Source organism: Episyrphus balteatus, chromosome 2 (genome assembly GCF_945859705.1).
Source record: "Episyrphus balteatus chromosome 2, idEpiBalt1.1, whole genome shotgun sequence".
Classification (NCBI taxonomy): Eukaryota; Metazoa; Arthropoda; class Insecta; order Diptera; family Syrphidae; genus Episyrphus; species Episyrphus balteatus.
The window spans coordinates 72,533,920-72,678,098 of record NC_079135.1 but is presented as its reverse complement, the minus strand read 5'-3'; the positions used below and the strand labels follow the sequence as shown (position 1 = coordinate 72,678,098).

General features: G+C 31.9%; 4 protein-coding genes across 4 annotated transcripts; 2 read left to right on the top strand and 2 right to left on the bottom strand.

The window, feature by feature from the left end:
* The first annotated feature begins 17,864 nt into the window (after positions 1 to 17,864).
* On the top strand, positions 17,865 to 19,127 carry LOC129911978 (thymidylate synthase). The gene is made up of 2 exons (XM_055990021.1): positions 17,865 to 18,135; positions 18,198 to 19,127. Exons 1-2 carry the CDS (start codon positions 18,045 to 18,047, stop codon positions 19,007 to 19,009), a joined length of 903 nt encoding a protein of 300 aa, XP_055845996.1. The 5' UTR covers positions 17,865 to 18,044; the 3' UTR covers positions 19,010 to 19,127.
* A 10,898-nt stretch (positions 19,128 to 30,025) lies between these two features.
* Positions 30,026 to 31,142, bottom strand: LOC129911979 (mediator of RNA polymerase II transcription subunit 8). The gene is made up of 3 exons (XM_055990022.1): positions 30,890 to 31,142; positions 30,487 to 30,829; positions 30,026 to 30,420 (listed from the first exon to the last, which is right to left on the bottom strand). The coding sequence occupies exons 1-3, from the start codon at positions 31,052 to 31,054 to the stop codon at positions 30,164 to 30,166; spliced, it is 765 nt and encodes a 254-aa protein (XP_055845997.1). The 5' UTR covers positions 31,055 to 31,142; the 3' UTR covers positions 30,026 to 30,163.
* A 12,803-nt stretch (positions 31,143 to 43,945) lies between these two features.
* Positions 43,946 to 132,181, bottom strand: LOC129911974 (tyramine beta-hydroxylase). The gene is made up of 8 exons (XM_055990018.1): positions 131,354 to 132,181; positions 49,944 to 50,305; positions 49,667 to 49,815; positions 49,165 to 49,556; positions 48,907 to 49,073; positions 48,595 to 48,777; positions 44,620 to 44,807; positions 43,946 to 44,450 (listed from the first exon to the last, which is right to left on the bottom strand). The coding sequence occupies exons 1-8, from the start codon at positions 131,454 to 131,456 to the stop codon at positions 44,150 to 44,152; spliced, it is 1,845 nt and encodes a 614-aa protein (XP_055845993.1). The 5' UTR covers positions 131,457 to 132,181; the 3' UTR covers positions 43,946 to 44,149.
* Positions 58,283 to 67,847, top strand: LOC129911975 (probable cytochrome P450 318a1). Its single transcript, XM_055990019.1, has 8 exons — positions 58,283 to 58,547; positions 58,609 to 58,800; positions 66,161 to 66,349; positions 66,416 to 66,485; positions 66,594 to 66,720; positions 66,820 to 67,014; positions 67,087 to 67,513; positions 67,609 to 67,847. Exons 1-8 carry the CDS (start codon positions 58,379 to 58,381, stop codon positions 67,779 to 67,781), a joined length of 1,542 nt encoding a protein of 513 aa, XP_055845994.1. The 5' UTR covers positions 58,283 to 58,378; the 3' UTR covers positions 67,782 to 67,847.
* Positions 132,182 to 144,179: the final 11,998 nt, after the last annotated feature.

Here is a 144,179-nt window from a genome sequence, read left to right as displayed (position 1 = left end):
TGTGGTCATAGGCAGTGTATGTTACTTACATGTAACATAAGAATAACACATTAGTTTTGCTAATTATTATTTTGCAACATGACCTTTTGGTATTCATATTTCTTAGTTATGATGTTTTTGACGCGATATTACTGAAAAAACATTTTTAAATATTGATTTTCATAGCTTGGGTTCGAAAGGGTTAAATATACCCCTATCGATCCATGAAATAAAAACTGACAGTGCCTCTGTGCGCAAGGTCAAATGACGCTTTGACTGGACTATTAGCCCAGAATCCAACTTTTTCTTTATTCCACTATTTTTTCAAAAAATAAAACAAAAAACTTTTTTTCATATGAGAAACAGAAAAAATTTTGATTTTTTTTTTCCTGTGAAAAATCGTTATTTTAAAACCGTATTTTGTTTACCAAAGGTTAGCACAACTTTTATTTTCGCTATCCTACGCTTAGTTTATAAATTATAGAAGAATTAGTTATAATTCAATACAAAAAAAAATAGTACGTGTACACCACACTGACCTTTTTAATTTATAATTTAGAAAAAGTAAATCCACTGGTGTGGGCATTGCGCCTCAAACGATATTTATTTGACTTAGAATTCTCACTTGATTGAATGTTTGAATGTTTTAAAATGCCATGCCATCCCTAAAATATGAGCAACCCTACTCAAATGTTAAAAAAAAAAACTAAAACTACTTATTTTCAGTCAAAATGTGTCATAAAGTTACTTTTCCGATGAGTCACGTCCGTTGTGACATGTCCGGTGAAACATATCACATGACACATTTCCGTTAAGATACATATGTCCTTGAAACATGTCCGATAAGACATGTCAAATCAGACATGTCCGATAAGACATGTCAAATCAGACATGTCCGATGAGACATGTCTGATAAGACATGTCTTATGACACATGTCTGATAAGACATGTCTTATGACACATGTCTGATAAGACATGTCTTATGACACATGTCAGAGGAGACAATGTCCGTTGAGGCACCCTGAAATATTTTCTCAAAATTTTTATAATCATATTAAGTTTTTTTCAAACTGTTGCTTTGCTAGACTCAGAGGCGTACACACCATTGGGGCAAGTGGGCTGGTGCCCCGGGGCCCCCAACACACCAGGGCCCCGTTAAGAGACAATGCAGAGAAGGCAACTGGCTATGAAAGTATCGAAGCAAATAGATAAGATATTTGACACAAGAGAGACAAATTATATTTTTCAGTGAATTGGCAGCCAGCCACATAATATTTCATCTACAAAAAAAATATAACTTTAGGGGTCCCAAAAAAACTAAATTGCTTGGGGCCCCAAAAAATACTACTTGCATAATCTTAGCCACCAACAAATGATATGTAGATCAGGGCCCCAAAAAAAAATAAGTGGGGGTATAGCTACTTTTTTATTTGTTCTTATTTTCTTTATCAAAGGGGCCCCAAAATTTAGTCTTGCTCCTAGGCCCCGACAACTCAACGTACGCCCTTGGCTAGACTATGCTTTGCTGTCTGTACATCTTTGTTTAAATCTTAAAAGTCACTCTTTTAGCTCAAATATTTTCATGTTCGGTTTTCAATCTTAATTTGCATGGCAAAAGAAACCTTCCCACCAAATTATTAACAAAACTTATTTTAATGCTTTAAATTAAATGTTCAATGTAAAGTTATGAAAAGTAAGTAGATTTTTAATTTAATTAAACTTTGGTAATACTTTAAATGTTTATTAAGTCTGTATAACAAGAAATTAAATCAATTTTTGCGGAGCTATATTTTATGCTACTTTCTTGTGCACACGCTATCGGACATATATGATAGCTTTAGAAAACATATATGTAAATATTGCTAATTGTATTATTTATGGTCAAGGCTTTAGCCTCAAGTCATCAATAGAACATTTAAAAATATACATATATTTTAAACGAAACTTTACATGCATATATGGTTTTTGCTTCTATATATAAACTATTAAAAACTTGTCCTGGATTATATGTAAATAAAGAAACTTACATGCACTTGTAATAACCACCACATTTGAAGAGACGACGAGAAAACTATTTCCTTGTGTAAGACAATTAGTTTACAAACCGCGAATATCCTACAAAATCCTTAATCAGTTATGGTTGGAAACGAATAACCGCAAGTGAAATTTGCCCGAATCGCGACTATCAAAAGTGGTAATGAGGTCAGAGATTGCGGCAACTCAGCGGCGACGATTGAGTAAGCATGTAGGTGTTTCAAATGGCTTCCAGGAGCAAAATATGTATGCCTTATGCGTATATATGTACATATCTTTTGTGTATATTTATGTTGAGGAGCATCCCTCTTTGCCACTATATCCAACTTCTGATGGTGACGACGACGACACCAATAAACCAACATGTTCTATTTATATTCGCTCTTATACAGTTAGTTTGAGTGTTTTGGTTTTGGGTTTTTAGATTTGAAGGCACAGAGTTCTCTTGGTGGGAGGATGAGACTTTGCCAACACCCGATATACCCAAACCAGAGCACATGTAATTAACATTAGTGTTTACACAAATCACACACCCAACAGAACTAAAATGATGTCTCGTGTTCTGTTTGTCCGCACTTAATTGGTAAATTGGCTTTCTACGACCGATGCTACACACCACGGGTCCTCTTGCGGTCCACTTCACCGGATGCGTGGCTTATGGCCATATACATACATACATATACAGGAACAGACACAGACATCTATAGGCTAACAAGAGTGCTACAAATGCAAGAGATAATGATATGATATGTGTGGGGGGGCAGGTGGGGGAAGGGTTAAGTTTTATATGTGCATATAGTGCCATATGCAGTTTATGGCCGAGTGATCAAGCGGAAAATGTTCCAAATATGCGGTGACCTCGACCGCATGCAAGTAGGATATTGTTAGTAGATGTTCAAACCGAAATTCAAGCAAAAATCTGCATTAGACACTCCTCTTTGAAAGCGGTGGGCAAAAGCCTTGCCTGGAGCCATTGACCGCAGGTCTAAAATTGAAAGCATGCGGTTTATTCATTATCATCACGAAGCATTGAATTTAATATGGAATGAGTAGAATGATGTAAGAGTTTTAAGGGTAAGACATTTTTCCGATTCGAGTAGGTAGGTAATTCATTATAGAAAGAAAAAGAAACCTGATTAAAACCAGACCATAGGAGAACGAATAACTTAAATAACGAATACGAATTTTTCTTTTTAAAATATTCTTTTAAAATAAGGTTACCTGTTTTAAACCTTTATTTTTGTTCAGTATCAGCTCATATTTCATTTGACACCAATTTTAACCTCTAAGATGTTCGCTGGTTTTGAATTTTTATAACAGGGTGTTTCGGCACTGCTTCAAAATGATCTCATTTCTGTCAAAAAATATTTACCGTCTTATGTGTAGTGAAATTAAAATGGACTTAAGTAAATCTTTATCTGCATGACGAATGAAACCACAACGACAAATTTTACAAGCGTTATATTATTTTAAAAAGGTTTTTCCTTAGATTAAAATGTTTTGATCTTTTCATAGAAAGGTTTTTACATTCATATCGTTTACAGTCATATCGGGATATTTTTGGTCTCTTTCGATTCTGCATTAAAAAATATCTCAAAACAATGTGTCATAGTGACAGATTGCATCAACATAAATTTTCCATCACTTCCTCCCCTACTTTTGCACTTTAAATGCGATTTCAAGAAAAGCCAATTGGGGTCATTGGGGAACTTTTAACTTGCTATATAAGTGTAAAATTCTGCTGCAGCTAGGTCTTGGTTTTTCTCGACTATATTACAATGAAACCAGTATATTTTTTTCGTAAAAAAAAGGTTACGTATACGCCATACATCTTTTTTTTTTCTAATAAAAATTTTAAAAGTTTTTCAAGAGAATTATGGTTTCCAAATCCGTATCATCTACTGCTTTTGTTCTTAAGTAGATGCATTCTCATCACGATGATCCTGCTAATACACGCACACATGAATAGTTGAGTGTTGTTGCAAGTCCACACTGAACCAATTCCTTACGTAAATACAACGAAAAAATTCGTTGAGCCAACGAAAATTTAATTAATTTTCAGCCGGTGAAAAATTTAATTGGCTCAACGAAAAGCCTTTCATACGTTAATGAAGAATTTCATCAACTAACGAAAACTGTCGTATTTTAATGAAATTCTTTCATAAAAATTTTTGATCGAGAATTAATGAATTTTTACATCACTTTACGAAACTTTTTCATCACTTAACGTAAAATTTAATTAAACACGGTGATATTTTTCGTTGGTCAATGAATTTTTTGATTAATTTATGCAAGGAACTTTCATAAGCTAACGAATTTTTCGTAAATTTAATGAATATTTTAATAAAATTACGAAAAAATATTCATTAGCTAACGAAACTTTTCGTTGTATTAATTATTCTTTAGTAGATTATACTTACTTTATTTTCGTAAGCCTACGAATTTTCTCGTAAGCCTACAAAATTTTTCGTCCATTTTTCTTTCCTAAAATTTGAATAAAAAACCTGAAATTCAAAAAAAGTGGAGCGGAGCGTAAATTTTTTACCATTAAAAACAAAAACATTTGTTATTTTGAACTTGAATTTTTAATCATGAAATAAAAAAATTGAATTAAATACACAGACAAATTTGAATAATACATTTACATATCTTCTTCTTCAAAGAATTCCTTTATTGTCCTTTGGGTCGGTATTAAGTACCCATCCATAATATACATTAGGATGACATCTTTGAAATATGAAAGGAAACAGAAATAGAAAAACAAAACATTTAGAATATTAAAAAAAAAAATATGTTTTATAGGAATCAATATATTTTTTATAGGAATCAATTAAATCGAGTTTTACTTACTTTCCTATAACTCATCGTTCATCAACTCCTCGAAGATTTAAATTTGCTCGTAGTCGGACTTTGAAGAGATATTGAAGAATGTCTGTTTTCAAAATTCTATAACTGGCCTTTTTCGATATAAATTTCGATTTTTCAGCATACATTCGATCTTCGATGTTGTCTCCGTTGGGGATAGTCGATAGTGTTGAAGTACAGGTGAAGGTGTTAGTTTCCCATAATTTTGAGAACACCTTTTGTTCCTTTTGAAAAGATGAAACATAAGCAAAATCATTGCGAGCTAGTTTACAATTATTATAATTATTATTATTGTAAATAATGTATTTATCTTACCTTTCCTATTTACTTTAAAATTTTTCAGCACACAATTTTTTTTTTATTTATTTCGCACGATGGGTCTTCCCACTTTCGGGGTTGAATATTATCTATGAGAAATGACCTCGACTACCAGAAATGCGCACAAGAAACGAAAGCATGGTCTGTATGCATTTTTTCGTAAAACAACTATTTATTTTCGTTAACTGATGTATTTTTTCATAAGCCGATGTAAAATTTCATTAGTCTATGAAGAATTTTCATAAGCCAATTATTTATATTCATAAACTGATGAAGATTTTCGTTACTTAATGTTGAACTTCATAAGTTGATGAATTTTTTCGTTACTCGATTAAAATTGTGATCAAGTAAGGATCGAATTCATTTTTGTATTCTCTAAAATGAGTATGAAATTTTTCGTTAAATGATGAATATTTTCATTAAAATGGATTTTTCGACTCTAAAAGGGGAGAAAAAGTGTATGAATTGATGAAGGTTTTCATATTACGAAAAGTTACATATTTTCGTTGAGCCAACGAAAGTTTCGTTGGCTCAACGAAAATGTAGTGTATGAAACGATTTTCGTAATTTTACGAAATTTATTATTTTCAGTTCACTTTATAATTCGAGATGAATAAATTACTAAATTCTGAGAAATCATAGATCGAAAGATTTTTTACATTTTTTTTTTTCTGTGTGGGCTATTACTTTTGGGATATTAAGTCCAAAATGAAAGGGATTTCAAGGAATATTTTATTGTAGTAGTTTAAAATTCATGAACCTTCGAAAAAAAAAAACATTGACATCTTAAAAATAATATTTGAGTTGTAAAGGTAAAATAAATCTTTTACTGTTTTTCATAAATTTGGTTTTGGAGCTTATTTTATATTTATGTTCAATATTGATTAATGTTCAGACACAGCATGCATGAAAAATAAAAAAATGAGTCTAACCAACCTACAAGAAAATTTGCCAATGCAAAAAATGATCACTTAGACAAATAACTCAGAATTGAATTTTTTTTTTTTAATCAAATTTTAAATAAACTAGATGTTTTAGTAGTCTACTAACTGGTGATCATTTTGAGAAAGTTATCTTGTCGAGGCTATTTTAACAAAAAAATTAATTGTTTCAATTTTCAAATATATTTTTCCTTGTAGAATAGGCTATTCTAGGTGCTGACGAGAAACCGCATATTTTTTTAATGATAGGTTGTATCAAAAAAATTCTTAAGTATGTTATTAAGCAGGTATTGAATGGTTTTATAAAAAAATAACACTGCTCAACAAGGTTTTTGCCACAGAAACCAAAATATACTTTTCTAGTAGTTCTTGATGTGCTGAATCCGAATCTGAAGTCAGAAAATTGTTATTGGCCTTCGTTTTTGAAATATTACCGTTATAAAATGCTAAAAAACGTCATTTTGGCTGTTTTCGAGGTTCTGTTTTAATGTGGGGTAATTCATTACAAACAAATTTGTAAAGGTGATTATAAGAACAGATATTCTTCTTTCAAAAACTGTTTAAATCTTTCCGATATCTCTTTTAATGCCCGAGATATTTAAAATTTAAGTAGCGGTCTTTGAATGAGAAATAACACTGGCCAACCAAATCAAAATTTGTTTGCCACAAGAACCAAAATATACTTTTCTAGTAGTTTTCGAGGTGCTTAACTCGAATCCGCAATCAAAAAAATTCTATTAGCCTTCGTTTTTGAAATATTACCGTTATAAAATGCAAAAAAAAGTTTTTTTTTATAACGGTTATATTTCAAGAACGAAGGCTAATAGAATTTTTCTGATTGCGGATTCGAGTTAAGCACCCCGAAAACTACTAGAAAAGTATATTTTGGTTCTTGTGGCAAAAATTCTGTGATCAGTGACTTAAACTTTAGATTAAATTTAGTTTCTCTTTGGTTTATTAACTGAAACTTAAGATATCTCGAGCAATAAAAGAGATATTGGGAAAATTTAAACAGTTTTTGAAAGAAGAATATCTGTTCTTATAATCACCCTTACAAATTTGTTTGTAATGAATTACCCCACAATAAAACAGAACCTCGAAAACAGCCAAAATGACGTTTTTTAGCATTTTATAACGGTAATATTTCAAAAACGGAGGCCAATCAAATTTTTCTGACTTCAGATTCGGATTCAGCACCCCAAAAACTACTAGAAAAGTATATTTTGGTTCTTGTGGCAAAAAAAAAGTTAAATTTTGTTGACCAGTGTAATTAAAAAAAAAACATTCAAAAATGGCGTCTTTATTAAGACCTTGTAATGCGCTTTGTAAAAAACGGTATGCATGCAATCATTTTGAATACTTTCAATTCAAATTGAACAAAACTAAAAATCAATTGTTAAGGGTAGGATTGCTATTTTTGATTAAAATATTGAAAACCTGCCCAATAACATAGGTGCTTCAGACGATTTTGCTACCACCTTTCTTTGAATTAAAAACAGAATCTTTAAAAAATCCACTTTCTTTTTGACTTTTGTTAGTTCTTGTGACCAGCTTCTTTTGGATACTTAACAAAAGCAAACAATGAAGTGTTTTTTTCTTTACATAGGTATTTAAACTATGAAATTTACAGGAAAATAGCTTCATTTTTACAAATAAAAATGCATAAAATGAAAGAGGACAGATGATGATGATAATAATTACCTCACAAAAAAACTGCTGTCGATATCCACCAAAAGTAAGGCTACCCTTGTTGAGTCTCTAAATAAAATAAGTTTCGATAAACAAATGTTCATTCATAGTTTTATCTACATTTTTGAAATGATGCCAAGAACTAAGGTATGTAGATTTTCTATGGGACAGAAAAATACACATTTTTTCTGCTTGTTTAAAGAGTTCAAGGCTTCTAAAGTACATACTTGGAACGAGAAAATTGTGAATAAAGAATAATGAACAGCTAACAATATTTGCTGATTTTGAAATACAGTTTAGCAAACACTATTCACAGGTTTTTGAATAAGATGAAATCATTTGACAGAACTGATATTTCTACCGAAACAAATTCTTGGAACTAAATTTGTCAGGTTGTCTCGTGAGCGCTCTCTTCTAGGTACACAATTTTTGAAGTTGGGAACAGACTCGGTACCGAAAATAACCAAATTTTACTAAATTCGGAAGTCTTGGACTGATTGGGAATGGACCTATTAATTTAAGAAAGCTAGGATGTGGATTTAGCATGTATATCAAAATACGTATTTAAAGTTTCACCCGTGAATTTTCTAGACTGGCCTTCCAAAATAATTTGATTTTGAAAATACACTACCTTTCTTTAAGTAGTGGTCCAATTGAATATCTTGAAGCACAAACAAAGAACACTTACTCTAAATGAGCTAAAACTAAAAACTCCCATACAACTTCATTGTAATGGCTGTTGAACAATAATTGAAATAATTCTCGAAATCGAGTACCTAAGTACAAGGCAGTAAAAGGAATTAACCAAAGTAGATATAGATGTATGTAGTTTAACTAACTTCTTGATAAAGGTACACAATACACATGTATTTGAACGAATCATGAGCACCTTCACTTCATTATTGTCCTTGCGCTTGTTGAGCTTCGATCATATAACTTCTTCCTTCTGTGTTGTTAAATTTTAGTATTCTTGATGTGGGCCAATCCTTAATCTCCATCTCTTATCTCGAGTGAATCGTGTCAGACAATGACATTTACTCGCTTTCTATCCTCACTCTAATCTCAAGTAATTAAATTGTACCAAAAATGATAAAGGAAGCCATGTTAATCAACAAGGCTCGTTGGTTGTAGTATAGCTCTAACCAACCGCCTTGTTGATGAATATGCGCCTGCATTCTTGTGGCTTATGATTTGTATATCCTATTGTAGTGGAGGAGGAAAGTTCAATTCAATGGCATTACAACTCGAAGGATAAGTTCTCTCTCAATCGTTTGGAAATTAATTAAATCCCTTTACAGTTGAATCCATAAAAGAATTTTTGTAGCCAGATTAGATAGGTAAAGGCAATGGCTGTTATAGTATATACCGAGATGTACATATGTATGTATATGAGGAGTGGTAAATATTCCTATCTCTATATTTTATGATCCAGTAAATTTGAAGTAGATGTTCTGTAATTAATTCTCATGCAATGTTATGGCTTCGAAATATATAAATGAACCTAAGCATGATTTATTAGATCGCTTGAAATTGTTATAGGAGGCAAAACATGCCCATTATATCTACAGGTTTATAAATACAACCATTGTATAGTTTCCAATATTGTCCAGCTTTTTTCTACCATCATGTTGTGCAACTAGAAAAGTAATTTTTTATAAATTTGGAATTTGTTTTTCGCCGGCACTGTACCTATGTACATATGTGTGTTAGTTAATGAATTTAGTTTTTCAGCTTTGATATGAAAAGGGTTTTCGTACCATTATTGTCATTATTTGAAAATATATAGAACATGATATTCATAAACATAAAACTTTAACATGTTATGAAATTGTCGATAAATTCATACTACAGTACAGTGTACACCTCTATTACTTAACACAACACCGCTTAAATCTATTTACACATGGACTTGAGAATCATGGCCATGGGAACACCAACGCGCTAGCTCTGGTGTCAGTTACTTCTTTAATGGCTAATAAAACCATCATCAACGTATAAAACTACAAAGGAGAAACATTTAGGCCTCACACTTTTAAGTTCTATGAGATGCGCATTGCACACACAAGCCAATCGTGCCAGGATGCGTGCGGACGGGAAGACCTGTGGTTTTCGTAATTACTTATAGCCCTCTTTCACTTCCGGTTTGAATTTTTCTTTAGCTCGATGAGTTAAGCGTTTCTGCAGTGGCTGCCCTGCCTAATTTTAGTTCCTTTTAGTTTTTTTTTTTTTTTAATTTCAACAGGTAACAGAATACGCTAAAAAAAACTACAGTCGACTCTCTCTAAGTCGAACTTTTTCACCATTTTTAATGAACAATTTTGAAGAAAAAATATTAACTAAATCCCTCGAACTCGAATTTCCCTCTAACTTGAACCGATTTTCGAGTCCCGACTAACAAATTTGCTTCTATAAAGCTTTACAGGTGTTAATGTAGCTCCTGTAAAGCTGTATAGAATTGATATTGTTTGTTGGGCTGTATATCTCATTATAAAATTACACGTACTATATTAAAATCAAGGTTTTCAAGAAAAAAAAATCAGTTCTTCTTCTTTTTACCTACCTAGATACCTTATTAGCAATATTGAAAGTAGAAAGCGTTCCGTTTTCCCCAAGGGTTTTCATTAAAAAAAAAATTGTGAGGCAATACACCACAGTGCTGCAATTTTTTTGATAAATTGCATTCATTTTTACTTTAGTAATGTAAACAAGACTGAAAAATGTTTGTTGTAGTAATACTGTTGGAAATGACGAAAAAAATACTGTAAAAGTTTGAGCCCTAAATATAAACATTAAGTACCGCGGCATCGCAAATTTCTATTTCCCATATGATTTACATGGGAAAGATTGTGTTTTTGAGTTTGGAATTTTATAACTTTTTAATGGTTCATCAAAAAAGCTAGATTTAATCATTTTCTTGTATAATATTAAACGCTCTATGTACGAACGACTATGTATTTAAATAGTCACATACCTATAACTATTTAAAAAAAGTTAAAATTGACTATTTAATAGTTAATTTGGAGAATACGAGTACTTCGATTGACTATTAAAATAGTCAAAAATAACTATTTTTTAACTATTTTAATAGTTATTCCGATAATAACTATTTTGTTCTCTGAGTTTACATTTTTGTATCTCTTTGTAAAGCATACATGGAAAAATACAAGACAAACTGGAAAGCGTAAAATATCGTCGGCATAAAGCCAAAACCGCGAATCTGCATTTTTTGGCATTTTCACTTTAATGCGCCATTTACCTTGTTATCGGTCCCTTTATTCACTGCGTTGACCCTGATCCTCCATGTGATGCCTAAAATCATAAACTGTCAATTTCATGGCACGAGTTTGCATAAGATTGCATGAGTTTCCAAAACATTGAAGCCGTTTTTCTCAAAACTATAATTTTGCAGATTCGTGGTTTTGGCGTTGTTCCCTGTGTTTTCGGAACAGTCAATATACAATGCTGCCAAGATTTCGGGTCAAGCCCCGATGCGTTTTTTTTTTGTCCAGTTAAGCCCGGTGGTAATAAAAAACACACCTAATATTAGGTGTGTGTTTTTGTTTATCTATATAGATAAAACGACATCTGGATTTTTGTTATCCGTCCAAATGTTTGGCACCACTGTACATACACTTGCGCAGCTGTCTGTCAAAAATATGCCGTGCTCATGTTTTTTTTTTTTTAATTCGTAGTGGTATAGCCATTACATCCATGATGGATTCAAACATTTTTTTTTCACAAAAAACCAAAACCATTCTTATGGAAATTGCATCCATGTTGGATTCAGAAATTTTTTTTAACAAAAAACCAAAACTCATTTGTATATTCTTAGCTACATTTTAAGACCATGACCATTAACATTAGTTGCGTCGTTCTTGTGTTATAAGCGTTTTAAGGTAGCCATATTGAATTTTTTTTTTTCGATTTTTTTTTAAATCAAACGTGGAAACTTGTTTACTTTTATTTCTAATTTTCGAAAAAACTTTGGTAAATTTATGTATATATTTGTTCAAAAATCTTATCAGCATCCATTTAAGACTTTTATCTGAAAAGTGCATTGCGTATATCTTGAAATATTAACATTTCAATACAACCATCGTCGCCTCAATAAAATATTGTCGTATGTGCAAAATTGAAGTTTTGAGATTTGAATGCAGTTTTGCTAATTGATTTTTTCTCTTTCATTCTGTGTAATCCGTTTTTCGATATCTGTATCCGTTTCCAAGATAATCGCTATGAGTTTTGTCGTATGTGTAGGTTTACAAACATTTTCAGTAGCTTTTTGTCGTAAGTGCACAGAAAACGTGCACATACGACAAAAATTATCACATACTACAATTTTTTCATACAAAATCTGTGTTTTTCTTCGGTAGGTAAATAATTGTCGTATGTGCTGTTTTTGCTACACATACAACAATATTTTACTGGAATTTCAGTAAACGTTTGTCGTATGTCCCATAAGGAAATACACTGACGAGTGTAATTTCAGTTGCAATCAAGATGTCGAGCAGGTTGGACGAGTGGACCTGCGCCAAGTTTATCCGAGGAGCTTTATGCTCTATTTTATGCATACAAAGAGCATAAAATAGTTGTTTTATGATTTTATTAATTTAGCATACGTAACTACATATTAGGGGTATTCACGATTCGATGCAAATGGTCTTGTATCGTTGTAAAAGTGCAAAAGTGTAACATTTTCTTAAAATAAAACAACCAAATATACAGACTACAATTTTTTTTACACTTTTGCTATACCCCAACCCTATTGCAAAAATAAAATACAATGGTGCAAAATTTGTCTATTGTAGTTGTAGTAGTAGAAAACAAAATTTTGCATTTTAACACTTTTTTGTTACACCGGATCGTGAATACCTCTATTGTAAGATGAATTCCTTGATGTCGATCCTTTAGGTTCCCTCAATGTTCCCAATCCAGTGACAATGTAAACTTGACCCTACGAAATTTGTATGAAGCTTTTATCGTATCTTTAAACTGTAATAACTTTAATTTAACTTGAACAGTAACTTAATTTTAGTAAACTGTGATCTCATTAATTCTAAAATTGCTTTAAAAATAATGTACCTATTATTTTTTTTTTCTATTTATGTTAGTTTCTCTTTAAGAAAGAATTTTGTTGTGAAGTATAGCCCATAGTAATATATCCGACTTTAGCGAAACCTCGATTTTAACAAAAAATAACACATACAGGGTGTCCCAAAAGTAATGGATCAAACGAAATATGCTGATAGGCCAACTTTAGGGCCCTCAGAATTTGGTAACTTGTTCATCCCCAATCCTTACGGTTTCCGATTTAATGCAGTTTTTGTGAAATTTTGAAAAATGCCGACTTTGCAAAAGTATTTTGCTTCCTCCTCTCATAATTGATTTTTGTTTTTTACAATTCCTTCACTAAAACATTGCCTAATAATAAGAAATAATTAATTAATCAAAATATTTTTTATTTCATACGCCATTTTGCTGAAAATTAATTAACAGTTCCATGTTTTATAAAAACTCAATTTCTTATTTTTATTTCAGAGCAATGCCTTGAAAAAAATTTGTACGGTGTGACACTGGTTTATTATTTTGAAATCTTACCGTGTTATTGCAGTTTTCAAAAATGTATAAAAGTTTCCAAAGTTTAAGTTAGAACTAAAGATATCACAATTTAAAAGCAAAAAAACAGGGCTTTTCAGCGAAAAATATCAAAGAAAAATAGACACATTTTCTCGACTGTTGTTTGTTTATTTCTTTTTGAATAAAAGCCTCGATTTTTGTTTGTTATTTTGCTCTAAGAACCTCTGTTTTTTGCATTCAAATTGTAATATCTCTCGTTCTAATTTCAACTTTGGAAATTTTTATACGTTTTTGAAAACTGCAATAACTCGGAAAGTTTTCAAAATAATAAACCTGTGTCACACCACACAAAATTTTTTCAGGGTGTCGCTCTGAAATAAAAGTAAGAAATTGAGTTTTTATAAAACATGGAACTGTTAATTAATTTGCAGCAAAATGGCGTATGAAATAAAAAATATTTTGATTAATTAATTATTTCTTATTATTAGGCAATGTTTTAGTGAAGGAATTGTAAAAAAACAAAAATCAATTATGAGAGGAGGAAGCAAAATACTGTTGCAAAGTCGGCATTTTTCGAAATTTCACAAAAACTGCATTAAATCGAAAACCGTTAGGATTTGGGATGAACAAGTTACCAAATTCTGAGAGCCCTAAAGTTGGCCTATCAGCATATTTCGTTTGATCCATTACTTTTGGGACACCCTGTATATCTCACTTCCAAATTAAAAGTTCTATCATTTTATAGGTGAACTGCTTCTAAGCCAATTCTAAGTTTAGAAGTTAGATGTATGTTATTTAACATTGATGTTTTTGTTAAAATCGAGTTTCGCTAAACTTGGGTTATTACTAAAAGAAAAAACCTTCTTCTATGTTTTTTCGCATTAAATTTGACATCTTTTTATCGTATGTCGTAAACAAGTGTCGAATTAAACTTTGCTTATTTCTGTCGTATGTGTCATCAATTTGTCGTATGTGTTTGGCTAACAAATAGTTTCTGTGAAAACGTTACATACGACATTGGCATATTGGAGAAAATTGACTATTATTTGTTTCTGGATTGGAATATTAAAATAATTCTTACAATAAAAATAATTCTAGACAAAAAATATTTTTGTATACGTCATGATATTTTTCAAAAAATTGACCGTACAGTTTTGGAGAAAAAAAATCTGAACTATAATTGCGTTTTCCCAAAAGTAGCCGAATGTGTCGTATGTTACATTCGGCTACTTTATTGAGGCGACGCCATGTTAACAAAATTTTCATTTTCTTCGCTTTTTTTTTGTTAATTTTCAAATATTTCTATATGAACACAACAATTAAACTACCTTGGCACTAGTTTTTATCGACAGAAAGTAAAATCTGGATAATTATCTGGATTTTTCAAAAATCTATACACATAAAGTTTTTGTTGTTTTAACACGTACCGAAATTGTTTTGATTTCAAATATCTCGGTGTCGTTTTTTTGCACAAAATCTATATAGATAAACAAAAAAACACACCGATTGAGGGTTATTTCAATGTTAATGCGTCCCGAGAAAATTGTTTAGCGACATCTATTGGTGTAGCTGCATTTTAATTTAGCTCAAAAGTGGGTATAGGGTTAGTCAAACTTTCAAAGTTTAAAAAGCTTTAAGCTTTAAATTAGTCCAAGTCCAATACACAACTAAATCCTCTATAAATAACTCGATACACCAACCTGAACAAAAAGGTTTCGATAATTTACATCTCTTCAAAGATGACTTTATTGGTCAGCTTTAAAAATCTTTTAATGAAAAATCTTTTAGTAACGAATATCTAGAGAAAATGAGATTTTTTTTTTAATAAAAATGAGATTTTAGCTGCGTTCCTTTGGGAATATTTGTCTACTGCTTAGTACTTAAAGCTGCTTTGAACTACTTTTTCAATATAACAAAAGTAGTTCAAAGTAGTTTTAAGTACTAAGTAGTAGATAAATATTCCCAAAGGAACGCAGCTTTTATAAAGCTCTCATAGAAAAAATAAACGAAAAATTCTTTGAAATGTTAATATTTCAGACAAGGGTCTCAAAACAATTGTTATTGGCGATAGGAGCACATACTACTAGCGCCGTAGTTTCAACTTTTGAACTAATTTTAACAGGACGGATGTTTACATTTTTTATTTCTAAAAATGGCGTCCATGTCAAAAGTCCTAACAAAAAAAAAAGTTAAATGTCGGATGCTAGCTCCTTCCGTCCAGTTAATTTTAGCTCTTGTTTTGACCACCGGTAGCGCATTTCAACTTTACCAATCGCCAATAGTATAATGGAACGAATATAAACATAAAATTTATCAAAACACAGCCATTGTATATTTATTCCTATAGTACTCTCATGAAGTAGAATTTTCTGTTTTGCGTGGCCACCACCGCACAGTGTGTAATTTTGCCAATCTAGCGGAACTTTAATCAAAAATAAATGTCTCTCAAATGCGACAAAATTGGTATCATATGAAAGGTAAAACCTCTGGCAATAGAGTGTTAAAAAAAAAAAAAAAACAAGAAAACAACTGTATTTACCGTTCAACAGAATCACAAACATCAGCTTGGTTCAAGAGAAAAAAAATTGAAGCTCATTGCTTTTCTTGTGTCAAGTTGATAACAGCGTGGTCAAGTGGAAAATAAGTTGTGTAAATTAAATTTATTTTATTTATTTTTGGTAATATATTAGAACTTCTCAGGGTAAGTAATTTTTTTGTGCACTTACAAATAAAAAAAAAAAAGTCGTTTGTTTGAAGTCCTTAAAAGTGATGCTTTTTATTGTGTTCTGTAACTTTGTGAAGCGTTTTAAAAATGTATCCTCGTGTATATTTCGTGTTATTGGGTTTAAAATCTCCGTTGGTATATTCTGTGTTAGAATTCGTTTACTTTCCATGCTTTAGACTGCTGACCCCAAACACTATTTTTTTTTTTGTTCAGGTACATAGGCCAAAAACCAATTTTTTGATCTTTTGAAAAATCGCACATCACATTTTTACAAATTGAAAATGACTTTTTTAGATTCTTGTTGGCAAAATAAGACAAAAAGATTAAATAAAATTTTTCGATATTTTGCTTCGTTTTCGAAATAGAGACAGTTTAAGAACCAACTCCCAAAATCGTTTGCTCGATGTCGGCTCTTCCCCACCCATTGTGGTACATTTTGTACTCGTATACCACATATTGGACATATAGTTAGATATATTATTTTGAAAATCAATAAAACCCTTGTAGAAATACAATACTTAACAAAATTAAGCTGGTTTGCATCAAAAAAATTAAGTTTACTTGGAATTAGAATTAAGTACTGCTAGATTGGCAAAATTGCACACTGTGCACCGGTGGGATCGCTAGTTTATTTTATATTTGAACCTTATGCAGGAAATTGAAATGCAGATCTACCAAAAGATGTCGCTAAAGTATTTTCTTCGATTGATCCCTTCAAGCAAGAAAACTGAGTTCAACAAAGAAACTCCGACCTCAGACCGCGAAAATCGGGCTTGCACTCACACACTTGCAACTTTTTGTGTATGAACACAAAGTCGAACGAGAATCGTGGTGAAAAATGAGAAAAGGAAAAGAAAGACAAGGCCAACAAGAGCCAAAGCGTCATTTTGTTATTTTTTGTTGAAGTGTTTGGTCGCGTCGTGTCTCGTGTCGTTGTTTATATAATGTTAGTTTATTAATTATAAACAATTTTATTAAATTATAAACAATATGGAAAACAAAAAAGGTATGTTTTATATATCGCTCAAAATGTTTGGGTTAAAATGTTGTTTCTTCTTGTGTTGTAGATGTAATCTCTAATGATGAAGAAAAATCTAGAAGGTGAAACATGCGATTGGGTATCTAAAAAAACACCAACAACAGCAGCAGCATCAAATGAAATAAAATGAAAAAAAATGTATTGTATTTTATATTGTATTTATTGTGAAAATTTCGTTTGCCAAAATAAAATAAAAAACAAATCAGTTTCAGTGAAAAAAAAATAAATCTTGTTCTTTTTTTGGTCGCAAATGCGAAATGTCATCCCTTTCTTATTCCTCTTTCTGGTAGGTTTTCGCTGCTCCGGCTCAGGTCCGCCTTCGGCTCCGTTTTCTCGGAATGGAGATTTTCACCACACCAATACATATGCAATCGACTTCGCGGTGATTATAATTTCCATACTAATTTGAGCCGCCTTCGGACCAGTTTCTGATCCGAAGTCGGACTCAGCTCCGCCTTAGGCGGAGCGGATTCGGACCGAGGTCGGACCTGTTTGCTTAAAGGGATAGTATGTACTATATAAATATATATACAATGGCGCAGCTATTAGCTCCTAATTCGAAACAAATCTATCTCACTTTGTTGTTGCCCAATTTGAAATGCAGGTAGCGTGGAATTCTTCCTAAAATCTCCTCATGTAAACGTGTTAAAAACATTAGTGGCTGTCACACCATGTTCTTCAGTGTAAACCCATTAATGTCGTACACAACGAAAGACAGTCGTTAAAAAAGTTCAAAATACCGCCAAAATATTATTTGCAATATATTTTGCAATTTTTCTAAATCACATTCAATTTTGTATTCAAGTTTTTGCACTTTGTTGCATTAATTGCATTTTATTTTAACAATTTGAATTCTTTCTCAAGTAATCACCAAACAATGGACAAAACAGAAACATCTAATGGAGGAGATGTATCTAACCCGGATGAACAGCAGTACCTAGATTTAATCCAAAAAATCATAAACAAAGGCATTGTTTAGCTATAAAACATCTTTCTTGAATAGCTAATTAATAGGAATTTGTAATTTTAGGTGTGGCTCGTCCTGATCGTACAGGAGTCGGAACCATATCTTTATTCGGAGCCCAAATGCGTTTCGATATGCGCAATAGCTTCCCACTGTTGACAACAAAACGCGTCTTTTGGAGAGCCGTTGCTGAGGAACTCCTCTGGTTCGTTCATGGCAAAACCGATGCCAAATTGTTGCAAGAAAAGAACATTCACATCTGGGATGGAAATAGCACACGTGAGTTTCTTGATAAATCTGGATTCACCGATCGCGAAGAAGGTGATTTGGGACCAGTTTATGGCTTTCAATGGCGTCATTTTGGTGCCACTTATCGCACTTGTCATGACGATTACACCGGTGAGGGGATTGATCAATTGAACGAGGTGATTAATCGAATTCGTGAGAATCCCACCGATCGTCGTATAATTATGAGCGCATGGAATCCGTGTGATTTACCGAAAATGGCTTTGCCACCATGTCATTGCCTGGCGCAATTCTATGTGGCAAATGGTGAGCTATCGTGTCAGCTTTATCAACGTTCGGCTGATATGGGACTTGGAGTTCCATTTAATATCGCCAGCTATGCTTTGCTTACTTATATGATTGCTCACGTCACTGGCTTGAAGCCCGGCGACTTTGTTCACACTTTGGGTGATGCTCATGTTTATAATAATCATGTTGAACCTCTGAAGGAACAATTACAAAGAATTCCACGAGCTTTTCCTAAGCTTGTTATAAAGCGGAAGGTGGAAAAAATTGAAGATTTTACATTCGACGATTTTGAAATTGTTGATTATAAGCCTTATCCCAAGATAAGCATGGAAATGGCTGTTTAGAGAGATGACAATGGAGATGATATTTAGATGTAAGATATTTTGTATGTATTTTTTATAAATTTTGTTTTTTGTTCGGTTAGGAATATAAATAAACCAGTTATTTTATTAAACTTTGAAATGATCAGTTTTTCTATTTGGACTCCCAACGAGTATTTTAATTTAATATTAGAATTGAATAAAAAAAAAAAAACAAAAAAGGGTTTGTAAACGACACCAACAAGTCGGGGAAACAAGATTTTTACTAGTCTTATAAAAATAACCCACAACAAATTTTAGGAGTACATAAAAGATAACAAAAATTTGAGTATAGAGTTTCATAAGTTATACAGGGTGTCCCAAAAGTAATGGATCAAACGAAATATGCTGATAGGGGAACTTAAGGGCTCTCAGAATTTGGTAACTTGTTCATCCCAAATCCTTACGGTTTTCGATTTAATGCAATTCTTGTGAAATTTCGAAAAATCCTTACTTTGCAACAGTATTTTGCTTCCTGCGCCCATTATTGATTTTTGTTTTTTAAAATTCTTTTACAAAAACATTGGCAGATAATTAGGAACAATTAATTGATCAAAATGTTTTTTATCCCATACGCCATTTCGCTGCAAATTATCTAACAGTTTCAAGTTTTATAAAAAATCAATTTCTAACTTTTATTTGAGAGCAACACCGCAAAAAAAATTTGTACGGTGTGAGAATGGTTTATTATTTTAAAAAGTTGCCCTGTTATTCTAGTTTTCAAAAATGTATAAAAGTTCGCAAAGTTCCAGTTAGATCGCATAATATTACAATTTGAATTTAACAAAACAGGGTTTTTCAGAACAAAAAACAACCAAAAATAAACACATTTTCTCGAACTGTTATTTGTTTATTTTTCTTTGAACAAAAAGCCTCTATTTTTGTTTGTATTTTTGCTCTGAAAAACCCTGTTTTGTTGAATTCAAATTGTAATATTATGCGATCTAACTGGAACTTTGCGAACTTTTATACATTTTTGAAAACTAGAATAACAGGGCAACTTTTTAAAATAATAAACCATTCTCACACCGTACAAATTTTTTTTGCGGTGTTGCTCTCAAATAAAAGTTAGAAATTGATTTTTTATAAAACTTGAAACTGTTAGATAATTTGCAGTGAAATGGCGTATGGGATAAAAAACATTTTGATCAATTAATTGTTCCTAATTATCTGCCAATGTTTTTGTAAAAGAATTTTAAAAAACAAAAATCAATAATGGGCGCAGGAAGCAAAATACTGTTGCAAAGTAAGGATTTTTCGAAATTTCACAAGAATTGCATTAAATCGAAAACCGTAAGGATTTGGGATGAACAAGTTACCAAATTCTGAGAGCCCTTAAGTTCCCCTATCAGCATATTTCGTTTGATCCATTACTTTTGGGACACCCTGTATACCTACATAATACACTCCTGCTCAAATTTAACGCACATCCTATTTATTTTAAAGTAAAGTCCTGCTATTACTTTATGCCACAGCATCATGGTTATTTTCTCAAATGAGACAATAGTGATCTTAAATTAAAGGTATGGAATAATATGTTTGTCGGGAAGATTTGGGGAGAGATTTGCTGAAGTCTGTCTGTTAACCCGCGAGCCTTTTAAAGAAGAGTCATAAAATTTCATGGAGTTAAATCTGCTTTACAACACCTACGGAGTTAGCGAGCCTTTCTAGACCTAAGTTAAGTACCCAAAAATACTTGACTGATGCCCTCGAACAGCATCCGGTTCCAATCACCCCTAGATTTGGTCCAAAGTTAAGTCTGATGCACGATAATGCATGCTAGAGTAGTTTGAGAATATATTCAAGATTTTAATATTCCAGCTTCGGATTAACCACACAGAAATCTGGATTTGAATTTAATAGAACATGTGTAGGAAATATTGAAAAGATGCATTCGCGACCGAAATCCACCTCCAAGCTGTCTTGATCAACTGAAAACTTCAGTGAAAGAAGTGTTAAAACAAAACCAAAAGTTAATTAGTGGAATGGACAAACGACTCCAGGTTGTCATATGCGCTAGAGGAGACTATACCAAGTATTGCAATTATGGGAAAGAACCGTCACCCGCTTCCATTTTTTTTTTAAATTTTTCTTCTTAAAAATAAAAATTATTTTATAATCAGTTTTCAGACCTTGAATTGTTAAATTTGGTTTATCTGTTTTTTGGTTGATAATACTGTTGCAGTTTAGCATTTTTTCGACTTGTTAAACAATAAAAAAACACAAAAAAATGCACCAAAGAATTTTAAAGCCTTTTAAAATAAGATGCAGGGGTATAACTTCAGACGAAAAATGTGTGCGTTAATTTTGAGCAGGAACATATCGAATTCTCGTACCTGGTAGCTTTAAATCCTTACTATGACTTTGGAATCGCTAGCATAATTTGGGAAGCTAAGTAATTGGATATGTACTATCAAGCGGTTCGCTTTCCTAGAACCAGGGCTACCTTCATACATTTGAAGAAAGAGGCCAAAAAAGAGGATTTTAAGAACAAAAGAGGCCTCAGTCAAAAAGCGTTCAAAATAAAATATATGACAGAGTCGCACGAAATTGCTGGACTACTATGTACTTTAAGTCGCTAATAATTCTGAAAATGTTTAAATACAGACAGAGTTGAAGATTTAAGGCTCTCGCAAACTAACGAAAGGTGTAAAATTAATATCCTCTGCCAACAACGTTTCTTATCGGCGACCTTCAGGTGTGAAATTTTAGTTACACCAAACTAAAAAGCACTGTTGTTGCCTATTTTTATACCAAAAATGTGTCGGCAGCTTTCTTTTCGTCATTTCGCAGGAAATCAAAAAATAAGTTTTACCTGCTTTTTAAACCCGTTTTGAAGGGTTAATTCTTTGTTCACTTTTTTTAAGCTGGTTAAATTATCCATTGATTGGGAAACAGAATCGCACACTTGGTTTGAAAAAAATTAAAGTCATCCTTCCACCGTCAGTTTTTCATGATCGTATCAAGTTTAAAATATCTGGTATTCAGTGGCACATGATTGACTCATTTAATAATTTTTTCTTGAAAGGCATATGTTCATTGGGGAATCAGAAACGGTTTAGATTTGCACCGAGTAAACTGCTAAAATTTTATTATCGGTACGTGGGTCATATTCAGCCCTATTGTGAGTTTCAAACAGACATTTTTTCACCCGAAAACTGTTTATTCGCCCGGAACCTTACTTGCTACTAAAGTTTAATTGAACAAAGGGGCAAATGATTACCTCGCATCTTACCTAAAAAACGTCAACAACTTATTCGCGTGAAATGCACAATAGGGCTGATTAACCACCTTTTGGGGAATGATTACATACTCGACGCTGCTAAAAAAATTGCAGAGTAATAAGTTTTCATGCAAAAGCATGAAATCATGAAGTCCATAAAACCATAGCCATAAAGTCGAATTAATGGTTTAGGGTGATATTAGATATTTTGTCTGTAGTCAGGTACCTATGACTATGAATTCGTGCAAATTCAAACTCGAAATGCTTTTCCAAAGTTATGTGATGCAATATGACCAGCTATGCACACCCTCACAACAGTTACAAAAATTCAAAATTTTAAAAAATTAAAATTTATGTATCCATTCGACAATAGTTGTAACCAAGATGCACGTCGTATTTTAAGCGATCGTCGGTTGCTTTTTTTGTTTGTAATTATTCAGAGTACTACCAAATAGATACCGGTCAATCTCTAATCCTGCAATCGCTCGAGATGATGGTAATAGACCGAGAGCCGACAGCATATTTTGGCAGTTTTGATATAACCGAAATTCGAGTGTGCACATATCTAGATATGCACCACAGTATATCAACGGAACAAGTCTGGCAGTGATCTTTTTCAGCTTTCCCTTGCCAGACGCATCCAAAGTGCAGCAAAAAATCAATTTTTGGCGTTTTGGTATAACCGAATAAATGATACACCAAAAAATCATAAAAAATCCCCTGATTTCGAATCTGTGGGTACCGCAAGTTTCTTTTTCAGCTTTCCCCCCGCCAGAGCGCTTTAAAGCATTTTTGAGTGCATTTTTCTAATAAAAAACCTAATTACTTATTTTCTGTTAGGTATAACCGTATGATGATAACAAATTAAAATTCTATGTCTATTCCTGGTTTAGAAAATATAAGTTTAAGCCAGATATTTTTCACCCTTCCCTCTGCCAGACGCCCTTAAAGGTTTCCCAAACAGGTTTTTCCATAGAAAAAACACCTAGTTTCTGTTTTTTTCTTATAAAATTGAAATAATATTTTTTTTGTTTAGAGTAACCATGATGACCAAATATTCACTTTCTCTGCCTTTTTCTGATTTAGAAAATGTCAGTTTAACCCAGTTTTGTTTCAGCCTACCCTCTGCCAGACGCCCTAAAAGGTATCTCAATAGTACGGGAAAGTTAGATTTTGCTATATGGGGCATGGGGGTCTGGGAAAAAATCCGAAATGCATTTTGTCTTCAGGGATTAAAAGAGCATAAACCCAGGGATCACAAGAGTCTAAAACCACATTTTGTACAACCGCACCAAGAATCATTTTGTTTGACCCTATACAAAAAATTGCAATTTTTTGAAGTTTTTTGCCTACAGATCGAAAACGGTCTGTCAAATCGAAAAACCAATATTGTTACAAATGAAGGTAATTAAAAGATCTACAACTTTTACAACGAACAAATTTTTTTAAAAACGCTCAAGTAAAAGAGATATGACAAAAATAAGAAAATCACTTTTTGACGTGTTTAAAAAAAAAACACCGTAACTTTTAAACCAAAGGGATAATCGAAAAATGTTATTTAACATATATTGTAGAAAATTAAATTATTTCAAGTTTGTCATACATTATTTTTTGTAGGTTCAAAAATACGCGAGTTATGTGAAAACCTAAAATTTGTATTAAAAAAAAAATGGCGGCCAAATGACTCTTAGTGCGATTGAACAAAATTTGGTTTACGACTCGTGTCTTTATGCCTTTCGAGCCCTGAAGTCAAAATGCATTTCGGATTTTTTACCAGACCCCCATATAGCAAAATCTAACTTTCCCGTACTATTGAGATGCCTTTTAGGGCGTCTGGCAGAGGGTAGGCTGAAGCAAAACTGGCTTAAACTTTCATTTTCTAAATCAGGAAAAGGCAGAGAAACCTTATATTTGGCCATCATATGGTTACTCTAAACAAAAAAAATATTATTTCAATTTTATAAGAAAAAAACAGAAACTAGGTGTTTTTTGTATGGAAAAACCTGTTTGGGAAACCTTCAAGGGCGTCTGGCAGAGGGAAGGGTCAAAAATATCTGGCTTAAACTTATATTTTCTAAACCAGGAATAGACATAGAATTTTAATTAGTTACCATCATACGGTTATACCCAACAGAAAATAAGCTATTAATTTTTTTATTAGAAAAATGCATTTCAAAATGCCTCAAAGCGGTCTGCCAGGGCGAAAGCTGAAAAAAAAACTTGTGGTACCCACATTTTTGAAATCAGGGGATTTTTTATGATTTTTTGGTGTATCATTTATTCGGTTAATTCCTAGCAAAACGCCAAAAGTTGATTTTTGACTGCACTTTGGATGCGTCTGGCAGAGGGAAGGCTGAAAAAAAGCTGGCTAAAAATTATATTTTCTAGACCTGGAATAGACATAGAATATTAATTTGTTACCGTCATACGGTTATACCTAACAGAAAATAAGTAATTAGGTTTTTTATTAGAAAAATGCACTCAAAAATGCTTTAAAGCGGTCTGGCGGGGGGAAAGCTGAAAAAGAAACTTGCGGTACCCACAGATTCGAAATCAGGGGATTTTTTATGATTTTTTGGTGTATCATTTATTCGGTTATACCAAAACGCCAAAAATTGATTTTTTGCTGCACTTTGGATGCGTCTGGCAAGGGAAAGCTGAAAAAGATCACTGCCAGACTTGTTCCGTTGATATACTGTGGTGCATATCTAGATATGTGCACACTCGAATTTCGGTTATATCAAAACTGCCAAAATATGCTGCCGGCTCTTAGACTATAACTCCTGCCTACATTTAAAAGAACAGCTCGGAGAATTTGTCATTGCCAGATGTTGTTTTGCCTATTGACGCAAAGTTGACCATAAATCGTTACTTTTGAACTCAGGGAAGATTTACCCCTGAATTGAGCTCTGAACCTATAATGGCTATTGACTTTAGTTTATGGTAGAATTTACTTCTAGCTCTCCAAAAATTGATCCAACTACAGAACTTCATTCTGTGAAATGCACTTTTTTCAAATTCTTCAATAGAATCTCTTTTTATCATTATGGAGCAGCAAGCATTCTCCAGAGTGATCGTGATAAGACGTATCACTTGGGCACTACAATTTTTTTTGTCAAAGAAAAACTCTTTACAAATTGTGGAGTAGTGTGAATATTTAGGTCATTGCAGGATTTTCCATGCTAGAATCGTATCGGTTAGGTCCAAACATTTAAAAGAATAATGCTTCTAAAATTGCGGAAAATGCTTTCCTCCAATCATATACCGCATAATGTTCGGGATTTGTTTGGGTCTTGTTTAAGTCGAGTGGTATAGCTGTATGCTGAATTTGTTTTACTAATTTGAGGGTGCTCTTTTTGAATTTGAAATGGGTTTTTTTCTAAAAAATTGCCTTCGGCAAATAATTGGTAGCCACTTTAGTCTAAGCGCCAAATTTTTCAAGTGAAATTTATTATTCTAAATTGTTCAAAGAAATATTTTTGTACATAATATGTATGTACGGGTGTTTTCATAAACGTCGGAAATCTGCGTCGGTCCAATCGTCTTTCTGCTTTGCTGCATTAATGAACACACAAATTCTGCAGAATAATTGCAGGCCTGCGTTTGTACAATTTTCAGCAGTCACTGAGTGTTCATAAACGTCAGAAAAAAAATATAAAAAAATTACCATAGAATGAGTTTTGTTTAAGCGAAAAAAATTTCTTTTTCAGTTCCCGAAAATATTGTTTTTAATAACACGAAAAATTTGTAAACCGTGTTACATTAGGGTGGGTAAAAAAAAATACTCTCTTCTAAAAAAAAAAAAAAATAATAATAAAAACACCGAGTAGTTCACATTTAAAACAAATTATCTATGGAAAAAATATTTTTAATTAGGGTGTTCAAGAAAGTTTTTTTATGCGTTTGAAAAAAAATGATTTTTATTGCACAGAAAATTTGTTAAGTGCGTTTTTGCTATAGTAATTTTAGATTCATGCCGAATTAATTAAATTGAATTTGGTTGAATTCCAAGCGTAAATGTTAAATACCTATACCATTTTTCTGAGCCCCCTAATTCGAAAATACGTACCCCAATTTTACATTATATTTCATAAACCATGTTTTACAAACTTTCTTTGCAGTGAAAAATAATTTTTTTTGTAATTAATTAAAAAAAAAATTTGAACCACCCTAATGGAAAATTTTTTTTTCTTCGATAATTTGGTCAAAACAATATCCACGTTGATTTTTTTTGGATAATTCAAGCATTTGTAGAAGATAACATTTTTTAGAGCCACCCTAATAAGAAAAAAATTAATACAAACTCCTTTTTTCAAAAAACACGATTTCGAAATTTTCTGTGTCATTAAAATTTAAATTTTTTGAAAAATGAAAAAAGAAACATTTTTTTGCACCACCCTAATTAATATGTTTGCTTTTCATTTTTGTTTAACAATATTTACATTTATTAACAAAAAAAAAATCGAATCAAGAGTCAAATAAATTTCCTTTTGAGTTCTGCAGCAATAAAATTTTGGCTGCGCAATCTGCCCGATGTTGACGACATACTGACGTTTATGAACAGCAAAACTGCAGTTGGACTAAGTTAGTCCGATCGCAGATCTGAGTTTATGAACACGACTAACGCAGGCCTAAGTTAGGCAGACGTTTATGAAAACACCCTACATAAATGTATGTATGTGATAGGACAACTTTCCATAGAATTGTTCTATATCCATTTCAATTGGAGCTATTGTAAAAATTGAATTCGCAATTTGATCTATGAGTATCAACAATGACTATTTCAAACAATTTTGTAGCTTGCAAACTTATGTCGAATTCCTTTCAATTTTTTGAATCGCCTCAAAAAAATCGAATTTTTGGTGTTAAAAAGGAACATGAAAACAGACCGAATTCTTTTTGCGATTGTATGTGTGTCATTTGACAACAATTTTTACACGAACGTCAAGCTGAAACCAAAACAATTTCTGCAAAATAAAACCAGAGATTCCTTTGATCAATAATTTTGTTTATTTTCTTCGGTAATATAGATTTATTTTAATCAGAATCAAAGGGAAATTGCAGTTATTATTAAGATCTGAGTGAAGATGAAGTAGAAGGTTATTATTTTGGTCGTATGCTGTGGTTTTACAGAGAAAAAATTTTCTGACGACAATTACGAGAAGAAAAGTCACAGTAATTTGACTTTTTGACAAGAGCTATGCCAGAAAAAAATATATTTTGATCGCACATTGTTTTTTTTATTTATTTCATATTTTTCCGCAATAAAAATACGATACTGAATTAAAATTTACTCTTTATTTGAAGTTGGTGTTCTCAAATCAACAAACAACACGAAGAAAACTTTCAGCTTGACGTTTGAGAAATGTCAAATGTTACAAGTGTGTGTGCAAATCCGTGTAAATCTCTCAAAAAAGAGGGATTAAAAAAAATTCGAATTCTGCTTCGTTTGAGGCGAATTTTTTTTCTATGGAACATGATTTTTAGAAAAAATTCGCTTCGAGATCGCCGAAAATTCGATTTTTGGATTGAAAGGAATTCGACATTATCCCTTCAAGCAAGAAAACGGAGTCCAGAAAAGACAGTCCGACCTCCGACCGAGAAAAGCGGGGTTGCACTCACACACTTGCAACTTTTTGTGTATGAACACAAAGTCGAACGAGAATCGTGGTGGAAAGTGAGAAATGGAAAAAAAAGTGAAACAGACATAGCCAACAAGAGCAAAAGCGTCATTTTGTTATGTTTCGTTGAAGTGTATAGTCGCGTCGCGTCGTGTCTCGTGTCGATGTTATTATAATATTAGTATAATTATAAACAATATCAAATTATAAACAATATGGAAACAAAAAAAGGTATGTTGTATATATCGCTCAAAGTGTTTGGGTTAAAATGTTGTTTCTTCTTGTGTTGTAGATGTAATCTCTAATGATGAAGAAAAATCTAGAAGGTGAAACATGCGATTGGGTATCTAAAAAAACACCAACAACAGCAGCAGCATCAAATGAAATAAAATGAAAAAAAATGTATTGTATTTTATATTGTATTTATTGTGAAAATTTCGTTTGCCAAAATAAAATAAAAAATAAAACAGTTTCAGTGAAAAAAAAAATAAATCTTGTTCTTTTTTTGGTCGCAAATGCGAAACGTCATCGCTTTTTTATTCCTCTTTCTGGTAGGTTTTCGCTGCTCCGACTCAGGTCCGCCTTCGGCTCCGTTTTCTCGGAATGGAGATTTTCACCACACTAATACATATGCAATCGACTTCGCGGTGATTATAATTTCCATACTAATTTGAGCCGCCTTCGGACCACTTTCTGATCCGAAGTCGGACTCAGCTCCTCCTCAGGCGGAGCGGATTCGGACCGAGGTCGGACCTGTTTGCTTGAAGGGTAATTGCCTCAATGTAAAAAAAAAATTCAGGTTTACAAGCAAAATAAATCACTTCTCTGTCACTTGTTTTCTATTTGTGGGTTCAACAGTTCAATTTCTTTGTATTTTGTTTGCAATTGGTAAAATGAAGATAAAACAAAGAAACAAAAATGTAACTTTGGTTTATAAGGTAGGTAACATCTAAAAAAAAATCGGTATAAGACAGCTAGCTACCTTTATGTCCTATATTCAGGACTCAGGAGATCAACAAATATTGTGAAAAGCCTATTAAACCATATGATTTCAGTTTTCAATAAATATTACTTTTCTAATTTCATATTAATGACAACTTCAAATGTAGTACATTTTTTTAAATACAAGGCCATAGTTCTTCTTCATTTTTATTCAGTGCTGTTATAGTTTCGATGTCGAGAGGATCATAATTCTCCCACTAGCGACCCGTCTGTGGGTTCGCTGGGTAGACCTAAAATATCGGCGGCAAGCCTCCCGATTTTGTATATTTCCATTTTTCAGGCCAACTGAGTGATGGAGCTTTTGCAACTGCTTGTACAAGTAATTTTTAGACCTACCTTTTTTTTCTTACTGCGTATTGGAACATTGTTTGATATTGCCTTTTTGAAGGTTTTTATTTTTTTTTAATATTAAAAAAAGAGTATGTATTTACTAATGAAGTAAATGGTTATGGTTTGTACAAAAGAAAAGAACAAACTTTATAAAAAACATAACTCGACGAGCAAAAAATATCGTTTAAATCTATTTTAAACTTAAAAATCGTCCCCTGAAAAGTTTGTTTTTTGAGACTTACACTGCCCATAATCTCGTAAAGGCCCTAACTACACTTTTCTTACTTATGAGTTATAAAGGGAAACAGTAAATCTTATATCGCAATTTGCATATAAAAATTAACAAAATTAAAAGTTCATTTTGAATTTTCTGACGTATTTGAAGACCTAGGTTAAAAAAATAAATGAGGACAAATCAGAGACAATGCGGTAATTCCAAATATGAAAAAAATTAAAATCGAAAATTTTGTAGTTAGGGCCTTTACGAGATTATGGGCAGTACAGCCCTATTCTGCTATTCGATTCACGTGAATCGAAAGATTTCCTTCCTTTATCACGTCAAGCTGGCTTTGAAAAACTTCTAACTTTGGAAAGCAAAGCGTTGTTTCCGCCTGATTTAGAAGTTCTAAAGAAAAAAAATTAGCTTAAGTTTAATTTTAACCCCCATTTAAACGGGTCTTATTTAAGACTTTCACGTGAATCGAATAGCAGAATAGGGCCGTTAGAACAATTTTGCTTTCCACCGACGATATGTTAAGCATTCCTTGTTAATTCTGAATTTAAAAATTCCATGCATTGAATAAATTTAAGTTGGAAATTGGAATGTTGTTTTGAAATTAGAATCACGCGCTCTTAAATTTATTTTCAAAGCTCTTACTATCAAATATAATTCATTTCTCACACAAAATTTAGTCTTATACTCTAAGCTACTGTACAAATTAAAAAAATCATTGTATTTTCAAATTATCTTCCGAAAGGATGTATTTGATTGGCCGACTTGATGTTTGTCTTTATAGCTGAAGGTGCTTTGCCAAGTTGATTTACACCCGACGGACTGACTGAGCTCATTGGTGTTGGTTGACGGATTGCAGGTGGTACCATCATGCCACCCGCAGCTGAACCAGGTCCAGACAACTGCATTGCTGTCTTTAGACCTTTTCCCATTCCAACAGCTTGTACGAGTAAATGAGTGTCGGCGTTACTGCTTGTTTGTTGAATTCCTAAGAAGAAAATATTGAAAAAGTATTAAGAAAATGTGGAGTTTCTCATTGCATTCAAGAACTCACCTGCTCGAGAAGATGATTCAATTTCCCATTCTTCTCGGGATTTGCTGACCATTTCTAAGACATGCGTGACTACTTTATTGTACTGAGCAACCTGCTTCATTGCTGTTTCCAACGAAAGATTGGCTGCCTTTTGTTCGTTTTGTATCATTTTCTGTTCGGCAGCTGGATCGGGTTTAGTTCTTAAGTAATTCGGAACGATATCATGAGAAAACACTGGAACACGACCTTCTGTGAGATTCCATAGGGCTTCGTCTCTTTCGGGAGACAACATCAAGGGCAAAACTGTTCGATTGCGAAGCGGAGGTCCAAGTTCTTTAGACAGGATCTTCGAGAGCCCTGTTAACTATTAAAATATTGTCTGTAAAATTTCAGTACCGACATAATTTGTTTTGATTTTACTTACATGACTTGAAATAAGAGCAAAATTATCAAGAAATGTTGGCCAATTTATTGTTTCGTATTCGGTTTCTATTTTATGTATCATAGAACCAATTGAATTCTTTAAATCATTCAATCGATTTAGGACAGCGTCCAGGGTCATTTCTAGTTGTTTTTCTTCGCGTTGCATTTTTATATTTATTTTTAAATTAATTAAATGCTATGAAATAAAATGTTGATGATTATTTATAAAAAAATTTCACATAAATTGAGAAATATGTCAAAGTGACAGCCACTTTGACAAATGACGTCTATATACAGCGGCTTTTAATGAAAGTCATACAGCGGATTCTATATTTAGTTCTATAATTGAAAAATAGAGAGCGACACAGTTGTTAGGAGGCAAAAATTCGAAAATACTCGTAGTTCTTTTTCTTAACGAAATTTTTATCATGGGTTGGTCAGGATTTATTTACTTCATGCTTTTATCATAGAGAAAGGAATACCTAGAGACTCGACTTCGGTTGGTTTTTCTCTTCCACCCTACAAGCTGCAATGAGAGGAAAAACTCCACAGTGCTTATATGTGGTAGTTTTCCCGTGCATTTTAAATGGCACCAACACATTCAACTGTGGAGTTGAGCTCAAAACAATTAAAAACAATTTAAGTGCTCAGTAGGAAATAAATTCATAAAAAAATAATATAATAAATTCAAAACACGAACCTTTTTTTTTTATTTCTGTACATATTTATTGAAAGGTGGGTGTCTGGAGTGAGCTATTTGAGCTATTCAAGTTCATGTACAAACCAAAATCATGTTTAAATTCAAAATTTGTGAGGACATCTACTGGTGAAAGGAAGGTATTAAAGTTGTACTTTTCACACGTATTCACAGATAGGAAAACAAGAGAAAAATAAGAGAGATTATCTGAAATTAAATTTGCGGGTGTTTTAGGTAAGGGGGGTACGAGTCGGCTCTCTAGGTATTCCTTCCTCTATGCTTTTATGATGAAAGGCCTGTTCCATTGGAGGTGGTAGTTTACTCGTGAGTAGAAATCTAGTACAACAACTACACATTCCTATCTCCTCGAGTAGAAGATCATGTGTTAATTCTAGTACTAGATCTACTCATGAGTAAACTACCACCTATAATGGAACGGGGCTGAAGTTTCACATCAAGTGAGACTTCGTAATGTGCGTTCGAGTGCTATGTCAGCTATTACACCATAGAGGAAGGAATACCTAGAGAGCCGACTCGTACCCCCCTTACTTAAAACACCCGCAAATTTAATTTCAGATAATCTCTCTTATTTTTCTCTTGTTTTCCTATCTGTGAATACGTGTGAAAAGTACAATTCGTTTAATACCTTCCTTTCACCAGTAGATATCCTCACAAATTTTGAATTTAAACATGATTTTGGTTTGTACATGAACTTGAATAGCTCAAATAGCTCACTCCAGACACCCACCTTTCAATAAATATGTACAGAAATAAAAAAAAAGGTTCGTGTTTTGAATTTATTATATTATTTTTTTATGAATTTATTTCCTACTGAGCACTTAAATTGTTTTGAGCTCAACTCCACAGTTGAATGTGTTGGTGCCATTTAAAATGCACGGGAAAACTACCACATATAAGCACTGTGGAGTTTTTCCTCTCATTGCAGCTTGTAGGGTGGAAGAGAAAAACCAACCGAAGTCGCGTCTCTAGGTATTCCTTTCTCTATGTATTACACGAAGCTTCAAGAGGCGCGCCTCTTTTCAAAACTAATGAGTGCAAAAGATAAAAAACATAAAACAAAAAATTATCCGACCGGAGAGTCGTGAGTCGAAATTAGGTCTGTTTGCAACGGCGGATCCAGGGGGGGGGGGGGGGGGGGCATGGGGGCACGTGCCCCCCCCCACCCCAGAACAGGTTCATACTTAAAGCACTCATATCTATTTCTGGCTGTAAATGCGATTTTCATTGTTTGTTGCATCCCTTTTCCTCCTCACAAATAAATAAACGACTATTTTTTTTTTTTGGGTAAACACGAAATTTTTTTCGATTTAAAAAAAGTCAATTTTCTAAGGGCCAGTTGTACAAATATTTAATCCGTGGATCAGCAACTTTTATCTCTTGAAATCGGTAATAGAGTTGAGTTTTAGCACTGGTTCAAGGTCCATATATGTAAAAAGAGCCACATCCATGCTTAAACCGAGGTTGACCCGCAGCTAATCCGCCGAAATCGGCGAGTTAAATTCCTGAACCAAGGCTGATCCACGTTTGTACAACTGGCACTAAGTGTTTTTTTTTTTAACTTCAAAGTGATTTTGGTGAAAAATTTTGATACCTATGGACATCAACAATCAAGGTATGAATGGTATTCTAAAAAAAAAAATTAATTGTATATGAAACTCTATTTTTTCATACGGAGGGGTTGAAGTACACACTTAAAAAATTTGCAGTTTTTTCATTTTTTTTTTTTAACATTAATGTTTTTAAAATAGCGCAAGACGCCACAACATTGCATAACTTATATATTATTGAACTGCTAGATATGTAGAACAATCTTGCATTTCAAGAGTTTGCCCGAGTTTGCACCCCCGAAAATAAAGGCCCCTTGAAGAAAAAAACTCTTTAAAAGCGACCCTTACTTATAGATTTTTATATATAGGTATTACTTATGAAATTAATAGTATTCCAATTTTAAAAGAATCGGTGCAATAGTTTTAAAGTTATGAGGTGAACCGGGTTTGAAAACATTAGTTGTGGGGAGAACGATTTAAAGTTTTGAACTCTGGACTAAAACGTTCGTAAGCGAAATATTTAAATACTCATAACTTGGTCAATTTGGCTCCAATAGACCAACAATTTAAACACAATATTTTTGAGATATAAAAACATTTTAATGCAAATAAAAAAAAAAAAAAAACTGGTTTTCCCGGGAAAAAAGTAGCTATGTTTCAGTTTTTTTTTTTTATTCTTAGGAACTTTAATATTTATTAGTAGTTTTTAGTAGTCTTTAGTATTTGACTAAAAACTACCAGGTCATTAAATAATGATATAAATATGTCCATAATAATGCAAAATTTTATACAAAATCAATTAAAAAACGAAAACATTTTTTTTTTTATAAATTTCATCTTTCAAACTTAATTTCTCAAAAACTATTCAATGAAACAACTTGAGTCAAAAAATAAAATAAAGAATAAATTACTAACTTTAAGAAAAGTTATAGCACAGGATGGTACGTGCATATTATGATTTTTAACATTTTTTTTTCTCCCGGCTAATTGGGAGGTAAGTGGTTAAGCACTTAAGTGGCTTTTACTGTACCAAGAAAATGAAAATTTTTCCTTCCGAATAACTTTTTTGTCATTTGGTACCTATTTGATGTGGAAAATATGCCCAAACATGTTTGGCCAGGTCTTAGACCAAAATGACGCACTGTGCGTCATAAAAAATCGCTGCTTGTCAGTCAGTCGTACGGTACTTCACTTTATTTCTAACTATTATTGCCGATTTGTTTGCCGATCCGTCCCTTGTGCCCCCCCCCCCCCCCAGAAAAAAATCCTGGGTCCGCCCTTGTCTGCTTGGGTACTGTATAAAACAGATATATTTCTACTTTTGTCAAAAATAATGTAAAAAACTACACCATTCCAGAGTACTCAAACAGGAATTGGGCTAAAAATGTTGAAAAAAGTAGAAATATTTCTGTTTTAGGCAGTACCCAAACAGATCTATTCTAAAACTCTTTTTTGACGTTTCGTTTTCCAATTTCCCTTTCATTTCTTTTTGCTTCTTGGCGCAATACAACAACAACACATTTTAAATCAAACGAGAAATGTCAAATTTGAGTCTTTGACTCAAGAGGCATCGTGTAATAGTACACGCGCCTCACAGAATGATTATCAAAAGAAAATTCGAAAAAAGAGTCAAGCCTCTTGCGGCTTCGTGTAACAGCTGACTATGCATTCAGGGTTGGGGTCAAAGTTCTGCCGGGGTCAAAATTCTTTTGTCAAAATTCTGCTTTCAAAATTCAGCTTTTTAAAATTCTGTTTTTCAAAATTCTGCTTCTCATAATTCTGTTTCACAAAATTCTGCCAAAAATTAAGAAAAGGTTTTGAAAATTTTAAAAAGATCGTTGTGCCACGTTGTGTCGCATTGTGTCGCGTTGTGTTGTGTTGTGTCGCGTTGTGTCGCGTTGTGCTTTGTGTCGCATTGTGTCGCTTTGTGTCGCGTTGTGTCGCGTTGTGTCGCGTAGTGTCGCGTTGTGTCGCGTTGTGTCGCATTGTGTCGCGTTGTGTCGCGTTGTGTCGCGTTGTGTCGCTTTGTGTCGCATTGTGTCGCGTTGTGTCGCTTTGTGTCACATTGTGTCACTTTGTGTCTCGTTGTGTCGCGTTGTGTCGCGTTGTGTCGCTTTGTGTCGCGTTGTGTCACGTTGTGTCGCATTGTGTCGCATTGTATCGCGTTGTGTCGCGTTGTGTCGCATTGTGTCGCGTTGTGTCGCATTGTGTCGCGTTGTGTCGCATTGTGTCGCGTTGTGTCGCGTTGTGTCGCTTTGTGTCGCGTTGTGTCACGTTGTGTCGCATTGTGTCGCATTGTATCGCGTTGTGTCACGTTGTGTCGCATTGTGTCGCCTTGTGTCGCTTTGTGTCGCATTGTGTCGCATTGTGTCGCATTGTGTCGCTTTGTGTCGCGTTGTGTCGCATTGTGTCGCGTTGTGTCGCTTTGTGTCGCGTTGTGTCACGTTGTGTCGTATTGTGTCGCATTGTATCGCGTTGTGTCGCGTTGTGTCGCATGTTGTCGCGTTGTGTCGCATTGTGTCGCGTTGTGTCACTTTGTGTCTCGTTGTGTCGCGTTGTGTCGCGTTGTGTCGCTTTGTGTCGCGTTGTGTCACGTTGTGTCGCATTGTGTCGCATTGTATCGCGTTGTGTCACGTTGTGTCGCATTGTGTCGCCTTGTGTCGCTTTGTGTCGCATTGTGTCGCATTGTGTCGCATTGTGTCGCTTTGTGTCGCGTTGTGTCGCATTGTGTCGCGTTGTGTCGCTTTGTGTCGCGTTGTGTCACGTTGTGTCGTATTGTGTCGCATTGTATCGCGTTGTGTCGCGTTGTGTCGCATGTTGTCGCGTTGTGTCGCATTGTGTCGCGTTGTGTCGCGTTGTGTCGCATTGTGTCGCGTTGTGTCGCTTTGTGTCGCGTTGTGTCGCTTTGTGTCGCGTTGTGTCGCATGTTGTCGCGTTGTGTCGCATTGTGTCGCGTTGTGTCGCATTGTTTCGCTTTGTGTCGCATTGTGTCGCGTTGTGTCGCGTTGTGTCGCGTTGTGTCGCGTTGTGTCACGTTGTGTCGCATTGTGTCGCGTTGTGTCGCGTTGTGTCACATTGTGTATCGTTGTGTCGCGTTGTGTCGCGTTGTGTCGCATTGTGTCGCGTTGTGTCGCGTTGTGTCGCGTTGTGTCGCATTGTGTCGCGTTGTGTCGTGTTGTGTCGCATTGTGTCGCGTTGTGTCGCGTTGTGTCGCATTGTGTCGCGTTGTGTCGCATTGTGTCGCGTTGTGTCGCGTTGTGTCGCGTTGTGTCGCGTTGTGTCGCGTTGTGTCGCATTGTGTCGCGTTGTGTCGCGTTGTGTCGCATTGTGTCGCATTATGTCGCGTTGTGTCGCGTTGTGTCGCGTTGTGTCGCATTGTGTCGCGTTGTGTCGCTTTGTGTCGCTTTGTGTCGCGTTGTGTCGCATTGTGTCGCATTGTGTCGCTTTGTGTCGCGTTGTGTCGCATTGTGTCGCGTTGTGTCGCTTTGTGTCGCGTTGTGTCGCGTTGTGTCGCATTGTGTCGCGTTGTGTCGCGTTGTGTCGCTTTGTGTCGTATTGTGTCGCGTTGTGTCACGTTGTGTCACGTTGTGTCGCATTGTGTCGCGTTGTGTCGCGTTGTGTCGCATTGTGTCGCGTTGTGTCGCATTGTGTCGCATTGTGTCGCGTTGTGTCGCATTGTGTCGCGTTGTGTCGCGTTGTGTCGCATTGTGTCGCGTTGTGTCGCATTGTGTCGCGTTGTGTCGCGTTGTGTCGCATTGTGTCGCGTTGTGTCGCTTTATGTCGTATTGTGTCGCGTTGTGTCGCGTTGTGTCACGTTGTGTCACGTTGTGTCACGTTGTGTCGCATTGTGTCGCGTTGTGTCGCATTGTGTCGCGTTGTGTCGCATTGTGTCGCTTTGTGTCGCGTAGTGTCGCATTGTGTCGCGTTGTGTCGCATTGTGTCGCGTTGTGTCGCGTTGTGTCGCATTGTGTCGCGTTGTGTCGCTTTGTGTCGTATTGTGTCGCGTTGTGTCGCGTTGTGTCACGTTGTGTCACGTTGTGTCGCATTGTGTCGCGTTGTGTCGCATTGTGTCGCGTTGTGTCGCATTGTGTCGCGTTGTGTCGCGTTGTGTCGCATTGTGTCGCGTTGTGTCGCATTGTGTCGCGTTGTGTCGCATTGTGTCGCGTTGTGTCGTATTGTGTCGCGTTGTGTCGCATTGTGTCGCGTTGTGTCGCGTTGTGTCGCATTGTGTCGCGTTGTGTCGCGTTGTGTCGCATTGTGTCGCGTTGTGTCGCATTGTTTCGCGTTGTGTCGCGTTGTGTCGCATTGTGTCGCGTTGTGTCGCATTGTGTCGCGTTGTGTCGCATTGTGTCGCGTTGTGTCGCGTTGTGTCGCATTGTGTCGCGGTGTGTCGCATTGTGTCGCGTTGTGTCGCGTTGTGTCGCGTTGTGTCACGTTGTGTCGCATTGTGTCGCATTGTGTCGCGTTGTGTCGCGTTGTGTCGCATTGTGTCGCGTTGTGTCGCATTGTGTCGCGTTGTGTCGCGTTGTGTCGCATTGTGTCGCGTTGTGTCGCATTGTGTCGCGTTGTGTCGCGTTGTGTCGCGTTGTGTCGCATTGTGTCGCATTGTGTCGCGTTGTGTCGCATTGTGTCGCGTTGTGTCGCGTTGCGTCGCATTGTGTCGCGTTGTGTCGCGTTGTGTCGCGTTGTGTCGCATTGTGTCGCGTTGTGTCGCTTTGTGTCGTATTGTGTCGCGTTGTGTCGCGTTGTGTCACGTTGTGTCACGTTGTGTCGCATTGTGTCGCGTTGTGTCGCGTTGTGTCGCATTGTGTCGCATTGTGTCGCGTTGTGTCGCGTTGTGTCGCGTTGTGTCGCATTGTGTCGCGTTGTGTCGCTTTGTGTCGTATTGTGTCGCGTTGTGTCGCGTTGTGTCACGTTGTGTCACGTTGTGTCGCATTGTGTCGCGTTGTGTCGCTTTGTGTCGTATTGTGTCGCGTTGTGTCGCGTTGTGTCACGTTGTGTCACGTTGTGTCGCATTGTGTCGCGTTGTGTCGCGTTGTGTCGCATTGTGTCGCATTGTGTCGCGTTGTGTCGCATTGTGTCGCGTTGTGTCGCATTGTGTCGCGTTGTGTCGCGTTGTGTCGCATTGTGTCGCGTTGTGTCGCGTTGTGTCGCATTGTGTCGCGTTGTGTCGCTTTGTGTCGTATTGTGTCGCGTTGTGTCGCGTTGTGTCACGTTGTGTCACGTTGTGTCGCCGCATTGTGTCGCGTTGTGTCGCATTGTGTCGCGTTGTGTCGCGTTGTGTCACGTTGTGTCGCGTTGTGTCGCTTTGTGTCGTATTGTGTCGCGTTGTGTCGCATTGTGTCGCGTTGTGTCGCATTGTGTCGCGTTGTGTCGCGTTGTGTCGCATTGTGTCGCATTGTATCGCGTTGTGTCGCATTGTGTCGCGTTGTGTCGCATTGTGTCGCGTTGTGTCGCGTTGTGTTGCGTTGTGTCGCGTTGTGTCGCATTGTGTCGCATTGTGTCGCGTTGTGTCGCATTGTGTCGCGTTGTGTCGCATGTTGTCGCGTTGTGTCGCATTGTGTCGCGTTGTGTCGCATTGTGTCGCGTTGTGTCGCATTGTGTCGCGTTGTGTCGCTTTGTGTCGCGTTGTGTCGCTTTGTGTCGCGTTGTGTCGCATGTTGTCGCGTTGTGTCGCATTGTGTCGCGTTGTGTCGCATTGTGTCGCGTTGTGTCGCATTGTGTCGCGTTGTGTCGCGTTGTGTCGCGTTGTGTCACGTTGTGTCGCATTGTGTCGCATTGTGTCGCGTTGTGTCGCGTTGTGTCGCATTGTGTCGCGTTGTGTCGCGTTGTGTCGCGTTGTGTCGCATTGTGTCGCGTTGTGTCGCGTTGTGTCGCATTGTGTCGCGTTTTGTCGCGTTGTGTCGCGTTGTGTCGCATTGTGTCGCGTTGTGTCGCTTTGTGTCGTATTGTGTCGCGTTGTGTCGCGTTGTGTCACGTTGTGTCACGTTGTGTCGCATTGTGTCGCGTTGTGTCGCGTTGTGTCGCGTTGTGTCACGTTGTGTCGCATTGTGTCGCATTGTGTCGCGTTGTGTCGCGTTGTGTCGCATTGTGTCGCGTTGTGTCGCATTGTGTCGCGTTGTGTCGCGTTGTGTCGCATTGTGTCGCGTTGTGTCGCGTTGTGTCGCATTGTGTCGCGTTGTGTCGCTTTGTGTCGTATTGTGTCGCGTTGTGTCGCGTTGTGTCACGTTGTGTCACGTTGTGTCGCATTGTGTCGCGTTGTGGCGCATTGTGTCGCGTTGTGTCGCATTGTGTCGCGTTGTGTCGCGTTGTGTCGTATTGTGTCGCGTTGTGTCGCTTTGTGTCGCGTTGTTTCACGTTGTGTCGCATTGTGTCGCATTGTGTCGCTTTGTGTCGCGTTGTGTCGCATTGTGTCGCGTTGTGTCGCTTTGTGTCGCGTTGTGTCACGTTGTGTCGTATTGTGTCGCATTGTATCGCGTTGTGTCGCGTTGTGTCGCATGTTGTCGTGTTGTGTCGCATTGTGTCACGTTGTGTCGCATTGTGTCGCGTTGTGTCGCATTGTGTCGCGTTGTGTCGCGTTGTGTCGCGTTGTGTCGCGTTGTGTCGCTTTGTGTCGCGTTGTGTCGCTTTGTGTCGCGTTGTGTCGCATTGTGTCGCGTTGTGTCGCATTGTGTCGCGTTGTGTCGCGTTGTGTCACGTTGTGTCGCATTGTGTCGCATTGTGTCGCGTTGTGTCGCGTTGTGTCGCATTGTGTCGCGTTGTGTCGCGTTGTGTCGCGTTGTGTCGCGTTGTGTCGCATTGTGTCGCGTTGTGTCGCGTTGTGTCGCATTGTGTCGCGTTGTGTTGCGTTGTGTCGCGTTGTGTCGCATTGTGTCGCGTTGTGTCGCTTTGTGTCGTATTGTGTCGCGTTGTGTCGCGTTGTGTCACGTTGTGTCGCATTGTGTCGCGTTGTGTCGCGTTGTGTCGCGTTGTGTCGCGTTGTGTCGCGTTGTGTCACGTTGTGTCGCATTGTGTCGCATTGTGTCGCGTTGTGTCGCGTTGTGTCGCATTGTGTCGCGTTGTGTCGCATTGTGTCGAATTGTGTCGCGTTGTGTCGCGTTGTGTCGCATTGTGTCGCGTTGTGTCGCGTTGTGTCGCATTGTGTCGCGTTGTGTCGCATTGTGTCGCGTTGTGTCGCGTTGTGTCGCGTTGTGTCACGTTGTGTCACGTTGTGTCGCATTGTGTCGCGTTGTGTCGCATTGTGTCGCGTTGTGTCGCATTGTGTGGCGTTGTGTCGCGTTGTGTCGCATTGTGTCGCGTTGTGTCGCGTTGTGTCGCGTTGTGTCGCATTGTGTCGCGTTGTGTCGCGTTGTGTCGTATTGTGTCGCGTTGTGTCGCATTGTTTCGCGTTGAGTCGCGTTGTGTCGCATTGTGTCGCGTTGTGTCGCATTGTGTCGCGTTGTGTCGCTTTGTGTCGCGTTGTGTCACGTTGTGTCGCATTGTGTCGCGTTGTGTCGCGTTGTGTCGCATTGTGTCGCGTTGTGTCGCATTGTGTCGCGTTGTGTCGCGTTGTGTCGGTTGTTGCGTTGTGTCGCGTTGTGTCGCGTCCTGTCGCGTTGTGTCGCATTGTGTAGCATTGTGTTGCGTTGTGTCGCGTCGTGTCGCGTAATGGCTGATCGCGTATTTATGATATCTCAAATCAAAGGGTGTTTTTGGAGATGAAGAGAATATACACAGCACTTTATTTAAAATGGATGCGAATTTGTATTACAAACATATTGTCTGTTCGTCTTCAAAATTGCATTTCTGAATTTGTCACTTTAAATAATTTTTAATTCATGTTTCGCATGTTTTAAAGCCGAAACTATATTTTTCTTTAAATTTATTCATAACTGCAGGTACTATTATATATTATGTACCTAGAGTTTTGTATCTTCTTTCTTTGAGCTTCACGTCCTATACACTACACTATATTTTAATGTGATGGAACGAATCATTATGTAACAATCAATTACCTAAGTACAAAACAAAGCTAATCAATTATTTTGAGGAAAAAAGGCGTTTTTCTTTTTTAGTTGTGAAAAACATCATATAATAAATTAAAGAATTGTCACCGTACTTATGTGATATTGATAAATGGGACATGTTTTCTTAGATGGCGTATTGGGAATGGGGTATAGGACATGTTCCCGCCTGGACCCTAGAAGAAGATTCTTTGTGGAAAAACTTCTCACCCCTACCCTTTTTTGTTTGCTACCATCGACAACTTCCCACTGTTGTCTTACCCAATCAAACGTTGAGGTACGGCGGCACTCGATGTTCGCAATGTAGCGGGAGAGTAGATACAACCATTACAAATAGAAACAAATATATCTACTGCATCAAACTGTACAAATATTTTATTCAAATTTTCTCTTCGTTCAATTTAAAAATCAAACCGGCTTAACAGATTAGGTTTAAACGCTCACGTAACTAGCATTTTTATTAGTTTAGAGATATCTATAATTATGCTTCGTTTAGTTTAGCTGTAGTTTTTATTTTACAAAAACTGGACAGGAAGTGAGTTAGATAAGCGGATAGATAAGATACCTACAGCACCGAACAATGTTTTTTTTATTTTTGTCATCAGACTCTCACACTGAAATGCATGAACCGAGATAAAAGTAGAAATTTAAAATATTACATCAGCAAACGATATCACATTTACTCTCACGTGAAACAAAAAAGACTAAAATAATATAAAAGAATTAAAAAACAGTTTATTTCAGTTTTATTTATATGTGTTCCATACCAATTCATGTTGATGATGATCACAATAAAGTCAGTGGTGGAATATAGAATTACTCATATGTATGTGAAGCGCAAGGCCAAGCTTTTATCAGAAATGTCCTTATTTACATACTTATTTATTTTTGTTTACAAAAATCAATTGGTTCGAAACAATAATTTTGTTTCAATGAATAATTTCGGCCTAAGAGTGAAAAAGTACAAAAAGTATGAAAATTTTCAAACAATTTTTTTTTTCGGGCTGGATAACATAATTAAATGATGCAGAAAGCTTATTTTTGAAGTTATACTTTTTTCCGGCGTTTTAGGGAGTAGAAATAATTTTTTTTTTTTGGCAAGGATGTCAAATGGATTAACTAGTGGCACAATCCGTTTTCATTGAATAAGAATTACAGGAAGGGGTGTTTATCATACCTATAGTGTTGGAATAAAGCCTCAAAAAAGTTTTTAAAAAATGTAAGTTTTTTCTGTCAAATTTGTTTCCTAAACTGTCAATTTTCGAGGTAGTAAAATGGCACCCCAAGATATAATGGCCCCCTTGCATGAGTATTTAAGCCAAAACTCATCTTGGTTTGTTTTTTTATTTTATCAGTTTAGAAAATAGCATTTGAAATTAAAAAAATATTATTATTAGTTATTACAAATAAAAAAAATTACATGGACAAAAAAAGTAGGTAATTCATCCAACTGAAAAACATTTGCATTAAACAAATTTGTATTCCAACTGCAAAATATTTGCACTAAAAAAAAATATTTATTGCACCTTAAAATATTTTGCATTAAAAAAAATGTATTGCAGATGAAAAAAATCTGCATTGAAAATAAAATTTTTTATTGCAAATAGAAATATTTTGCATTGAAAATAAATATTTTATTGCAAATAAAAAATTTTCTGGATTGAAAAAAAAAATCATGTAATAGTGTGCATTAAATATTTTTTTTTTAATACTCGTCAAATTTCTTACAAATTTGACTTCTAGACCTTATATTATCTTCAATATTATAGTTGAAAAAGTTTATATAAACTTTTTGTATACAATTTTTACTTTATAAATTTTTTTTCAATTTTTTTATTTGCAATTAAAATTTTAAGTTGCAATAAATATTTTTTTAATGCAAATTTTTTCTATTAGCAATAAATATATTTTTTTTATTTGTAATGGTATATTTTGAAAACTATCGATGTTAAAAAATAAATATAATATTTTGTAGAAAATTAGATGATGTAAAAACTTTTTCGTTTCTTACAAGAAGCAAGGATTGGTGGTCATGTAAAATAATCTATGTTAGCCCTGAAGTGTAGCGAAACATTTTAAGACCTGTTGCATGTCGAAAAACTCCAAACTGCCCAAGTTATGTATATGCATTTTCGTCAAGAAGCCATTGCGGCCAGTCTAGCTCGAACGTTACCTTCTTTTGCTGCTTTCTATAAGCTACATCGTTTTCGAATTTATAATTCTGAACTCTGAAGAATAATACGAATAGATCGCATTTATTTTAATAGTTCTGCTTTTTCTTTAAATGAGAGAACCTCAGAAAGAAAAGTAATACTCTAAAAGAAATCCCATTTCTATCCGAATTCTATAAGGATCCATTCAGTTGTTTCAGCTTTAGTAACAACCAACCATACTTTTATATCAAGAATATAACGTTATTTTATCTTTAGAATTATGTAATTTCACATTGAGTACTTACAAAATAATGAGACTGTTAAAACTTTTGAATCTGCTTATAAATGTTCTGAATTAAAAATTATATACCTACCCATTTAAAAGCTCTCCTTCATAATTAAAATTCCAAACCGAAAAAAAAACTGTCCAGTCCGTCCTTGAATGCACTTAAAACGTGCTCAGACCAGAACTTTTCGAAATACAAACTAATGACCAGCTTCACAGATTTCATTCAATCCAAAATGATGGTGCGGATTTTTTTTTATAACGCTCTTAAAACTTAACCACCCGCCCACTTAATGGCTCTCCTCTTGAAATATACATCAGACAGTTCCAAATAAAAACAGCCTTCCTCGTAAGTTTGTATATCTATATATATATATATATATATTTAGCTGGTATCAGAGTCAATTTATTTAATTACTTTTCTTTTCATAATACTGTTATAAATGTTGTCTAAAAATTTCCAATAAAAATAAAAACAAAAACTGTATATTTTATGTACACCTAAAGTTGTTTGCTTAAAAGCAAGTCCTTTCGCACTGTGCCTTTAACATTTCCTAATAAATACACTCGCCTAGCAAGTCGCACGCTCCTTCGTCCAATGGTTTCATCCAGAATGGATTGTAATTGTGACAGGACTTCCGATGTATTGGCACTTGGATTTCCACAGGAGTAATGGGGACACCCTCCCATTGAAAGCCTTCGAATCGGTGTCCATCGGATTTATTGCACTGCATTGATAGCGGCTCCTGGACATACATTGTGTATAATTGATCAATGCGGGGCTGAGTCCACTTAATGCTACGATAATTTGTCGAACGTGCTCCATTCAAATTTACAGTTCTCTGGTGCTCCTTCCTGTAGGTACATAACAAACAGATAAAAAAAAGAAAACAATCAGTAAAAGAAAAACAAATTGCTATTTCAAAAGGAGAGGAATAGCTACAAAGATGCAGATTGATATATGTACTCTTCTACTACTATAGGAAGTTGCACATTTCAACTGAGATCGAACTTAGCTACCTACTTTTTCATGTAAATAAAGTAATTCTCCAGGGTCTCTTCGGAGACAGAGCTCTTGCAGACTTCGAGCTCTGTGGCTGGATAGTAGTGGATGTAGTTGACGCACATCTCATCGCTAATGGAGAATCCACCTAGTGTTGCGTTTTCGTAGCCGATTGTATTGTAGTAGCAAGTTGTTACCAATGCATCTCCCTGGAGGGCAGAACATGAGAACAAACAAGACGAAGCCAACGACAAGCATATAGATGGAAAAAGAAATGGAAATTTCAAATTGAAAAATCATTTTCAGTAAAAAAAAATAGAAAATAAAATAAGAAAAAAAAAAAATAAACATGAAAGTGAAATAAAAGCACAAGAAAATTATTCTTATCGAAAGAAAGAAAATTGAATTTCTCAGCAAAAACACACATATCGACTTTACTCAAAGCAAAGTTGATAGGGTTCGGATAAAAGAAATTATAAGCAATATTTTTCCTTATAAAAAATTAAAACTTTTCCATTTTTGGAAGATTCCGAGCTAAAAATGTATGCCTCGAACAAATTTCTTCGAGTCGGCAAAATTTTCAAAAATATATAAAAAACACCCGATATTTTCAATCTTCTGATTTAGCTCTTAAAAAAAAGTTTATGTGTATAAAATTTTGATACTGCTTGATTTTCGATCTTTTCAAATCGATTTAGGTACTATTAAATATGTACGGTAATTAAAGTAGAGGAAAATTAGATAGTCACTGTGGCGTATGTGTAACCTTTTTTTTTCGAAGACCTTTTAAATAGTTTAATTGGTGCACAAAATTCACGTTATGATAATTGCAAAAGATTATTGCTCAACTAATTTATTTATAGTAAATAATTTTAACTTCTACGTGGACTTGAGGTCAATTTCGTTCTTTATACTAAATAAATGTTCTTAATCTTAAAAAATACTAATAAAATAGGAAATAAAAATCTATACTTACAATATTTAAGCTGAAAAAATTTTAAAAATTTTCTTAAAATATTTGATGGTAGCTGGATTATCTCTTTTTTATTTTTCTAATATTTCACAATTCAATTAATGAAGTACTAAGAAAGACGATGTAATCACAACCGAAACGTCGAAAAAAAAATTAGCATAAAGAACGAAATTTATCTCAAGCCCACGTAGGAGTTAAAATGATTTATAAAAAGGTCACGAAAATAGAAACTATTTTATTATAATAAATGTATATGATTTTTCATAGAGAGTGCAAAACATTCAATACAAAAGGAGTTCCTTTCCGAACCCTATATATAAAAAGCTTCACATTAAGTTGAGATAGTGCATTTAGATGTAACCTCTTTTGGTTGAGGGTTATGCTCTAGGTGTATAGTTTAGAAGGTAGTGCAGCTCCTAAAATGAATGATGGTATTTTTCTTGAGAATTCGTTATTTTTAAAAATAAATTGGACAGCTTCGCAATTACAAGAAAAATGAGAATTTACTATAAAATGTATTTTTATAAGTACATAGTATAAGAAAACCATTTGCTGCAGTTAGGGAAGTCCTTTAAGTTCAAATTGAAAATTGAATGATTTTGATTTATGATCATTGAGAAATAAGTTTAACTTATATTAGGTAGGTCAGAAGAAAATTACAAATATATGTGTGTAAGAATGATTTTTAGAGCGTATTTCTTTGAAGAAGGCTAAAGTCTGGTTGAAACTCCAATAGATTAAACTCTTAAAATGTTGGGGAGTCTATCTTGACTTAAACAAATATAGTTGCATTTGATGAAAAAATATAAAAGTATCCAAGATCTGTCCTATTTTCTAAGCTTGTAGACTTCAATTTTGGTGATTCGATTGATAGAACTCTAGATATCGCTTTTGGAATGTTTTGAAGGCTTTTCTATTTTTAATAGGTAAGTACAATATGGTAAGTTAAAACAGGTTAATCGCAAAAAAATTGAGATTTTAAGGTTTATATTAGAGGAAATGACAGAGTCAAGAATTTGGTTGTCAGCACGTGAATTTGATTTGCAAAAAGGGTAAATTTGGTTTGCAAAAGAGGAATCTAATTTGAAAAACTTTGAATTTGATTTACTGACGGGTTTATATATAAAATGGTGAACTGAATTCTCCGTTGTCATACCTATTTTTTTTACCGATTTCCAAAAAGGAGGAGGTATTCAATTCGTCTGTATTTTTTTTTTTTTTTTATGTTTGTTACCTCATAACTTTGGATTAAGTGAACAAATTTTGATAATTCTTTTTGGCTATAGGAACTATGAGAAAAACTATAAAACGGTTTTTGATAAAAATTATAAGGTATTTCTTTTTAAGCTGATTTTTTCGGATCAAAGCAAGTTTTGGTTTACAGTTACGAGTTCACATTGAACAGGCCTATCTTTTAATGTAAAAAATTACAAATTTATTTTTTTTTTCGGATTTCTGCCAAAAAATCAAGGTTAACCCCTTGCCTAAAAAAATACATTTTCAAATATTTCCTCCAAGTTCATCGAGTGAGACATCAAAAGAAAGGTCTCCTTATAGTCTATTTATAACTGCAAACCAAAAGTTTCTTCAAGGTCTGGTTGGAGAAATATTGGCCATCGAAATATTTCTTTTTTTACCAACATCCAAAATTGAATACCTCCTAATTCGTCTGTATTTTTTTGTTAACCCATAACTTTGGACTAAGTGAACCAATTTTGATTATTCTTGCTATAGGAACTGTACGAAAAACCATAAAACCCAGATTTGATCCACGGAAGTCGGGTTTGTTGTTTTTATTTCAAGCAAACGTTGTCACAAGTGGTTCAAATTTACACAAGACAAAATTTGACTGTTCACCATTTGGGTATTTGATGGCCAATTGAATTACAAGTGTACAAGTGTTCTTTGTTGTTAAAATTTAGAAAAACCGAATTTTAAGAACTTCCGAAGCAGTAACTAGAGAATGTCACACAACGAACTTAAAATGTTCAGAATTTTAAGGTGAATATCTTTTGCTCTCACAATTTTTCTACCCGTTCATCTCTAGGAAATGAAATACCTATATCGATTTGATAAAAAAAAAATAAAATGCACGACTGGGTCGCACGTACTTGCTCTTGTAGTTCACAGTATCTTTATCTTAAATATCTATTGGAAATTTAAGATTTTGTTTAGTGTCGAGAAAAAAAAAATAAAAAAAAAATCGAAAGATTAAAAATTAAATTAAAATTTTTTTTTCAAAAATGTTTAAAATTTTTTTTTTTACATTATATACTTCAAAATGATGTCTGTAAATTTTTAGTAAAATTGACTTATGCTTTGATGAAATATATGAACTTAAAAAATGTGTCAATTTTTGAAAAAACGGCAACGCCATATTTCCGTTCTCGGCATTTTTTGCGAAAAACTAAAAACGCAGTTTTGTTACAATCAATAAGTCTATTACGTATACCAAATTTAATCAAAATCGTTAGAGCCGTTTTCGAGAAAATTGCAATACCTCGAAAACGTTATATGGGAGATATGCGTTAAAAAGGAGATATTAAAAAATAAAAAAAAAAACAGGTCTAGGGAATAACGTAAAAAGCATTTGTACCAAGTTTCAAGCAAATCCATCCATCCGTTTAGGCCCTAGCTCGATGTACAGATGGACGCACAGACGCACAGACCGACGGACGACATGACGAAACTACTTTTTTGATCTTCTCCATCATCGTAATGTTGGTTTTGATTAAAACCTCGAATTTTTTTGTCTACACGAAACCAATACTTGCCCTATAGAGCAAGTAAAAAGATGGGGGATGGGAGAAGCGTGAGGAGGTGAGTACACCAATTTGTATATTTATACCTCAGACTTCAAGGGCCTAAAACACAAAAACTGTCAGAACCTAATTTGATTGTTTCTACTCTTTCTTTTTACTCTTTAATACAAAAATAATACTTTTTAATACAAATAAAAAAAATCATTTATAAAAAAAAATATTACTTAAACAAAATAACAAACATCAAATTAAAGAAATTACCGGTAGCACCCTCGGTTTGTATCTTAAATTTCGCATCTCTTGAAAATGGTGTGAATAGAAATCATCCCTATTGACTTCTCTCAGCTCCTCTTCCTTTCTAAAATGCCTTGTTAGGATACGAACGCCTCTCAAATGTGTATGCAATTGTGATCCAAAAATGATTATTCCAGAGTTTGGTAATGCCTGGTAGATATGGTATACAAACACAAATACAAACACAAAATAACAACAACAACAACAACAACAAAAAAAAGTAGAATTACAAACACAGCACTTACGTCAAGTAAAATCTACAAAATCTAGATTCCTTACCACTCTTGTACATTCGGCAATACAATATCCACTCAGGGGGAATCCCGTCTGACCGGGTGGTATAGCCATTTTATCAGTGTACTCCAATCCGAGTTCCATGACACCGGCATCAAATTGTCTTAGATTGGACACCATCTGCACCCTCATACCGGAGCTGTCAATACGTCCTGCAAAGCAATCAAATCTAAGTTAAATTCGCTTCAGAACACCACACCGACCGGTCGGTATAGGTCCCATTGCCATCGCTCACATACACACCTTCTATTAGATCGGGATTATTGAAATGTACTTCCAGTCGTATGTAAGGATTGTAGTCTCCTCCGCCCACAGGGAGTCCAGCTTCTGGTGGATATGTGAATGTACTGGCCCCCATTGCCCACAGTGCAATTACCTTAGAGCAAACTTTGGCCTCCTTCGGCAACATATCACAGTCCCCATTGTAGAGGGGTATTTCGACAGTAGGATCTGTCTGACAGTGGAATACTTCCATGTGATGTACTAGGTCGAAAGACGTGATGAGCGGCTCGAACTGTACGATGTGGTGTTTGACTTCGAGGAAGTCGTCCAGCCTCTGAATATGGCACCAGTATGTTGTTTCTTTTGAGGGAACCTTTACATTGTCCAACCGGATCACAGTTTGTTTTAAGTCCCTTTAGAGAATCCAAATTACAATCACATAATACACATAAAAACACACATATATATAAATGCACACACAAATAAGGGGGGACCACAATATGTGGCAGTTTTAATTACTTACGTCTCGGGTATGATAATTTTATCGGCCCTCAGAAGCTGCATCATTTTAATGCCAGATTCCCGTTTGGATGCATTGGGAAATGCAAATTGGTGGTCTTCCATGGCTAAGGGAATAATTCCTCTAGCCCACATTATGTACATAGTACCCTCCTGAAAGATATAGGACATTAATTTAGTATACGATTCTATGAGTTTAATGGGCTATAGGTCGGAGTATTATAGGGGTTAGGAAGGTTATGGGTAAAATGATTTAAGCAATTCTAAAAACCTCAACGTACATGCATTCTAAAGTCCAGAGGGTCACAAGTGTCAAACTTTCTCTTGAATGCCAGAGTCGCATCGTCCATTTTGAATAGCTCGCAATCTTGCTGGTAATCCTTGTGAACAAAACGTCCATCGGAACTGGTGTACGTGTCTGTAACGACGTTGAAGAAGCCGTTCTGGTTTTCAAAAAAGCAAATATCAGCATCCCCCAATTCGCCGCGTTTCGAGAATCCCAAATAAAACCAACGATGTTCGGGGTTGAATGCATTTTGTACGTGAAATAGAACTTCCTGTTTGTACCAGTCTACCATCCAACTCAGTTTAATTTCCTTATGGTCATCTAGGTATATTTCGTGAAGTTTCGTTTGTGAGAGTTCTAATGATTATGTAAAAAAAAAGAAAATGGAAATCATGGATTAGATAAGGATTTTGCTGTGTAATTATTTATGAGTTATTATAGTTTTACTATTAATTTGACTTTCAGTTTCCCAACTTTTAAATTGTTAATATGCCGCTGAAAAGTGAAAAAAATTCAAAGAGGGATTGATGTTTTAAGTTGCCAGAAAATAAGCGAAATAAGAACCGACATGTTGCGTTTAGGGGTTTAATTTGAGCTTGTTTTTACTTTTTACTAAATCCAAGCTTGAGTTGTTAGTAAACAAGTCATTTATTTTGATGCCCATGAAACGAAAGCTAGATATAGAGTTTTAAAATTGGAATCATGCTACTTTGTGTATGGAAATATAATTTTGTATTGAAATAAAGTGAACGTCTTCCTTTTGGAGGTTACCGGAAATGTACATAATCAGTCATTGTAGGTATAAAATTCCTAGGAAATTTAAAATTTGCGAAATTTGCCAGGAAATGTCAAACATAATTACAACTTTGCACATTTCTTAGGATTTCTGGATTCTTCATAAATTTTCGCACCAAAAAATTGGACCCAAAGATCAATGAAGGTAAATTATTCATTTTTATATTATTTTCTTAAAATTTGAAAATCAAAAATGTAACATCTTAGATTATAAAAACCAGAGATCAGAAATAACAGTCAACCTTTATTTTCAATTGGTTTCTCTCTGAGAGTTACCACATTACTTTAAATAGTTTCGGTTAAGGTTTGAGATTTATTTTTTTAAATCAAAAATAAAGGTTATAGGTTTAGATTTATTTTTAATTTTTTTAAATATCTCTCAATGGTTGAGATTTTTACAAAAAAATAAATGGAAACGGTCAACCTTTAACCGTTTTCGCTGAAAATAAATCAAAAATGGTCAATTCAAAAGAAAATGTCGATGTTTTTTCTAAGTTTATGAATCAAATAATGTATGAACTAAATAGACTCTCAAAGTTCTTTTGACCCAAGATTATATCTCTTTTCGTTTAAAGTAAAATCTAAAGACGAAAATGTGTTTTCCACTGTGATTTGAGTCGCTGGGACGACAAGCACAACCAATGCAATTTCGAATATTTCAGGAGACCGATGTTCTAATATCTAGGTCAAAGAGTTCAGCTTCCAGAAGGGTTTTCGCCCTCCCAACTTCAAACGGCTGTATCTCGGAATTTTGACTCTAACCTACATTTGGGTACAACTCCCATCAATGTAGGTGCACGCGTTCTTAAACCGGGAGAACTTAAAGGTAAAAAAAAGTTAAGCCCGATTCTGAAAAAATAGGCATGATGTGGCGATGGCGTTTTAACACGGAAGATGATTTTTTTAAAATCTGACAATGTGCAAAGCGTAGGCCCATGACACAAGCTATCATTTGGCATCACTTCCAAAAATTGTTCTCAAGCGGTTTAGCTTCCAGGAGCGTTAAAAAATTCGGGGATTTTTTGAAAAAAATTTTACCCCAACTTTCAAACGCGATTTTCTCGGAATTTAAAAAAAAATCCAAAAACCCGATTATACCACTATCGGGTAGCTGAGAATATAATCTTTCATATGGCACCACTCCCATGTCTCTAGGAATTGATACAATTGCAGATGAGATTTATTTTTTTCTCTCAGCGATAAATCTCACTGGTTGACCGAAACATAAAACAATACAAAATAAAGGTTTCTCTCAGACCTTGACCGAAATTTTTCTATTTTTAAAATAAAGGTTATTTTATGACCTTTATTCAAAATGGCGACAAAAAAGAGTTATTAAGGAACCTTTCAAAAGGTTGAGATTTATTTCTGATCTCTGATAAAAACTGGAGAAAAGTTAATATGGAGTTCCTGTACGTTCTACAAAAAAACATCCTTATTTCAATTAATCTAATGAACCATTAACTCATTTAGTTAAATACAAAACCGTATTGAAAACGAAAATAATATTTTTTCATGCAGAGATTGCACACGTGAAGAATTAAAAAAAAAGCTGAAAAAATTTAAATTTCCTGTAGGAATTGCAAAATAAAAACAAGACTCTCTGATCCCATCATTTACTGTCTGCTTGAAAAGACAAAAAAGGTTTTATTGAATGCAATCCAACATCACACGTTAACTGCTGTCAAGTCACCAATTCAACTCCGAAGTTGAACTCATTATTCATGATGAAAATTTAAAGTAAAACAATAATAAAATAAATCAATGAACACGGATATCCCAATGTTCATGGAGCTGCCGTAATAAAATTGAAAAATAAACAAGAAAGACAAAAAACAAAAAAAAAAAATGATTCAGGATGTAAAAGTTTCCCCGAAGGTAAACAATTTCAGCAATTTTTCAGCAAATAAGTTCCAGAAGGCGAATTTTTCTTTGTTCAGAGTATAAAGATAAGATACCTACGCTTTAAAGCGTTTATTATATCTTTTTTTATTTGAAAAGAAAGAAATGATAGGTAATAGAAAACATTTAAATGTTTTCTATGCGTACCTTAAAAATTTATTTTAGGGAATAATGTTCGTTTTAAAATTAAAGATTTTATTAACACATTGCTTTAAAAAGACATTTTGGGTTCAATGTTGCTTCATAAATGATTAAAGTGAGTTTTTATGACACTAAAAATAAGTTTAAGTTATTCAAATATTAGACCATTACTCATTTAAACAACTTTATTAAAGAACTAAATAAAAAGATGTGCTACATGCTGGCAATAAAATTACCTGTAGTCTTATATGTACATAACTTGATAATAAAACTCAACTTGCTTACATTAAAGCACCTGGAATTATTGATAGTTACAGGAAATGGGCCGGACATCCTTGCTCGTATTGTTTATTTAAGCCAAGAATACCTAACCTGACGGATGTAAATAAAATTTGAAAATTCTAAAGAACTCCTGGAACCTGAGTTTTCTCATTAATTTATTCACTTTTGTTTTTAATGTTGTTGTTTAAAAAAGAACATTTTTTGTTTATTTATTTCCTTGGACCTAGAATTCAATTCGAATGAAAATGAAATATTTATAGAAAATTGTTTGTTTGAAATGTTCAGTCTTACAGTCCATAGACTATGGTTCGAATTTATGTTGTTTTTTTTTTTTTTAATTGAAGAACTTTGTAAGTTTCTGTCTCTTTAAAAAAAAGTCTAGAAAACCTTTCAATGAAATAGGAGTTTAAGTTAGGAAATTGGTTACTTTGAAATTTTTCTATGAACGCACATTTAAACCAATATAATTATTACCATTATTAAAGCATTGAAGAACGATTACAATAAAAAAAACTTGACTATTTATCTTGAGTCATTCTGCAGGTAAAAACCTAATTGAAGCTTTGATGTTTTCAACGGAACCATGTTTTCGTACCTTTCGTAAAATAATCCACATATGAAGGGTCCAGGGGAAAAACAGCACAAGCCCATTCCAAGTCATTTCGAGAAAAACGCATTTTAAAATTTTGATCTCCATACAACTTTATACTAAAAGCACACATTTTATTTATTTTTTCGGCAATTCTTAATTTTTTATAAAAGTAAGGATGCCATCAGATAGTGCTTATTGAATACTACAAGACCTTATCATTAGTTTATTTTTGACAAAAAGTGGACATTATAGAGTGGAGCGTTTTTTGACTTTTCTTTCAGATCACTGCGTGCAACTCATGGTTAATGCCTTGTGCTCTTCTGAACATATTCTGATACTTTTTTTTTATTCGACAATGGAAAAATAAAAATCGGGAAGCCTCTGAAGATTGCTCGTATTTCACGAAAATCGATATTTTATGAGGCGTTAGAACTCATCTGAATTGACTTTATCTTTTTCATTTCACCAACTGCTCATAACTTGGTGTGGTCTCTAGAACCAGATCTGATCCTTTATTTTGAGTCGTTAATGGAAAAAACGAAATCGGAAAGGCTCCGAAAAATGCACATTTTCGCAAAAATTCAGATTTTTATTGTATAAAATCCCACCCAGAACAAATTTCTTTTACAACTTGTTTGTATTTGCTATATTTGTTAGAACCTATTTGAACCTTATAAGCTATGGAGCACCCAAACTGAGAACTTTTCTGTAATAATGACGTCGTTTATAGGGGATTTAAGAAAATGCTACTTTGACATCCCCTGATCCATTTCAATAGAATTTTAAATTCTAATACTAGATACACTTAAAAACTTCGTTAATAATTTAATTTTTAAAGAAAACAATAACCTTTGTAAGTGCATTTAATTTATGTCGATATCTTATTTCAAACCTTAGATATTTGACATTTAGGTGTTTCCATAATTCTTGCCCATACTAAATTCTTGTCCACGCTAAATTTTTATTTCGAAGTCAAAATGGCGTAGTAATTATACCGTTTAACTATTTAATTTTATGAATTTAACAATATTAAAAACAAAAGTTTGTGGAAAACAAAAGATTGTATGGTATTTCAGAAAACCGTCTGCAGGTAAAGTTTAAAAAAAATAAAGCATGGGCTTAAACCATGAGTTGCACGCAGTGATCTGAAAGAAAAGTCCAAAAACGCTCCACTCTAGTGGACATGTGCCGTTTTTCCTCTGTACCCTTCATATATTTCATCTACAGTAACTATGTTGGACAAACACTGTAAATAACTTTGGTTAAGTAAGTCAAAAATTTTGCCCCGACACATAAGCTGCAACCTTCAAGCTGACGTCTTTTTGCATGAGTAATTTTCACGTAAATCGATACATCTTATGTCGTTTTCTTCCACTCCAATGAGAGTACCCTTTTAGTACTTATTTTTGCACTTTTGAAGGTTTTGCGTTCTTTGACGCCACAAAAGTGAAAACAAAAATTACTGCGGAGTAATTTTAGTACTACGGAGTACCCCGGATTTACTCCACATTTTTAGTCATATTACACCGATTTGCACACACACTTAGGAATTTGAAGTTTGACATTTTAAAATTTTGTTTGAAAACTGAAAAATGCGAAAAGTTTTTCTTTCAACCATTATGAATAGGTATATTTTTTACTGTATTATATTCCGCCAGATATATTTCTTCCATTTTTTTCGTTAATTCTTCACTTTTTCCAAAATGAAATTGAAAACCGAATAAAAAAATTTCTCAGCCAGTGCCTGTGACCTGTGACTCTCCTGATCGAAAACAGATTTATGACAAATTTTAAATTTATGTAAATTATAGTTGTCACACCTATCTTATAGTTGTCGCAATATTTTCAATCTTTTTATACAATCGAATTAAGATTAATAAGTATTCTCAATATTTTTTTTTGAAAAAATTTAATAAAACAATAACAAACTAATTTTCGAAAGAATTTTCATTTTTTTTCCGGGTACCTATATCGCTAATTGGCCTAAATTAGAGTAACTAAATATGAGTTCAAATAAAATAAAATGCACGACTGGGTCGCACGTACTTGCTCTTGTAGTTAAAAGTATCTTTATCTTAAATATCTTTTGGAAATTTTAGATTTTTTAACTGTCGAGAAAAAAAAACATCGAAAGTTAAAAAAATTCAATTTAAATCTTTTTTTCAAAAACTTTTTTTTTAACTATTTTTTTTTTACATTCTACAGTTCAAAATGATGTCTGTAAACTTTGAATAAAATTTACGTATGCTTTGATGAAATATAAGAACCTTAAAAATATGTCAATTTTTGAAAAACGGCAACGCCATAGGTATTCCGTTCTCCGCATTTTTTGAGAAAAACTAAAAATGCAGTTTTGTTAGAATCAATAAGACTATTACGCACACAAAATTTAATCAAAATCGTTAAAGCCGTTTTCGAGAAAACTGCAATACCTCGCAAACGTTGTATGGGAGATATGCGTTAAAAAGGAGATATTAAAAAAATAAAATAACCGGTCCTAGGAAATTACGTAAAAATCATCTGTACCAAGTTTCAAGCAAATCCATCCATCCGTTTAGGCCCTAGCTCGATGTACAGATGGACTCACAGACCGACGGACGGCATGACGAAAACGGCGCAGGGACATAAGTCCCCGGGACATAAGTCCCGAATTTTTTTTTCGGGACTAATGTCCCACTTTACTGGGTCACAAGTCCCGAATCCAATTCGGGAATTATGTCCCACCTTACTGAGACATTAGTCCCGAAAAAAATTTTCGGGACTAATGTCCCACGTTTATTTTTTGTATAAATATATCTATAGAGACTATTAAAGACTACAGCTGACGAAATAATAGAACCGATATTGTTCTCACGATTTTTTTTCGTAGTACCAACTCCGATGTAAGGTACGGTTACAAGCTGTTGGAAAACAAAAGCAAAGCTTGCAAATTTATTGGTAAGTCGAAATTGCATCGTGACAAAATATAAACAAATGTATAAAGTGAAAGTTTAATAATTGATATTTGTGATAACCGATATGAGTACTTACCAGGGTGAAGCGGAAAAAAATTTCTCAGATTCGAATCTCTTTAATTTGCACAACCCAAACGCGGAGCGGAAAAAATTTTGCCCACGGGAGAATCCATTTTGAGGTGTGCAAATAAAAATTCGCGCGAATTTTTATTTGCACACCTCAAAATGGATTCTCCCGTGGGCAAAATTTTTTCCGCTCCGCGTTTGGGTTGTGCAAATTAAAGAGATTCGAATCTGAGAAATTTTTTTCCGCTTCGCGTTTATCGAGTTAGAACACAAGCATATCTTTGGAACAAACATTAAACTGGCAAAATATTCTCTTTGAAGTTTGAGTTATATTTTGTTTCCTTGGAGCAAACTGGAGTAAGAAAAATTTTATATAAAACTTATTCTTTGATAAGTAAGAATGATTTAAAAATCATAATGGTATTATTTCGTTAATAAACCGAAACGAGGCACTTTTCTTTTATTTTTTTTTTTGAAAATAAATTGACGCGAAAGAGAAAGCCAAATGTTGAAAAATGGCTTTATTTCTCTTTTGAAAATTAAAATTATACCAATTCGCGAAATACTTCCTTATTTCACTTGGGCGTATTTCATGGCACCAAAAAATAATGTTATGGTTTAATTAGTACCTATATGAACATTTATAGTAAAAATTTATGTATATAAAATAGTTTTCACTTTATTCGGGACTTATGTCCCATTTTCGACTAAAAAATTCAGGACTTCTGTCTCAGTAGGGTGGGACATAATTCCCGAATTGGATTCGGGACTTGTGACCCAGTAAAGCGGGACATTAGTCCCGAAAAAAAAATTCGGGACTTGTGTCCCGGGGACTTATGTCCCTGCGCCGACGAAAACCACTTTTTTTATCTTCTCCATTATCGTAATGTTGGTTTTGATTAAAACCTCGAATTTTTTTTCTACACGAAACCAATATTTGCCCTATAGAGCAAGTAGTAAAAAGTATAACAAAATCATTTAAGCAGTGGGGATATATGTATCTACCATTTGACAAAATTGATTTTATAGAATGAAAATATAAATATTTTTTAAATTGTTTTTTTTTTTTTTTTTATTATTATTATTTTAGAAAGAAAATTATTCTTGAATAAAAAATAAAAATATGAATAACTCCAAACTCGATTTCTTTTTTTTTAATACAATATTTGCTTGTTAGCATCGAAAAGTTTATATCAAATTAAAATCACTGAAACTCATATAAAAATAATTCCAGGAATTTGATGCATTTATCACTATCACATGAAATAAATCAATTTTAATTAATATGAATTTTTTGAGTCTTAATATTCTTATTGTTTGTTTTGAAATCAAAATACATTACGGAGGTAGGTACTTACTGACAAAAGAAAAAAAAACGTCTATTTATAAACTCCAACTCCTTTTTTGATTCTTTAACAAAAATATTACTAACGACTTGAACGTGTCATAAAGATTCAAAGCCAGAAACACCACCATGAATAGTTAATTAACCGAAATTGTCTTAGGTTATTGAGACACCAAAGCTAGCTTTGGTGTTGAAACAACATTTTTAATTCTTAAGCAGCATGACAAAATCTATAAAAACCCTGACAATGACATTCCAAAGATTCAGTCTTTGTGATCGTTGTCGTTAGTCGGATTATTGTGATATAGAATTTTTAAGTGTTCTAGACGAAATTTTTTCGTTAGCCAACGGAAATGGCAGCTATTGAAAATAATTTGGTTTTGGTGTGTTTTTTGTTAAGTGCGATTTATGTTTGGATAAATCGGGCGAAATATAAACTCATATGGAAATTAAACGGTGTCCGCGGCATATTGCAACAACCTTTGTTGTTTATTATTATGTGTTTCATGCTTGATCCAAAAAGTTTGTAAAATAAAAAAATAAAAAGTGATTTTAGTGTTAAAATTTAAAATATTAATTGCAGGATTACTGGAAACACTGCGATATCTTCGAAAGTATTTTAAAAGACCTTTGGCGTTTTTATTTGGCGTTCAGTCTGTACTCTATGTTGACGATCCAGTTTTAATGGAAAGAGTTTTAAACTCTCCTGAATGTCTAGATAAAACATTTTTGCAAGATGGATTTTTTGTCAGAAAAGGATTACTTCATGCCAAAGGTGAGTTTTGAGGCATATTATTTAGCTTTACATAGGTTTTAAAAATAGAAGAGTTAATGCTACAAAAAAACATTCAAAAGTAAATGAAATAATTTAAGGGCAAAACTGAAAAGTTTAAAATTCAGTTTGCATTAAAAAAACCGTTTTTGGCGAAATCAATGAACATGTAAAAGAATTACTTATGCTATAGTTGGTAAAGAATTAAGGCGAGTTTAAAAAATAAAACCATCATTTTTTAAGATTAAATATTTATGTGTATAACATGCAGTCTAAATTGTCCTTTTTTTTTATTTAATAATAAATATTTAATATGTGCACAGTGCACACGTCCTTCCATAGAACAACTCAAATATTTCCCTTAAAAGGGTATATCGTATAGGTGAAATGCCACTCACTCAGAGTAGGTACCTACACCTACCTAAGAGTACAGCAGTACAGTAGTTGTAAGGCTTGAATAGAATTGGAATACAATACCAATATAAATGTACAATGTACATATTCAAATATGGAATAGAAATTGTTTGTTCCTAACAAGGTGGGATACCAAAAAGTACCTATACATATTCAAAACAAAAGGTAAACAAATCAGTACCTGTGCTGGGTTTATTATTATTTTTTTTTTCCTATTTGCTTTTTATTTATTTGTATTCAAACAAATGCCTAAGCATTATTTAGATATTCTAGAAGTTTTAACAAGAACAATTTATAACAAATACAGCCTTTTTTATTAGATTTCACTAAACAGCTCTAAATGGCTGCATATTTATACAATACATAAAGTTTTATGTAGCCTTTATGCAACGTTACATAAATTTCAATTTATAAAACATTTTCTTAGCCATTATAGTTATACTAGGTTTGTGTACAAATGAGTACTAAAAATGGGAAATTAGTATTTTTAATTACCACAAACAACTCCATCTATCGATAAAATAACTCCATCTGATTCGAAAATAAATAAAAAAAAAAAAACAAAAAGCAAAAACGTGAGCAAAAACGTTCTCGATGTCATAGCTATAATATATATATACAAATCAGGAAATTATACCTATTAGGAAAAAATTTCCAAATTTATCATTTTTTGTTTAAGTTGATTTCAAATTGTTCACTTAAGTTCAAATGACATTTAAGCAAAATATATTCTTATTCAGGCTCTAAACAAACTAAAAACGCGTTTAGCTTATACAACGTCTATTATACGTTGCATAAAGTTTATAAATAACAATTTTCTGTTTATGCTATGCACTGTCTATGATGAGTTTATAAATAGGGCTGATAATGCTTACGAGCGAAATATTTTAACTCACGTATCTTCAGATTACTGCACCCAGGATATGAAGATTAAATATTTAAAATGAACATTAACTCTTATGATTTTTCATTTCCTCTCACAAACTTAAGTATCGTTTAAAGAAAGTGATTTCAATATCTACATTAGTATCGAAAATATTTTATTTTTTTTTAACATCTTTAAATTCACCTTAAAAACGTTACAAATTACAAATAAACAAATTATACATTCTGAAAAAAAACAACAAATATTTTTTATTTTTTTTTTTTATTACTTTGTGTAGGAAATAGCCACCTACCTACCAACTTTGTTTTTTTGGAAATCTACTTTAAGAGTGTAAAATTACTTCTCCAGGATTTATTCAAACTTTTTGTGAAAATATATTTATTTACAGCAAAGTGATATGAATTATTAATAACGTTGACCAGTCAGACTCAGTAGTGCATAGTTAATCCCAAAGTTCATTGAATGTTCATAGTAGAGTTAAATGAAAAGTTTAAATGGCAGTAAATTCATCAAAAAGTTTAATTTGGGATGCCAAATGCAGAGCAATTTTTGTTTAACTTTGAAAAAAAATACTTCAGCTTGATTTTTTCCGATTTTATGGTTGTTTTTTTTTTTTTTTAAGAGTTAAAGTTTTATTTTCTTTACATGTACATTAAGAATATGTCCATATAAGTTATCCAGAAAATATGAGTTTGGCATATAAAGCTATGAAGTCCTGGAAAAATGGGTTTCTTATCATATTCCATAATACCTATTGTGGAAAGTTCTCATACTGTCGACAACAGTCTAATTCATAACTAAGGAGCATATGAGGCTTTGAGGAGAATCAATGAGTTAAGTCCATTTAAAAGCCCAATTCAAAGGAAAAAAGTTGGCTTTGTAAATTAAAAAAAAAAAACAATAAATTTATTGTTTAAGTGTCCCACACGTGACAACGGAATGAACCAAGTGTGTGTTTTTTTTATATATTAGAAGTTATGAAAGTGGAAAGTTCTCATACTGTCGACAACAGTCTAATTCATAACTAAGGAGCATATGAGGAGAATCAATGAGTTAAGTCCATTTAAAAGCCCAATTCAAAGGAAAAAAGTTGGCTTTGTAAATTAAAAAAAAAAAACAATAAATTTATTGTTTAAGTGTCCCACACGTGACAACGGAATGAACCAAGTGTGTGTTTTTTTTATATATTAGAAGTTATGAAAGTGGAAAGTTCTCATACTGTCGACAACAGTCTAATTCATAACTAAGGAGCATATGAGGAGAATCAATGAGTTAAGTCCATTTAAAAGCCCAATTCAAAGGAAAAAAGTTGGCTTTGTAAATTTAAAAAAAAAAACAATAAATTTATTGTTTAAGTGTCCCACACGTGACAACGGAATGAACCAAGTGTGTGTTTTTTTTATATATTAGAAGTTATGAAAACCGAAGACTTCCCATTCGAATCCTGGCACGATTGTCGGGGTAAAGTGCATGTGCATCTTATCGAGCTAAAAGATGACATTCGTATCAATTAACGGTAATAGCGTCTGCTTAAAAAATAATAGGTCTTCCGCCTGTTTCAACGCGAATTTTTTGTTCAAATCTCGTTTGTGTATGTGTAATGAATTTAAACTCGTTTTTTTTTAAAGAGAAGAAATCATAGTCGTTACTCGAGTTAAGATTTTTCTCAACTCCAGTAAGTTGAGAAATACTTCAAGCAATCGCTAAAGGGAATTGAAAATAGGGCTGTAACTTGAGTTACGAGTTTTTCAAACTCGAAAATTTGACTGATTTGAATTAACTGTCATAAAAAAAAAACATTTTTTTAATAATTCGCTAACATACTCGTCGAATTCGTCGTGCCACTCGTACCAACTCAAACAAATATTCGCTATTCATTTATTTTATTATAAAATCAGTACAAATTTTAATTGTTAAATACATAAAATAAACGATCGCAATGACACTTGCGTGTTGACGATGAATAAGGATTCGCTTAAGCTAATGCTTAAGATATTTCTCAAGATATTTCTCAACTTGAGCGACGACTATGAATTCCGCCCTAAATTTTTGCTACTCGCAAAAAAAAAAAAATTGAAAGGGTTTATTTGCCTCAAGTCAACCTACTCTTTAAATTTTCAACAATTTTGTTAAAAAAAATAATTAAAATAGATAAAAGTAATAAAAAATAGCGTCAAAACATAAAATTATAAGCTAAAGCTTTTATGAAAAACGTTCTTATTCCAATATGTATACAAATTTGTTTCCATAAATTTTGAAAAAAATTATGTTCAAACAATGTTTTATTAAAATTTTATTATTTTGAACTTTTGACCATTGTTTTTATGGATGTATCGATGCGTATCCATTGGATCGTAATATTGTTTAAAATTAAAAAACATGCAAGACTTTTTTAAAAATTCCAACTAAAAATGGTTCTTGAAAAATATAATCAAACCTATCCACCTAAATTTAAAGTCATGAGTCGAATATTAGTTGCCTATAAAGTACCTATAAGTATTAATGATAATTACCTTTTTCGAAAAATACAAACATTTTTGTTCATATACCTACATAAAAGTAAAAATAAGTGGTTCATTTTTAATGCAAGTTTTGAATAAAATTCAACATCATTCGCAAGGATTTTTAAAATCCATTTCCGTTTTTTTCTTTTTGTTCAATTTAACACAAAATAGGGCTTATGTAGTACAACATACAATAAGCTTATACCCATGTGTGCTGGCATGTGTGGTAACAAAATAGTTTTCTTTTTTTTTTTTTGTGTTAGTGGATACAGGAATGCGTTTTAAATTGCTCAGTCACGTAAAAGAATTAGAGCTTTAATTGCGATTTCCAATAACAAAAAATTCATCCAATCAAAGATACACATAGGAAAGAATACTTTGTGCATGTGCAGTTTGTATAAAAGAACAGACTTTCGAAGAAAGACCTTTTGTGGGTTTTTACATGTGTGTGTACGTGTATAGTTCCAGTCCATTGGATAATGTCATTATTTGGAATGGTAAAAAATATTGAATATGAAAAAAAAAAGAATCTCGAGTACAAGATTAAACAATCATAACGAAAGACAAAGTTCGACTATATACAAAAATCACGAAAAATAAATAGAACAGGGGCCTATTTCAGAGCTTATTATACATCACCTACGTCAGCTACATCAAGTACATCAGAGACCTCAAAAAGTAATAGCTGGGTCTTATTGGACTTCTGGAAATACTGTTATGATCTAAATACATAGTTCAAATGTTCAAAAAAGTGCTTCGAGAAGTCTAACATGCCTCACCAATTAATGTTGAAATTAATTGATGTAACTGATGTAGTAAGCTCTTTGAAACATTCCTCAGAAGCCCACAGCTAATTTTCGTAATGGAGTTGTATTCGAAAAGCAAGCATGAAGTTTTATAGCATCTAGGTAAAACTATACAATACGCCCCACTTTTTTTGAATCTTCAATAAAACAAAAAAAATAAAAAAAAATAATAGTTTTTTTGGTAAATATAAAAAGTATAGTCTTTTTTCTTACTTTTGGCATATTCATATGTACTAAAATATGTTAGCATATATTTTATATAAATCGTTTAAAAAAAGTTCAAGTGGGGCGTTTTGTAACTCGTTTGCTGGGTAAAACGCCCCACACCAGTGACAAAACGCCCCTAAGGAAAAAGTTGGTACAAATGTATTAAATTAGAAAAATTTAATTATTTGATTTTGGAATATAGAATTTTGCGATGCTTTGCGGCCGCAAATGTTGCAATCTGGTATGCATACATGGTAAAAAAAACTCGTGCAACGCCATATGGCAATATATGCGCTCAATACTAAACTTCTTTAAAACGGTCCTGTTATAATTTTCGTTTTTGACCATAATGGCCCCAGTGTCGTCCTTTTGTAATTTAATGCAATTCTTAAGCATATAGCAAATAAAAAAAATGTTAATGAGTATTTTAGTTCATAATTTACCTGGGGCGTATTACACTCACTGTACTGGGGCGTTTTGTAAATTTCGAAGTGCAATACGCGCATGCAAAAATATAGCAACCCAAACTCATCTCAAGGAATTACCAAAAAAGTACTAAGAAGCACATTTTTTAAACTTTCTTAATATATATACCAATTTGATATGGTCTTTATATTTTCTGAAAAAATGAAATTTTGCCTGAGCTCTCCGCAATATGTTTTAGTGCCAAATTTTTGTTTTGCAGCTTTTTTCTTTTCAGGGCACACAGAATACTACAACTCAATAACACAATTGACTAGCAACTTAAATTAGTTTGAACAGTTTTCGTTTTGCCTGCTTAACAACACCTGTGTGCGTACGAGACTGGTGGGGCGTTTTGTAAACTGGGGCGTATTGTATGGTTTTACCCTATTACGGATTATGCTTACAATCCACAGACGGACTGCTTGTACCTTTCAAATAAAACAAAAATTTCATCGATTTTGTATATACAGGAAGAGCGTGCACCAAGCTCTTTAATTCCGAGTTTTGCTATCAGTTGCTTATAGTTTTTAATAATTAAACGCATTCTAAGTTTTCGCCTGTGGTAATTTTCAGCAAATTTGTAGTTGTTCAATTTTTTACCAAATTTGTAACTTCTTGTATGTTACATACCTACATAAAAATTGGTGAAACAGAATTTTTTAATTATTTTAAAATTTTTGTGAAAAAGTACCTACTTGTCAATTGTAATTTGTGGGTTAGTGAAATTGGCCCCTAGAGTGCCGTTGTCAAAAATGCAAGAAATTTCAAAAGTATACCTAGTCAATTTTGTCAGTTCTTCAAACTAGGTAACTTATGACAAAAACAATGTTTCATAAGGCGGATAAGACAATAATTGGAACCTAGGATCATATCCTCATAATGTTTTTCAAAATATTGATTTTCATTTTTTTTTTTTTTTAATTGAACTTGATTGAAATTGAAATTGAAGTGAGGAATACCTACACCCTCAGGGGCGTACACTCCCTTGGGGCAAGCGGGGCTGCGCCCCGGGGCCTCCGACCGACCCCAGAGCCCCCACTGGAGACAATGCAGAGAAGGACACTGTTAGCATAAATTGAGTTACGAAGTAAATTAAAATGTACTTGAATCACTTCGGATACAAGGGAGACATATTATGTCATTCAGTGTAATGTATAATGCATTGGTAGCCACACAATATACCTATATTAATTTAATAAAAAGGTTACCCCAGGGGTCCCAAAAAAATAAACTGCTTTTTTAAAAGAAAAATTATAACTTTATCTTAGGGCTAGAAAAAATATTACTTGAAAAATCTTTGCAACCACAAATAATACATTAGGGGCTCCAAAAAAGCAAAAAAACAACTTCAGGCCAGGGGCCCCAAAAGCCTTTACTTCAGGGCGTCAAAAAAAAAATTAGATAAAAAAAAAAAATGTTTTTTAAATTAAATTACATTTGTTGATGGATTAAGTATTACTTTAGGAGTCCCAAAATATGACTTCGGGGCTCTTAAAATATTATATGAAGGGTCCCTAAAAATGATTTTTCAGGAACCCCGTTAGTTGAGAGGAAATCAAATATTAATTTGAACTATTAGGTACTAAGGAGCCATATAACAAAGGGGCCCCAAAATTTAGTCTTGCCCCGGGGCCCCGGCGACTCAACGTACGCCACTGTACACCCTCCCATTTTTCGGGAGCAGATTTAAACTCAGGTTACAATTCTGGATTTTTTCAATTTTGTTCACAAAATACTGCAAAGTTTCGAAAAAAATGTCAGAATTTTGACTTCTTAAAAAAATACTTCTTAATGTTATAACTAGGAACAATAAGAACAATTTGGTGAAACATCTTTAAATCTGTTTCTATGTAATCAGTAAACTTCCTGAGTTGTCCTTCCCATAAAAAAAATGCGACAATAAAAAAACAAAAATATCCAATTTCTTATAGACTCGTTTCCGGAGAAACCAATTTTATATAACATAAACACAAAACAAAGTAATGAGATAAACTTAAATCAAAACTTTATTATTCTTTCAAAAAAAAAAAACAAAAAAAAAACTACAACATAGGTACTTAATTACTGTTTTTTTCTTCAAGGTCAAAAATGGAAAATAAGACGAAAGCAACTTAATCCAACCTTCAGCTACAGTGTTCTCATGAGTTTCTTTCCAACATACAATAGCGTCGCCAACTCACTCCAAGCCAAATTCAATGATTACCTAGGCGATCAAGAATTCAACGAAATCGAGGACATTATAAGTAGAGCAGTTCTGGTCACAGCGTGTCGTAAGAATCATCTGTGAATTCAATAAAATTAATTAAAACAAAAAAGAAACTTAACTATTGTTATAGAAACCACTATGGGAACGGAAACAAATTTCTTGGAAAATGATGAACACGAAATTGCTCAAACCTACAAAAAGTAAATACAAGGACCTTCTAAGTTCCAATCATATTCATTTTTATTTATCTTTGCCATCGTCTTTGTGTTTATTTTTTTGTATTCTTTTTTTTTTCTTTTTTTGTCCAGACTCTTGAGGATATCATCGATAAAAACAATCAAACCATGGTTACAAATTGATTTCCTATTCCGAATGACTAAACTCTATAATACAGACATAGAACTCAATAAAATGGCCGCAGATTTTGTCAAAGATGTGAGTACCTAACCTAAACCATAATATACACAGAGGACTTTGTCGTTTATTTCTTTTCCTCTCTCTAAGTAAATATTATTATCGAAATTTTATTGAAAGATTGTGAGCAGAAAACACAACGAATGGAAAAAGAACGAACGAAACACAAGCACCATTGAGACGGCATTATGGGAAGAGGAACAGGGAACGCAACGTAAGAAAAGAAATTTCATTGAGCAAATTTTCCACTTGGCAGAAAATGGCGAAATCACGTTACAGGACATTATGGATGAATGCAATTCTATGGTTTTGGTTGTAAGTGCTAGAGATTTTTCCTATTTCCATAAAATCTTTGTTGTTGAGATTTTCGAGAGTTTGTTCCCTCAGGCATTCGAAACAGTCTCAAACAGTATACTGCTGGCATTGCTCTGTCTGGCAATGTATCCGGAAACTCAAAAGAAGTTACGCCAGGAGATACACTCAACATTTCCAAATGGTGATGTCTCGAGTATATCCGGGGATAATCTGAAGGATATGAAGTTTCTGGATATGGTTATTAACGAGTCTCTGCGTCTAGTTACTACCATCCCCATGGCATTGAGAGGTGTCAGTGAGGATTTTGTGTTGAAGGACGATATCGTTATACCAAAGGGTACCTTCATCATATTGGACACATTTAATATGCAACGAGATTCGGTCCTTTGGGGTCCAATGGCAGAAGAATTCTACCCAGAGCACTTTTTGCAAGAGAATGTGGCCAAGCGACATCCATATACATACGTTCCCTTTATGAAGGGATTGAGGTTTTGCATAGGTAAGTAATCTCTGAAGGATCTTTTATGATCTTTGTGTATTGTGTGCACAATCTAATACCTTTCACTTTTCACTTACTTTTATATATGTACGCAGGATGGCGTTATAGTCTTATGCTGACCAAGGTTATAATAGCCAAACTCATTCATTCGTATAACTTTGAGACTGAAACAAAGCTAAAGGATTTGAAGTTCATCGAAGGGATATCATTGAAAATAAGGGATTGCGATAAAATTAAATTTACTGTGAGTAGGGTTAAGAATCAATAAGTGCTGAGTTTTAGTTTATTTTTATAAAAATGTTAGTAATAAGCCAATATAAAATTTGAAGAGAAATGAGAATTGTTTTATTAGTTCAGTAAAAAAGGGCAAAAATCAATATAATAATAATGTATATAGTTGTATATAAAATCCTGTTTCCGCTTCAAGTTTCCTAAATCAAAGGAATTGAAGATTAAATAGGAGGAAGTTTTTTATTTTTCTTTAAATTAAATCAATTATTTTGTTTGGCATGTGAGACGGTCTTACATAGTAAAAAATAAAAAATATTTAAAAAAAGTATTTAAAAAATAAGTTATAAAATAAAAATTAACAACTTCACTGTCCAATGAATCATTTGTGATTCATGAATTGTATTTTTCCCATGTTTCCTACGTTCATGAATCATATATGATTCAAAATTATTACTAAACGAATATTAGTCTACGTCCCCATATGAACCAGGAAAATTAGAACTTTCGGACATGAGATTTTATAGATTTTTGACATAAGTTATAGAATATCCAAACAAAGATAGAAACCAAAAAATTAGCCTATTAGCACAAATTCTAAGATTTGACTTTGAAAATCGCGAGTTGCGGACATGAGATTTTTCTAGACTTTTGAGGTATGTTATAGAATGCCAAAACGAAGGTATTGAGCAAAAAAAATTTCTATTTGCATTCATTCCTAGGTTAAACCCTTATTTGACTGGATTAATAGACGACCTGATCATTTCAATCTAATCTAAATTGAGTATTTTTATTACATGTTCTTAGAGTGTATAATCATTTTTAATGAGACCAACTATAACAATCATCTTATATCGTTTTTTGGTCAATATAATCATATTTGATTCATAGGACGTGTTCATATGATATGAACACTTACTACGTCCATGAATCATATGTAGAGTCGTTCGTGGTAAGTGTGCGCAGCCGGTAAGTGTGCGCATTGCTATTTTCTCGAAACTAGTGTAAAAATTTAAATTTCTGCTGATGCACAATTAATTAGATATCTGATCTTCGTCGAAGTCCGTTATATTTATGCTTCTGTTGTTTTTAATGTTTCGAGAAAAAGCAAAAGAAAAAAAAGCTAACTTTCCTTAAAATTGTTCACAATTTTCAAACTCTGACGACAGTGACCTATCTTTGACTTAAAGTGAAGTCAATTGATTTTTTTTTATTGAGCTTACTATTTAAACTTTATGTTCCAATAAAAATGTTATTGTTTTTAGAATTTATTTATTAATATTTTATCAAAAACAATAAAAAACTGCATTTGGGGTAAGTGTACGCAAAAATTTGGGGGCAAGTGTGCGCATGCAAATGCATGGGATTCCACTGAAAACATATATATTTGCATAAAATGCTTCAAAATGCATCAAAATTTCACAGTGTACAGAATGGATCAAAATAATGAGAAAATCGTATGGGAGCGGGAGTCTTAAACCCCTCGTTTGGTTTTTATATATCTTTAAAAATTGAAAAAAAGAACAATAGATATTCATTCAGATTACTAAGCAATAGTACCTGCGCACACTTACCGTACACCCTGCGCACACTTACCCCTTCGAAGGGGTAAGTGTGCGCAATATGACCTGTTTTGGTTTTCTTAGAAAAACATAAATAATTTTATAAATATTAGTTATATTTTATTTGAAATTAGGAAGTCAAAACATGTATCTGTAATAATCAATTTTCTTTTTTTATGTACATCCCATATTATGCTTGTAATACTTATTCAAAGTCAAAAGTGCGCACACTTACCACAAACGACTCTAAACACAAAGTAAAACTTTTTTTTTAACAAAGAAACAAAATTATTGATGGTAAAAAAAGTATTTTGCCTCATATCTGAGTCAGTCGCAATACTTTCTACCACTAAAAAAGTTTGGACGTAGAGAAGATTTTGAATCAATTTATGTAGGGACGTAGAATATTTTTCATATTTATGATCATATATGATTCATGGACGCTGGAAATACTGTGCAGAAAACTTCTATGTATCAAATATTATTCATGGGACGTAAAGAAAATGCCTGTTTTTCTGATACAAAATTATGAACGTAGGTACTTTATTTTACCAGTTTGTATAGGGACAGTGAAGTTGTTTTAATATAAATTTATTGATAAAATAAAAGAGAAATACATGAAATCTAAGGCTAGGCGCATACATGCGATTTTAGTCGCGCGATTATTCAGTCGCAAAAATGAATCACAAGGATTTCAATGCCTGTGAACACTGAAGACACATGCTTCCCGCGATTAAAAATTTGAAAATTCTGTCTACAGTCATTGAAATTCTTGTCATAATAAATCACGCGATCAAAATCGCATGTGTGCGCCTAGCCTAATAAGCAAGAATATGAGCAGCTCCCAATTTTTGCTATTCGTCGTCATTGCCAGAGAAAATAATAATTATTATTACGATACAATTTTTTTCTTGCCTTGACTCAACTTATACGCTCTAGCTTTTTGGTACGTTCCTCCCGTACATCCTTCATCTCAATGGTTGTTAACCCAAAAACCACGTTTCATAGCTTTGGTGTTCATAACTCTGGTTTTTCATAACTCTGGTATTCGTAACTCAGTTACCATTTCATAAATTTAACTTAAACGTTTTCATATTTAAGCAAATTATATAATTTTCAGACTTCCACTTCAATAAATTTAAATTTAAAATAATATCCTTAACGTTTGATACACCGCATAAATATGTTTTCATTTCAATTTTAAAACGTAAACACAGTTGTGTGTTTGCAAAAATCAATTTTTCAATAATAATTCCCTCAAAAACCAACCACATAAAATACGATTGTGGAAACAAAAATACAAATCATTATGCTGATCACGAACAAAAAGGAGATTCGGTTGCCAAATTTTATTTCACTCCTATTATACTTAAGGAAATCAAACGTGAAATCCAATCAGAAATCTATTCATAAAGCCCATAGGCACAATAAAACGTGAATGCTATATTTATCTATAATTTCTATCAACCAGACTCCAGTGAATAATGAAAAGAAAAATAAACAGTTTGTTTTTTTTTTTTTCTTTCGTTTGTTTGATTTGATACAGCTAATATAACACAAAACAAAAAATTACAAAAATGTACACCCTCAGGATAATATTTTATTGGACACTTTAGCAAACAAAAGCCTGCTTGTTCCTTGTCGTCTTTTCTTGTCTCTTGTATATATTCGCATAATATTGGCATAATATTTAAAGACGGATATATATGTATATCCAAAGGATATGGATAAAAGATGATGATTTCTTTCTAACATATCATTTCTCAAAGGCATCAAAAAGTTTATTCCATAAAGAAATCCGATACATATTCTATTTTTCTATGGCAAAAGCTTCATCTCTTCTCTATGCCAAAGAAGAAAATAGAAAAATACCAAACAAACACAACACCAAGCACAAGAAAAGATATGAAAATGTATCTAACACACAATAGGTGTTCTATCTCATGCTTATGCATTAAAAATATAATAATAATAAAAAGAATGTAGCTAACGTATATATAAAAAATGAATATGATTGTATAGCAATGAATAGCATCCTCTTAACCCGAATGCCCGAATAAGAATCAACAAGCTTTTGAATGCTCTAACTAACAGCCAGCAGCTCTAGGCAAGAGTGTCTCAGCTCACCGAACAAGCCAACACACTAGGATAGGTAGCTGCATTAATTAAAGTGCCTAAGTGATATTTTAATGCATGCCATACATAAAATTCTAACAAAAACAAACACAAGAGTCTTAGGACATATTTGTTAAGTAGGGCATTGTACCCAAGGACAACAACCCAAACCCTCACCCACAAATGTGATGGGCACACTGGATGGATGTCATTTTAATGCTCTTTGGTGGTTTTATTTGTCGTTTCAAAAATATTGGCATTCGATTCGATATTCCACGATGTGTTTGCATTTGAACTTTGAATAAAAGGTAAAAAGGAAAAAAATATACATATAATATGATTATACAGGGTGCCTGGGAAAGAATGGATAAACCTGAAATGGTTGATAGCTATTCTTATGACTGTTCTAAAAAAAATAGAAAAACTTTCTTTCGCAATCAGTTCGTAAAAATGGAATTTTTTAATTTCTTTTTTTTTTTATAATGTTCTACAATAATTGACTAACTGCATAATGTAGGTATTTAAAATTTGTATAGTAGCTGCAACTATTCTTGAAAATAAATTTAAAATTCGATGCAAAATGTAAAAAAAAAAATTATGAAAAAACCTGTGATATAAAAATAAAATGCACGACTGGGGTCGCACATATTTGTCAAAGATTTTTACAGCATTAAATAAAATAAAAATTTTAATTAAATTTTATATGAAATGAAAAAAAGCATTAGAAATTGTTTTTGAATAACACTTTTTCAAATCGTTTTAATATTGAAATTGAAAATGCGATTGAATTTCTTGTAACAAAGCATTTTTAAAATTTTTCACGTGATAAAGTCTTATAAATCGATGAACCATGGCAGCATATACGAAAAACTGACTCCATTTTCTCCCGTTCCGCCTGAAATTTTTACCAGTGTGGCATAAATTTCAATAAAAAATTAAAAATAGATAAACTATTAGAGATACAAAAATCTCCTATAGCCTATTTGAATGTAATAACATAAAGGTGAATACTCATAAAGGATTTTGAAAAATTCAATCATTAATTAGGGTAAATAGGGGTAAAACAAAATTGCAAAAAAGTGGCTATTTTCTAAACGTGACGTTGTAGAAAGTTGAATTTTTTTTAAGCTATAGATAAATTTATTGTTAGCTGACAATGTATTAAAAAAATTCTAAAAAAAATTCAAAACCGAGTTATGAATGGTTTTTTAAATCTAAAACATGTGGTAGACTGGTAGACCTTTGGTAAAGTGGTGATTATAGGTAAAGGGAATTTTTTTTCACAATTTGAAAAATGCCATTCGAAAGATAATGAAAATAAATTGCATGACTGGGGTCGCACGTACTTTCTCTTATGGTAAAAGTTACTCTAATGTTAAAGTTTTTCATTGAACAAAATAAGGGAAAATTTAAAATTTGATATTTTCACGGATTTTCGTTAGTGGCGCAAAAAAAAAATTAAATCTGTTTTTATAAATAATTAAATACCGTTTTAAATGATCTTTTACAAAAAACTAAGTATGCCACTTTATTTGTAGTATAAAAAGGAATTTTTAGAAAAAAATTTTCGAAAATCGTTAGAGCCGTTTTTTAAAAAAATAATTTTTTATATATAAAAATTTTCTAACATTTTTCAAAAAAAAAGTTGATATGCAATTTTGAATAAATAATTAATTTGTCGTTTATGAGAAATTCATAAATCCAAAAAACCGTTCTATGGCAGGTACAGTTAATAACGGTACAAAAAATATTTTTTTTTATCAAAGGAGGCTCTTATCTGTAACAGTAAGCAGAAAAATCAAAATCGTTAGAGCGGCGGTTTTTGAAATAAATCAACTTTTCTGTTTCCGTTATATGACAGGTACCGTTCTCTATGGAATCACCCAAAACTTTTAACTACTTCAGTAGTTTAGGCTGTAGCTCGAGGTTCTTACAGACAGACAGACAGACAGAATTGCCGGACCCACTTTTTTGGCATTCTCCATCATCGTAATGTCATGTTAAATTGTTATCTCGAGTTCGATTTTTTTTACGAATCCTTAACTTGCCCTATAGTACCTATATCGCAAGTAATCTAAAATTGTAAGAACCTTTTTTTTTAAAACAGTTTTACAAAAATTGAAGCTTTTTTATAAATACTTATGGGAACGTAGGTGGCCACCTTTTTTTTAATTTGCGCGTCTAAAGGGAATTTCAAAATGGTAATAATTTTATCGTATCTAGAGAAAATTATTAGTACCGATATGTACGTGACATAGTGACATTCATTTTTTGTTGCAATAAATAAAATAAAATGCAGTTAATTTTTTGAACTAGTCGAAGTTATATGATATTTTAGATTGATGAAATATATAGAAATTGCTTCAAACAAGACACTCTGGAATATGGATATATGAACAGTAATAAGTCATATTTGACTGTACGTGACGGTAAAATTCACCGGTACTATTTATAATTTAATCATGTTGAAAATCTTGGGAAAAAAGAAGACAGAGCCCGATCCAGCGAAAATGTCTGGAACAGTAAAGATACATAGGGGCTGAATCCACTTAAGTTATTATTCTAATTTTAAAAACAAATTTCATGTTTTTTTCACATAACATAATTCATTTACATATCTACACAATTTTTCCATAAAAAGCTTGAACACCCAAAGCAATTTTAACAAAAAAGTATAGGTACGTGCTAGACTGAGTGTCTTCTATTTTATTCGATTTACCCACGTTATTATCGATACTTGTGAAAAGACTCTATTTAAGAAATTTTAACTAGAAAAAAACACCCATATCAATGTTCTTGAAAGCATTGTTAATATCTTATATCGTCTTTCTTGAATCAAAAACTCAACATTGTCTCGGGGTTCGTATTCCATTAAAAGTCGAATTTATTTAGGTGTGATCAAAATATTTGTCTATTAAAATCATTAAAAAGTAACCATAATAAGTTGTGTAGATAATTACTGTATCTGTGTTTGAAAAAAAATAATGATGCCCATCACTAAACCCACATTAATTTCGTGTTTATATTCTTCTTGTATTTCTAAACTTTCAAGTCGAATGATTCGATAAGAAAAAAAAAAAACAAAAACTTTTCAAAAACATTTTGTGTCATGCCATCGTGGAGCAGTTAAAAACTTTGGGGGGAAAAAGAAGTATTTCCCTAACTTGCTTATGCTTACAATCTGCTTACATATCCATGAGTAATTGAGTTGTTTCCCATAAAGTAAATTGCCAACATGCTCTCTGTGAAGCCCCCCAGGATGAAATACCTAGTCCATCTGGTAGAATAAATCCCAACCCTCAGAGTTCATTCTTCATTACCAACCTCACACTCTTCTTCGTCATCATCACTTAGTCTATTTGGAAATTCCTTTTAGTGTAATTCCAAGATGATCTCCCCAAAGGAGGCATCCGAAGAATTCAGCGCTTCATCGCAATCTCCTTAAGTTTTCACTTCACTGTATTGTATGTATATAAGAGATTAAAGGGGCAAGTGGGGCGGGCGAGCGTGAGAGCGGGCGGATTGCTGTTGCTGATGGTAAAAGAGACTTCCTTTTGAAATGGCAAAGAATTTTTAGAATTTCATAAAGACGATGATGATGCCCATTGCCATTTTAATAAATGCACAGAAAACTTAACCAAATAAAAGTGGAGAATAAGAACATTCCTGAGGGTCTCAAACGTGACATTTGATGTCATCGTTATTACGAGGATATTCGATGATAAGATACGAGAACTCTCATAGCTGTCGTCTGAGTGCGTTCGTTGTTAGAGATATGTGTGTGTGCTTCATCCTTCAGCATCCTTCGTCATTTCGAACTCGTCAAATTGACATGGCGTGGCGGCAGGCAGGCATGGCTTGGCTCATCATCGAACACACTATGACAATGTGGAAGCTTTTATTTCGATTAGATCGAATCCTGATGATGGAAGGTTATTATTCTTCCCACTAACTCTCACTGAATAGAGGAAGAATGTGTTGAACTTGTTTTATTATTTGCAAAAGCACACACAAGCACACAAACACCCATACTCGCAGCATCATGAGAACATGAGAATGTTCTCTCTTAATCGACCTTTTCTGCTTCGTTTAATGAAATTCCTTTGATGCAGTTCGAGGATATTATTTTCTTTGGAGGAGGACAGACAGAGGAGGCTCTGGCATCACTTTGGAGGTCGAAACGTCTTGCAATTTTACACACTACCGATCTGCTGCATAATTGAATGCGAATCGGAATTCCTGATTGGATTGCGGGTAGCAGCGTATGGGGGTTTATTACTGACGAATCTATCTTATACAATATGTGGGTATATAAAGGTACCTACTTATATACTCTGGAAATGGGAGGACTATGAATAATTTTAGGTCAGGTCGTGCTCTTGTAATCATTTTTATTTGCTTTAATTTGTTAAGGATATGTATTGGATTGGCAGAAAAAAAATGATAATGAAGGAAACTTAAAATAAATTTAATGTTTTGAGAATATTTCTTTTTATTCCTACTTTATCGGTAGAACGAAAGTAGATACCTATGTTAAAAATCGACAGAAGAAAAAACAACCCAAAGATTTTTTTTTCAAGATGGCCGCCGAAAATTAAAAAAAAACCCACATGAATTTTTATGTTAAATCTGAAGTTGGGCTACACAATAAATTTATATACCTTCATAAGTGGAGCCTAACCTGTTGTCACAGTATCGAATTTTCTGTATATGGGTGTTAACAAGCCTAAGAAAGAAACGCTTTTTATTGGAAATCGTTTTAAGTCGGTCTATTGACCATTTAGACTATTTAAAGAAAAGCTCTCTAGCTATGCCGGTAAGGAAGCATACATTTCAGCTAAAGCAGAGAACATAACATGTGTACCGTTCTTAGATACGGTGAAAAAAAACGCTCGGAAAAGATACTCTACCTTTGTCATTTTTTGTTATAATGAATAATAAAATAAGAAGGATACCAATCTTTTTTCCAAGATAGCGGCTGCTCCCGAACTCCCAACAAATTGACTTTTATTATAAGGACAACCACCTGAACACATTCCATGAACAAAAATTTGTCCAGCGAAAAATGCAATTTATTTTATACTTATTTGCCTGTTATTTTAAAATTAAAAAAAAAAAACTCATACACCACAGTGACCGGTTACATTTATTCTTCTATTGACGATACAATTTGTAAAACATACTAAATATAGAAATAAATTGCGTTTTTGACCATTCAATTATTATCAATAGAATAGGTTCACCTTAGAAAGTGACTAAGAAATAACCAATTTTTTACTTGCGATACATGTATGTATAATGTATTATGTAGGAACTATAGTCTATAGGGCAAGTAGTTTAGGGTTCGAAAAAAAAAATCGAACTCGAGATAACAATCAGACATGACATTACGATGATAGAGAATGACAAAAAAGTGGGTCTCGCAATTCTGTCTGTCTGTCCGTGTATCTCGAGCTACAGCTTAAACTACTAGAGCGATTTTCTTCAAACTTGGTAGTAAACAGTTATTTGTGATTTTCTAGAGGGGAATTTTAATTTTAATTTAATTTTGAATTTAAAACGATTTTGATTAAAATTTTTGTGTGTTGTATTATTTATAAAGCCAACTTTTGAAATGAAAACAATATTTAGACCGTTTTTTTTTTTTTTATTTGTGAAATAAATTTTCGTTAACGACGTAGACGATTTCAACCAAAATTTGTATACAAGAACGGTAAAATAAATCGTTGTATAAAAATTTTATAAAATTTTCAAAAACAACATTTTTGGATTCTTAAAATATATTTAATTTTTTTTTTTTTGAAAAATAAATTTTTTGAAAAGGGTCAAATGAATTTTATTGAAATTTCGTTCTTATGTGTGGAATAGTATTTCCTTACCTAAAGATAACATAAAAACTATTTTTTTAAATGTCAGAAAATTTTTAAAAATTAAAAGTTTCATAAAAAAAAAAACGGCTCTAACGATTTTAAAATTTTTTTATATTAGGGCTAAACTAGGAAACCCGGTTCTCAATAGGATATTTTGTTTTCCACAAGATGTTACTGAGTCTCTGAAGGTAGATTTTAAAAATTTGAGTTATTTTTGTATTAATATGTGATTCATTAAAAAGTTGGAAGTGTATCCTTTATTTCAAAAATAACAAATAAAGATGTATTAAGGATGTAACCAAATTTTAATTATTTTGAATGTCATCATCAAGGACAAGTTTCTTTTCCATAACATAAATTTATTGTTCTTTTTTGCCATTACTTAAACAAAAGAGCTTATATAATTACATAATCTAGTCAAATTTTGGGTAATATCTGTTTGTTTACTGAAATCCTACAAAACATTGAGGTAATAAAATAAATCCCAACCCTTTTAAGATTTGAGATACCTAACTACTCGTACACTTTACCATTTGACTTCATGTTAATGTTTTTTTTACTTATTACTCCTATTTTTCTGACTCTCTCCTATCAGCAAAACTATATTATGATTAAAGTTTAAGTACACATACTTACATTACCTTAGAGATATGACACTTAACTATTTCCTTCATATTTAATGGACTCGTTTACGTTGGGGACTGTACATACCGGAATGTGTGTGAGAATAGTGTCGTCTAAGCACTGAATTGCTAAGGTTTATACTTTAACCTGTTCAAGGATGCTGGCACATGTGTGTAAGTGAATTTTTCAAGAAAAAAAAATCAATTTCTTTTACTGTACCTTTGCTAAGAAATTCTAACAAAACAATATTACTTTGGAGCACTGTTTGTGTCTTTATTTAATATTTTCTGAATACACTTTTAGTATTGAAGGTTGCCTTCCACCGGTAAACTTGATTTCATTTATTAAAAATGCACGACTGGGTCGTACGTACGTGTAACTTCTCTTTCAGTAAAAATTGCTCATAGAATTTTAAAGCCTTAAACGTAAACATGACGATAATGTTTTTTCTTTATTAGAAAAGTAAAAACACAATAGAAATGAAATTTTACTTTAAAATTAATCGAAAAATTACTTCTTTGATGGTTTTGAAATCCAGTTGGAGTAAGTCATTTAATTCATGATATAAAGATGAATTAAAAAATAAAACAATGAATTGCTTTAAAATTATTCAAAAATATTAATAAGATATACTATGACATTAATTCAATTATTAAAAAGTGGGTCACAGGGCGTATGTGTAACCTTTTTTCCTTTTTTGTATTTTTATGGGACTACAATGACTGTGGTTAGTAAAATGGAACGTTCGTCACTTTTAAGCACTTAATTTTGATTTTAGTAAGTTTTAATTTAAAATTTGTTTGTTTCATTTAAGACTTAGGATAAAATTGATATTATTCATTAAAAAGAACATCAAACAAATTTGATTTGAACTCAAGAAGATTTCTTTTATTAACATTCATTTATTGAAAAAAAGTCGTAACCGTTAAAGCCTTTTAAAATTATGTAAAAACATCATAAATGTATAATTATAAATTGCTTTTTCAAAAAAAAAAAAAAAAAAAAATACATAACAAATGTAGGTATGACATATTGAAGTTACCAAACGTTAAATAATTTAAAAGAAAAAAACATTTTTCATAAAAAGCTAGGCATTAATTAAAAGCTTGGAAATTACGAACATCATCCGTACCAAATTTCAAGAAAATCCATCTACACGTTTAGGCTGCAGCTTCATGTACAGATGGATGCACAGACCGACGAACGTCAAGACGAAACCAAATTTTTTGGATTTCTCCATTATACAGGGTGTCCCAAAAGTAATGGATCAAACGAAATATGCTGATAGGCCAACTTTAGGGCTCTCACAATTTGGTAACTTGTTCATAGCAAATCCTTACGGTTTTCGATTTAATGCAGTTTTTGTTTAATTTCGAAAAATCCCGACTTTGCAACAGTATTTTGCTTCCTCCGCTCATAATTGATTTTTGTTTTTTATAATTCTTTCACTAAAACATTGCCTAATAATAAGAAATAATTAATTAATCAAAATATTTTTTATTTCATTCGCCATTTTGCTGCAAATGAATTAACAGTTCCATGTTTTATAAAAACTCAATTTCTTACTTTTATTTCAGGACAACACCCTGAAAAAAATTTGTATGGTGTGGCACTGGTTTATTATTTTGAAAACTTGCCGTGTTATTGCAGTTTTCAAAAATGTATAAAAGTTTCCAAAGTTGAAGTTAGAACTGAAGATATTACAATTTAAAAGCAACAAAACAGGGCTTTTCAGAGAAAAATAACAAAGAAAAATAAACACATTTTCTCGACTGTGGTTTGTTTATTTCTTTTTGAACAAAAGCCTCGATTTTTGTTTGTGCTCTGAAAACATCTGTTTTTTTGCATTCAAATTGTAATATCTTTTGTTCTAATTTCAACTTTGGAAATTTTTATACATTTTTGAAAACTGCAATAACACGGCAAGTTTTCAAAATAATAAACCAGTGCCACACCATACAAATTTTTTCAGGGTGTTGTCCTGAAATAAAAGTAAGAAATTGAGTTTTTATAAAACATGGAACTGTTAATTCATTTGCAGCAAAATGGCGAATGAAATAAAAAATATTTTGATTAATTAATTATTTCTTATTATTAGGCAATGTTTTAGTGAAAGAATTGTAAAAAAAAAAATCAATTATGAGCGGAGGAAGCAAAATACTGATGCAAAGTCGGGATTTTTCGAAATTTCACAAAAACTCCATTAAATCGAAAACCGTAAGGATTTGGGATGAACAAGTTACCAAATTGTGAGAGCCCTAAAGTTGGCCTATAAGCATATTTCGTTTGATCTATTACTTTTGGGACACCCTGTAGAATGTTGGCTTTGATTAAAACCTCGAATTTTTTTTTGATCAAGCAGAGTTAGTTTTTAAGCAATGTATATCTTTTGATGAAAAAGTTTTTTTTTTCTTTGAAAATCATTCGTATCTGCCATAAAATCGTTTTTTCTTTATTTCCGAATTTCTTCCAAACGACTAATTTAATTCTACCGAATTTTGTATAGCTTTAATATATGTTAAAAAAAATTTTTTTTTAAATTAAAATTTTTGATTTTGAAAACCCAAATTTTCGAAAACGGAACATTGGTTTTAGCTATTAATAAAGAATATAATAATTTTATTATCCTACGACTACTAAAACACTTTTTCAAAATATTTCTCGTTTAAATGCCTTGAGTCGTCTACGAGAAATTCATAAATCAAAATAATGGTTCTACGGCAGGACCACTTCTAACGCAACGGTTCACAAATTTCTTAAGAACAGCCTTCTGTACGGCATTTTAATTAAAATCATTAAAACCGTATTTGTAACCAAAAAGCTCTCTATTTTGTTTATGTGACCAGTACCGTTAGAGTTGGTCCTAAGGCTAGGCGCACACATGCGATTTTCAGTCGTTGCTACTAAAAAATCGCAGTCGCAACATAAAATTACCGTTGCCACAATTGCGACTAAAAAATCGCGCGACTATTATTTATTGCAAGGAAAAACATTATGTTTGGTCGAAAAAAACCGTTGACCGTTTTTCGATCAAAAAAAAGAGTGTGTGTACACATGTACACGCGACTGAAGTTATACTTCTCATTAAGTATATGTAAATGAATTTCAGTTGATATTTTTAATTTCTTTTATTAAATTAATTAATCCACACTTCGTTTTTTACATTTTTATCAAGTGAACAATTAATTAATTCTTTCATCCTCCTTGCGTCCATGTAGTTTTCAATTTATTCTGTGAAATTTACTCATTTTGTGCGGTTCAGAACGTATGGTATATGCTTAACGAAAGTAAACGAATTGCGCATAAAATGTGCGATATGGTATTTTATGAGAATTGTGTGTGCTTCAGCACTAGTAGTAGCAATATGCAACTTGCAGGGTTGCTACAAAGCTCAAAAGTGAGCTGAAATCAGCTCACAGCTCAGCTCAAATTTTGAGCTAGCTCACTTTTGAGCTATGTACCATAGCTCAGCTCATTTGAGCTGAGCTGAAAGTGAGCTGAGCTAATGGTTGAGCTGAGCTGTTGGGTGAGCTAAGGTAAAGTGAGCTGAGCTGAGCTGTAATGGGTGAGAGGATACATTGATTTTTATTTGGAAAGTATAATGAAATATGAAGATATTTTAAACTTTTATAAAACACCATAGCTTAAGATGTTTGGTTCTAGTTATTAATGGAATTATTTTAACACATGGATATTTTTATAAATAAAACAGATAATTTTTCGTGATCTTTTCTCTTGGTTTTTTTAATAGTTAATATATTTCTATTTTTTTAGTAAAATATTTCTTTTTTTATCATAAAAAAAATTCCGGTACCTACAATCCGGTTTTTCGACTTTTTTTCAAAATTCCGAGAAAATCGAGTTTGAAAGTTGCTGTAAATTTTTTTTCGAAAAATCCCCCAATCTTTGAACGCTCCTGGAAGCTAAACCGCTTGAGAGCAATTTTTGGGAGCGATGGCAAATGATAGCTTGTGTCATGGGCCTACGCTTTGCACATTATCAGATTTTTAAAAAATCGCCTTCCATGTTAAACCGCCACATCATGCCTTTTTTTTCAGAACCGTGCCTATTTTTTTTTTTTCTTTTAAGTTCTCCCGGTTTGAGAACGCGTGGACCTACAGGAATGGGAGTTGTACCCAAATGTAGGTTAGAGTCCCCGCTACCTTTTGGCATCAAAAATTTTATTTTCATTTTCTTCAAAATTCCGCGATATAGGCGTTGGAACGCTTTGATCTACAAACAGGGGAGTGGTGCCATATGAAAGCTTATGTTCTCAGCTACCCGATAGTGGTATAATCCGGTTTTTCGATTTTTTTCAAAATTCCGAGAAAATCGCGTTTGAAAGTTGGTGTAAAATTTTTTTTCGCAAAATCCCCAAATCTTTGAACGCTCCTGGAAGCTAAACCGCTTGAGAGCATTTTTTGGGAGTGATGCCAAATGATAGCTTGTGTCATGGGCCTACGCTTTGCACATTGTCAGATTTTTAAAAAATCGCCTTCCATGTTAAACCGCCACATTATGCCTATTTTTTCAAAAATCGTGCCTATTTTCTTTTTACTTTTAAGTTCTCCCGGTTTGAGAACGCGTGGACCTACAGGGATGAGAGTTGTACCCAAATGTAGGTTAGAGTCCCCGCTACCTTTTGGCATCAAAAAATTTTTTTTCATTTTCTTCAAAATTCCGAGATATAGGCGTTGGAAGTTGGGGCGCTCACTTTCAGCTCAGCTCACTTTCAGCTCAGCTCAAATGAGCTAAGCTATGGTACCTAGCTCAAATTTGAGCTGAGCTGTGAGCTGACCTGAAATGTGAGCTTTTTGCAACCCTGGCAACTTGCCACATGGAAATTACCACATGCAACTTGGCACATGCAGCTTGCCACACGCAACTTGCCACATGTAACTTGCCATATGCAACTTGCCACATGCAACTTGCCACATACAACTTGCCACATGAAACATGTAACTTGTGTTGTGTGTCATATGTTTGCCGTACTGCGGCGTACTGCATTTTTAAATACTAAAGTACTGCCTACTCTAAAGGTGAAACGACAGCCCTGCTACCCAGGGTGATCGCGTCATAATCCCTTTGACATTCTTGTCAAAAAGTAAATGTTCATACCCACCCTCCCATAAGAAGTATAACTTCAAAAAATGCATCATATCAAGATCAAAGGAGCCAGGAGATACTCACTGTTCAAATCTAATGGTCAAATGACCGCAAAGAAAACAATCACGAAATCCGTTCGTAATGGAAAATTTCATACAAATGGTATCTACGATCGGATTTTATGATAAGGTGAATTCATGAAACGGTGTAAGCTCTGGTAAAAGTGATAAAGTGATAAGTGTCTCAAAATTTGGCAAGGGTTTGACAGCTTGTTTACCAGATTAGAAATAGAAATAGATTCTCTGCAATGTGTATGTTTGTATCTTATTTTAGACCCCACGAGTACCATTATTTCACCAAAGCATTGTATACTCTACTCATTCTATAGTACTGGGTAAATTTCTGAGGGTCTTCTCTTAAATTTTTATGAATTTTATGGAATTGTCCTTTTAAATTTCCTATCGTTTATAAAAAAAGAGCCACTATACAACACTTTCTAGTAATATCCATTATTGTACTTAACCCTAGTTTACGGCACGCAAAATAATGCAATATTCGCGCGAACCCCAAAGCTTTTATGCACCTCTAATTGTTCATTATCAACAATTTGATGCATTGTCTCTTTCTGTTATTGATTAAGGTGACAGTTGCGGTGTCTTTTTATGATAACACGTGTTTGGTTTTGCCAAAATATAATAAAAATTGTTGAAAATAGTCCATTTTAAGTCTTGGGGTTCGCATGAACCCCAAGTTTGGTTTGTGACTTTTTTTCAGAAAAAAATTCCAGAAAATTATATAAAACCGCTTTTATGGAAAAAAAGACAAAAAACGTAAACAAAAATGAATTTCGTTCACTGAGTTTTCATCCCAGGTCTAAAAAAAACGATTTAGAAAAAAGTTATAACCATTTAAACATGCGTTGGGGTTCGCACGAACCCCAATCCGTAAACTAGGGTTAAAATAATTGTTCCAAGTGTTGCACGTGCGGGCAGGTGCATTATATTCTGTATAATATATCCTTATGTGCAGCAAACAAAAATCGAGAAAAATAGAACCGGATCCATTTTTTTAAACTTTGCGATTTTAAAATCGCAAGTCTGTGTGCTCTCATTTAAAATAATGTGTTTCATTTCTTGCGTCTAAAAAATCGAGCGGTTGAAAATCGCATGTGTGCGCATGATTTTGGCTCTTTGCGACTGCTACTTTTTAGTCCTTTTCGGTTTAGTCGCAAGTGTGTGCATAACTATGCTGGTCCATTTGTTCCATTTTAATTTGCGACAATCGCGTCGCCAAAAAAATCTGACAGTTTTCAATTTTTTAATCGCGGCTATTTTTTAGAAGCATGTGTGTTTACCGGCATTGAAATGCATGTGATCCATTTTTGCGACTGAATAATCGTTCGACTAAAATCGCATGTGTGCGCCTAGCCTAAGACTCTTTTTAAAAACTTTTTATTGTGTTTTGCTTTTTTTTTACGAAGCAGATGACATGCAGGGGTTTAATAGTACACAAATGTACAGCCAAGTTATGAAGACACTTTTGCACTTATTTACAGGGTGATCAAAAACAAACTCCTCAGAAAATTTCAACTACTTAGGATGAGCAATTTCTGAGATATAGCTCTCAAAAATCAAAATCTTCAAAATGATACCTACTTTTTTTTAAATACGTATCACTACAGATTCATTTAATAATACAAATTGTATTAAAGCTTTAAAACTTCTTTTCTTTTCGATTTAACATAGTATTATATCATTCTTTTCTTAAAATATAAAAGTATGTATATGTTCGAAATTTATGTCGACGTTAAATAAATAAAACATATTTTACCTTGCAGTTAAATTTTAAGATCCAAATCGTAAAACAAAGAAAATTTTTGAAACCCAAAACATCAACCTTAGTTTATTTTTTATCTCAGCATAAATGAATTACAAAAAGTAAACCAGCATGTTCCCACGACCCAGATATCTTAACTATATTTTTACTTTTTATTTTCAAGAAACGAAACTCCAAATGTTTTATGTCGATTTGTAATAAAAAATTTATGATTCAATTCGAATCGGTTTGAGTTTTGGAATGCCATGCACACAAGCATAATGGTAATAAAATAAATTTGATGTATGGTTTGTCATAATTTTTCTTCGTCTTCGGGTGTCTACATATATGAATCTAGGATGCGATATGGTTTTAGCTTCTGGTAATGTTCGAAAACATCATCAGTGATGGGACAACCAATGTACACCCTTGACATGGTAAAAACGTATTGATTTGACTTTGTTCCTTGAAGGGTCACAATTTCTCAAAGTATCATATATATATAATATCTTCTAGGAAGAATTGTGTAAAATGTTTGTGAGCCTGATATGTGGGGTTAAAAATGTTACAAATTGCTGTCACTTATGTGTTCAACATTCTCTGACATGATATCGTTCATTTCCAAAAAAAAAAAAAAAATAGAAAAAAAAATCAAGAAAAACGGAAAACATGATGATGATGATGCTAGGATCCTCTTGTCAAGGAGTTGTGGGTAGAAAGATGTATGACTATGACGATAGAAGACAAGATTAAATTGGGAATGAAGACATAAACTTCTCATCGCAGCTGTCATCAATTATTTTCATCGTATTCATTTTTAATCGACTCTGATGGGTAGAAAAGTTCCAAGTGCATCTAGCAAAAGTTTTCTCCTTCACCAAGAGGGAACTGTTTATAAATTTTCAAGAACTTTGTGGTAGTAACTTTGTCAGCAGATATCTTGCAACATAAGCAAGGATACTCTTTTCCACAATAATGATGTTTGGTAGAAATGTTGGCTCTGCTCATTTGTGTGTAAAATAATTGCTTTGTTTTGCTATTTGTTGGTTGCTTTTTGAAAATTTTGATATTCATAATGAAAGTAAGACCATCAAAACATGATGTGGCTAACCGAGAGACATAGTTTCTAAGTTTTACTTTAATATAGTTTGAGAATTTTTTTGTTTTTATTTTTGACTAAAATTGTACATACACTTTCATAAGAAATTCAAGATTATGAAAGCCTAGAATAGAAGAGACTTGACATTTCAATTCATATTGTGGTATTTGCACAGTAGAATAAAAAAAGCTTTATTTACAAAAAAAAAAAACTTTCATTTTCCTTATCTATCTGCTTGTTTGCTTATTCGAGTAGACTTTTAATTTAAATGAATCACATTGTCACATTTTTAAATTTATTTACCTATTTCTAGTTTATCTATTTATAACCAATTCAGTTGATCTGAAACTAATTTTCAATACGATTTGGAACAATTTTGTTTAGATCTCAAGCTTAAACAGAAAATTAAAGAAATTAACATTTCTTTTTAGAAAATAGAATTCTTCAAAGTTGAGAATTGTGCCCTTAATTATGAAAGTGGACTAAGTCACTCCTAAAAATGGCATCAAATCTAGCCTAAAAATAATTATTATTTAAGGTTTAAAGTTTATTTAAAGCGAAAACTTCTTTATTGCTCCTCTAGCGATTTCATAAAAGAAATATAATTAAATCGTTATAAGAAAATTATTATGTAAGTTTTTCTTCAAACAATGCAAAAAATGACTTAGTCCACTTTCATAATCATGGGCACAATTATTCACCTGGCTATGGGATGGGCAGATTTAGAACCAGCTGATCAAAGTTTATATTGACACATTTTCCTAGCGCGAATGATTCCCGAATCATTTCTGTTTGAACAAGGAAAACCGTTAAAAGTAAGGCATTTGAAAATAATGAAAACTAACGTTTCGTATACCATAGATTAAATAAAAAAAATAAATAAGAAAATATCTTACGCCAAACTGTATCTTTTTCGAGGAGTAGGACCACTTTCAAACAGGGTTGTAAAAATATTAATTAAAAATTGCATTTAAAATTAAAAAAAATATTTATTGCAAATTTTCAAAATTGTTAAAAATTTGACGAATAGCTATTAAAAAAAATATTTGCTGCTCACATTTTGCATTGAATTTTTTTTCAATGCAGAAAATTAAAAAAAAAATAAAAATACAAATTTTATTTTTTTCAATGCATTTTTTTTTTTTTTCATTTGCAAAAACATTTATTTTTTAATGCAAAATGTTTTTAGTTGCATACATTTTTTTTTAATTTTAATATTTTTCAGTTGCAATAAATATTTTTCGTAAATAAATTGGTTTTGTAAACTAACATAAAAGTGCTTTTAACTGCCAGAGCAAGTACGTGCGACCCAGTCGTGCATTTTATTTAATTTGTAATGGAAAGCAAATTCATTAAAAATAAAATTGTATTATATTGTATTCAAAAGATGAGCCTAAACTCATTTTTCAGGAAAATGTTCTTAAAAGTGAGAAATAGCTTAAGCTCATGACTTTTGCATTCGACACATAGGGTTTCAAAAATCGAAAAAAAAACGGATTGACTGATTCACAGATTGACTGATACTGACAGATCATCAAAATTTTGGAAAAGTTCTCGCTATCATAAATCTTGTTATTTGGCACAGGGAGGAGTCTTCAAATAACTATTTTGTTTCTACAAAGTCTTATCGTTGTATCCGTACTGCAGCTCCTGTTAGGCTTTGAAAAAGCAAATTTGTTAGTTGGGTTATTTAAGATTTAAGATTTTCTATTCAGGGGGTGGGGTAAGCTCCCCTTGACAAATAAATTATTATTAAACATTAAGGTGCATAAAAGCATGGAAAATTCCAAAGAAATACAATAAAAAACATAACTGTAAAAAAAAATTCTTGGAGTTGTGGTCGTGATTTATTTGCATATAACTGCGGACAAAAGTCTCGAAACAAGTTTTGGTCAACAGTTATAAGTTCACAGTGAAAAATTATATAGGTACCTATTTTATTTTTTTTTTGGATTAACGAAAAAAAAAAATGCATTTTAAAAAATTTCCTCCAAATTCATCGAGTGAGACTTTAAAAGAAAGGTCTCTTTAAGCTCTATTCATAACTGAAAACACAAAGTTTCTTTAACATTTGGTTGCTGGAGTTATATTCTGACAGTTCCCAATTTTCTTACATTTATTATCGCGTGTCTTGTGTCTATCTTCTTTTCTTATTTATCGATTTTTATATTTCGTTTACCGATTCCAATCTTTTCCTTAAATTCAACGTATCACTGATAAAATAATGTTGGTCTTAAGTGAAAAAAATTGGATCAACATTGCTCGCTCAAAATGCCCAAAAATGTTTGGTTTGCTTTAACTTTGTCGAAGTGATCCCCAATTTTTTAATGTTTCTTGAAATCATAAAAAATTAAATTGCTTGGAACTAAGTGGAAAGTAACCACAAAAATAAAAAAAACTCTTTTTGCTATAGCTCAAAAATGATATAAAAAAAAAAAACCGGACTTGGATTCATCATATATTTATTCAATACATCTTGAGCGTTTATTTATTTAAGTCTTTCTCTCCATTTTTATGGATTACAATGCAATGAAAAACTACTATAGTTTCAAAAGCCATAATTTATCTCACAGCTATGTGAAGATTTGTAAAGAAAAAGGAAAAAAAATAAACACTCTCTCGTTCAAGAATTTTCCGTAGTGTTATTTCAAAAGTTAACAAAAAAAAAAAAAATCATTTGCAGGAACCCTCTGGTGTTTCTAAGTGGAATCATAAAAAAAGAACCCACGTCCTGGTATATAATCTGGGTTATCACATGCCCGCTCAGCCACTGCAACATTGATGTAAGACAGACAGGATGAAATATATATGAGATTGATTTAACCAATATCCCTAACGTAGTTTGATGGTCTACTCCAATTCTGCTCCTGGCTGATGGTATCACAATTCAACCGCTGCCGTTGTTCTGCCAACTTCAACCGCAATATCTGCCCATCACATGGAAGGTGATTAAATTTTGATGAAATCCAACGCAAAACACTCTTAGTACTACAATCTCTTCTCCTTCCCCCTAACAACAACCTCTCGCACATTTACCCATCCGACCAACAAATGTATATTTCGTATACCTAGAACCACTGACTTCCGATGGCGCCAACAACGGAAGTCCAACTTTGTGATTGTGTGTTCCTTCAAACTATATACCAACATAGAAGGACTTTTGCTTCTGCTATAGTCGCTTGGACCAAACTCACCACACTCCTTGTCCGTATATCTCCCACTGGGGGCCGCAATATTTTTCCAATAAAATGTTGATGGCAATTTTCGGGTCAAATTTGAACACCATGCTGACAACCTGTTGTGTTGGCAAAGTGCTCAGGGTGTTTTTAAGATTGAAATTATAATTAAATCCTTGAAAAGTGACGAGGAAGATTTTCCCGAAAAACCGTTTTGGTTGCCACAACAAATTCTTCGCACTAAGACTTGTTTATCAGTACTTTGTCTCTAAACGACTAACATTCGTTTTACATCGCGCACCGTTTGGTGTTTAAATTAAATTCAAAGCCTCGCACCATCGTCCTTTTTTTTTTTGTATGTAAATTAACTTAATTTATCAAATTTGTTTTTGTACACACAAATATACATTTTACCCATATACTCTCTGCCATAATATTATTACTGCCAAACATAGTAGTGTTAGTATACATCCCTTTGACTCTCGATTTTGATGTTGGAAAACTTAATGAGCGGAACAATTTCCAATTTCAAGGTGTGCGCCGGGTAATTACATTTTTTGGCAAAAGTCTTGTAAAGCACAATTAAAGTAAAATGATTGTCAATTAATGAGTTGTTCATAGGGAAAGAATACTTATTGTTAAAGTCGAAAAGGTAAATTCATATTTAAAATAGGGTGAAGGTGGAAAAACTTGTATATAAATGTAGGTAAGGGATCTTGTAATGAGTGAAACTAAGTGCAAAATATTCACCTATACAACTTTTATACAAATAAAGATTCACAAAATTTTACAAAATGGTTTTTGAGCATTTTGTTTTCGTAGGGTTAATTAAGCAATTCCAGCAAATCCTTTGAAAGCTTATAGCAGAGAGAGAGAGAGGGAGAGAGTGAAAATTATGAATATTTATACACATAGAAATAACTTGTGGAACCTTTTTCTTTTAACCAGAAATGCCTCTGGGAAAGATTCTCTTTCGTATAATATACAAAGGCATGATATCGGGTTTGAGAAAAGAGTATGAGTGTTTTGAGGGTTAGCATGAAATTATTTGCATATTTCTGTGGCATAGGGAGGAATGTTCTTTTGATGTCATTGAAATAATTAAACGGTTATGATATTTTATCTTTTCTATGTCACTGACCTTGGGGAAATCGAGATAGAAGGTTTTACATATTAAAAAAAAAAAAAAAAAAAAAAACAAGATTAAAGTCAACTCAAATTGGAATGCCTTTCTAGTTTTCTTTTCCCTATTCAGATTACTTTGTAAATTTTAACCTTTAAGTAAGGTTTTTTATTCAAGACCTGCGACAGACATTCCATTTGGTTAAATGAAAATTTCAACATCAGGTATACCTACCTACATACGTTAATCAACAACAGTTGAGGTTAAAATATTCTACAAAGTTGGGGTTGTGATAAAATTTAAATTTTAAATGAACATTTTGAGTGGATAATAAATCCAACATTTTAAAATTCAAGATTACATGAAGAACTTTTTATGATTCTGTCGTAAAATTAATTCGTAAAATGATTAACAGAGAAATACATAATTTCTTTGCTAAGTAAGTATTTTTAATATAATATTTGCTTTAACCTTTTAGAAGATATTCGTATCCAAATCGCAATGCATACGGGTCATAAGAAAACTATTGAAATCAGTGGGCATTGGTTTGGATACGTATGTATATCTTCTAAACGGTTAAAGCAATCAATTTGATGCTAATGAATTTTTTGTAGAACGTTTAAGCCCCTACAAGAATACATCTTGTTAATTTGAAAATAATGAAGTTTCAGTGAATTGGCAAATTTTTAAGTCAAAATTGCTTTTATAATTTTTTTTAACTTTGACCTGGAATATCTTTAGAATGGTTAGATTAATGAAAAAAGTTAATAAGATCTTTTTTGTGGAGCAATCTGTTTTCTACAAGAATATGTCATGGGTTTGATTATTATAATTTTTCAATTTGTTACAAAATTAAGAACAAAAAACGAATTTTTAAAGATTTTCTCGATTTTTGGACCTCAAATATCTACTAAACGGTTAGATAATTGAAAAAAGTGTTTAAGGCTTTTTTTGTAGAGCGTTAAATTTTCTACAAGAATATGTAAAAAAATTTGCTAATGGAAATTTTGCGAAGCGGAGGACCTTCCCATTAATATAAAGAGCTCATATTTGGTGTGTATATTTAAGAGGTGTCTAGCAATCGATTTTTCGGAGTACAAAATCGAAAAAACGAATTTCGATTTTTTTTAACACACCCTAATGAGAATAATTTGTAATTTATGAAATAAATTGATCACTTATGTGATGAATGCTACTTTTAAGTAAAAGTATGTTATTAACTGTCACACGAAAATAAATCTTACAGAACATTTTTGTATTAAAAGTCTTCGAGAGTGAATTTCTAAAGCCAATAATAGAAGAAACATTCCTAATAACTGGAGACTAGTTCTTTTTGCGGAGCAAACATTTGACAATTGGTCAAGAGCACAGAATCAATTACGTGAATGAAAAAGCCTGAGAGCACGAAGAACAGTATTCAGTGAGTTTAGAGAAATAGTTGCTGGTTATGTGGGGGGGTTCTACTCAACCCTACATTTATCATTTTTGAATAAAAAGTTATTATTTTAAAGTTTAAAAAATAATCACAAAAACTTAGTTGCCATGATTATTTGATCAGCAACAGAAATTTTAAATTAACTGTTATAATTTCTACATGGAACAAAAAATGTTACGTATACACCAAAGTGAACAGAAAATCTATTGTAACCAACCGTTGATTGAATTCCATCCTGTTTTATTAAATAAATGGCCGGAGTACAAGCAAAGACATGCTTAATTGGTTTTTCGAGAGGTCCTGAAACACACTAATGCGCACGCACCAGTTTGGCTATTGGCTAGGCAAGTCAATTGAATTCAAATTATAACATTTTTCGAACGAACTTCAACTTTGGAAACTTTGAAAACTGCAATACCGGGACAATTTTTTTAAATCATAAATCAGTGTCACACCATAGACCAGGGATGGCGAGCCTCGTGCCAGTAAAAAAAAATCTTTATTTGAGGTGCCTTCGGCGTGCCATACAGTTTTGATCTAGTTTTTTTTTGTGACCACTAAAAGCAAAAATAAATTAATTTTAAACTACGCAGCGTTTTATTTGTAAACACATTTTTTAATTTAAATTTGAAAATAACAGACTATTGTTGTAGTTCGTTTTATTTTAATAAAAAAAACAAAATTTCAGATTAAAGGTATAACTAAATGAAATGGCCATTTTTGCAAAAAGTGGGAGATTTACAGAATTATTATTTCTTTATAGCGCTATTTGTTTTTGAAAAAAAAAACTACAAAAATTGTTTTTGGAACCAAAAAATAAGCTTTCTGCATCATTGTTTGAAAAAAAATGAATTTGAAATAAACAAAATAAACAAAAAATGAAAAGTAAAAGAAATATTGTAGTATGACTTCTCTTGTTGTGAACTCGATGCCAAGTAGTTTATATCACAACAAAAACATTACTGTTAAAAAAAGAGCCAAGTTCTCCTATGTTGAAATTATCCTGGCACAAAAAGTACTGAGATGTAAAAGTGTACCAAGTTCTAAAGTTTGGGTTCAAATTCGTATCAATAAAATTTTGATTGTTCTCTTGACAATTTTTCTTAATTATCGATTTTTAAAGTTATTTCAAAAATTGACAAGTAAACAATCAAAATTTTATTGATACGAATTTGAACCCAAACTTTAGAACTTGGTACACTTTTACATCTCAGTACTTTTTGTGCCAGGATAATTTCAACATAGGAGAACTTGGCTCTTTTTTTAACAGTAATGTTTTTGTTGTGATTTCACTACTTTTTGCAAGGTATGGCTGTAGAATATAAAATCTTTATATTTGATGAAAATTAAGTGAAAATGGGTGGTTGCCACGCCCCCTGTCTGAAATTCTCAAACTTTAAATTTTTTCCTTTGTGTAAGCTACCAGCTCCACCATTCTACCAAATTTCAACATTCTACGACAATCAGAAGTGCTCTATAATATTTGATGAAAATTCAGCGGGAATGCCGGTTGCCACGCCCCCTGGCTGAAATTCTCAAATTTAAAATTTTTGCCTTTGTATAAACTACCAGCTCAACTATTCTACCAAATTTCAAGATTCTACGATAATCAGAAGTGCTCTATAATATATGATGAAAATTCTGCGGAAATGGGCGGATGCCACGCCCCCTGAATTGAAAATCTCAAATTTTCGATTTTTTCCTTTGTATACACCACAAGTCCTATCACCGTGTAAAATTTCAAGGGAAGTTCTTCATAATTTTGATGATCTGTCAGTGAGTCAGTGAGTCAGTTACGGTTTTTGCGATTTTTGAAGCCCTATATCTCAGAAACTACTCATCGTAGGAGGCTGAAATTTTGTGAGGAGTTTGGTTTTTACGAGCTCAACAAATGTAGTGAGTTTGAAAATTCTAGCATCTTTGGTGTGGAAGTTAGAGGGGGGTCGAAAATGGCCTGAGTTGTTTCCTGTAAATAAGGGTGTAGTGCCAAAGTTGCTAGAGAACTCGGCTGGGCACTACCGTGCCCCTTGATAAGAGCTACGTTTCGTCACTTTAAGCAAAATGCAGGCTGAACTGAAAGATAAAGTTGGCATCATCTGACAATATGCTTCAAAGCGAATCTTTAATGTTATTCATTTGGACAAATTATGACTCACAGGCGTAAGTAGGTGAAAATATTGTCAGATCTCCAACTTTTCCAATTTCATGTTTCCATTAATTTGGAATTGTTCGTCGTATTGCCCTCCACCCTCTCTAGTTTGATTGATTCCAACTCTTTCCTCGTTTCGACTAATTTTTGAGTCGATGTTCAGTAGGGTGTCCGTTATTTCCCAAAGTGATGTTTTCGGGGGTGACACCCCCCAGATCGAAAGTTTAGGGCCTAAATAAGGGAAAATTAACAAAAAAAAATTTTTTGGAGGTCATTAACCCGTGCCTCTAAGGTCATACTTTCCCCATACAAATTTGTATAGGAAATTTTTAACTCATACATAAAATTTTTTTTCTCTCGAGTTAAATCATCTATTTTTAAAATTTTTGTTGATTCTGGTTGGAAAATAGTTCCTTTAAAAGATTACATTCAAAATTTCCCGTTAAAATTTTTTTTTATATTTTATTTCGGTTTTTGAAATTATTACCTGTTTTCGTAGTTTTTGCTTTCACCTATCACATAATTTTAAATGCAGTTTTATTGGTTTTTAATTCTTTTCAAATATTGCATTCAAAAATTTGTGTATAAATCAAAAATTTTAATTTTTTTATATTTTTTTTTTGAAATTTTTGCCGTTTTTATATTAAATAAATATTATTAAATACTTTACCCTTTCTTGTTTGCAACTTTTTTGATGTCATTTTTTAGGTGAATAATTATTAAACAAAATTAAATATAAAAATTGTTAACATATCTTTTGTATACGATTTTAAGTTATGTTTTTCGCGGGTATCAATCATTTTAAGTTTAATTAAATTTTACGAAACTCACCGCGTAATTATAAGAAATATTAAATTTTATTTCTTCGTCCCGGCGAAGCGATTCTAGCTTCAAACTATCGACAACATGGGACCCACTGATAAGCAAGCTTAAACCAACAAAAATGAACATAGAAGCAGCTGACGTCGTGAGCGTTGTGTGTACACAAGACCACACAAGTTCTATTCAAGAAGAACCAAACCCGTCATCACCCACTGCAATAGAAAATGCACCAACAACTACGCACAGGTACAACTTGCGTGCGCGATCGAGAACAAACAACAACATTTAACAATATCCATCAAACCCATTGTAATCCCGTGACCACGAAGTTTGAAAGTTCTTCGAAACGTCGGGACGAAGAAATAAAATTTAATATTTCTTATAATTACGCGGTGAGTTTCGTAAAATTTAATTAAACTTAAAATATCTTTTGTAGTTCGAAAAAAATAAATTACGCAAAAATTGAAAAAAAAATTTTAAAAAAATTAAAATTTTTTATTTATACACAAATTTTTGAATGCAATATTTGAAAAGAATTAAATACCAATAAAACTGCATTTAAAATTATGTGATAGGTGAAAGCAAAAACTACGAAAACAGCTAATAATTTCAAAAATCGAAATAAAATATAAAAAAAAATTTTAACGGGAAATTTTGAATGTAATCTTTTAAAGGAACTATTTTCCAACCAGAATCAACAAACATTTTAAAAATAGATGATTTAACTCGAGAGAAAAAAAATTGTATGTATGAGTTGAAAATTTCCCATACAAATTTGTATGGGGAAAGTATGACCCTAGAGGCACGGGTTAATGACCTCCAAAAAATTTGTTTTTGCTAAATTCCCCGTATTTAGGCCCTAAACTTTCGATCTGGGGGGTGTCACACCCGAAAACATCACTTTGGGAAATAACGGACACCCTAATGTTCAGCTACATTTCAATTTCTTCAATTCCCTACCAGTAAAATTTAGACATGTTAAGTTTATCAAAAGATGTCGTATCAGGGTCCATAGTAGGCCTAGCATTTCCGATAATTCTTTAACCTGTGAAAACCTAATTACCTACCGATAAAAAACTGTTCAGTTAATTTTACTTCGCCTGGTTTTTCATGTAAATTCAATCCGTTCTTCAGAAAGTGAGTATCTTCTTCTGAGAAGAAGAGATTTTTACAGTTTTACAAAATCTCAAGACAAATTTTACTGGAAAAATCGTTGAATGTCACTCAAATGGCAATTGAATTACTTAAGTGGTGGCGTACCGGAAATATTTTATGGCGTGCCACCAATGGCACAAACGTGCTGATGAACTGACGCCATGACGAAACTCACTTTTTCTTTGACTCGAAACCAATGAAAACCATTTAAACTTATATTTTTTAACAATTCAACGTATTCTATTTAAAGAAATTAATTTTAAATTTACTGATGGAAATTACCCATATTATCTTTAATACATATTACGAACACAACATGCTAACAAAAGCTTTTAGTAAAATATCTCTTGCTTATTAAAAAAAAAGGAAAAGTTTAAATAAACCCTTGCAAAGCTGAAACATGTGTTTACCCGTGTAATTAATTATGTTTCCATAGTAGCGATTTGATACCCTTTTCTAGTTTTTATTCATTTTTGCTTTGGAAGAGAAAACCACCGCTTTTAACCTCATCTCGCATAAAGAAATCGCACAGCTGGTTGTTGGTCAGCAGAACAAAATTTACTTTTATCCACTTAGGTGCACTATTTTTAATTTTAATATACCTACTACATATGTATGTATGTTTGAATATATGTAGTTTTATTGTTTCGAAATGTTGTTTCATTCTTACAGTAGCTCAAAACCACTTTAAACACTGTATTTCTGTCTTCTTTTAAGATTGTTAACAACCTTGTCACTATGATACAAATTTTATATCTTCGAATAATAAAAACGAAGTACAAAGATACCTTTTATTTGAGTTAGAAGCGACCAATCAAAATTGCAAGATTGCTTCTGATTTATTTTGACCTCAATGAGTTATAATAAATTTTCTAAACTGCAGTTCAAAGCGTATATTCACATCCTTACCAATCTGGGCGCAATTTGAAATCCAAAACTCGACAGTTTCAAAAACGTGATGAACATTTCAAAAACTGCTTTTCAAAACACCCAAATGTTTCCATCTCATAAAACTTCACCGATTTAGTTTTTCATCATTTTGATGTTGGTCGAAAGTATAAAGAAAAAATCTTCAACAACTCTCGCTACCCTGTACCATGCTGGTTGTCCTTCAAACTATCGATTACCACCAAATATACCCACCATATCGACCTTATTGTCTACATCAGATTTCTTGGCCCAAACCGAGAAAGCCATGAAAAAATAAATTTAAAAATAAAGGTCATGGAAGAAAGGAGCAGCCGACTTAGACGACAAACCATACGATAGTAGCCAAGAAAATTTTCACATTATCCATCTTCCTATATAAGTATGTGTAAGTTTGTATGTAAATGTGGCGCACATAATCCGAGTTAACCCTTTTTGGAGCTATAGCATGTGTTTCCTTGTGATTCAGCATCAGGCGATGACATCAAATTCATCTTCTACAATTCGACACCACAAAAAAGGACAAAATAGGATAAAACTATCTATCTGTATGAAGTTCGGGTCGTTCTTTTTATTTGAACTTGAGATTACTATAAACCACGGAACCGGACTCGATTTCGAAGGGAGCAAAAATTATACGAGGCTACAACTATATATGATAATATATATTTGAATATAAATTGAATATAAATTGAACATGTGTTGTTAATACAAATACAATTAGCAACAAAAAAAAAAAAGGATCAAGGCAGTTATCGACCACATCATCAATTTAGACTCAAAATGGACATGTGGTTTGACAATTTCCAATCGGGCTAATATATACTATCTATTGGTAGCCCGCAAAAAACCACACACACAGGAGTTAAATTTATTTATATACGTGTTGGCATCTGATTAATGCAAAAATTGTATACCTAAGTTGGTTAATACACTCTCGGAAACCTCTGTTAATATGAAAGTGTAAAATGCCAACTCAAAAGTTAGCCTTAAAGTATGGGAGAGCTCCTAAAATTATACCATTTTATCATAAGCTCAAATGCCGTGAATTTAAGCCCCCCGTCTTATAACGCATTTAACATTTATTGTTATTGCTGCTTCATTAATGTGTATAGTATTATGTGTTACAATGTTCATGTTCACTATGAGGGTAGGTATAGAGAGCATTAGGCATGGATGGATGGTAGAGATGGTATATTTTGTTGAAAAAGGACCTGTTTGCTCTGTATAAAATGGGAACTATTAAAACCGTCTAGAGGGAGTATATAGAGAGGACTACCTCTTTGGTTGAAATGTGTGTGTTTTTCCCAGCATTTAAGGACTAAGAATTCTTAGTGGGTGCAAACGCAAAAGGCACACCATGTGGTTAAAGGGAGGTTGAGTAACAAAAAAAAAAAAACAAAAAAAAAAAACACAAAAAAACGATGATTCATTATGGCTTTTTGGATGTCTATTTGCTGGATAAGCAAATTTTACACATATGTACGATGAAAAAGAGCATTAGCACGTTTACGTATTTGTAGGTAGCTGGTAGAGCTATGCTATATAGAAATGATAAACGATGCTTTTAGGTTAGGACAGATAGGGCTCGAGTTAAAATAGATTTCTCTTTCAATTAAATTGCGAAAACGAATGGAGTAAATGGAGTGAATTTTTTTTTTTTCTTTTCAAACCTTTCAATATAATCGTTGTAGGAGTTTGTATTTGGAATCGTTTTGTAAATGAAATCAACCTGACATTGGAAGCTTTCATTTATAGGATACCTCTTTGAATGTTTTCATTTTTTTTTTCATGTTATGTGATGACAGATAGCTTTGGGACTAATGTTGTTAAAGGTATATGCTTGTGATGTTAAAGTTGTACTTATTCATGTTAGTTATTGGACTAAATTCTTTATCAGGACAAACAGGATAAACAAACCATTTTTAGTTTGTTTGGAATTCTAAAAATTTTGCGCACAATTTTGTTTAACTATTTGGTTGGGTTAAGAAGTAATTGAAAAAGGATATAATGTAATGTAAATATTGAAACCCTGAGGTCAGAGCTGACTGCGGTGTATCTTTTTGTTGGGTTTTTGTTCTGTGTATAGATTTTGCTTATGTCCTATTTTAAATACACTTTTGAGTAAAGAAAAATTGGGTTTTAGGGTTTTTATTATTTATTATATTTGGCATGTTTAAACCGCAAAGTGAAACTAAATTCATTTTTAGGGTCTTAAACATAATGGTTATATTGTTAACTTAGCAGTATTTGGGAAGGACATAACTAAAAAAATTGTTAATTTAAAAATGTAACCCCACCAACTGAATTTAGAGTTTAAAAAATTATAGGTATTCGATTGTATATTTTGTAATTGGCAATAAACACTTGCTGAATTGCTAAAATAAATGCAACAAATGTTCTGGAACGCATAAACGAACACCTGGAAGCTACGCCTGATGCTGAACTAGCAGGATTCCGCGCTGGACAGGGGCGTACAAAGTACATACCCTTGGGGCAGCTGGAGCAGTGCTCAGGGGTCTCCAACGAGAAATTATATAGAAAAGAAACCTGTTTGTATAAGGGCAAATTTTTCAATAGTCAGTTAAACAGTCAGTTAGTACTTATTCCTAAAGATAGAGAAAAAATCAATTTTTCAACAAGCAGTTATAGCTTATTCCTAAGAACAAAACTATCTGCTTCTTTCAGAGACGAATAAAAATTATTCTAAGGAATAATTTCAACAAAAATATTGTGTCACTTGTCAAAGCTACTTTCAAAGAATTTTGACAAAAAATACAGAGGAACACAAGAAAACAAAAACAATCATGAATAAAAATGACGTTTAATTTTAAATATTTTTGAATTTGACAATATTTTTTTGTTATTTTGTAGAATAAATTATTCTTGATTGAAAAATTCAATGTTTTTATCTGATTGTTTATGAGCCTAATAACTTTATTCGTCGAACAGTTAACTGACTGTTTATTAGAAGATTGAAAAATTGGCTCTAAGCCCTGATTTTTCAATCGTCAGTTAGACTATCAGCAAAATAAATGTCAATATAAAAAAAAAAATATTCCTAGGAATAAGCCCTAACTGAGGTTTATCTGACTATTGAAAAATTGGCCCTAAATCAAATATAATATAACTCAGTAACTAGATCTCAAATTTGATTTTCTTCAAATTTGGTAGTAAACAGTTTTGGGTGATTCCCTAGAGGAGAAATTGAAAGTTTTTTTATTACCAAAACTAGGTATAACGGAAATAGAAAAGTTACTTTTTTCGAAAACGGGTTAGGGTAACAGGATTTTGATTAAATTTTTTACACATAAGAGTCATATATAATATAATATATAATATAATATATAATATATTTTGTTCCGTTATTAACGGTATTCCTGCCATAAAACGTTTTTTTTTTTTGGTTTCTGGATATCTCTTACACGACAAACCCGATTTCAACGAATTTTTTTTATAAAAAAGCGTTTAAGTAACTGTAATATAAAAATTTTAGAAAATTTTCAAAAACACAATTTTGGTTTCATAAAAAATATTTCAAAATTTATTAAAAAAAAAAACAATTTTTTGAAAACGGGTCAGTGAAATATTTCGAAATTTCGTTTTTGAAATTTAATTATATCTATACAAAATAGCATTCCAACTTTTTTTTTTTTAATGTTATAAAAATGTTAAAAAAAATTATATAATTATATTGTAAATAAATAATTTAAAAAAGCGGCTCTAACGATTTTTAAATTTTTTTTCTAACAATTTCTTTTCATACCAGAAATCACATTACTGGTAAAATTAATTTATTAAATTAAATTATAATTTTCCCTTATTTTTTTTTTAAAGATAAGAAATACTTTTACTATAAGAGCAAATACGTGCGACCCAGTCGTGCAATAGATCTAGATCAATAAAATCTCTCAAATTGGAATATGATTAATGTATATTGTATAAGTTTTGAGCTAAGTTGGCAAGAATAAATCGTCTTGAGTTGAATTGAGTTCAGTTAAGTAGAAATGAGTACACGGACAGTGTTGCCAGAGCCGGCTATTTATCTCCAAACGGCTTCCTTGAAGCTTAAACTTTAAACTCGCTCTTTAAAATTTTGATTTTCGATTTGTCGGATTTTGGCTCTTTTCATTTTGAACTTGGCGATTTACGACTCCTTTAAAATCAAGGCATTTTACAGCAAAAATCATAGCATAGATACATTTTTTCATTTGATTTTCATTTAAAATTTAATTTTACGCCCATAAAAGAGCATGAAAATCAGAATATATCAACAAAATGAAGAAAAAAAAATTATTATACTTGAAGTCTGATTAAATCTCATGCCTCAAAAGTTTTTTGCGTATATTTGTCGTTAAAAAATTATTATACTTGAAGTCTGATTAAATCTCATGTCTCAAAAGTTTTTTGCGTATATTTGGACCGTTATTGAAAACAGCTTTTTTTGGCTCTAAAATTTTTCAACATCGGATCCTTGCCTCGAAAATATTCTGGCAACACTGTACACGGAGAAAAAAGGCCACCTAAAAACAAGCGAATTTCGTATTAAATTAAGAGGATTTCTGCATGTTTTTTTGTAAAGATGACTTCCATCTCAAATTAAGCGGATAAATCTTCATAATTTCTTGAATGTGCAAATTTAAAAGAAATCCAGTTAATTTAAGAGCAAAAATCATATTGTTATGTGGAAACAATTTGGGTAGTAAAAAAAATAAAAAAAAAGGTAGTCGCAGGGGATTGATTCCACAACTGTTGGGTCACTAGGCCAGTGCCTAGTGTTGGAAATATTGTATATTGCATAAGCTGCAAGTTTAGCTGAAGTCTGACGATAATTTTAAAATTTTTATTTTTTGTCGGTTTTTTTAAGATGAAAATTTATATTAAAATTAAATTAAGTTCACCTTAAATTTAATCGGACATCGTATTGTTTAAAGATGGTGGGATTTAAGGTGGGCCAACCATTAACTGATTTAGTGAACAAAAACATACGAATAGTGAAAAATATAGTCTACTGCAATTTAATAATTTTATAGATGTGATTAAACATTTTTTTATAGTTCACAAAAATTCGAAACTTGCGACACTAACAACTCTATCTGATTCATTCTGTTGATTTTATCGAAACTAAATATTGATCGAGCCATTTATAGGTAATGTCTTTTAGTTAAGTGACAACAAAAATCTGAATACGCAGATATAACCACTAAGTGATTGTATAACTCAATATTTGATTTTTCTTTACTTTTCATTTAAATATTTAATTATGTTTATTTAATTCGATTTATTGATTGTGAATTAAACCAAATATTGGTTCGGGACTGAAAGCTACTAGTTGATCATTCGTTGACAAGAGTGTTTTTGTCTCTATATTCTGACACATAAACAAAAAAGAATATTAATTGAAAATGCCTTTTCAATTTAAATGATTTAGTAGCAAACTTAATTCGCAGGTGAAATGTCAACGTGCTCCCTTTGAACAAAAAAAAAACGCCACTTTCAATCTTTATTTGCTAAGGGGGAATATACCAAACATGTAAACGTATCTTCCTCACCTTATGTCACCGACTCTGTTTAATTAATGGAAAACAATACAAACACACATTTTTAAACCCTTTGCAATATCCTATGGGATCCGGATCCGGGTAGAGGTCCGGGGGATATAGCTTTAAAGGACTTTTGTCTTTTTTTGTTAAAACAATTCTCACATTCACATGCTTCAAAGGAAAGTCTTCTACCATTATTTTGTGTTCTTTTTTTGTTTGTGTCCTTTCTCCATTTCACATAAATGTACTTAGAACACAAAAAAAAAATCGTATTGGAACGAAAAACGGACAGAAAACCGTTAGTATAGAGATGTTAAACTGCTGCTAGCTGCTTTTTTTTTGTCTTTTTTTTCTATTCCTTTTCCCTTCAATTTGTTTTCATTTCTTTTAACGGAATTTTTTCCTGTTCTATTTTTTAACTTTTTTTTATATCCACATGGCAATTGTTACAGGATTGCAAACATTCCTTTTTGCTTTTGTGGATTTGAGAATCCGGAGTTCTTCATTGGATGGATGCATGACATAGCATACAATTGATTGTTTTTGCTCTTTCGTTAAAATACTTTCTAGATTGTATTTGCAGTTTGGGGATTTGAAAATGGTGTTGAACACATTCGGTTTTTTTTTTTTTTAGTTTTGAAATCAAATTACTTATCTTGAAAAATATTAAGTTACATGAAATTGAAACTAAGTTTTTATTAAATTCGTATACCATGTTTTTTCATTCGATAGCTCAAATACACAGGTGTAATTTATATTTTATTTTCTAGAGCTTTTTTTCATTTGGATACTTTGCTGACTAAAATAACTCACATACTAGTTTCAATGTTAAATGTTAAAATACATCAATTCGAGGTAATCGAAATTTTTTTTTTAATTAAATACTGTCATGGAAGTTAGGTAAAACATTTTCAAATCTCAACAATTACAAAGAGACTTGCAAAATCCAGTTTCATCAACTGTCAACTAGATTGGCTATATTGCAATTGACTCAAGAACAAGCCTAGAACGCTGAAGCTGATGATCGTAATCGTAGGTGACAGTCAGGTACTTAAAAAATTTGTATTTATACAATTTTTGAAAAATCGACAAATTTTGTTGCACCAGTTTCTTGTGATCAAAGAATTGTACTTGTAATTTACAGTTTTAAATTAGTGAAAAATTCCATTTTCTGTTTCACCGTCAATTGGAGTTACACAACTTTTCTGGTTTCACCGACGATATGTCATCTTTATTTCAAATTTATAAAAATCGTATTTAGAATGAGTTAATTTTTTAAAATGGCCTTTCGCAGAAGGCTAAGCTTCAAGTTTCTTTTTGTTTGACTCTTCTACGATTTTTTTGGACTGCAATATCAGATTCAATAAATATTTTTTCTACTTCAAAAATTGAGTCGTACTTGTAGCATTGAAACGCAAAAATTTCAATCAAAATCGTTAGAGACTTTTTTGAAAAAAAAAAATTTAATTACTCTTGTAATATGGCAAATGCTATGGTTATATGGCAAATACCTTAAGTTTTGGTCCTAAAGAAAAAATTTCAATTTACACTCTTAAGGCTAGTATGCAGCTGAAGCGAAACGAAAAATGTTTAAGTCTCTAAAGTCAACAGCGAACATTATGAATGAAAAAATAACATCGGGTATTACAGCAAAGTAAAAATAATAAAAGTACAAATCAAAAAATTCAAGAAAAAACATCTCTTTAAATTACTAAGCTTTATTTCAAAAAACAGATCTAGTTCATAGAATTTATATTCGTCTCTGAAGCTGAGAAGTATCTTTAGCATTCGCTCAAGACAAGGTCTTATTCATATTCATCACTTAATTCATTTTTTTTTTGACAACAATTTTTACTCATTTTGCATTAATTAACCAAGAATTGAGCGCACTCCGGAATGATATGTATGAAGTATGACGAAGGAAACTTTAAAGTCTTTGATTATTTTGTATCCTTTTATCGTGCAAAAAGAATGTATAGGTACTGCAAAATCAAACACATATACCGCATTATTAAAATAAAACCTTTCGTTGAAAGATAGCTCAAATTAGTGAGATTGATTAGAAAAAAATACCTGCTCTATTCCCATTTTAATGATTTTTCTTTTGTAATGGTTGCTTTTCAAATAGTAATATCTTTCTTAATCATCAATTCAATTTTCAATTTCAATTTATTATAAATTAATTTTTACATTAAGATAACATATCTTTTATAGTACTTAGATATCTTTACATTTGATTTTATAACATTAATGACTTTGTTTAACAAAGATAAAAACAAGAAAACTTAAAAACTATTACAAAAATAGAAAACAAAAATAATTAAAATTAAATTAGAAACAAATTTTAAGAAAATGATAAATAACATGTAAAAATAGAATTTAAATAAGAAGAGAGAAATATAAAAAAAGGGCTTTTTTGAAAATTGTGCTATTTGAAATTCTTTTTATGTTTATCGGTAAAGAGTTCCATATTTTTATTATGTATATAAAGAAAAGTCTTGATGAGTTTAAATATCTAAAACGAGATGGTATAAGGCAAAAGGTTCTTTGAGATTGTGGGAAAGTTAATTTGTTGTACAAATACACGGGAGTCTTTTTGATCAAAATATTATGCAAAAACAAACAGTTTCTAGCGTCCATGTAGCGCTTGAGAGACGAGGTACCAAGAACAGCAAAAAAAAGGAGATACATGTTCGTATCTACGCAAACCATAAATATATCTTACTGCATCATTAAAAGCCACTTGAAGCTTGCGTTGGGAAAGAGAGTCACTATCACATTAAACATTTTCAGCGTATGTTATAAGAGGTAAAATAAGTGTTTTGACTAATCTCAGCCTAGTATCAGTGGGTGTGAATGATGCAGTAATCCATAGCTTGCGCAGACACCCATATACACGCCTGATTATAAAATTAGTATGTTCAGAACCAGATAAAGAAGCATTGATTATAAAACCAAGATTTGTTGCTGATTTTACAATTTTTAGAGAGCAACCAGACAGATTAATGCTGGGTAGGCTATCAATTTGCTGCAGCTTATGAGCTATTGGAATGACTTGTGACTTGCTTGGATTTAAAAGTAGTCCATTTTCCACTGACCAAGTGTGAATTCGTGCAAGATCTTCATTTAAATTGTTGATTAGCTGTATTACATCACCACTAGGTTTATTCGAGTAGAATTGCACATCATCCGCATATAAATGAACCGTGGAGTATTTACAAACTGATGGCAAGTCATTTACAAACATACAAAATAAGATTGGGCCAAGGATTGAGTCTTGCGGTACACCTTGCTTTATAGATAAAAGATTTGAAGAGACTTCAGAAGAAACTACTTTTTGATATCTATCAAATAAAAAACTTTTTAAAAGCCGTACTGCACTCTTTCATCGACTCAAATCATATATGTTTCATAATTCCTCTTCTTCCTCTTTTCGACGCTATTTTGATATCGATATAATTTTAAAAAAAGATTAATTTTTGTATCTGATTATTCTGACTTACAATTTCTGAGTAAAGTCATGGAAATCACTTGATAACCTTCCATCAGCCTTTGAAACACACGAGTAGGTACCTACCAACTTAAATGTATTGAAATATTCTATCAACTTCTAGCCTAAAGTTAATGCGATGAATAAATAAAATATATACGAAAAACTCAATCACCGGAAGTTCTGATTTAGCACCTAATTAAAATTTGTATATCACTTAATTAATTTCCACATGTCTAAATTTTCTATCAACAAACAAACACAACAACTTTGTTGTGTGTTTATATTATATTTACCTGCACGTTTTCTATAGGATAAAGTACAACTTGAATATACATACATATACAAATCCACAAACACAAACTTAATTATTTATATCCCCAAATTATCGAATTCGCCTAATCGAATCCGTCAACCTTAAGTGTATTTTATTATCTAAGGAACTGTTTCATTTCGTAGCTAAATCCATTCATATACCTACTTCTAGCATATATTATAAGAGCATGAGGTATACATTTGTTTGTTTTTGTAAAAGTTATACCAAACACTCGTATCCACATCTACAAATGTAGATAATTATATTGAACGAATGTTGTCATTAATAAAACATATATGTAGGTTAGAAGTGAAGTAGTTTGTTTGGAAAGTTGTTAACATTAAGTTAATGGGTTTTCATTACAATAAATTCGGGTTGATTGGCAACTACAGGACTTAACATCAATAAGGTGTCCTTGTCTATAGGATTTATGTAACACTAAGTGAAGGGATTAGTATAGCTTAATCAAAGAGAATTTTCGAAGATAATGTTTATTTTTTTTTTTCCTTAACTAAGACTTATTTGCTTACAGATATACTTGAAAGCAAACTTGTGTTCGTTAAATATGGAGCTTGAAAATACCTATCGAACAGAAACAAAATTGACACAATAGCCAAAATTTATTTTGTGAGAAAACATTAACTTTATCAATATTAGGACTTAGAGGCATCATTCTTTTTTCTCGACTTAAAAGATTTATTGGAATTGGAAAAAAGGAGGTAAAATTAAACAGCATCAGGGCCATTCCGCTATAGACGATCTTCGGCATAATTTCTAAATTTCAATATTTGATACTTTTTTGTAATAATAACAAGTAAAATAACTATTCTAATAAAATAAATGAGGCCAAATTTAACAGAAACATTTGTTTTATTGCGTTTGGGAAGGCTTTAATACAAAATAGCCGTTACGTACATCAAATAGGTATTATGGCTGGTAATACAGGCTCAATATTTCCATTAGCGACAGTTTGAGTTTAAACTTACTTGTTAGACTTGTGGTGACACATGTTAGGTAGTTGTTTGAATAAATAATATATTATTTGAGTGGTGTTTTCCTTACCGTTACTTATCTTCGGTAGCCATGATAAAAGTCTTGCACCCGCGATAGCTTCGAATTAAAATTCCTCTTTTTTGCTTTTTTTTGTAGGTATTCTTTTTCTTATTTATTTTTATGTTTTAAGATTATTAATTTAACGTCATTCGATATACTATGTATGTTAGTAAAAAATCAAAAGTGTTTGAAAACTAACAGAATTCTATGTTTTTGTACTTAGATCTAAAAAGGTAGGGCCGATTTTTTTGCACCCGCCATCGCACTTTGAACCCTTCCTAGTGACGATTTTTTTATTTAATTTTTATTTCAGGACAAGGATAAGTAGGACCTACCAAATGACCAAAATGTAGATCAAAAACGGCTCTTACGATTTTGATTAAAAAGTCTCTTGGCTTTGGCAAAAACTTTTGAAATTAAAAAAAAAATATTTTTTGAACCGTTTTTAACTGTACCAATTTAATGAAAAGTTTTGTAAGAAAACATTTTACTATTGAAAATTTAAAAGTGAAGAAAATTTTTCAAAAATATCAATTTTGAATATCTTTTAAAATATGTAGTGGAGTAACTAAAGCTCAAAAATTGGCAATATTAGGGAACCCGGCCAAACAGCTTAGATTTTGATGATCTTTTTTTCAAACGTCGGTAATTAAAAATACTTTAAAGTCTATAGATTAAAAATTGCCGGTGTTGCCGTTTTGATTTTTTAAATTTAATTGAAGATTTTTGTGAACAAAAACAAATTTTTTTCAAAAATTTTTCTTAAATTTCATAAATTAATTGATGCCAAAAGATTGTCTGTTAAATTCAAGGAAAAAAAATATATGGGAGTAAGGGACAATCTTCCATAGTTCAAGCGATAGATGCAATTTTCTTATTAATTGACTTCAAACACAAAAAAAAATATTTGAACACAACGGCAACACCTACAATATTCAAATATACATTTCTTAAAAGCTAGATGCTTAGTCATATATGTAAAATTAAAATTAAGTTAATTGAATGAACGGCTTTTGAAAGAATGGTAATTGAACTCAGATTTTTGAAAAAAAAAAAATTATTGAAAAAATTTTAACATGTCGTTTTTTAAACTTGGTCGTAATATAAAATGCATTTATTTTCAAATTTTTTTGGCCGCATTTATTATGATTTCAAATTATAAAAGGAAATGTCAATATGTATTACGGTTTATGAAAAAAATTAAAAAGTATTTCATTTTCGAAGAACTTTTTTTAATAAAAGTTTTGAAAATAAAATGCACGACTGGGTCGCACGAACTTTCTATTAGAGTTAAAGTTGCTTAAATTTTTGAGACTTTTTATATAGAAATTTGGAAAAAAAAATAAAATTCGTTTAAAAAAAAATAAAATAAAATCTGAAATTAAATTGCCCTCCAAAACAAGTATGCAGTTTTGATTGATATATTAAGATGCATTTTTAGAAAAAAAATTTTCAAAATCATTAGAGCCGTTTTTTAAAAAACTAATTTTTTATAAATAATTTTTTGGAAAAAAAGTTTTAAAATAAAATTGGTATGCCATTCTTTAAAAATCACTAATCAACATCTAAAAACAAAATTTCAAAAAATTTTTTTTTAAAAATCCAAAAACTATTTTTTTCAAAATCTTATTTTTGATTTATATTTAAATTATATAAATGCTTCTTCACAAAAAGTTTCGTTGAAATCGAATAAGCCGTTTCGTAGATAATCGGATTTGAAAAAAAACGGTTCTATGACAGGTACCGTTAATAATGATTCTCAAAAAAAAATTTTTTCATTGAAAGATAGACCTTATCTTAGAACTAACATTTGAATTTTTTAAACAAAATCGTTAGAGCCGTTTTTGAGAAATTTCAATTTTACTAAAATCGGTATATGACAAGTACCGTTATTTTTGGTCCAAAAAAATTAATTCCAAAAACCCCTCTGGAGAGTCGCCAAATAACGCTATATACCAAGTTTGATATTAATCGGTCCATCCGTTTAGGCTATAGCTCCTTATACAGACAGACAGACAGACTGACAGACTGACAGACTGACAGACTGACAGACTGACAGACTGACAGACTGACAGACTGACAGACTGACAGACTGACAGACTGACAGACTGACAGACTGACAGACTGACAGACTGACAGACTGACAGACTGACAGACTGACAGACTGACAGACTGACAGACTGACAGACTGACAGACTGACAGACTGACAGACTGACAGACTGACAGACTGACAGACTGACAGACTGACAGACTGACAGACTGACAGACTGACAGACTGACAGACTGACAGACTGACAGACTGACAGACTGACAGACTGACAGACTGACAGACTGACAGACTGACAGACTGACAGACTGACAGACTGACAAACTGACAGACTGACAGACAGACGGACTTCTGGGACTCACTTTTTTGGCATTGTCTACCATCGTAATGTCATGGAAAAATGTTATCTCAACTTTTTTTTTTTGTACGAATGCATAACTTGATATATAGTACCTATATCGCAAGTAAAAAATGTAACTTATTTTTTTTTAAGTTCAACATCTAAACATAAAATTATTTTTTATTCATTTTATAACCCTTACTGTTGAAAGTTAAATAGCAAAAATTTAAAGTTCCTATTTAAGAAAATTAATTATTTCAATGCAAAAATTAAGTTTTAATAAAAAAAAAACCATTGAAATTGAAGTAATTTTTCATTTTTTTTTTTCAAAAGTGTGATATATTTTACCCTTTTTGCTTCAAAATTCAACTGATAATATTTATGACCAAAAATTTTTTTTAAATAAATTCATATTTTATTAGAAAAAAATTGGAAAAAAGTAATTTTAAATTTTTCTAATAACATTTTTTTTTTAATTCTGAGTTTGAGGACCATTTTTTCAAAAAGTCTTGATTAAATTTAGTGAATTTAAATTTAAGAGATAAGAATGAGCTTCTGGCTTTTTAAAAATGTATTTTAAAATATTGTAGGTGTTGCCGTTGTTTTCAAAATATTTTTTTTGTGTTTCAGGTCAGAATGTTAGAAAATTGCATTTATCGCTTAAACGATGGAAGATTGTCCCTTACTGCCTTTTATATATTTTCCTTAAACTACCTAGAGAATCTTTTGCTATCATTTGTTTTATGAAATTTAAGCAAAAAAAATGGTTTTGTTAAAAAAAAAATTAATTTTAATTTTAAAAAACAATACGGCAACACCGGCAATTTTTTATCTATAGACATATAATGTTTAAGTTTAATGTTGCAGAACGTACTAAAGATTTTTTTAAACGACATAAATAAAACACTGAAATAAAACAATATTTAAACAGATAAATATATAAAACTCAATTTAGCACAATTTCAACAAAGCAGGTCTTTTTTTGTTTCTCTGTCAGTACCATACGTACTATTTTAAATTCATTCTTTTCCTTCTTGGAATTGTAATCCAATTTTATTTCTCATACTGAATAAATTTGCTTTGAACTTGAAACATCTCAATAGTCAATTATATTTATTCAAACAAATAAGAAGTTCCATTGAGGGTAAAAAAATATAAACCTACACCTACAACATCTCTACTTATCTACCCATACAAGGAATTTTCATGAGCCTCCATAATACAGACACCCCCCACCACCTTATTCAAAAGGATATAGGTAATGTTTGATCTATTCATCTCTGCCATAGTGTGAAACGAGGAAAACTTCTCAAATACCTACCTTCAACGAGTCACTATTACTAAAACTATATCTACATATTTATATTACCCCATCAGCAAGGATGTCACTGATGTTATGTGGGATATTCGTGTCAGAGTCCCATTCTAAAAGTTTGCCCTTATAACCTAAGTCGGTAACATAACGTTAGTTCCAATTAACCTCTCTCGTTGCCGCTTCACAGGAAAACACATCACGCAAAGGTGGTTAGATTGCCGAGAAAACTAGCTTGCTACTGCTGCCGTTATAAAGAGCAACTCTATACCAATATACCAACAAATATACATATATGCACATTCAAGTAGGTATATCCTGTTCCTTTTTGCGATATCGACCAACCATAATAAATTTAAGAGGATGCCACAGTTTGTGGGCGACCAGGAGAAAAGATACAAAATCTATTACACTCACCTATACTCGTCTTATCGAATAATAAAATCCATGTCAATTTATTTGCGCTTTGCTGATGCTTGGGATATAAAAATAAATAAAAATAAAGAACATGGATCAAACTTTATTTTTTGCTTCTTCTTCTTGAAAAATATAAGTTTTGTGTAAAAAGTTGTTAACTCAGTTAAGTAAAGATAGTTTTTTTTTGTTCTTTGTTTTATTTTTGAATGAGATTTTAATTTAAATAAAATTCAAGTATGAGTATCGTGTGTATTGATTTTTTTGGACTTTTGCTGGAAGAGAGAGAGCCATTTCAACAACAGCAGCGAATTGCACTACTCAAAATGGATTAAGGAGACATTTTAAGGTAAAATATACGACTGGATTGCTGTTTATTGTGCCGTGGTAAATAAAACTGACATATATCTGCATTTTTGGCACTTGCAGTTTATTTTTGAACTGTCGAAAAATGATTTCTCCATTCTTTATAAGAATATTTTTAATACCGAATAAGTCAACAAATATTATACATGAATTCTTCCAATTTAAAAAAATTGATACGTAAATTCTAAGTAGTTAAGATTTTGTCCCACTGCCTAAAGTTCAAAGAGGGGTAGGATGGCTTTAGTACTAACGTCGAATTGAAGGTGTTTTTGTAGAAAAAGAATTCTTTCACTGTAACCAACCCTTGGCCAATTTATAAGTTCAAGACAAATGTAAATTCTTGAAGTATTGGGACCGGATTAGCTGACTAAAGTTCTGTCCATTGTAAATAAATAAGCGGAAAGCAGAATTTTTCTAACTCTATTGGATTTGTTAAGGACTTAGAAACATTTTGCTTTCCACCAAAGTTATGTAAGCACTCCATATTCCTTTCCAAATCAACAAACTTTTAACCAAATTGAAATTTATTAATATTAGTGTCTCGCCTGGATATCCGAACGGCCATAATACCCAATATTGATCAATACATGTAGCCCTATACGTCAGAGAAGTAATTTCGTTGTGTTAAAACTCCCTGGAAATAACTTAAGTTTTGATGTGGAAAATTCAACTTCGAATATTATATTTAATCGTCACAAACTTTGTGGAAGCACTGCCAAGGGGAAAAGGCCATGGGAAGTGCCAACACTGGCATTTCACTGCTTTAAGGAAAAATTTCGACCAGAGTATGAGGCAACGCCGCAACGGTCTTGGCCTGTAACTTTATACATAAGTCAATGTTGAAGACTGGGAATTGAAGTGATAAGAAAATAGGTCGCAAGGATTGCGTACGAAAATGAAAACATCGTCTTTTCACGGGAGAGAATACGAAAAGCGAAAAAAAGCGGTGAAAGCTGTTGAGGGTTGCTTTGAGTGGGATAATAGGCCAGTGCATTTATGTATACTAGCCGACCCAGCCCTCGGAATTCGAGTGCCAATTTTTTTATTTTTTTTTATTTACAACAGTTTTGAACACAATTATACCTACCAAAATAGTTTCTTTATTTTTTATAGTATTTGTTGTTGTTTTCTTGCGATTGACCATCTTTTGAAGACAAAATACACAAGAATATATAATATACCTACTTTTTGATATATTTTAAACCTAATTTAGATATTGTTGAACTAAGCTTTAATTACGCTCAACTACGTAAAAAAAGTATCGAATAAGAAAATGCGAAGTGTAATCACCTTAAGGGCATTGTGTTGCACCTTGCATTTTGCGATTCAATTCAACCTGTTTCATGTTCCATTCGTTCAAATTCCATCATTCAATCATTCAACCTCCACCAACTTCACTCATATTTGTCATTCACACCATTGTATATATATTTCCAATGATGCAGAATGCTTATTTTTTGATTTAATAAACAATTTTTGTATTTTTTTCCAAAAATTTTTCCAAAAACAAATAGCGCTAGAAAGAAATAAAAAAAATTTAATTTTGTAAATTTCGAATTTTTCCACTTTTAAGGTCACTGTAGATAAGGCTTTATGGAACAAAAAAAGACGTTTTTGTTAGTTTTCCCTGAACCTCATCACAAAAACGTTTTGTCATGCGGCATTTATTGTGCGACAAAATATTAGGGCCTTTTATGCAAAAATGTAAACGTCTAAAAGTGAAAACTTGGCAAAATGGTAAATCAACTGTCAAATTCTTAGGTATGTTCTTTCAAGAGAGAAAAGGTCGAAGATAACTAAAACTTAGATAACTAAAACAATGAAAGTTAACCATATTTAACATGCGATCTTAAAACAACGCACCAATGTAAAACCACCTTAATTTGTTTTGATTTTCGCTGCATGCTTTCATTCAGTCATGAATGACATTTCATTCCAGTCGATTGGAAATTTTCCAACAGATATTCCAGTTGTTTTTGTTTTTTTTTTTTTAAATAGAATTTTAATTTGTTTAATTTCAGTATTTCGGTTAAAAAAAAGTGAAAAAAAAATACATTCTGCACTTCTAGAGGTCATTCTCTTTCGTTCTGTATATAATTTATGCCCTTTCGGTTTTTGTGGGCCCGGTATTTTGTACCACAAAATTCGTGTTCGCCGTTTGATTATATGATGATGATGATTATGAGATGCCCAAGCACAAGCAGATTATACCACCTAAAGTTGTATGTATTCATACGATAGAAAATTGGCCAAAATCCTGATTTTTCGCTCTGTGAAATTCACCTTTTAACTATCATCTTGGATTCCATTTTTTTTTAAATACATATTATGTACATTTCTGAGTTTATATTGGTGGAAAAAAAATGTGTATCACAAAAAATATAGTTGATTAAAAAAATACAATGAAAAATGTTTCAATGTTATTGATAAATAAATCACAGGCCAACTAGGTTTGAAAATATTAATTTTTGAAGCTTAGCTGGATATTTTCTGCAACTTTGAAAAAACACCTTTTTTCAACAAAAAATCTTAACTTTAATTTCCAGTCCATGTAAGGATTTGGGATGAACAAGTTACCAAATTGTGAGATCCCTTAAGTTCCCCATACAGCATATTTAGTTTGATCCATTACTTTTGGGACACCCTGTATATAGATCGAAATCATCTCATATTGTGTTGTGATACCAATAAGTAGGTACTTTTAATATATGCAAATAGCACTGATTTAATCTAAAAAAATTAAACACCTCACAAACTTTATCTAAGCTGAAGCAAATAACAAATAGTGTATTTTTATTTTATATTATGATATCTGAAATCTCTGTCCTTGCATTCAGTTTAATTTTATGCACTAATGCTTGCAAACCATTCGAAAAAAAATTCAACCCACACTATGACATCAAAAGATTTTCGAAAACTTTTTTCCCATCACTATATAGAGTGACTGACATTCACCTGGCTCAACTTAAAGAACCACTAGAAAAGTAAAAAAAGTGAAAAGAACAACTTTTTTTCGCCATCAACGTTCGTTCACACAAATTTCTTATTGCCCCCTTTTGAGTGGACTGACTTTATTTTTTCTTTGTCGATCATTGAAAATAAAAAACAGAAAAAAAATATAATAAAAAATACTTTCGAGTACTTCAACTTATCCTCTTCAAAACACTTGTAGAAAACCGGTTACCAAGTTACGTTTGAATTTCATAGACATCCCCGAGTTCTTTAGTAAATAAATATATTTTATTCATAATTTGTTCTTCTTTCCTTCCTGCAAAGTCAATCAAAAAAAAAAAATAATATAAATAAACGATTTCGACAGACATTTTATGTGTCTTTAACGTAAGAAAAACAAAAAATCAAAGCAGTTATAGAATGAGATTTCAAATTATATAAAATGTTTTGTAATTTTTAAAGACTTGACTTTTAATTCCTATCAAACTTTAATGAGGAGAAAACTCAAAACGAGTTTAAATTAGTTTAAAGGAACTAAATTCAAACTAAATGTTTGAATTCGAACTGCAATGGATTATCAGGACTGCAAAAGTTATTTTCGATGTTCAAAAAGAATACACGAAGAATAATTTCAAAAAATCATTGTCGGTTTTCACTCTTAAAAAACTTGACTTTATCAATTTATAGTAACAATAATTCTTTAAGGGACTTTTGTCAGTTCCAAGAAGTGATTGTCACCAACAATGGACAATGGACAGGTCCAGAAAAAGCAAAAACATTTGCAATTTTACTTGATGGAACCTTCAAACCAACCCTATCGAAGATCATGTCATCCTTAAAGAAGTTGATTCAACCATCTTACCGTCTGAGATCCACTAATAAAAAGGAATACAGTTCGAAATAATTGAATCGTTTATTTTCAAAACATGATAAGTCCACTTTTTTTCAAAATTCGTTTTTTTAACTGAATATGTTCTTAGGGGATAACCACACTTGCCTTCAACATATGAAGCATCTACTCAGTTTATATTCGATTTTACAGCTAAGCGAAAAAATTTTTTACTGTCAAAACATGATAAAAGTCCCGGACTTATCATCTTTTGAAAATAAACAGAAACTTTTTTATGAGTAATTGACTACACATAAAGAAGCAGACTACTGACTCAAAATCTAAGTTAAAAGCGTCTTTCAAGTATAATAACTACTCGAAACATTATTTTTTTTAAATTCCCACGCCTCTTTCCCCCCCAGATACCGCACGCGCTGGGGTACGAAGCCATTTGCGGATGATTATCGTATCGGCACTTTTTAGTGTTTTTTGAAGGTAAAAACAAATTAAAAAGAACTAAATAAGTAAAGAGAATGGTGATACGAATATCAAAGGAAGGTCAAAGATTGGGACTGCTTAGTACAAGCATTTATTATATCTATGTAAAATAAAAAAAATTTAAAATGAACAAAAAAATAAATTTAATATTTCATGTTTAATTTTCAGAAAGTGTCAAAATTTTAAAACAAAAATGTTTTAATAGTCAAGAGTGTTGATAAAAAAATAATTCAATATACATATGTACATACAATTAGGTATAAAGACATTAAATGAGAAAAGAATCAGTAAACATTGAACATAAATACAAAAAAAAAGTTTATGAGCGTGGTACACTGGTTTTTAGTATTTTTTTCAGACTAGTTTTATTAATATTAAAATCAAACAGATTAGTATTCAAATTTACAAGCTTACACATGCGAGTTAAGGGCACATGCATACCATAATTAGTACGGTGTTGGGGTAATTTTATTAAATCTAAGCTACGAAAGTTATAAGCACCTCTCCGGTAGTTAAAATTAATAAAATTAAGCAGATCCGGGCCATCAATTACACCCGTTATAAGTTGATGAATAAATACAAGGTCGTTATTTACTCTCCTTTGAGACAAGGTTTGGATCTGCAGTAGGTTGATTCGATGCTCATAGGAAGGAAGGTTAAAAGGGTCCGTCCATGGTAAGCCTTTTAAGGCAAAACGAATAAAATTACGTTGGACTGATTCTATTCTTTCTATATGGATGCTGTAAAAAGGTGTCCAAACTTGAGATGCGTATTCTAAGTGGGGGCGAACTAAGCAGTTGTAAAGAGCTAATGTAACGTAAGGGTCCCTAAACTCTTTCGACCAACGCTTGACAAAACCTAACATAGAATTGGCCTTGTTTACAATCAGGTTTATGTGCTCTGAGAAATCGAGGTTGGAGTTAAAGTTAACACCAAGGTCTTTAAAGCTATGCACACGGAGTAAAGTGTGATGAGATATTTTATAATCGTACAGACTAGGAGTTTTTTTCTTTGAAAAGGTCATCGTCTGACACTTAGTCGGGTTGAGATTTAAACCGTTCCTTGTACACCAAATAGCAAATCTATCAAGATCATCTTGCAAGGATATGCGGTCATTCACAGAGCTAATGCTTTTGTAAATTTTCATATCATCTGCGAAAATAAGAATTTCACTCTTACGTAAACATAACGGTACGTCATTAATAGCTAAAATAAAAAGAAGAGGTCGCAGGTGACTACCTTGCGGGACGCCCGATTTGGCAATGAACGATTTTGAGAAGGTCCCTCTGAATTTCACCTGATATGATCTATTTTTAAGGTAAGAAGAAATCCAAGTGATAAAACTTATAGGAAAACCAAACATTTTTAATTTAAACTTTATGATGTCATGAGAAAGATGATCAAAAGCCTTAGAATAGTCTGTATAAATGCAGTCGAGTTCCTGTCCACTTTCTAAAGCGAAGGAGCAATTTTGCAAAAATGAAAGTAGATTCGTAACCGTTGATCTTTTTTGCATGAAACCATGTTGTTGATTACAAATAATATTTTTACAGTAGAACGTTAAACTATCACAAATAACTTGCTCAAAAAGCTTTGGGATACATGAAAGTTTAGATATTGGCCGATAGTTAGTTATGTGGGCTTTATCTCCCTTTTTAAAAACAGGAGTAATATATGCGCTTTTCCATATGTTTGGAAATATACCCGATTTAAGAGATAATACGAAAATGTGTTGAAGAGGGAGAGCTAAAACGGATCTACAGTTTTTCAAAACTATCGGAGGAATTCCATCAGGTCCCAGAGAGCAATCATCATGAAGAAGTGAAAGACAGTGTGAGATCTTATCGAGCTCAACTGGAATACTGTTAAATGTAACTTGGGGGTAATCACGTAAATAATGGAAGTAATCTATATCTATATCGATGGGGGTATCAATAAAAGATTGACTAAAGTTATTTGCAAACGCGTCAGAGATCTCAATAGTACTTTTTAAGATATTATTGTTATAATTAAAGTTGACTGGATAGCCGTCAGACTTTTTTTTGAATTGACGAATTTCCAAAAACTTTTAGGGTCTTGTTTGATAGAAATCTCCATCGACTCAAGATATTCTGCATAAATACTATTAGAGAGAGTCTTAAACTCATCAAAAAGAGAGATGTATAAATCATGATTTTCCGGGGACATATTTTTCAAATAATTTTTCCATGCTTTATTTCTTTTGTTTCGGAGAGTTTTAAGTTCTTTGGTATACCATTAATGGCATATGCTTGTGTATTTGGATCTTTTCAAGGGAACTATCTCCGCTATACAACTATTTAAAACGTTATAAAAATATGACACCGCGTTTTCAACGTCACACGAAACTGGAATATTTACAATACCAGATGCACTAAGTTTATCAGATAACTGATGAAAATTAGCTCTCCTAGAGTCAAATTCATATGAATTGTCTTCAGAATTACTATTTACAAGTAAATGACCTCCTAAGTCAAGAAATATGTCAAGTGGGGGATGGTAAGGGTCTATGTTAGATATAGCAGAGGAAGATTCTACCATATTCTATTCCCAAATGTAACTGTTTGATAGACTGAGGCTTTAAAAAAAATTTATATTAATTTTAAATTTAATTTCACATTCGTTTATTTTCAAAGTATGATAAGTCCAAAATCGTTTTTATTTTTTATCTTTTGAACTATCGGTCCAAAAAGTAAATACCAAACGATATTCTGTAGCTAGTTAAAAGTTCTACAAAATATATTTTTATACATTTTGATACACTTAACAAAAGAAAATATAGAACGTTTTTTTTCTTCTCCTGAAAAATTTGAAATCGTGGACTTGTCATGTTTTGAAAATAAATGATTCAATTGGCTACTTCAAGCTTTAGAAATCAGTTGGACCTTCCAGTGATCTTCTTAATCTTTTTCTCTTATAACTACATAAATATCAGCTGCTTTCCACAAACTTTAAAAGAAAATGTGCTTTAGAAACGTTATCTTGTTAAACATTAAACACTAATTTTCTATCTCTGCGAACGCAATAAGCTTTTGAAAGGTCCTGGGAGTTTGTACTCTACTTTAACGAATTTATAAAAAGGTTAACATCATAACACTGGACGAAATTTTGTACCTCATCACATTAAAGCTTTCCATTACTACACACACCAGTTTATCTTGTTTTCTAAAATAAATTATTACTTTTGAAGAATTTTAAATTTAATGGAAACATTTAATAGGATAAAGAGATAAACTGAAAATAAGTTTTGATTCCATCAAATTCATGGATGAAATACTTTTGTTCAAAATAATTAAAAAATAAAAAAAAAAATGATATGTCGACATGTTGAGTCCCTCGAAATCTACGAATCAATTAATTTAGAACTTTTTAACCCTACATATAACTTTATATTATACACGTAATTTCCGAATCTACCTCAAATTGGGTGCAAAAAATTGTAACAACATTTTTTAGTAACACATGCATTCCCTGGGGGATGCTTTTATAACTTAACACTTTTTCACACCATGACAAATGAAATTCCTTCCATCCAACGAAGTATGAATTCAGGCTTGACGTTAAGGCATAGAAATACGATCGATAGCTACACCAATTAACAGTTAAAAATGTTTTTTGCTTTGTTTTTTTTTTTTTTTTTACCCTGACATACTGTTGTTTCAGCCATTTATTATTATTTTTTTTTTTCAACTTTTTTTTTTTTTTTTTTCTGACAGTTATTGTGAAACATGTTGAATAGAAAATAACTTTCCTCGAAGGTATCATTTCAAACGAATTTCCAATTTACGCCCCAAAAGTCAGGCCAATTTAAAATAAAATTAGGAGCGCCTAGTTTCGTTGTTCTTTATGTTTAGCTTGAAAGTAATATTTTATACAAGTGATGTATGGGTTTGATTTAGAAGTTAAGAGGATTGAAGGTAATATATTTAAAATTGAACATCATTAGTCTGTTATGTACTGTAAGAGAGGTCTATCTTTTGGAACGAAGATTTGTTTTTTTTTTTTTTTTTATATATGTACAATGTACATTGTACATATTTTCTTGCGATAAAATAAAATAATTTAAAGCATTCGAAAAAGAAATAATTATTTCTAAGTTTTTGTCAGACAAATGTTATCGAAAATGTTTCTAAAAATTTTGAAAAAAAATTATGCGTAGGTAATTAAGGCAAAGTTTTCATTTGGTTGAACTAATAATAAATCGACGCTTCGCAAAGGGCTATTTTGCTCAAACAAGCTAAACCAAGGTTGCCCCGAAGAGAAAACGAATAAAATAATTTTGAAAAATATAAGCACCAACAAAAAAGAAGTATGCGTAAAAATTGGATTTCAAAATCTTACAGATACTTTGTTTGTTTTTTTTTTCAATTTTATTTACCGAAACTTTTGGAAGCAAAAATTCCTTGTGTTTAAAGCAAAAAGCTGATCTTCAGATATCAGTATTGGAAACTAATCTAAACAGTAATGTCTTGAAAAATGTCATCAATACTTTTACATATGTACATAGACTCGACACGGGTTGGCCGTAAAGTGACTCATACCAAACAAACAATTAACAATAATTAAAACAAACAACAAGTCGATAAGTATAGAACTCAAATACTTATTACTTCATTATTTTCTTTTGAATTTTTTTTATAAAGGTATTTCTTGTCAAATTTAAGTCCAGTTCATAAAATTAATTTAGAGCTTCCCATGACCATTATTAAACTATTTTGAAGGTTAGAAAATATTATGTATTGATCACTCAAATATAGAAGAATTAGCGTTAAACGTAAAAACTTGCAAAAAAAAAAATGTTCCACATACGCCACAGTGACCCCTTAAAGGAAATACTTTTTTTTTAATGTTTGGATGGCGGAATTTTTCCATAAACTTTTTATGAGGCAAAAATAGTAAAAATATACATATTATTGACCAAATTTTGATATAGAAAAAGCTGCTATATAACTCTTCGATTATGTATACCTACCTATCATGTCTTTTTGCAAGCTCATAAAAAATTCTTAAACATTAGAAATTAAAAAAAAAATCTCGCTTTAATCTTTTATTAGATTAAAAGCCTAGAATTGCACACAAACATCATTTTTTAAAATAAATAAATATGAGAAAAGAAAATATTCTCATTAGAAATTGTCATGTACAAACTAATTTATAAATCAAATTATACGGTAATAATAAAAAAATTATACGTTACATATTTGAATGTTAATACCTACTCACGGTAATGTTCATATCATTATAAAAAAAAAAATAAATAAACGGTTAATTGTAAATTCTTCGAGCTCAAACCGCCCGCTCAAACCGAGTCCCTAACCTAAATTCAATTCTCTAACTTAAAAAAAAAAAAAATAAAATGTTGGACACCAAAAATATCTTTGTTTCTTCAATTTTGCAAAAAAAAAAAAATTAAAAAAATACCTGGCAATTACTGGGGATCGATCTTGGTATATTTGGGTTAATAGTCGAGTGCTCTTCGATCAGCAAGAAAATAATTTTTATAATTTTAATTTAAACATATTTTATATACGTTTCTTCATCGTTGATGTCCAATACACCAATAGTGCTTTATTGGTATGTACCTCATAAAAAATTTCTATTGTTTACAACAACAGTAGTTTTTTTTGTGGATAACAGTAAACATTTTAACCTTTTTCACTCTTCAACAACAAATAAATACTAACAATAGATAAAATTGTTTGTTGTTGTCTACAGTTTAAAATGTTTACTAAACTACATACGTAAAAAGTTTTACGAAAAAAAAAAAATAAATCTTTTGAGATCAATAATGCGATGCCATACATTTTTGTCATACAGGCACCCTATTTTTCATTTTAATTTTTTATCACCACCATGTTAAAGCAACACAAACCAAAAATATTTATTAATATTGTCGGATAGTATGGCTCTGCCAAAGCAAAAAAAAATATTCTTCAAGCATTTTTCAATCAAATTCATAGTTAAGCTATTATATCAAAAAAGCTTAACCATAACCGAACTTTGACATGGGTTAAATCAACCCACGAAATAATTATTTTCTAAATATTTATGTTTCCCTACAATATTTAGCTTGGTCTTTTATCGTTTTGTATTTAAACAAAATTATTACGAGTTATTTGCTACAAATAAAATAATAAACATTTTTAAAGCAAACAGCTGCCAAAACCCTTCCCAAATTCAAAAATGCAATTTAATTTTCTAATTTGACTAAACTATTTCTAAATGAAATGCACAAAGAAATCAATAATTTAATACATAAAGATTTTAGTGACTCATCGGTGTTTTTCAATTTAAAAAAAAAAAATATAGGTCAATTTTGGATATCTATTCAGCTAATATTATGGCACTTTTTCATTTTGTTTATAATTTCTTTTAAGAAATTTCATAGCGCTGAGAATATATTTTAGAATTTTTTTTTTTTTGAGGTGTGGTAAATAAACTAAACAACAATATGAATGAGCGCAATAAGTGCATAATATACAACTCTGGGTTGCGTGGCTCAAACATTTCATGTTATAACACTAACCACAAGAAATTAATGTATAGCCACTAGCAAATGTTTCCATATACCTACCTAAACATTTTTTGATAACATAAGGAAGGTGCGGGTAATACAGCCTAGAAAAGCGAAATTAAAAAAAAAAAAATAAGGCAAAACTGATGATAGCAAATGAGCATTATCCAGTTTGAATTATCATTATTGATCTACAACTGCATTTTTGAAACTAAGATTTTATAAGCCGACAGGCCTTATTACCCGCATTTACCTTAATTCATTATTTTTTCGAAATTTAAAAACAACTGCTCCTTAATGTATTTTTTAGTTCATTTACAAATAAAGTTATTCAAGTTCATTGAGCTTAAAATGCTACTACTAGACGATGGTAATTCCATTATGTACTATTTCAAAGATATTTAATTTTAATTAAATTACTCCTCCTTTAAAATTGAGGGGTATGGGTATCCCCAGCCAAGGGATTTCTGTTTTCTAAGAAATGTTTATCCTCTTATTGACATTTTCTATAGGTTGTCAAAGTATCTTGTCACAGTTCTATCACTGAAAATAATTTATATTTTATTTCAAAATTTTCAAGTTGCTAATCGCATCAAAAACACTTACAAATTTCAAATATTTGAATCTACAGATAAGTCCTTGAGAAATGCAGGTCGTAGAATACGAATTTTCCTATACATATTTTGAAACCTCATGAATAATCCAACTCTAATAGGTTCAGGCAGGCCAACAAAATATAAAATGTTTGTGAATTACATGAATTAAAATTAAGCTCAGCTCAATTGGGGATTCATTAAAGCGATCTATCCATAATGTGAAATTAAAATTGTTCATTATGCAAATGTCTTTTCATATTAAAAGCATAAAAATGATGGCGTTGTTTTAATAATCCCTACTTCTATGTTTTTCAACCGTGTATCTATTCATACAATTTAAGTTTAATTGACTATGAACACACATGGGGTAGCTAATATGTTGACTTTAGAATTTTAAATTTTCAAAGCTACCATCGCACTATCTAATTTAATTACACAATATTGTTTCAGGTGTATTCTAATTACTATCCGGTTAATAGTGCACACACAAATACACGTAACATTCTACAAGTACCTAAACCTAACAAACAATTTCGGTCCAGTTTGTGTACTTTAATTTAATGTTTTTTTTTTGGGGTAAATTCGTTGGTGATATGATAAACTAATGTAATAAATAATAAATTATGCAATTCTGAACTGATGATGATAGACCATTTGAATAGGCTATACAATTTACATATTTATTTTTTATGCTAATCTATTTGATTTGCTTAAATTAAAAAAAAAAAAAAAACATTTAGAATAATACAACTGCGTAATGTTGTATGTAATGTAATTTGGTTCAGCACATTTGGAGAGGGTTTCTTAGAATAAAAATTTGTTTTCATTCATAAAGATTCCATTTTTTTTTTTGAAAATGGTTTAAGCAATTTTGAAAAACACTTCGTATTCGTTTGTTTATAAAATAAATCAAATATTGTTTTTCTTCTTTTTGTAACTAAACCATACTGGGGTTTTTACTTCCGTTTTTCATGTTAAAAGTAACTTTAACTATGCAGTCCTATATATGTGTGATAAAAGAACTTAACATGAAGTAATGCATTTTAGAAACCTGAAATCGAAACAGGGTGTCCCAAAAAAATGATCAAAATGAAAAATTCTGAAAAAAAACTATCCCAAATCACTACTGTTTTTGATTATATGAAGATCTTGTAATTTTTTTAAAAGCCCCTACTTTGAAATAGTACTTTGCTTCCCCTGTCCATAATTGACATTATTTGTTTTTATAGTTACACATTACTATCTACTTGTTAATTGAGAAAAAATCAATTCTTTAAAATATTTTTTGTAATTCGTACAACATTTTGCAACAAATAAATTAGCAGACCATTATGCATTCGACACCAGGGTTCGGACTTTACTTCGATCGAAGTAGATTTACTTCGATTTTGGGCAAAAAATAAAATCTACTTCCCTACTTCTCTTTTTCAGGATCTACTTCTATTTCTTAATTGAAAAATATTTTTCAAGTAATAAATTTAGAGAAAGGGATTTAACTTCAATTTTAAATCTGGTAGAGGCATTGAGAAATAAAGCTCAACTGATATCTCAAAAGATTTTTTTTTTAACGATATTTTTATTGAACAGTAATTATATATATACAATTTGCTTAAAGCTAGTTAGTATCTTAAAATTTACATTGATTATATTAGTATTATGTTGGCACAAAAGGGGCCTAACGTTTTTACATTGTTTTTTTTTTTTTTTTAACTAAATTTACAGTTAATTGTCATTGTATTTGTTTAAAATTTTAATTCTGTTGGCAGGTTGTTCAGGTCCGGTTGTCATTGTGAAGGTTAGATTAGGGAGAGGTGAGGCTTTCAGCCACGATAGTGAGCTGACCCAGGATCAGCGTAGAATGAATGTTCTCTTCGTCGTTGGTTGATATCAAATCCTCATCCAAAAGTTCCTTAGCTTCTAAGTACCGCTGGTTAGGATGTCTTGGCTGGTTCATGATTCTTCCTATTATTGGGTTAGGGTGGTTGGTCAGGTTCTGTAGGCATCTTCTGCTTGATTGGATAAGGTATTTGTCGAGTTTTATAATTTTGGCTTCTTGTATCTCAAAAGATGAATGGAGGTCAATTATTCTTCGAATTCAAGATAGAAATAAAGGTTGTCAAATTAATTTTGACTGATTTTGAAGAATTCCGGACCAAAAATTTGTTAGATTGTGCTGAATTAACCGTTTTACCCTTTAGCACCGTTACATCTTTTGGAAAAGATCATTATAAAAAAGTAAAGAAAAATAATTTTGTTGAAAAATAATTTTTTATAAATAAATTTTTGGAAATAAATGTTCTGAAAGTTTAATGTTGGAATCTACTTCCGAAATTTTGGATCTACTTCACTTTTTTTTCAAATTTGCTTCGAAATTTTGAAACTGAAGTCCGAAAGCTGTTCGACACCCTGTATAATAATATTTGAAGGTATTTTTGAAATTATTTTAAGGACCGAAAATAAAGGTTCCTATCAATTAATTTCGCAAATATAAATTTATTTTTTTGAAAAACGGTTCCTATGATTTTTATAGAAAACATATTACAGAAATACATTATTCCAAAATGGATGATGAAAACTGTTTTTTTTTTCGAATTTATTACTTTTTTTCTTGAAAACATTTTTACTACCTAAAATAGTTTAAGGATTAAATAAAAAATAAAAAAATAAATCTTTATAAAGTATTTTTTGGGATAAATTTTCGACTTGTCTTACCTAAGTGTTTTTAAGCTGCAAAATATTCCAACACACGTTTTATTGTGAAAATTTCAAAACAATATAAAATTCGGTTTCAAGTTGTTAAAACATCTCCTTAAATGGTAATTACATAGGTATGCCATTTAATTTATTGTTTAGCAAAGAATTTAAGCAAAATTATTCTTGAAAATCATTTTTTTTATTATTTAAAAATTTTCAAAAAAAATTCAAAAAGACAATTGAAATGCCATTTAAAAGGAAATATTATTTATCGACAATTAAAACAAAGTCATAATAAAATTCATTCATCAGTTTTAAAAAAATTGATTTTATAAAAAAAAAAATTGATCTTGTTTTTAAAAATCAATTACAAAAATTTGTATTGAAATCGTTCGTGTCCTTAGGAGAAAGTCAGTTATCAAGAAAACTGTTGTATGGCAAGTACAGTTGAAAAGTTTTTTTTTGAAAAGTACAACCTTATTTGGTACATAGCGAGTAATTATTTTTTATTCAAATCGTTAGAGCCCTTTTCGGGAAAAACTGCATTTTTCATTATCAATATGGATTTGCATCATCATTTCAAGCATCAACATTTGAATTCTGCAAAATTTTTCTTACATATGTTTAAAAATCAAAAATTATGCATTTCAAAACATCAAAGTTAAAATGAAAAAACAAAAGTTAAATTAATGAAATTTATTTTGAAACAAACTATGCATGCAGATTCATAGCAAAAACAATCAATTATTTTTCAAAATTTTGTATATTTTAAAACAGTAACAATACAAATTTTGATTCATTATATTCTATTCATGATTACGAAAGTCAAATTATGAAATTAATATATGTACATAATTTTGCATGTATGCTAACGAGGAACTAAGCGAATGCTTTGTAGTGGATATTTTGTAAAAGTTTTTGATTACCATGCAGTAAAATAAAATGCATTTATTATGAAATTATATCAAGGATGAGTTTTAAAATAAATTAAAAGTCAGTTTTGTGCTATTCTAAAGTTGTTTTTTTTCAATTAGTATTCATTTCCTGTAAAAAAAAATATGTACTAAAGTTGGAGCTACATACATTGCATTTTAAATTGTTAAAATATTTTATTAATAGAACACACTTAAGGCTGGGATTATTATCAAACGTAAAAAAAATTGAAGAAAATAATGCTAGAATGACAACCACACTACCATTTTGTTCACAATGTTTCTCAAAGATGTTAAGGCCTTTATTTAATGTTAGGAAATCAATTTTACTATTAAAATAATATTTTTTAAATGAATCTCAGTGCTGATATCACTAATAACTTTAAAAGATTGCAATGACTTAAACTTAAAGGAAATTGGTTCATGGTGGCGTATACGTAACATTTGTTTTTAATAAAATTTATTTTAAATTTATATTTCGTTATAGCTCAACAGTATTAGTTGCATCATATTAAAATAAAATTCTTTGTAAAAGAACTAAAATATTTAATCTTTTGTGATAAAAATCCTTAAAGAAAAAGGATGAAAGAAAAATTTGTACAGTGTAGTTACAAACATTTTGCTTATAGGCACAATTCTCCCAACAATTTTAATTGTATGTCAGTCAAATATTAAGCTATAACGAAAGTTCTTGATTTAGATTTGTTCAGAATTTATGAACTGACGGATTGTTTACCTGCATCATACAGTAACTTTTCGTAAATAAGGACTGGGATGGGAAAGCTTTTATATCCTATTTATCCATACTAACACACTTAATTTCTGTACTTTTGCAATTAGCATTTTCATCTTTGATTTTCCCTACGATAATGCGAAGGTTATTATTAATTGAACAAAAATATGGAATAAAAATTGATTAAAATGTTCATGATTTCATTAAAAAAAAGATGAATTTTTAAGCTTTGATTTTCCCGTTAATAATTAATTTCAACGAAAGATGGGAAATAAAAAAAGACAAAGTTTAGACAGCAAAAAGGTTAGAAATATCTTGTTATATTCGAGTAGGGAGAAATTTAGATGTAGTTTAATGGAAATTAAATAATTATATAAAAGAAAGTAAAAAAACGCAGGAAAAAAAACGCTAATTAATAAATTATTATCAATTAATTTCAAAGTTACTCTGATTTTACAAAAAAAAAAATATATATCGTCGCCGTTCAATGAAAACTCCCTAAGTCCATTTCGACTTCAGTTACATTTTCCAAGTTACCCAATAACCAAAGCTTTATTTTTCAATTGTAACAAAGCAATTATTTTACCGAAATGTTAACGAACACGTAGATTAGACTATTTTTTAATTTTTAATATTGGATAACCAATTTCTAATGCGATTTCTCAAAAAGTGAAAAAAGGACTTAGGGAGTTTTCATTGAACGGCGACGATATATACCTATATAAAATGAACACTATAAGATTCTTATTTGAAACTTGAAAGCAACAAGAAATCAAAAAAATCCTATCAGTTATCACCAACAATCGCTAATAAAACTTACGAATGATTTTATTCAGTGTCGTTAAAAAAAATATTTCAACTCAAAGATGAACCCATTTACATCCAAGAAAGTTTTTAACGGTTAAATTGCTTGACAATTAAAATTGCCATTAAACCATTGGCTTTATTAATACTCATACAAGCTGATAGTCTCAATAGCAGCTTTTTCAATTCCTGCCAAATACATTTTACGACCAAAAATAACAGCAAATCTTTAGAAAACGTCTTTTTAGATCCATAACCATTTTTATTCTTTTGAGTTCTTCGCTATTAGGTGTATCGATGAATTATTTTATATGAAAACTTCTAATTTTTGGTTGTTTTTAGAAAAAAAAAATCTCTTGCATATTTTTATTATATGTATAGATATGTATGTATAATTAAATTCAAACTTTGAAAACAACTTACGTATGAACCGATGAGGTTGATGTTACTTTTCTTTGGAAAGAAATATCCTCCGTGATGTTGTTGCTGTTTTAAAAATTCTGAGTGCAAGCAACTGATAGCCGACAAATTTTAAATCTTTAATTTCGATCAGGTCAGAAATATACAAAATGAATAGTATGTGAATATGACTGAATGAAAATTTTTTAGACAGGAAAACAAATGTTTGCTTTCTCTAAACAGGTAGTTTTAAAGATGTTTGTAGGAGCTCAATACCCTAAAAGTTTATTAATTTTGTTTCATTTACCACACAGAGAAAAATAGACCACATAAAATAGAACAAAAACAATAAGATTTCTCTATGGTTTTCATCCAAGAAGGAAACCTTATTAAAACAATCGGGTTTTCCTTATTGTTTTAAAATCTGCAAAAAAATAAAAAAAACGATGACCAGGCTGGGAATCGAACTGGAGACTTCAAATCATCAGTCGCCCACCTTACCACCTGAACCAACCTGCCATGAAAATATTGATCGCGATTTTTGTTCTAGTGCTAAGTTGCAAAAAAAATCAACTTTTCAGTCAAATTTTAATAAGATTTTCTCTATAAAAATAATATGAAATCTCCTTAAAAAAACCTTATTAATCGTTGATTTTAATAAGATTTACTTATGAAATGTATGGACGGTAAAACAATATGGCAATCTGTTAGTTTTTAACGGGTCATATTTTTCTCTGTGCAACACATTCTAAACGCCTAAAATAATATTGTTTTTCAAAGCAAAACGCTTTTGAACCAAACCGTATTTTTCCAAAGGATTTTTGTGTGCTGATTCTGAATCAAAAAGCTAAAATTTTTATGGCACTTCACTTTTATTTGGCACTTCACTTTTTTTTAACTTTTTCAATATAAACAGGCCAAAACCTCAGTTTTTGGGTAGTTTAGACAACGAATAACACTTTGCAAAACTGCAAAGAAGGAAATAGAAATTTTTGATTTCAGATTGAGATCCAAGACAACAAAATATTAAGGAAATATGTTTATTTTGGTTTTAATTTTAAAAATTAGATTTTGAGTCATGCCAAAAAAAATATTAAATATCGAATATAGTGATGAAAATAATATATGTATTTCTTTTGTTTTATTCTTGAATAAGACATTAATTCTTGAATTGCCATTGCATTTTTAAGTTAATAGTTTGATATAATTGATTTTTTTTTTTTTTTGAATAAATGAATGAATAATATTTGAAAATCTCGGTTTAGTTAAAAAATACATTTTTGGGTTTAAAACGGCTAATTTTTTTTAAAGTTTCTGACTAGGACTTTTTTGAAAACATTCTTGACTTTTCATATTGCGAAAGCATAAAAATTCCATTGTGACCAAAATCAATATTTTACCAGTGTTTATTTTGAAAACAACGGAATTTCAAAATTTCTGCTGTTTTATGAAATTGCACACTAAATGCACAGACCCAGGAATGGTTGAGAGTTGTAAGTCACTTAGCATTGGTACACTGTCTGTGGTTTATTATCAAAATATTATTAAATTTTATTTAGAGCTCTATTTTCGAATGTAAACTCTACACATACCTATTTCATTATGATTCAAAGCTGTTTTATCAACAAAAAAAACTCATATCCCCCGAAACCAAACATTTCTCAACTAACAATAAATCAACTAAATAGATTTTGTGCAGCTTAAGTGCTTGCAACCATTATTCATTTTTAACTTTTTTAAACACTTTAGATAAAAAGTCCCAATAACAAAAAGAGGGGACTAGGTGGTCTTTCAGGACTTCAGACTTTTTCGCCAAATTCTTCGATATTTAATTGCTTGCTACAAACTCTTCAAAACACTTCATACCAGGCCAATTACCAACGTAACACGTACCTAATCTTTTTTTTTACAAAATTCATTAATTTATTTCTATATTCCCGCACGTTTCAACATTAAAAAACAAAAACTCATTTAACTTCAAATCCATTGATTTATTTGTACACAAAACCGCCAAAATTAAGGTAATAAAATTATATACCTAACCTTCTTCAAGACATTTCAATACCAACTTTTATTCATTTTGAAATGAAAAAAAGTATAATTTAACTCGTGCCACTTAAAGTAATTTGTGCTTAAGCCATTTCCCAACAGCACTACACCAAAACCCTACACCAAAAAAAAACCAAACTCACCCACATTCAAGAGTGCTTTTTATATTTTTATGTCATTAAATAATATTTCTTGGCATAATAAGCAACTGGTTCTGCCACACAACACTAAAAGCGCACACACCTCTACCACCAACTTCCTGCAAGATGTTTCTTCCACTTGGATCAAAGAATTACCCCCAAAAGTTATGTCTACCGGTGGAATACGAAAAAAAATTTAATTTTTCACTACACGGTTATAGAGTCATTTCAGTTTGGCTCTCAAAGAGGAGCAACCAACAAAAAAAAAATATAATAAGAAAGTAAGATGATACAATTCACATTTCAAGCTGCTCAGGATTATTCTTTGTTGAGACACTTAAATTTACGTCCTCTGTGCCGCAGCTCAAAAGCCGCAGCTATATTCCTATTTCCCAGAAATTTGATGCAAAAGAAGTGCCATCATATGGTAATAAAGTTATATTCTTTTTTTTTTTTTCCTTACGAATTTTTGAATTGGTCGTAAAAAAGTATGATTTAAAGTTTTTAAAAGTAAAGTAATTTAAAAAAAGAATATTTAATATTCTCAGCACTTATAATTTCAAATTAAAAAAAAAATAAATAAATAAAACTTACTGTTTGCATGGCTTTTTAATGGCATGCATCCAAGCAAAATGACTAGAAGAAATCCAATCCAAAGCACCTGACGCGGCATAATGGAACCAGGCGATGTTAGCATAATGATTCTATATTAAATTAAGGACCTCTTAACGTAAATCACTTGTTTATTTATATTTGTTATCCACTCAAATGTACAACAAGTCGATAAACGACTTATTACCGACAATCGTCAAATCGTACGAACTTGATAAATCGACAATCTTTTTATGTTTGATCTTCTCGTTTATCCCACAGGAATCATCAGTAAAAGTCTGAAAACGACACACGTTTTTTTTATTTTGATAAACACTCTTATTTTGATTTATTTGTCGCTAGCGTACACCACGCGAAAACGAGGACGAGAACATAAACGAGACTATCTCACTTGAAAAAAAACACCAAAAAATGAAAAAAAAAATATTAAACCACCACACACAGTCAAACACAAAATAATACTCAAGTTAATAATAATGAATTGCTCCCGAAGGATGTGAAACAAGCGCGCAACATACAAAACGAACGTACTTTACTAACGAACGAACGAAGAAAATTGAACGGAACCTAAGCTCGTCGTAGAATAAAATTAGGATATCCTTCCATCCAGAACGACACGGATGGTCTGGCTTGGCTGGTGTGAACGCAAACGAATTTTGTGTCCTGTTTTGTGTGCTGTGCGAGGTTTCTCTGATGGTTTTGATTCAGTTTAGAGTACTTCAGTCAGACAAGTAAAACAGTACTACAGACACATAGAGTTGCGAGCGCCGTCGTCGGTCGTCCTTGTCGTTATCCTTGCACGCTTGCTATTCGAGTGCGATTAAGAATGATTTCAAAATGCTCACTGCCATTTATATCTTCATCCGTTGTGCGCTTCCTGTTTTCCTGGCTGCTGTTGTTTACGTTTTTTTTTTTTTGTTGGTGTTTTGTTTTTGTATTTGCTTCTTGTTGTTTTTTGTTGTTTTTGTTTGGGGTTTGGTTTTTTTTTTTGTGCACTGCTGTTTGCCAATTGGGGATGATTTTTTTAAATCTTTTTTTATAGGGTTGCCGTATGTTGAATCTATTAAATTATATCTTTAATCCTGATTTGTTACATAAATATTGAGAGTTATGTTCATTCATGAAAATTATAAATAATGGGAGATAATTGTAAAATAAATATACAGTATTTTTGGATGTGCATCAGGTAGGTATGATTAATGATTTTTAAAACAGGAGGATAAAAAAAGCTTACAAAAAGCAGCTATCATATTAGAAAAGAACAACGATAATCTTTATGTCTTTATGTAATTTTATTTTTCAGGTACAATGTTCTTTTCGTTTGCGTTTTCTTAATAAATTCTTATTTACTTTTAAATAATCAAAACGGTACCCAAAAAATGTAATGAAAAGCAATTATGAAATCGTGAAAATATAATTAAAACCAACTCAGTGTTTCACCACATCCAGTTTTGTGCATATTTACCACACAAGTTGTTCAAAATAAATACCAAAATAAGTTTAATTGAATTAAAATTCAAATTAAATACATTAAGTTTCAATTTATGTTTCCGTATACAGTACGAGTGTGATGATGCGAAAATATTTATATGACAAGTAAAAAACAAATTAAATTAATTGAAAATCGAAATAAGTTCCATAATTAAAATATATAGTTTTATTTCCGTATTCTCGCTTGAATTGCAATGCATGACTTTTTGTTAATATATTAATCGAAATAACATTATAATGTACATATTTTAAATATCAAAGAAAAAAGTAATTAAGAAACGAAAGAAGCGAAAAATGCACAATTGAAAAACAAAAGAGCTGAGCAGAAAACATGATTATAGTGCTTAGATTGATTACACTCCTAATATGTATAATAAATTGAATGTACATAATGAAAATAAACTGAAAAAAATGTTTTCCAAGTCTTTAAAATTCTATTCTGACTGCTTTTCATAATTCTGTTTTAGGAAATCTGCAAATAATTAAATTTTTTTTTTAATTTTTTTGCGTTTTTTATGCAGAATCTTATATAATTACTAAATATTATTTAGTATCTTTGTTTTTGCTGATTCAGTTTTTTAATATTCAATTTTATTTGATAAATTAATAAATAAAAAAAATACTAAAAACGCTTTATTGTTAAATATTTTCAAAAAATAATTAAAAATTTATTAATTTTTTAAATACATATGATTATTCAATTTTTGAAATATAAAATAGAACAAAATCAGAATTTTGAAAAAAAAAATTGGGAGAGTAGTTTATTGGCCCCTTTCCCCCTAGAGCCTTAGTTCATGAGGTCAAAAATTTTGTTCAGATTTTATCCGATTAAAGTTCCTTTTTGAGAAACAGTATTTCAGAAGGTACGACCAGTCAGTTTGGGGAAAAATTGAATTGTCCTTTTAAACTCAATACACGCAATTCAATGAAAAACTAGAGCAGAAAATATTTAATTCAACACCTCTTTTTATTTTATTTTATGGTCTTAACCGCTGATATAAAAGAAGAAGTTTTGGTAGTTCCCAATACCTCAAAAATCTAAAGACGTTTGTTTATCTGACTCTTAACGATTAAAAAAAAAATGTTGAAAAAAAAAACATTCAGTTTGAAAATTATTCTACTTAACTATTCATCAAAACAACTTACTACCTACATTTCAGACTTGAAGAAAGCTACAGCATGGTGTTGGAAGAATTGCTTTTAATTTTTAAAATTTGGTTTTCTTTTTTAAATATTTTGGAAAAATTTTGGAAATTTCAATTTATTTTTTATTTCTAATTAATAAATAACTAAATTAAAGTCCTACATTTTGAATGGTGCAACACGAAAGCAATTGCGTGAGACCCAGTTGTGGATTGTATTTGGTGTTTTTGACACATTATTTCGTTTTTGTTTGCAGCTTTTAAGATTTAATTATAGTGGGACACAGAAAAAAGTGAGATATCCAACTAATACCATCAGGCCCCGGTTTTGAGTAAAGTGCTACATTTATTGTGTGTACATTTAACCAGACTCACCTAGATATATGAGTTTAAATGCATTGAATCTCAATCCGAGATCCATTTGACTAATGTTTTGAGTGAAGTGCTAAAAATCAACAAAAAAAAATTTTTTGCTTTCTTATACTATTTTGTACCATTCACTTAATACTTTTTTGTACAACTTCTTCAATGTTTACAATTTTACACCGACATATTATTTGTTATTCTTATATTTTGAACCAAATGTGTATATCTTAATTTAATCCAACTTATTATTGAAACATTTTTTAAATTCTATTTTAGTGAAATAAATTGAAATAATTGTTGAGTTTATTTAAAAAATAACAAAAATAAATTACTCAGTAATAACTACATAGATATTTCCTAATATTTACAAAAAAAAAATTGTCATACACAACATAAGAGATATTTAGCAACCCTGCTGCACGTTGTCCTCTTCCAACTTTCATGTGAGTCTCTCTCGAATCTTCGGCATGCTCTCCTCGTGCACTCTTGCATGCCATCATGATTGAACACGTTACTGTTCGGCTTTCCCAAAGAGCATTGGCATCCTTTCCACGGGGGATCCTTCTTTTTCACACAGTACGATTATTATTTATTTACCCATTTTTGTTATTTGTTTTTTATTTCTTTTTTTTATATTTTGTTAGTTCGCCTTCAAGTTATTGTGTTAGTTAGTTTTTATTTTTAGAGAGAGAGATTGTCGTCAATTGAACGTTCGTTCATTGACAATTGTCGCAACGTATGAACATGGCACAGGACACCATCAGAGAACCCGAGGACAACACCTGACTTATAACCTAAATCAGGTTGTTTTTTTCATTTTTTTTGTTACGTATACACCGTGTATGCCGGCAGTCCTATACTACTACCGCTACTGCTATTGTTTGTTTTTGTTTTATTTTTGTTTGGAATGACAAGAGAATCATCCCTTATTTAGATGTGGATGGTAGACAAGTAGGACAATATTGTATTGGTGTTGCTCCTAGAGGTCGTCATCATCGTCGCCGTATTCGTGAATCGTCGTCGTTGTCGTTGGTTGGTATAGTTCCTGGCTGCTTTGAATAGCTATTATGAATTCGAATACAAAGTATAAATTTATTAAATCGTTTGGACTTGGGTCTGTTTGTTGGGTTTGTTGTTGTTGGAGGGTTGGGGTTGTTGTATATTTTAAATGGCAATTGGGAATTCGCATTTAAATGGTGGCAGAAATATCTTCGCTGAATGACATCGGTCAGAGGAAATATGCGACCTGATGGTTTTTGTAGTGGCTCTCAATTTTCCTTTTATCTGCAGCCAACTCTTCGTAACATTTTCCACTAATTCCGTTGTCGATGTCGATGCCGATTCCTATCCACATCACCATAGCTAGCATACCTCCTTAATTGTTGATACTCGGGGTATGGACTGTGTGTCGCTTTTGCCAGCTTGTATCAACATGGGAATAACAATGTCCTTAATGAAGGATTTTTATTTTCTCCTTTTGCATTTTTGTAGAATTTAAGTCGATTTTTTTCTGGTCGTTCGTTGGTTGGTTTATTAGAATTTTTTGATTGCTTGTTGTGCAAAAGGTGCGGGTTGGGGGTGTTCTATAATGGATTCATCTCCTGGTTGTATGTTCTTTTTTCTTTTTGTTGGTCCTATCCTAACCCAACTGAGGTATTCTAATTTTTTTTTGCCGTTGGTTGGGGTGGTGATTTGTTAAAAAATAATTAACGAAAATAAATGTATATACACATTATTGTAATCAAGATTCAATGTTATTTCGATGATTTGTTATTTAAATTGGAAGTCACGTTTTGGTGGTTAAATGGGTTTCCTTACTGTTGTTGTTATGTGTGTTTGGTTTTTTTTATTTATATACAGTAAATTATTGCATATGTACATGATTTATTTGTTATTGAAATTGTTCGATATAAGTGAAATGAAAGTGAACCAATCAACCAAAATTGCTATATCTGATTGATTTTTGAATTTTAAATTTATGTCATGAAGTAAACATTTTTTTTTTCAACCACCACAATAAATTATTTATTGTGGCTTGCAAAAATCGGCTTTAAAGTGAATATGGATTTTGAAATGGTATGAATATTTATTTTGCTTAAGGTGGAAGATATTAAAGGTAAAAAAAAGCTTTACAAAAGCTTGATAGCTTTTTATAGTTGTGTCTAAGATTATGTTAAAAATGTTTCTTAGAGCTTTCTAGAACAGTTATGTTTATGCTATAAATATTTTATAGTTATCTGCGTTTACAATTGCAAGTCAATTTCAGGTTTTTTTTCATGAATGAAAGTTGGAAACTTTAACAGGGATGATTTGTCTTAAAGACTTTCAAAAACAGCGAAATACAAAGGGTATTTGATTGCGGGGTATTTTTTTGAAAGATTGAGTGAGAAAAGTATAACAACTGACATACATTTTGTTTATTTTTTAGAATTATTTAATATTTTTATTATAAGAACTAAGAATCTAAAGACTCTGTCATATTGAAAGGGTGTTTTTTTTTATGAATATATGAAATCCAGAAATAATATCAACAAAAGAAAATATGATTATGCTGTTTCCCAAATGAAAATTATTGTTAAAAATGTTTGATGAAACCAAGAATTGAAGCAGTCTATTCAAATATATTAGGTAAAAGGGTGTTATTTTTTTTTTTTTGAAATACGGAAAATCTGCAACTATTTCCAGAAAATCATTAGTATAAATTGTGCCCTTACGGAATTTATTGATAAAAATATCCTTTGTCATGCGAGAAAAAAGAATTTAATAAGTAAAAAAATTATACCATTTTGAAATCTAATAATAATGATACATTAGAAAATGGAACCAAGAATCCAAGAATCCAATAGGAATGTGAAATATAATGGATGAAAGTGTGTTTTTGATTGAAAAATATTAGATCCGGGAACCATAATTTTTAAGTAACATTAGTGTTGGGATAGGAACCAAGTATTAAGAAATTTCATTAGATCCTTATGAGTGACAGGTTGTAGGAGGGACGAGGGAGTAAATTATTTAATAATGTCGTTATCGATTGGCTCTCCGGAATCGTCCGGAATCATTCAGAAGCCTTCTGAAAGCGTTTTATTCGCACGAATATGACAGGCAGAACGCTTCTCAGAAGAGAAATTCTCTTCTCGATTTAAAATCGGAATTCACTCGAGAAGCTCTAATACACGAACCTTTAAAAGTCAAATTACTCACTCAATCAATATTTTTTTTTATTTTTTTTAAATAAATTAATTTCTTGAACATTATTAATTTTAAAAAAAATTAAAACATTTCATTTGAAAGAAAAATAAATAAATTTAAACATTTGACATTTGAAATTTAAAAGAAAAACACACAAACACAAAAAAAACAGAATTGAGTGGAAGCGATTTGACCTGTTCCATTCGATTTTAGAAAGAGTGAATCCTTGAGTGAAACCAATCGAAAACGACATAAATATCATTACATTACATTACATTAAATATTAATCTAATCCGAAGATAAATCTACGGACTAGACACGCACTACAGCTTCGGAAACTAAGTCCATTTGGCTAATACAGCACAAGACATTTATACAACAGAGAGAGACAAAGAACACAAGGACCAGAAACACATACAGGGTGTCCGGTAGAAAATGGATAAGCCGGAAATGGCTGATAGGTGCACTTTTGACTGTTCTGAAACCGAATAGAAAAAGTTTCTATGGCAACCAGTTTAGAAAATATTACCTTTTTTTTGTTCGTTTTTTCGGATGTTTTTCGGATGTTTTTCGTAGCCCAATAAGATTGGGAATTGAACACAAATTCGAAAACATTGCAACATTTTTGATGAGGTTGCATTGGGCCAACGGGACCGAAAATCTCAATTTTTCTTAAAAACGAGATCATTAAGAAGTCAAAACTCAAAACAAGCTGTCCCGATGCACAATTGTATGCCCATGCTTAAACCGAGCAAACAAATATTTTTTTTTCTACTTTGCATTAAAAAAAGTTAAATTATTTTTTTATAGCCATTATTTAACGGTTATAACACTTTTTTAATAGTTATGTGTAAGAAGAATTATTGTAAAATATGACTGATTAAAAAAACTGATGGAATAAATCCATTTGTGGCAGCAATGTGAAAAACTTAAGATTTTACAGTTAAAAAAATTTATTAAATTAATAGGCTTTTTTTGCACTTTGGTACCAATAACTTACTAGTAACTCTGGATTTGATAAAAACTTTTACCATTCTGCAATCCCCTTTGGACGCGCATATTTTTAAAAAAGTTGGCCACCTACGTTCCTATGGATTTTTTTATACCACAGGCGTTTGAAAATTTTCATAAATTTTTTTTTCACATTTTGCATCGAAAAACAAATTTCAAATTTTTTTAAAGAAAAGATGCATACAAATATAGATATAAAACTTTTAACTTCTTATGTAGTGAGCCAATTATTGTAGAAAATGATAAAAATAAGAAATTTATAAAATTCATTCATTCGTGGTTGTGGTTAAAGAAAACGTAAGATGATGAAATTTAAAGTACACTGAACGAAAAAAAGCTAGTATTTTCTAAACTGGTTGCGATAGAAACTTTTTCTATTCGGTTTCAGAACAGTAAAAAGTGCACCTATCAGCCATTTTCTACCGGACACCCTGTATAACACATAACTACGTGGCACAGAGGGCGAGACATCGTTGACAATTGTCTCATGTTATCGCACAGGTGGCTTCAGTTAAGCTGGCGATTTAGAAAAAACTTCTGAACCGACCGCTGGGTTCACGATGTCTGGCTCTGCAGCCATCTACCTATTCCTCTGCACCATGGCCACCTGCAAAAAATTTGCATTCACATGAGATTTTTTTAGATTTTTGACATAAGATATAGAATATCCAAACAAAGATAGAAACCAAAAAATTAGCTCAATATAAGTTCAAGTGACCTCATCAGTTAGATCTTTCGTACTAAGACGCCTTATTTTGGACGATGTTTACCGACACTATATAAAACTCACAGCATTAATATACTGTGAATTATAATATTCTAAGGGAATTTGTTTAAATTCAGACACTTAGAAAATGTATGCCCGTGGTTAGGCTTATATAATAACAAAGAAAAAAATAATACAAAATTATTAAAATTATTTTTATTTTAAGTAGAGTGATTGAATATAATTCAATATAAGTTCAAGTGACCTCAACTCCAAAAATTTATAAAGCGTTTGGCCCAGGTACGACAGTGGGCTCATCAGTTAGATATTTCGTACCCTTACTAACTAACTGATGAGCCCACTGTCGTACCTGGGTGAAACGGTTTATAAATTTTTGGAGTTGAGGTCACTTGAACTTATATTGAATTATATTCAATCACTCCACTTAAAATAAAAATAATTTTAATAATTTTGTATTATTTTTGTTATTTTTTTCTTCGTTACCAAAAAATTAGCCTATTAGCACTAATTCCAAGATTGTACTAGGATGTTTTTTAGTGCATATCCCAAAATTTTCCTTTTTTTTTTTTAAATACCAATTTTTCATAGATATGAATATCAAAATAGATATGAATGTTTTTTTCTTTGCATTTTTTTGATTCCTAATAATAATGGATATAAAAACCTTCATAAAAAATTTGGTTCCTTTAACCTCTCTACCATAACTTTTAAGGGTTTTTCGGTAGTAAGTTTGCAACTGTTATAATAATATGGGTTGACAGATGAAAAACTGGTATAACTTTTTTCAGAGACGTCTTAATTTAAGATTTTTTGGAATCAGCATTAAAAAATACCTAGAAATCATGTATCATATGTGTATATAATACCATAGCCTATTTTTGCTAATTTTGAAAATCTCCATTTCGCGATTTGACCTTGAAATCGCGACAAGCGGACATGAGATTTTTCTAGACTTTTGAGATATGTTATAGAATGGCAAAAGGAAGATATTGAGCAAAAAAAAATTTCTATTAACATTCATTCCGAGATTTAGACCTTTTTTCTCCTTATTTGACTGTATTATATTATTATGCTCTCTAGTTTTTCTCCTTTATTCAAAGGAATTGAAATAAATCGATTTAAATTGATAAATAATTTTTGTTACGTAATTTGACTGTAAAGATAATGTTTCTATTTTTTTGGAATTCTTTCTTTTTAATTTCAACATCACTACATCCGTTCTGCGGTTGTTACTTAGCAAAAAAAAAAAACAGCAATCAACCAAGACGGAAATAATTTTCTCAGAATTAAGTTTATTGCTCTTTTTTTTTTGTAAATGAACTTTTAATTTGAGAGCGAAAGTGTAAACAAACAAATAATTTCCTTCGATACATTTTAACACCTTTAATAAATTTATTTTTACTTTCAGAATGAATTAAACAAAGAAGAGATCTTTAAATTGATTTCTTATTTAAAATGTCCCACGCAAACAAATGCATAATTGCAAGATCATCAAAGATCACGCAACTAACAAGTTCCTTATCGTCATCATCATCTCAACTTAAGTATATCAGATCCATCAACTATAAGATTCCAATCGCCTCCAAGGTTGAAGCTAATTCAGTCTCACTTTTCACCATTAAAAAAGCGACAGTGAGCACAGCACAAGAGTTTTCTTTTGGTAAATTTTCCTGGCAAAAATTTCACTTTTCACCTGGACGCTTGCGGCTGGCTTAAACTGATGTTTCATTGCTAACTAACTATGAATATACTATGATACTGATGCAGTATGATATCTCATGCCAAAGACATTACAATGAATACATACCTCATTGTTCATTCAGCATTTGCCGCGTGTCGGCGTAATCTGGGCACGTTTGCTTTGTAGTTCGTCGTAATATCTGATGGTGGTATAAATGATATAAAGAAAATTGATCGTGACATCGAAAAAAGGCACATGAGTGGAGTTTGGTTTGTTGCCTGCCACTGCCACTCTGTATAACCATGACCATGCGAAGTGAATATAAAAAGTCTTGTGGAGCTGTAATTGAAAATTTTTATTACCACAGACTGAATGGTGGTGCACTTATGATAATAGTAACAAACAATCATTAGTTTAAGACAAGTTGAAGTTGTGCAGATGAAGAGAGGTTAATCTTCGAGGTACCAATGAGGATCCATTAATATTAATATGCAGAGTTAAACACTCAATAGTAAATTGGCAAGGAAAAGTCGTAATTGTTTGGGGTCTAGATTGTTGTATATGAATCATTATATTATTGAATTTAATATTCGCTTGTTTTTAAAAGTCATTTGCCAATTATAAATATGCAGGTGTAAATGCAAATGCGTGTGATCATATTTTGATGGGACTGTCGAATAACTTTCAATAGGTATTACATAATTTGCAGTCAAATTTTGTATTTCATAATTGGAGGGGGTATTTCCAAATCTCGAATAATTTGTATGGCGTTCAAAAAAAAATTACACAATAACTACTAAAATGCTTCTGTAAATAAAGAAAATTTGTTTGAAATCGGTTGAGTCGTTTACCAAAAACTATGAGAAAACAAGAAAATGGTTATATGAGTTTAGCTCGAGACAAACAATGTCTAATCGAATCCTCTAGTACCTACCTTCTTATATCACAAGTAAAAACAAAATTAATGACAATATTTTATTACGTGCTTATGTTAACGCTCCTACAACTTTTGAATAATTAAGCACAAGATTAACATATAATTGAACATGTTAAAAATATACTATATTTAAATTTAATTGTTTTATTTTTCATAATAAAATATAGGTGTTTTACATAATCTAACAGCAGTGACATGATACAAAATACAACATTACCTACCAAAATTATTATGAGGGTGTCGTACCATATTTGTTCCTCATGGTTTATGGTGTAATCTGAGACGTGTTTTTTACAAGCCGCTATAATTAAGTTGAACAAAATAAAATGCACAACTGGGTCACTCTTGTCTGATCTTCTAATTATAATTAAACAATACCTACATTATTTTTGCATTAACAAGAAAAAATTGATCGAAAACGACCTTATGTCATAAAAATCAAAACTAAATAATTGATTTATTTTAGTTTTTGAGATAAAAGTTCTAAAACATTTTGGCCTTAAGCTAAGCGTACAGAATATTATACAAATATTTCAATGCCTCCATTTTAATTTATATCTCTACATATTAAGGCCTAAACACATAAAAATCTTGTAGTTAATGTGATATTTCTACCTGTATATTCGATTTTTTTTATTTTCTAGTTTCAATAATTCAAAGAACTGATTATGCAGCTTTAAAAAAAAAACAATCTTTCTTTTATAAATATTTTTTCAATCATTTTAGGAACGCTGATGACAGTGACAAATCAAACGGTGTCAATAATAAAATACAACCGAACTAAGCTAGATTTATTGCTTACCAATTAAGTTGCACAATAATATTGTGTATTATATGAAAATGCATTTGATAATGACGTTTCTTTTTTGCCGTCCCATAAAAGTTTCATAATCATATACCTAACAACAATTAAAAAATATTTTTAAAAGGTCTGTTGCATAAAGCTTCCAAATTATTGATTTATTATCATGCAGTTGGACATAATGCATTAACGATTCATTTACCCTGATTGTTGTTTAAATTTTTTTTAAAACGTGCTTCCTGGTTGGTTTGGTACATATTCACATTTCAAATGACCTTTTCCTGATTAATCCTATCCCCTACTCGTATGTATAAGAAATTATTTAACATTTTGTTTTGTTTTAACTTTTGAATGAATTAAGTTTTTTTTTAGACGAAATATAGAATGGCTAGATAATTTTTTGTCAGTTCGAAAAATATATTTGAGGTTATGTCGTTTTTGTTTCGTTCTGTTGTTTTCGGTAATATTCTTTGTTTCTATGATAGTTACATCATTTTTTAAAACTGGGTTGATTTTGGACTGAAAAATTCCGCAAGTACGTGCGACCCAGTGGTCATTTTATTTTTTAAAGATCATAAAGAAAAAAAATAGGTCTTGGAAATTACCTAAAAATTATGAATACCTAATTTCAAGAAAATCTACCCATCCATTTAGACCCTAGCTCGATCTTAAGATGGACACATACGATATTAAACAAAAGCACGGACAGATAGACGGCATAACAAAAACCAGCTATTTGAACTTCTCCTTCATGGTAAAGTTGGTTCATATAAAATCATTTAATCTTTTTTTTTGTCTACTAGAGAGCAAGTCAACAAATACTTAATAGCGCGTTAAAAGTAACAAAAACACTACTAAGGCCCTCATACTTGCAAAAGTTCCTTAAATATTTAATCTTTTTTAAAAATGCATAAAAGAATATTTTTAAGTTACTTTTATAATATTTGTGTTATTTTTATCAAGGTAGCTTAAATCTCTACCTTCAATTTAAATCTTGCAAATTATTAAGTTGTTCAAATAAAACTAGTCTCAAGTTTTGGTCCTATTACTATACGCACACTGTCGCACAGATTTGCAGTCCAAACCACCTGTACTTCATGTTTATATACGAACCTCTTTAACTTTTTAAGAGCTCCTATAACCTTTGCCAATTCGAGAAATTGAAAAAATTTATATCATTCGAACCCAAAACTTTTTCTTGCATTTACCTTTTCATCATCATCATTCAACATTTTCCCATGACTTTCATTATTTTATTATTCAGATTCACTCTTGCGTATACGTAACGTAATTCTTATAATCAATAAACGCCCCATTGAAAGTTTTATTTTAATGTATAACAGCTACTGCGACACCTCGGGATCGAAAACCTTATAACAAAACAACTCTTTCGCATTAATCTTTCTTTATAAAAATACTTAATGTGCATCGGGTATAAATTATTGAATTGATTATGCATCAT

What these genes read in the sequence shown, in the direction of transcription:
- LOC129911978 (XM_055990021.1), top strand. Translation starts at nt 18,045, where the DNA reads ATGGACAAAACAGAAACATCTAATGGAGGAGATGTATCTAACCCGGAT. An exon ending in CCAAAAAATCATAAACAAAG is followed by an intron (nt 18,136 to 18,197) that starts GCATTGTTTAGC and finishes TTGTAATTTTAG; the next exon opens with GTGTGGCTCGTCCTGATCGT.
- LOC129911979 (XM_055990022.1), bottom strand. Translation starts at nt 31,054, where the DNA reads ATGCAACGCGAAGAAAAACAACTAGAAATGACCCTGGACGCTGTCCTA. An exon ending in TTGCTCTTATTTCAAGTCAT is followed by an intron (nt 30,830 to 30,889) that starts GTAAGTAAAATC and finishes ATATTTTAATAG; the next exon opens with TTAACAGGGCTCTCGAAGAT. An exon ending in TGAATCATCTTCTCGAGCAG is followed by an intron (nt 30,421 to 30,486) that starts GTGAGTTCTTGA and finishes TTTTCTTCTTAG; the next exon opens with GAATTCAACAAACAAGCAGT.
- LOC129911975 (XM_055990019.1), top strand. Translation starts at nt 58,379, where the DNA reads ATGGCAGCTATTGAAAATAATTTGGTTTTGGTGTGTTTTTTGTTAAGT. An exon ending in AGTTCTGGTCACAGCGTGTC is followed by an intron (nt 66,350 to 66,415) that starts GTAAGAATCATC and finishes CTATTGTTATAG; the next exon opens with AAACCACTATGGGAACGGAA. An exon ending in GGGATTGAGGTTTTGCATAG is followed by an intron (nt 67,514 to 67,608) that starts GTAAGTAATCTC and finishes ATATGTACGCAG; the next exon opens with GATGGCGTTATAGTCTTATG.
- LOC129911974 (XM_055990018.1), bottom strand. Translation starts at nt 131,456, where the DNA reads ATGCTAACATCGCCTGGTTCCATTATGCCGCGTCAGGTGCTTTGGATT. An exon ending in TAATCCCGATCTAATAGAAG is followed by an intron (nt 49,074 to 49,164) that starts GTGTGTATGTGA and finishes ATTGCTTTGCAG; the next exon opens with GACGTATTGACAGCTCCGGT. An exon ending in TACTTTATTTACATGAAAAA is followed by an intron (nt 44,451 to 44,619) that starts GTAGGTAGCTAA and finishes ATGTACCTACAG; the next exon opens with GAAGGAGCACCAGAGAACTG.